The sequence below is a fragment of the Talpa europaea genome (genome assembly GCF_964194135.1).
Source record: "Talpa europaea genome assembly, chromosome: 10".
Taxonomy (NCBI): domain Eukaryota; kingdom Metazoa; phylum Chordata; class Mammalia; order Eulipotyphla; family Talpidae; genus Talpa; species Talpa europaea.
Window position 1 is genome coordinate 21241813 of NC_140077.1, and position 144179 is coordinate 21385991.

At 42.1% G+C, this 144179-nt stretch overlaps 4 protein-coding genes across 7 annotated transcripts; 2 read left to right on the forward strand and 2 right to left on the reverse strand.

Moving 5' to 3' along the window:
* Nucleotides 1–5433: 5433 nt before the first annotated feature.
* On the reverse strand, nt 5434–25973 carry CUTC (cutC copper transporter; the record flags this gene model as incomplete). Its single annotated transcript, XM_084245872.1, has 9 exons — nt 5434–5548; nt 6346–6451; nt 9452–9479; nt 13774–13907; nt 16184–16219; nt 17001–17210; nt 19455–19514; nt 23467–23538; nt 25913–25973. The coding sequence occupies 9 exons, from the start codon at nt 25971–25973 to the stop codon at nt 5434–5436; spliced, it is 822 nt and encodes a 273-aa protein (XP_084101998.1).
* Nucleotides 25974–26263: 290 nt separating this feature from the next.
* COX15 (cytochrome c oxidase assembly homolog COX15) lies at nt 26264–37303 on the forward strand (the record flags this gene model as incomplete). Of its 4 annotated transcripts, none has more annotated exons than XM_084244656.1 (9): nt 26264–26353; nt 27492–27682; nt 29223–29345; nt 29624–29810; nt 32767–32934; nt 34310–34391; nt 34832–34986; nt 35796–35909; nt 37172–37303. In XM_084244656.1, the coding sequence occupies 9 exons, from the start codon at nt 26264–26266 to the stop codon at nt 37301–37303; spliced, it is 1242 nt and encodes a 413-aa protein (XP_084100782.1). The 4 variants fall into 4 exon arrangements, with proteins under 4 accessions (XP_084100782.1, XP_084100781.1, XP_084100783.1 ...); XM_084244655.1 differs by having other exon boundaries at nt 27498–27682; nt 34832–34994; nt 35780–35909; XM_084244657.1 differs by having other exon boundaries at nt 27498–27682.
* Nucleotides 37304–45203: 7900 nt separating this feature from the next.
* On the reverse strand, nt 45204–81233 carry ENTPD7 (ectonucleoside triphosphate diphosphohydrolase 7; the record flags this gene model as incomplete). Its single annotated transcript, XM_084245419.1, has 12 exons — nt 45204–45529; nt 46884–47045; nt 48345–48430; nt 50624–50948; nt 53124–53290; nt 54852–54985; nt 56422–56478; nt 58828–58931; nt 62911–63061; nt 63590–63795; nt 79261–79443; nt 80935–81233. 12 exons carry the CDS (start codon nt 81231–81233, stop codon nt 45313–45315), a joined length of 2091 nt encoding a protein of 696 aa, XP_084101545.1. The 3' UTR covers nt 45204–45312.
* Nucleotides 81234–96261: 15028 nt separating this feature from the next.
* SLC25A28 (solute carrier family 25 member 28) lies at nt 96262–105859 on the forward strand. The gene is made up of 4 exons (XM_084245646.1): nt 96262–96567; nt 102303–102531; nt 103623–103679; nt 105111–105859. Exons 1-4 carry the CDS (start codon nt 96277–96279, stop codon nt 105626–105628), a joined length of 1095 nt encoding a protein of 364 aa, XP_084101772.1. The 5' UTR covers nt 96262–96276; the 3' UTR covers nt 105629–105859.
* Nucleotides 105860–144179: the final 38320 nt, after the last annotated feature.

Genomic DNA, 144179 nt, shown 5'->3' on the forward strand with positions numbered 1-144179 from the left:
ATCTGGCCAGCATCTTTTTGGTGTGCTTTTTCTGGGATGTCGGAAACTGGTGGTCCAATCAAGTCAAATACTGTTATCCCAGAAGTCCAGTAGGGCAGTGGTACTATGAATATGTTAATGGTCACTGTCACAGAGTATCTCCTCTTTCTGTATTTGTTTAATTCCAAAGGTGTGTCTTGAGGTCCCACAGACTGCCCTGGAGGTGGGGTGGTTGGCTTGCCTGCTGGGCTCCAAATTGCTGGCCTCCACATTGCTGGATCCCCCCCTGGGCTCTGACTCCCTGCCAGGCGACTCCCTGCCAGGGGGGTCCTGTCTTGTGGAGGCCCCTCAGCTCACCTCGGGCTGTGGGGGAAGCCCTTTCCTGGTTCCCAGCAGCCTCAGTGGTGCCAGATGCAACGGCAAAGATCCCTATTCTAAAGTGTCAAGTCAGGAGTGCACTTTACTGTGCCGGAGGTCTGCCCGGGCTGCTGGATCCCTCTCTGGGCTCTGACTGGAGGTGGCCACAAGGGGCTTGGCAGGCCTGGCGTGTGGGGGCTTTTCAGCTCACCTCTAGCTGTGGGGGCAGACCATTCCCTGGTTCCAAGCAGTCTCAGTGGTGCCAGATACAAAGGCAAAGATCCCTATTCTAAAATGGCGAGTCAGGAGCACACTTTCCAGTGCCCGCGGTCTGCCCCAGCATCAGCTGGATCCCCCTCTGGATTCCAACAGGGCCTGGCTTGTGGGGGCCCCTCAGCTCACCTCTGGCTGTGGGGGCAGCCCTTTCCAGTTTCCAAGCAGTCTCAGTGGTGCCAGATGCAAAGGCAAAGATCCCTATTCTAAAATGGTGAGTCAGGAGCGCATTTTCCTGTGCCTATGGTCTGCCCTGGCTTCAGCTAGAACCCCCTCTGGACTCCGACTGGAAGCTACTAGCTAGGGCCTGGCTTGTGGAGGCCCCTCAGCTTACCGCTGGCTGTGGGGGCAACCCTTTCCCGTTCCAAGCAATCTCAGTGGTGCCGGACACAAGGCAAAGATCCCTATTCTAAAATGGCGAGTCAGGAGTGCACTTTCTCCCTTTATGTTTTTAATTTCAGTCTAGGAATTCATGTTCCTAAGGCAAAAACTAAAAGCTAAAAATATGAAGTGATAAAATAATTATTCTGAGATTCTCCCACCAAACATAATCCATACATTTTTCTACTTATGAAACTATGGTCAATCCACCCTGTCAGCTTAACCATATTTTGAGCTTGTTTTCACAGAAGCAACAGCACTTGACAGTCAACTGAGTCATAAAGCCAGAACCAAGAGACCACTGACAGGACCAAAAAGATAGGAAAAGGAACCACTGAACCATATTCAGAAGTAAGGGGTCCATCCACCAGGAAAACCCAATCATTTGACAAGGACTTTTCTCCCATGGGACAATTTGTAACTACCCAATGAACTTTCTGCCAACTCTGCATTCCTCTGTCCTCCTGCCCCCTTTGCCCAACAAGCACCATTTCTCTGCCCCAGCCCACCAGTGAAATCCAACCCTTCTGTTCTCCCAAACCCTAGCTCCCCAAATGTGACATAAGCCTATTCGCCTGATTTCGGGGAGGCAGATCTGAGTCCACCTGCCTCCTGCTGACCGAGCTCCTCACTAAAGTCCTTTCATTTCCCAAAATCTGATGGTATGTTTTTGGCAGATAAGTGCACTAGGTAGACAATCCCTTGATTTCTCAGTGATACTTGAAAAACCAAAATATCTTTTTAGTATAACTAGAGACCAAAAGGGATATACAGATATTCAATTACTAATAATTTTAAAAAGTATTTTGATTTATAGTAAATTCTTAACTATTAAAACCTGAAATATAGTAAAATTCTTCAGGAATAAACAAACTCAAAAAAATAGATTTAAATAATGGATGAATTCATTATTTAGATTTAAAGCCTACCAAAAAAGAGTCAACTACTAAAATTTTTCTGTAATATTTTTAAGTACAATGAAGTATACTTTAAAAAATAGTAAAAGCTGAAAATAATAGAGAATAATGTCCCTAGTAGAGAAAACAACACGAGCTATTGAGATGTTTTCTGGGCAGTGATATATCAGCATAGGAAAGAAGTAATTCATTTAGGTCTTTAATTCATATCATCCCATAAATATATTCTTGATAGGTCATAACACAACAGAAGAAAAGAGACCAGCTAAAAGGAATGCTGGGGAGAAAAATACTCTTCTGGGTCTTGGAAAAAATAAACAAGCAAACAAAAAAAAAAAAGGAGGGTGATATCAGAAAACAGAGAAATATTTATGGATTTTTTTTTTAATTTTCAAGAAAATTTTATAAACCAAATGTTAACATGGAATCAAATATACAGGAATCATATCTTTAAAACTTTCATGGGGGAGAATAAAAATAGTAATTATCATGTGGGAAACCACATAAATTTACCAGCAATAATATATAAGTACATTGTTAAAAATTCTGGAAAGACATGAGAAACTGCTAATACTGATTGCTTTCAAGAAAATGAGAGAATTGAAGAAATAAGGTAAAAGGAAATACTTGTGAGAAATTGAATTTTGTTGGATACATAAGAAATTGTTAATATTTATTACTTTCAGAAAAACTAGAGAACTGAAGGAAACAAAGAGAAAATACATGTAAGATGTAGAATTCTGGTCCTCTGAAAACAGGAACCAAACAATCTGTTGATAAGAAAAAACCGAGTTTTTTATATAAGGACCATGTCACCCACAAATAGAGGACATTTTATTTCTTCCTTTCTAATATGGATAGTATTTTTTTTCTTGTCTAATAGTTCTAGCTAGAACTTCTAGTACAATGTTGAGAAGAAGTGGAGAGAATGGACATCTTGTCTTATTCCTGATCTTTAGGAGTAAGTATTAAGTATGATTTTAGCTATGTATTTTATCTTGTTGTAAATATTCTTTATCAGGTTGAGCAAGTTCCCTTCAATTCCCAAGTTTATTGACTATTTTTATTATGAAAGGTATTGGATTTTAGCAAATGTTTTTTCTTTGTTGAGATGATCATGTGATTTTTGTATTTTATCAGCTTGGTGTATTACATTGATTGATTTTTGTATGTTAAACCAGCCTTGAATTCCTGGTTAAATCCTACTTGGTTATAGTGTATAATCTCTTTTATGTAGCTATATTCAGTTCACAGAGCAACGAAAAGAGTGGATCTGGAGGGACAAATAAAACATATCCAGCATAATTACCAAAGACAGTGCTCTTTTCCCTGTAGCAAAATTATTAGTACTATGAGTGTATACTTTGATGGGTATGAGAAATAATGAGAAATATATTAAAATATCAATACATGGTTCCTAGCCTCAAGTTACTTATATCATTTAACCAAAAACCATGATTTAGTTATAAATTCCTGATTTACATACAAATGAGTGAAATGAATCAAAAAATTAAGTTACCTTCTCATATTTAAACTGGGACCAGGATGTCCCAGGTATATTTGATTTGCCCAGGAGTACCGCTCCCTGTATCACATCCACATCCCAGAAGCTTAGAGTAGAAGACTTGGAGGTTAGTAGCCTATCATTACATTCTTATAAACAACATTAATTTGTTTTTAAGTTTTTGAGCAATTCAAATCATCTCTCATCCCTAGCTAATCTATTTAAACAAAATAGGAATAATAACAGGGTCAATTTTTTTTTTGGTTTCTAGAAGATCATATTGAAGCATGGTGACCTGGGATAAGCAGTCTGGGGACCTTAATAACAACCTTTTGCTCAGTTCCTGGTAGGCAACTTAGTCGTCCCTGATAGGAATCTTAGACCATATACCGCCATGAGGCAGAATGGACCTGGAGGGTCCCATGACTACTGACCCTTTACTCACCCTTGGTGTGCAACTATACAATGTAGCCACATCCTACCTGATCATGTATAGCTGCCAATGCAAACCTACCTGGAACCTTATAGAAACTGAAAGTGTATAGAAGCCCCTGACTTCCTACAGACAGTGCTCAGCCTTGGGATACGAACCTGCTGAGTCAGCATTGGTGCATAAAACCTGCTTGTTGTTAGCCTGGTGTCCACGTTTCCTTTGTGCCATATAACAATACAGTAAAACCCAAGCACTGGGAAAGGGGAGGCCAAAATACTACATATGATTATATCTGCATGTTTGAGTGATATTTATATATCTGTAGCTATATTCCAAAGCCAAGAAAAAAAACTATTTTTTGAAATATGTATTATCTTTAGTAAAAGTCTGAATATATAAGCGTGCTCGCTTCGGCAGCACATATACTAAAATTGAATATATAAGCAAAGAAACCTCTTAGGTAGCTGTTGGTTTTTAAATATGCTACCTCTCATTTTTCATGAATGACTTAGTAAATATTCTACATTGAAATTTTACCTGAACAGTAAGGAAAGAAACTAAGATTTACAAGTGGGGGAAAGGACTTTTTTAAATAAAGGCAAGGGTCTTGATATATAGTCATTAGTACCCAATTTTGTGCATACTACCCATTAACTTGTTTTTTAATCGAGAAAGCTCTTTATATTATGCTTCAATCACTCTCCTAAAACAGAAATAATAGTTCTATTACCAATATGTTGTTAGTACAAACTATTACAAATATGAAAGTGACAAAGCTAGTGATGAACTTCAACATTTGGGATCTGCTCATAGGAAAAGCATCTTTCATCACTAGAATCCATTCTCCTTACTTGTGGCTTCATTTGAAGAAATAACTATTCTGAATACTTTCCCAATCTCCCCAGTTCTTACTATAGGTCCCTAATAAATTGTCAGATGAGCCTCATGGTGAAGCCATGAGTGAAGCCATTTAGTGACAGCGTCAGAAGCAATCAGGTGAACACCAGACATAAATATTACCTATATAAGTCTGGGAACTTCTATATCTTGTTTGTAAGTCTGAAAATTTTTATGCCATACCATTTTACTCTATCCTTACCATCTTCTCCAGGGCAAGGAAAAAACAAAACAAAATCTTCCCTTTCATATTTGGCTCCAGACTATATTCCAGGGTAAAATAAGAGACTCTACCATAACAGAATAGAAATTTTTATTTTACAAAGGAAAAAGCAAAAACTGCTATTAAATTGACCCTGAAGTCACACTCTCAATTCATACCCTACAGTTGAATTTTCTCAGTCCATCATTAATTCCACTGAAAACAGACTAAATCTCTGTCTGTGGAGGAAGCATAGACCAGATTTACCCATGATGATGGAGATGGCTAGCAAGATTAAGCAAAGCAAGTGATTGTAGATCTGTTTCAAGTTCCTTTTCTTCTTAGAAACATTCTCCAAGGCCATGTGAGACTCAAAACAAACACTGTGACTGTCCTGGCCAGAAAAGAAGGTAAAAGCTGTGTCACAGAGAAGTGAAGACCACTCCTTTACCTTTATCCTGCGACATCCATGTCTCTCTGAGAAGTGTGGCTAAACCAGAATATTCTTGGCAATAGCATTCAAAGTCCTTACTTGGGTTACATCTGTTACTTTTAGAGAATATTCTGAGGTAGCAAGGGAGGCTCCCATGGCAACAGAGGAATTTCTGCAATAAAAATAATAAAGGAGTAATTTTATAAGTTGTTAAATGTGTCCTTATAGTCGTACTTCATTTATAGGCTATTTCATGACCCAAGAACAGGGCAGGTAGGTCAAGATTCCTAGACTACTATATTTTATAATTTTTATTAATTAATTAGTTGAAACACCTAATAGCTAAATCTACCAGACAGCATTTTACAGTAGTTTTATATCTAGAAATCTAAGTTCTAAGGATCTTGCTTATTTTATATCTCATTTTTCCAAACTTAGAAATAATCAACTACTACTAAGTTTACAGATATCTTTGTTAAGTACAATGGAAAAACACATAAAAATGGCAGTTCTCTAATGGTGCTATAATTTCAAAATAGCTGAAAATAGAGAGCAAAAGTGAGGGAAGACTAAGTATTAGAGGTAGGAGAGATAAAAATGGCCACTATTCTCTTCCATTCTTACACTATAGATATTAACTTTGCAAAAGGAGAGCACAGGTGAATGGGCACACATACATATCTGACTTATTTGAAGATTAGCTGCTAAATTACAGCTTATTACTAACCAGTTGAAGTGCAGCAATGACTTAAGGATACAAAAGTTTATCTAAGTTCAGAAGAGCCTGTTTATATAAAAGGTAGGGTGAAAACCATTTTGCAGCTTAAAAACTGCAAAAATGACAGCCACACTTACATATTAATCACAACACTCCATTCATTTATCAGGCCATAAACTAAAGTTTTCCTATTTCAAGAATTAAAAATTAATCACACCCCTTTTGTATGAGTTAAAGACTATTTTTTTTACCGAAACTTCATTCCCGAATCTCTAGCAGATCGAGCAGAACAGTGGAATTCTGTAGCACCTGAACCCTCAAGGATCCTTTGTAGATTTCTGTCTGTTATGCCTCCGCCTATTGGAAAAAGTAAGTAATAATATTAACTACAACAAGAATTTTGCATAAAATTTAAAGAATAATAATGACTGTTAGGCCTGGATTCCCTGTGCTGAAATTTCTCAATGATTTAAGAATTACTCTCTCCATACTAAGCTAGAATGAAATTTAGTAAGAATGATAAAACTAGACTCTGCTCTGGAGAACTATGGATAAGGTCACAGAACCTATATGAAAGAATCTTTTATGTCCATTGGTTTATATAATAATGCTATACATTACTGACTATAAAACTAAAAAGGCTTCTCTAGAGCAAGGAAAATCATTGAGGGCATCCCCTCAATTAAAACAAAATCAAATTAAAACGTAAGGTAAGGAGAGATTTGAGGATGTAGCTATAAAAGTACAATCTCAGAGATGTGTCTGAAAGAAACTCTAAATTCTCCCTCTGTCCCAGACTTAAAGAGCACACTGACATCATTGGAAATGGGGATAATGAAAGGGTTTGTGTAGCTTAATCATTATATCAATTTTTCATTTCATTTCAGAGAGTTCCATTTTACTTTATTAAAACTGTACAATCAAGCATTTTAGAACTCATTTGTTTTGATGACTAATAGTCTTTTACATATTTGTATATAAAGAGCCGTTCTAAACAAATACTAGATCATAAATATAAAGTTAGTTTATTCACCTTTATATCCTTTTCTCCTAATATATAGGATGCATGCAATAAACAATTTTTAATGACTGATAAAACATGTACTTTGTATCTCAAGCTATTCAAGTTGTTGAAGTAACTTGGCTGTACATACTCTTTCAGACTCATTAACCTGTTTTTTTTTTTTTCTTAGTGGTACAATAACATCACTGAGCCCTAAGAAGTAGAATGAATATAGACACAGAAGTCAGATTTAGATTGGAATCCTGGGTTCACAGTCAGTGAATACTGTAGGTCTTCACAGATATGTGATATCAGCTCAATTACTCAATACCACTGAGTCTCAATTTTTCAACAGTATAAGAGAGATAACGTTGCCTGCCTCACAAGCTTGTTGTGAAGATTAAAAGACCAATGTATTATTTCCTTTCAATAAATAACAAAATATCTGGTCATTAAAATACATATTGCTCAGTTAGCAGCAACTTTAGGATATAGGTAATACATTTTCCAAACACAGATTAACACATCTTGGCAATTGGTACCGGAGAGAGCTAATTCACTCCTTCTTTTAGAAATGAGGAAATTGGAGCTTAAATATGTTTTAAGAATTATTATAAAAATCCCTAGAAGGAAACTACTATTTCCTAATTATAAATAGAAAGCAAATTATAAATAGAAGGAAACTATTATTTCCTAATTATAAATACTCATTACGCATTCAAGCTGACTTGTCTAGGAAGTTTTATTTGCTAACACTTATTTACATGAAATTGTAATAATTTGTTTACAGATCTCTTCTGTGAGCTACTCAAGTAGAAGGCCTATTTCATATTCATCTCTGTGTTTTCATGTCTACCACAGAACCAGGCATATAATTAGCATTTGTGTGGTAAGGTTTGTTAACTTATCACAAATATTTTTGTATACACCATCTTCTCTTTAAGACTGTGAGTCTCTTGAGGAAGTAGTTTCTTGTATAACTCTGTATCCCAAGTAATGCCTTAACACATAGCGGACAACTTAATAGTTATATATTAAGCAAAGCTAATCTTTATAATTATCTAAGTCTGGGTATTAGTTCTCAAGATTAAATACATTTAGTGTTAAATGGAAATGCATTAGATTCACTTAAGTATCTTTAACATTCTTTGATTAATCTACATGTGATCACAATTTGATAGATAATAGTTGCTTTCTATCTGTTCCTGTTGCTGATATTTGCCACAGATCAAGGTTTTTCTAAATTTCCGTAACTGTATCTATATCTGTTCGCTTTTTAAAAGTTGGCCTTTAGGGCCTCCCCGGTGGCACAGCAGTTGAACGCAGGGTTGTGAAGCTGCCCGCAGCCTCTGCAGTGCCGGTTCGATCCCCAGCCGCTCCCGGCCACCGGAAAAGGGTCCCACCATGGCGCACAGACCTCTCCTGCCGCCTGCTGCTCCCCTCAGCAGTGTGCTTCGGTCCTTCTGCCTGCTCTGCTCCCCGCTCTGGTGAATTCTCTCACCATCCCGCACTTCTGACTATACCCAGTGCTTGTATAAATAAATAAAAATAAATCTTTAAAAAAAAAAAAAGTTGGCCTTTATCTGGCTATCACTATTTTGACCCTGGTCAGTTTAGGTAAGAAAACCACACTTTATAAGCCTTCCAATGTGATATAATGAAGTATATATATCACCCATGAAGTATTCTTACCAAAAATATTTAACCACACTCTAATAAAACTTTATGATGTAACTAGCAGCTTATAGGAAATACAGAGGCTAGGAGGACAAGCTAAACAACATCAAAAGGAAACAATTTGATAATCCAGAAAGCAGGATATTTTTCAGGGTAAGTGGCTCAAACTTTTTAAATGTCATTTTTATAAAACACAAGAAAAACAGAAAACATATATTAGAAGATATTAAGAAAGATAACAACCAACTGCAGTGTGTTCCTTGATCAGACCTTGGTTTGAACATATCAGTTATTTAAAAAAAAATGTTCTTGGACCAACTAGAGAAAGTAGAGCATAGGACATCCAACCCTAACACAGTGTTGCTGCATCAACCCTAATACACCTCACCATAGATACCATCCATAGTCCCAAAATTATGGGAGAGCAAACACAAGAAATATCCATCCCAATCTACATCCTTATATGCTTCTCTTTGCTCTAACTTCTGCTAGAATGTTCTCCTTATCTAAAGTTTTAAATTGCAGCATGGAACTTCCAATCTTAAACATTTTAATCAAATTATGTATTCTCTCTGAACCCCACATATTAGTATTTTCTCCCACATTGTTCTGCCTTCTTTGCTTTTTCTCCATTACAGTTCAGTGTCAAACTGGTGAATGGGTAAATAAATAAATACCTGGCATGACCACAATTCTGCCTTTTGCCTGAAAAAAGAAAAAAATAAACAAGTAAATTTTAATAGCTTTCTCTTAAATAGGTGAGAACAGAAACATAAGTATATTATATTTTTAAAATTACTACTACTATTTAATTTTTAACAGATCTTCTATTTTTGGGGGGATCTTAGGTAAATTAGATTTTTAGCATAGTAAATCTCTCAATCCAGAAAGATTATTTTATTTTATTGCTTTAATGACTTATTAATACAAAGAATAAAGTATAAATAAAATGAAAATACTTTATAAATAATCACACCACCCTTTAAATTAATACCATTAATTCTGAGTTCCTGGTAACTAATGGAATAGAAGTAACTGAATTTTTAAGATTCAGTAGAAAAGGAAGAGCAAAATATAATTGCAAATAACTAGGAAAAAAACTACTCAAATCTAGCAGCATCAACTAAATTCCCTAAGAATTATACCAACTAAACACAATCACAGTTATATTTAACTAGATTTTTTTTTTTATTTTTTTAAAGATTTATTTATTTATTTATTATTTATGCAAGCACTGGGTATGGTCAGACGCGCGGGAGGGTGAGAGAATTCACCAGAGCCAGAGTGGGAAGCAGAGCAGGCAGAAAGACCGAAGTACACTGCTGAAGGTGGCAGCCGGCGGCAGGAGAGGTCTGCGCGCCATGTGGGACACTCCTCCGGTGGCCGGGGAGCAGTCAGGGATCAAACCTGCACCGCAGAGGCCGCGGGCAACTTCGCAACCCAGCGCTCAACCGCTGCGCCACCGGGGAGGCCCTATTTAACTAGGTTTTAAGTATATAAATTGATTAAATTTCTAATAATTATGGGAAGCAGAATATCCTTTTATTCACATTTTCATTTCACTTTCATTTCATATTCCATCTGTAAGTAAATTTTGATGTTATGCTCAGTATTACTGAAAGCGAAAAGAAAATCACCTCATTACAAATGTATACAAATTGCTGTACTAGTGGCAGGTAGGTAACATAGCAGAATAAAAACTAGATATCATGTTAGGCTCACTAATTTTCAGAATAAAGTAATCTAAAATTAAATTTTTCACATGTGGATTCCCTGAGATGAGGTTTTAACACTGGACCAGCCAACCCTGCCACCCTTTATAATTGAAGTCATCTGCCTCAACTGTTCAGCCTATTTATGTACTCAGTGTTGGGCAATCTTTCTCTTATTGAGGGTAACTGAACAACAGAAAAAAATTCAGTCAAGAATCACACATAGCTTAGTTTCTTGACATAATGAAAGAAAAGGCTCAACTAATGTATTCAATAAATATAATTGAAAAAAATACTTAATTCTATGTCATGCCCTGTTAAGACAAGTGAGAAGAGTGAAAAGCTGGATTAGTGTGAAGAGGAAGACATAGGAAGTTGAAGTAAAGAGTTACTGTGTCCAACATGAGAAAAGGAGCAGAGGGGTAAAGAAGAAAGATAGATAAAAATAGAAATCAAAGGGAATAAAGTAAAAACTGGCTAACACCAGAAATAACAAGTGCAAAGAAGAGAAGAGAAGCAGAAAGTCTCAAAATTAATGGCAGTAATGGCAGGTAAAAAGGGTAGGTAATAACAGAGATGGTCATGAATACAGAGAGAAACAACCTTCCTCCTTACTTTAAAGACATATTACAGATATTTTAATGAGCTCCAAGTAACTATCATTCCAGAAAACTGAAATGATTTCAGGAGGGGGAAAAAGTCACATTTAACTTTTCTTCCAAGTGAAAGCTTTCCAAAACATGAACAAATGATACTCCTATAAAGATGAATTTCATCACTTTTTAGTGAGCCTTCCATATTAATATATTATTTAGAACTATATGCTGAACTAAAGCTATCAAGAGGGATTTAACAATATAAAACACCAAATGTCAGACTTTGTGCTATTTCCTAAAGTAATCCACAACTATTTTAGGAGGTAGGTGCTATTATTATGCTAACTTTGTAGATGAGGGAACTGAAGTTTAGGTTGGTTGGGTAATTTGCTGAATGTCTCTGTTAGTGACAAAGCTAGGAACACAAAACCTCGTTTCTAATGTTAGGGGGAAAAGGGGTTGCCCTATAACACTAATACCAAAGCCTATGCTTTAATTAGTATATTACACAGCTAGGTAACTGATTTAAGAAGTCAACGAGAATGATCTCATTTGTATGTTATTTAAAAAGTCAAAAACACAGAAGCAGAGAGTAGAATAGTAGTTGCCAAAGGCAGGGAAGTGAGGGAAGTAGGAGCTATTAGTCAGAGATTACAAAGTTGCCATTATATAGGATAAGCCTAGCAATTAAAGTACAGCATGATGACTATATTGTAGTAAATCTTGAAAATTTGCTGAAAGAGTAGATTTCAGGTGCTCTCACCACATGCATACACACAAACATGAATAACTATATGAGGAAATGCAAATGTTTATGACTATAAACATTTCATTGTGCATATATATCAAAACATCATGTACACCTTAAATATATGCAATTTTTATTTAAAAAAAATAAGTTAGTGTATGAGAATATTTAACCTAGCTCTTCCTGACAACTAATTGTTGGACCAGCCTAGGGCAGCTGAGATTTGTAACCCCAGGTGTTCTTGGGGGCAGGCACTAAGGCCAAATTCCAATTGCTTGCATCAGGCACTACCCAAGGTGGAGGTGAGGAAGCCTTCTTAGCGCCAAGGTCTGAACTCCATCTCTGACCTACTAAGCAACAGATATTATGAAATGTAATATATGATTATGGCAATTCTATCTACCTTACATCTTTACTCAATAGTAACAATTTAAAGAAGGAAACCTGATTTATCAACTCTTATTTAAAAACACTTCATGTTTCCCCTGCATGACAAAGAATAAAATACAAACTCTTAGTTTTCAAGGCTTTGGACAACATTGTCCTCCACAAATTCAATATTCAAATCAATATCTTAATAAGTTCTTCAATATCTTAATAAGTTATTCTTGCTTTTGTTTCCAGGTTTTTGAGTATTTCTTTTGCATGAAGTATTCTCCTCCCCATCTCCCACCCTTTTGCATGGGTAACTACTAAGTGCCCTTTAAATAAGTAAGATATTGCAGTATGGATGTCTTTTTTTGGGAAGCTTACTATTTCTAAACCCTATCTCTCAAACATGGGCGTTAATACCCTTCCAACGTGCTCCCACAATCCCTGTCCCCCCTTTTTAAAGCATTCTACTAAAGTTGCCTGCTGTTTTATACTTGTTGTAAATTAATTAATCAATTAATTAAATTACAAAGATAAAAGCATCTATTATGCACTAAATTGTAAAGGTAGTAACTACACACACACACCCCTTGATCACACCATAGCAAAAATGCCCTTCACCTAATATATATATTTAATAAATATGTGTTAAATTGGTAAGTTCCACACTAGAGAAGTCATATCAGATGCTTAGGCAAAACTTCTGAAAATTATTTCATGGCTATAGAAAAGTGAATAGAGCAGATGTCTACATAGGAACACTAAATACTGTTATTAATAATAGCAGTAACAATAATCATAGAAGCTAACATGTATTAAGATCTTTCATATGCTAACTAGTATGCTAAGGCTCTTACATATCTTCTGTCTATCATCCTCAGAATCAGCCTATAAAGGAAGTATTAAGGAAATCTCAATTTCACACATGAGGGAACATAGGATTAAAGGTTAGTGATCTATTCAACAACATTACACAGAAAATAAGTGTCAAACCTGAATCTCAAATCCAGAACTCTTATTTCAAAGTCTGTACTCATTAACTTTAAATAACTTTGAACTGGAATCAGAAAAACATTGTCATAGCACAATTACAAAGCCATCTTCAATAGCTCTGCAAATGATGCTAACACATTACACAGGAAACATATTCTTTCTTTCCTCTTTGTCTTGCTACATGGGGAGAGATCAAAGGACATAATTTTAATTTTTAGGATTTCCCTTCAAATGACAGTTATTTCAAATTTTCAATGAGATTACTCAAATATACATAAGCTGACTGAAAAGATGTAACTCACAACTATGCAGTGCTGATGTCAAAGAAAATGTAAAATTTACTATGGTTTCAAGTTAGAACAGAACCTTATGCAATATTTGTAACGTGATCTTACTAACCTTTGTTACTAAAAAATTCATTATTAGTAAGAAATATAAATATATTTCTACCTGCTTGCTTCATCTTATAGAGTAACCACAAAGTCAGTAAAATTTCATTTTATTCCCCAGCTGAAAAGCAGACTATCAGAAGTAATCACAGAAGAGTATTGGGAAGAAAAGAATGAAAGTGTGTGTACCTCATCTATGAGTCGCTTTATTAGGGGTAGCCCTTCCAGTGCCGAACTGTCACACCCACTAGTCAATACTCGTTCAAATCCCAAGGTTAAGAGAGTCTCCAAAGCTGCCATTGGATCATGAACCATGTCAAAGGCTGAAATAAATAAAAGTGATTTGCATTTTGAACCCATATCCTCTAATATGGTACTTTCCAAAATGTAGTACACAAACAGTAGTGAGCTTACCCTGGCTTGCAAAAGCCACTTATTAAATAACTTAGGAATTTTGCAAACATGATGGCTAATCTACAAATCAACAGATACTACAAATATCAGTGTTCTTTTTTCACCAAGAGCCAGTTTACCAGAACCCTAGAGTCTGCATACCGCTTGTGGTTCGCATGATCATTTTAGATGCGCACATTTGAATAAATGTGTTTGCTTACATGCAGTGTTAAAAAAGAGAGAGAAAACAGGCCTAAAGTGATGTCACTTGTGTTAAGCCTACATATTATACCAAGACTTAATACCTAACTTTATAGAAATTTCAGCCTCCTCAAGGAATGTAATGTTATCAGTCAAACCGGAATTTCCTGGTCAACACTAGTGAGGTAATCTGCTTGACAGATCCCTGTCATACCCCAAAGGAAGGTAATCTTACATGAAGCAATTCCTTCTTTGCATATCTCACCTCCCCTCCCAGCTCCCGCTACCCTCATTGCCTATAAAATCTTTTCATTTGGTACTGTTGCTTGGATCGCTTTTCAGTCTGCAAGATTGGATGCTGCCCAATTTATGATTTGTTGACTAAAGTCAATAAGATCTCTGAAATTTACTCAGATGGAATTTTTTTTTTTTTTTAAATAAACAGATCTGGTGGCAGTTACAAGACCAACAGAGACTTCTGACATTTTCAGGGATCATGAGAAACACAGGCGTGATACCCATGAGCCCTTTAAGTTCTCTGTCTTACTGAAGGCTGTGGATGGGTAAGTTCCTCTTGGTTGTGAGAGCTACTCTTTCTATGGCAAGCATCTGATCTAACTGGATTTTCAATTATTGGTAGTCAGACTGGGTTCAACTCTTTAGTTTGACACTAGATCACCCACCAGCCTGAAGAAAATTTCCATGCAGTAAAGTGCACTGTAAAAAAAATCACATAGTCCCAAATTAGGAGCACATCCCTTTTAGGAATTAGTTTGGCTCCAAGAGACCCAAAGGGTTAGTTAAAGAAACAGGATGCTACAATTCCAATCTGCTTATTTTATATCTAAAAACTGTGATCTTATATGCTGTAGATAGCTATAAAAATGGCAAAATCTTACTAAAAATAACCTACAATAATAATGGCTATTATAGGAAACATTCCAATTAGACAAGACTACTCATTTAAGAAGTGCGAGGGTTCCCAAATTAGAAAAATCAAATGGGATACCTTTTTTATTTGTATACAGAACATCCAAAAGGTTTTAACATCCAAGATAGCTTCATTTAAAAATTCATTATTAAACATAAAACAAGGGTAATAAGTACTTTATCTCTAATATCTATAAGTGGATACAAATGCTGGTATATACTATTATCTTAATCTTTGAATGCTTACTCAAAAGGGCAGAAAAAATTTAATAATTTTTCAAGCATATAAAATAAAAAAAAATTGATTGAAGACCTCTTTCTTCTCATATGCAACAACAGTGCCCCCTGAAGGCAAAATTTATACTTGTTTCTCCATTTTCCAATGCTTAGCAAAAATGTATGGAATTATAATTACCTGAATTATAAATAGGAAGCATCTTTATATGAAATTATCAGATACCTTTTAGAAATCATTCTGATATAGTCAAGCTATCAATAATGAAAGTAATTTTGTACTCTATGGTGAACACTGATTCATTGACCATCCAGCACATTCTTCTCTCCCCCTTCCTCAAGTATCTAATCTTCAGATAAACATTTTGTATCTCTTGACCTATGAGCCTGAAATTCATCTGGGAAAGCTGATCTCACTTTTAGCTCCAGGAATCGTCTTGTATGGATTATAAGGTAGTGTATTCCATTTCACTGACCTCGGTGATTAATTCTTAGGGGGACTACATAGCTCCTAAGGCAACCTAATAAAAATAAATCTCAGGATTCCTGCTTAGAATGCTGTGACAAGTACATGTATTTGAAGGCAATTCTTTGTCCCACTCTCTATTATATCCCACCATCAATTGCCTTCTGCTTTTAATAACTTTTCATAACTGAGCTTCAAATTTTCTAGAAATTGTACATCTCTAAATTTACAACTGTTAGTCCAAGATCTGTATAAAGAAACCAATTAGTAACACTATAACATTACAGAATCATGTTCCATAAAAAGAGTGCTGCGCTTGGTAAAATTAGAAAACTGACACCATTCAGTAGAACTTCTAAAATGGAAATGACTCACCTCGGTGGAAAGTGACTGGAAGGGGACGGCAAATAGCTATAAAAAGAAAATTACATAATAACATAAATGAAGAAATCATTGCCGACTATTACATATAGAGTTCTCCATGTTAAGTGGGGATTTTTTATAGTTTCTTCTCCTAAGAAGTACGGACAGTGAACTAAAATAATAATGACAGCCTTACATATTCAAAGTCCTATGTTTCCACTAATCTCTGAATTTTCTTTTTTAAAAAGGTCATCTATTCCTTAGCACCAAGTAAAAAGTATATGACCTGCAACTACAAGGTTAGCATTATATCTATTATTTATACCTTTGAGAATATTCAAGAAATTCTTGGCCTAGTAATATAGGTAGTTTGCTCCTGTCCCCTCCATATCTCCCTGTCCTCATCTACTGTAATAGCTTTTTTTTTTTTTTTTTTTTGGTGGGACCTTCGCCAGTGGCTAAGGAACGAACCAAACTGGCGCTGCAGAGACTGCAGGAAGCCTCGCAACCCAGCACTCAACTGCTGCACCACCAGGGGAGGCCCTACTGTAATAGCTTTTAAAGTTTTTGTTGAAGTGATTAAAGGAATCAAAGCAAACTTCATCAAATTCAATAGGAACAATAGCAGGGCATGATCTACAGCAAACTGAGAAGTAAGGAGGGCATGTTACACATATCCTCTGTCCGAAACATCTAAATAACTACTGTTTAAAATAGTTACGTTAGTACAAGTGCCGATAGGTATGACTGAACAATCAGTATTGTGATTATATTTTTCTGTACCAGGAGTATGAGTGCAATCACTATGGCTTCAGACACAAATTCTTACCCACAAGGGACATGCACAATTCTTTGTCAATGTGTCCATCTTCAGTCAATGCCCCAAACACCAAGCCATCAGCACCATAAAGCTTGGCAAGGTGAATGTCAGCCTTCATCACCTCAACTTCACGATCTGAATATAAAAAATCACCTCCACGTGGCCGAATCATCACAAAAACTGGGATTTGGACACACTGCTTCACCACTTGAAGGACACCTACAAGAACAGATAATTGACTAATTAAAATTCAAATGTGAGCTACAAGCTATTATTGGTTTTTCATATCTGCCCTTATGTATTGCTTCTACAAGAAAAGCAAGAGATACCTGAAGAAACCAGAGAAAAATGGACTTAAAGAGAGGGACAAATGAGAAGAAAAATGTGCGTATAAATAGAAGTTAAAAAAGGATTTTTGTTGCACAATCTTGAAAACAGAAGGGTGTTACTGCATTTTACAAGTACTTGTCACCTGACTCAACAAAAATCTTTTTACCAGTTACACAGTATCTAAAAGTATAATACCTACCAGGCTCAATGTTTTGCTAGTATCTTCCCTAAGACCTGGTTTCTCTTTTCAAATTGATTACAGCTTTATTTAAAACTTAACTACAGAAATGGGTAGATGGTTCTAATATTTATGGCCCATTAATGGACAGAGAAATTTCATAATGCCTTTTTTGAAAGAGGCATGGAAAAGAAGTAAAATTCTACTTATTTGTTATTTTATGAAGAGCCCCATATACTTAAATATGAAACAGTTTTGGCTATATCAAAACCTTTAATACTGTGAGATCTGTGACAGGCACCATTAACTGTATATTCAATATGAATTTACTTATTTTCTCTTGCTAAAAGCTCAGTTTTTGCATGGAATAGCAATATAACCAACAACAAGCAATACATCATGAATGATGGTGCAAAAAACAGATTGCATTCAACATAACAAGATATGTTCTAGAGATTTCCTAGAATGGCCAGGGACTATCCTTCTTTAGTAAGAGCTTACTAAATAATACTATCATCAACCTCAGAATAACATATCTTAGAAGTAAAAAATTCTTATAGAGACTGCTGCTTTTTACCAAGACAGAGTACCAGGAACTGGTACTCACCTACCTGAAATAACCAAAAACCAAACAAAATATATGACATGATGTTTTTCAAAAACTGATTATCAAACAAAAAACTGTAATGATGCCTAAAAGATGGGAAACAAATAAAGGTCAGTTCTATGATTGGTCCAGATTACTACCTTGTGAATTTTACCACCAGCACAAGGAGAATTTTACCACCAGCATAAAGAGGCCACCAGCACAAGGAAAGGGAACCAAACCAAGATAAAACTTAGAGAATTCTAAGTTGAGGAGCCAAAGCTGAGTCCAGGGAGAATAAATGACTAGAACTCACATGAAAGAATATCCGGGAGGTGAAAAAGAAAACTCTGGCGATCTACTAGAACCTTCCTCTAATATTCAGCTGTGTGCTGATCAGTGTGTACATGCATGCAAGGAAACTATGTGAGGACTGAAAAGAATTAGAAAAAATAGTGCCTGTCATTCACACAATGTCAGGAATAATGCCTGTTCCCAATAGCTCCACAGAAAACTTTCAAGATTCATGGAGCACTGTTTAGAGTACACAGAAGAGCCTTACCTTAATAATAGAGAATAATTTGCTCTAGACTGACTCTGTTCCATTTGCTAACAAATTTTAAAAGCAAGACTCAAAAAGGACAAAATGCTTTCAAGTAACCTAATTGCCCAAGAATATTTACCGGAATACAAAAATATCAGGTACCCAACAAAGAAAAATTCATATTATCTGCATCCAACAGAAAATTATGAAACTTGAAAATAAGAGGCATCATGAGGTAATAAGTCAATCAAATGAAACTAGACTAGAACTAGATAGAGATGTTAAAATTATCAGCTAAGTCACTAAAATAGCTATTATTAGTCCAGATATGTAAAAAAGTTAAGAAGAGACATAGGAGATATATAATTACTCTGGGTAATTATATGATTGTTTTCTTATTTCAGTCACTTAAAAAAATAATTGACTTCTTAAACAAAATAACAACTATGTAGTATACAGTTTTTAACATATGCAGAGATAAAATATATGACCAGGACAGGAGAATTAAAGACAAAGGTCTTTTACCAAGGATGTCATAATGCAAAGATCAAAAAAGCATCCTTGAAATTAATGCAGAGCAACAGAACCAATCTTAACAGCAACTACCTAACTCTCAACTTTTTGATGTACAAAGAAAATAACATCTATTTGATCACATCTTTAATTGGTAAGTTTATTTATAGCCATAGCATTTCTAACTGGTATAATACCCACAGCATCATTAACATGTTAGTAACATCAGTAATGGATCTCAGTGAAATGGATTTTCAATGGCCTCCAGGCTCTATAAACTCTTAGAAGGAAATCTGAAAACTAGATACTTACCCATGCTGGGTGTTGTTCCTCCTTCCAATAAGCTAGAACATAATTCAATCCGACCAGCACCTTTGATAAGAAAAGGGGAAAAAAAGCATTTCTCAGCACAAAAAATTTTTTAAAATGTAAAGCATTGCTCAAAATTCATTAGTCCAAAATAATCTCTTATTAAACAGCAAACTTTAATCAAAGATGGGAAATTCTGAGCATCTATAATAACTAGGTTTATAAATCTAGGTTTATAAAGATAAAACAATTCACCAGAGGATAAAAAACAAACTTATTATCTTAAAAATCAGTAAAGGAAAAAAGCAGTATTTTACCCTGCTATTCTTGTACAAACTGAACTGCAGTATAACTAAATATTTGAAAAGGGAAGTTTTTCTTTACAGAAGTATACTAGCAAGGGCCTCCCTGGTGGCGCAGCGGTTGAGTGCTGGGTTGCGAAGCTGCCCGCAGCCTCTGCATCATCAGTTCCATCCCCGGCCGCCGGGCGAGGATCCCACATGGCGTGCAGACCTCTCCTGCCGCCCGCTACTCCCCTCAGCAGTGTATTTCGTCAGTCTGCCTGTTTTGCTCTCCTCTCTGGCTCTGGTGAATTCTCTCACCCTCCCGTGCTTCTGACTGTACCCAGTGCTTACATAAATATATAAATAAATCTTAAAAAAAAGTATACTAGCGAATATGTGAACAATAATGTTAGATTCTTCATAGTACCATTTTGCAAAATACCTACCAAAATACCAAAATACCTACCAAAATACCAAAATATTCATTGCTAAAATTATTAGGTGAAAAGCAGACAGAAACCTTATAAAGGATGGATTAGGATAATATCTGAAGCTACTGATCAGTTTTAATATCACAAAAACAGAAATAACTAAGATGCTATATCCTTCTGATGGGATACAACAGGAAGTATAAAATGTTATATATAAAGTTGTCTTGTAGAAATTCAAATATAAATCTGATTAGGACTCTGGGTTAACTACAACTTTACAGGAAATACAGGGCTTAGAGGAACGTATTAAATGATACTACATACAGAATCAGCAAAATCTAGAATGTGGAATGTTCTAAAATATGAAAATCAGTTTAACTACAAGGAAAAAAAAGAATTAAAAAAAAGAAGGGGAAACATAGGCGGAAACAAATCTAAAAGACATGTCAAACAAATGAAATGTTTGTATCTTGATTCAAAGAACTATAAAATGAAACTATATGAGCCAATCAGGTAAATCTGAAAACAGCCCTTTTGATGATATTAAGAAATTATTAAGGGCCTCCCCGGTGGCGCAGCGGTTGAGCGCTGGGTTGCGAAACTGCGCGCGGCCTCTGTGGCGCCGGTTCGATCCCCGGCTGCTCCCCGGCCACCGGAGGAGGGTCCCACAAGGCGCGCAGACCTCTCCTGCCGCCCGCTGCTCCCCTCAGCAGTGTACTTCGGTCCTTCTGCCTGCTCTGCTCCCCGCTCTGGTGAATTCTCTCACCCTCCCGCGCTTCTGACTGTACCCAGTGCTTGTATAAACAAAACAAACAAACAAACCAGCAAACAAATAAATAAAGCATGCCTCTATTAAAAAAAAAAAAAAGTTATTTAAAAAAGAAATTATTAAGATTTTAGTGATACTGGGTTATTTACTTTTTAAAAAAGTCCTCTTTTAGAGACACATACTAAATATCTGAGAATGTAATGACACCATGTCTGGGATTTACTTCAAAGTAATCTGGGGATGCGAGTGGGAAGACAAATAGAGATCAGAGGACAGCAAACTGTGTCCTACAGGCCATAGACCTATAGCTTGTTTTTGTTATGCCCTGCAAGTCCTAAATGTTTTTGTGTTTTAAAGATGTCTTTGTTGACATATAATTTATATGCCATATAGTTGACCCATTTAAAGTGTACAAATCAGTGGTTTTAGTATATTCATAGTTTTGTAACTATCACCACAATCAACTTGTGAACATTTCATTACCCAAAAAAGAAAGCTCATGCCCTTTAGCAGCCATCCTTGCTTGTCCCTATATCCCTCAGTCCTAACCACTATTCTATTTTCTATCTCCATAAGTTTGCCTCTTCTGAATATGTCATATATAAATGGAATTATACAATATTATTATGTATTATGTCACTGTTTTCCACTTAGAATGTTTCAAAATACATCCATGTTGTAGCGTGTATCAGTACTTCATTCTTTTTTTATTGCCAAATTAAGAATGGCTTTTAGGGCCTCCCTGGTGGTGCAGCGGTTGAGCGCTGGGTTGCGAAGCTGCCCGCGGCCTCTGCGGCGCAGGTTCAATCCCCAGCTGCTCCCCGGCCACCGGAGGAGGGTCCCACATGGTGCGCAGACCTTTCCTGCCACCCGCTGCTCCCCTCAGCAGTGTACTTCGGTCCTTCTGCCTGCTCTGCTCCCTGCTCTGGCTCTGGTGAATTCTCTCACCCTCCCGCGCTTCTGACTGTACCCAGTGCATGTATAAACAAAACAAACAAATAAATAAATAAACATGCCTCTATTAAAAAAAAAAAAATGGCTTTTATATTTTCAAAGGGCTATTAGGGGCCTCCCTGGTGGCACAGGCGGATGAAGCTGTCCATAGCCTCTGTAGTGTGGATTTGATCCCGGCCTGCCGACGAGAATCCCACATAGCATGGCAGATCTCTCCTGTCTTACCCACTGCTCCCCTCAGCAGTGTATTTTGTCAATTTGCCTGTTCTGTTCCCCACTCTGTCTCTGGTGAATCCTCTCACCCTCCCGCGCATCTGGCCTATACCCTGGTTCTTCTAGAAATAAATAAATCTTTAAAAAATATACATATATACATATATATATGTATCCTACAAAGACCAAACATGACCAGTAAAGCAGGAAAAAAAAAAAAAACTATTACTCTTTTCAAAATAAGTTGCTAGCCCTGATAATTGGCCATGTACTTAAATGATTGAAGCTCAGTGACGGGCATGTGGGAACTTATTTTATTATTCTATTTTTGTGTATGTTTGAAATTTGGACATTTTTTAAAATTTCTGATTCTGAGGTGACGGGAATATCTATGTTTCCTGTTAAAGCCGATTTAGAGCATAAAAGAAACCTTGACGTAAAAATAAATGCTCAAGGGCCTCCCGATGGCGCAGCGGTTGAGCACTGGGTTGCGAAGCTGCTCACAGCCTCTGCAGCGCCAGTTCGATCCCCGGCTGCTCCCCGGCCACCAGAGGAGGGTCCCACATGGCGCGCAGACCTCTCCTGCTGCCCACTGTTCCCCTCAGCAGTGTACTTCGGTCCTTCTGCCTGCTCTGCTCCCCGCTCTGGCTCTGGTGAATTCGCTCACCCTCCCGTGCTTCTGACTGTACCCAGTGCTTGTATAAATAAATAAATAAATAAATAAATAAATCTTAAAAAAATGAATAAATAAATAAATAAATGCTCAAAAAAAAAGACAGGGGCCTCCCTGGTGGCGCAAGATGTTAAGTGTCAGCACTATGAAGCAATCCGCGGCTACTGCAGCATGAGTTTGATCCTCAGCCAGGGATGTGACCCAAATGGCAAAGCAGACCTCTCCTGTCTCACCTGCTGCTCCCCTCAGCAGTGTATTTCAGTCAGTCAGCCTGTTCTGCTCCCTACTGTCTCTGGCGAATGCTCTCACCTCTGCACCTCTAGCCTGTACCCCAGTTCTTGTATGCATTAAAAAAGACAATGATAAAAGCCCTAATGATGAAATGGCAATACATTCCTAAACTCATCTTTAAATCAATAGTCTGAAAAAAATTTTTAACTCTTTGATAAACTCAATAAAAAAATTAGGTTGATAAAGAAATATCACTATGGCCAATTGACTCAAAATGTGACCTCTTGGGGGAATAAGACTAGAAGATGATCATTTTCCAGTATGTTTTCTAGTTGGCCAGTTGCCTTCAAAAGGAATAATAAGATCCTTAGTGATTACATGGGCTCCCAAGGTCAATTCACAGGACCCTGGGAGTCTTATAAGGGTTGCCAACTGTTGTTTACTCTCTAATTTCTCTTACCTCCTCTTTCTGCATTTACAGCAGACTCTACTGAATCAACACACACTTCCATGAGAAATCCATTTGCTGCTCCTAAAATACATGGAGAACAATGCAATTTTATGACAGTACTATCCATCCAGACCAATCTACCATAAATATTTTATATTTTACTGCCAAAATACAAATGTTCAATAATAGGCAAATGTAAGGACATAGGGCCAATGAAAGCAATAAAAGCAATAATAAAAAAGCAATAATAACTTCGTTATTAAGTTAATACTTCTAACATGTGCTTAAGAAATTACACTGAGGAAAATAAGTACTGAATGCCAAATTAATCATCACATTCCAGGTCAGATTTTTTAAATGTTTCTCAATGCTTACAAAAGGTTTAAGTTTCTTTATAAGGAATACATGTTTAAGAGCTAAGAAAACTTCAAATCTTGGCCCTATCGCTTAGTTGTATGATCCTAGACAAGTTACTTAGCCTGTTTTCTACAGAGCAGATTTTAGCACCTACTAAGGGATAAAAGGTAAAACAAGACAATTTAAGTACCATGGATAGTACCCAAAGTGTATAAAAGATATTAGTTATCATTTAAAAAAAAACCTACTTGTTTCCTCTATATGCTTCCAGATTCCCCAGTTCCCATGTCTGCTCTTGCTTATGCCATCTCCTTAATCCACAAAGTCCTTCCTGCTCCATCTTTGCATGCTAAAATCTTCCAAAGCTCACAACATAACACAATTACATATTTCCTCTCTCCCAAAGTTAGGAAACTGTATCTTCCTCTTTTGAACTCTTCATATACACTTCTCTTTAAAACACTATTTTCTATCACCCATTATTGATGTAGATAGATTTCTTATCGCCCTTATTAAATCTAAAGTTCCTAAATTAGGGTTTTATGTGAGAAATCTTTATCACCTACAGCAAGCAGTGGTACAAACAGTCACACAATGATTTATTTACAAAAGGTTAAATAATTATAGATTCATAAAAATTATAAATTCATAAAAATATTTATGCTAAAAAGTGTGATGAAAAATTTTGAGTTTTTCTGTAAGTTAAACAGAGTTTTTAAAAATGAAAAATACTGATTGCGTACTTCATGCAACATTACTGAAGACTGTTGGTTATATGATAATGGCTACAACCGGGTAGAATTTGGTATTACCTTTACTTTCTATTTACCTTTCTATATCGCTTTTTTTTATTCTACCCAATAACACTTTTATAATTTAAAGAAAGCAATCTTTAATTTGAAAAGTGAAAATCTATCACCTACTAACATTAAATTGCAACTGTCTTTTACTTAAAACTGCCAGTCCCGAAATGTGAGAGTTAAGGGCCTGTCTCTGCTCTTCACCAAGAGCACGGCATTAATTCCAGGAGTTTCCTGATAGCCATGAGTTATTAAATCAGTCTAACTAGACATCACAGCAGGTACCACTTGCCAGGAGAGGATGGGGATGCATTCCAAGGGCCATGACAAAGGCATCTGTCCTAAGAAATTGTAGGAACCAAAGAAGATATTTGCTTGGAGTAGTCCAGTTAGCTCCGAGGGCCTCTAAGACCCTCTAAAGGCCTGTGCATGTGAAAATTATTCTCACAGAAATACTAATATTTTATTTGCCCTTTTTTTTTTCATCTCAATTTCTCACTAATGGAGTTTCCAGAAGGGCACCTGACATGTCAGATTGAAAACAGAAGCAGGTATGAGAATCCAGGTATAATTCCCTTAAGCCAGACACTACAGACTTGCAAAAATATAAAACATAGACATTCTTCTGCTTTCTTTTTTTTTGGGGGGGGGGGTGCGAGGGGGAGAGCGCCCCTCTTCCCCCATCCCCATTAAAATGTTACTTGTGTTAACAGGCAGTTGATTTTTTGTGGTCATTTTCCAGTTAATATTTTTAAGTGTTTCAATTTCTAATGATCAGTATCGACACACTTCACTTCTATAAACAAAAGTTCTCGAGGCTCTGGATTTCAGGAGGATAAAAGGGTCCTGAGATCCAAAAGCCTGCGACCGTCAGGCTGGGACGGCAGGACCGACGAGGGTGGGGTGTGCCCAGCTCCCCAGCACTTGCCTGCCGCCGCCATCCCCCCCGCGGCCCGGGCTCGCCGCTGCGGGTGACCGTGGCTGGGGGGCGCCCCGGCCCGCGGCGGCTACTCCGCGCCCGGCGCCCCACAGTTGCCTCTCCCCGCGGCGACGGACGCGCGCGCCCGAGCCCAGGGCCCGACTCCAGCGCGCTCGCGCGCGATCAGCCGTGGCGCCGGAATTCGAATCCGTGCGTCCGGCTCAGAGCGACCGCCCGGCCCTCGGTTTCCAGAAGTTTAGAGAAGTCATGGCAGAACGGGCCGGGAGGAGCTGGGCAGACTCCTCGGCGGGAACTCCGGGCTAGCACACCCGCCAGCCGGGACCCCAGCCGGCCGCCCCCTCCCAGCCACCTTCCGCACCAGCCATCCCGGAAGGGATCCGCGCGCGCTTCCGCTCGGAGGAGGCCCCTTGTCTCTTCATGCTCTGCGCGGCCCTCTCGCGCGCGTCTTCGGTTTCCACTCAGTCAGGGTTCTGGCGCGCGTGCCCTAGGGAAGCGCGTCCCCTGGGCTGCGCGCGCCCTGCGCGTCCCCGACGCCCAAACCCCAGCAGCCCCCGCGAAAGTAAGAGGTGCCCGCGCAGGCGTAGTCACTGCTCTCTGGCCGCCTGAAGATGGGCGCAGGCTGCGTAACCCGGAAGTGCTTCTCCTCTGGTGGCGGAGGGGAGACGCCGCGGGCGGTGAGGTGTGGTGGCGGCTGTGCACGGTCCTCAGAATGCAGCGATTGCTCTTTCCACCTTTGAAGGCTTTGGTGGGGAACCCGTGTGTCCGGCTCCTTGTTCCTAGGGCGGCCCCCAGAGCACAGGTACCGCACGCAGCGGACTGAGTCGCGGAAAGGGCACGGGAGAAAGGGCCAGAAGGAGGATACAAATCACGTTTCCGTAGCTCCTTGGAGTAGAAAATACGTTTCCTCGTGCCCAGAGCCCCCGAATTCGGATCCGGACCAACCACTTACACTGTATGGTGTTAGTTAAATTAGGAAATCTTTCTGTACGAGAATTTCCTCACCTGTAAAGGGGGATGAGGACAACACATCATAAGGTTTTTGTGAGGATTAAATAATTCCGTATACAGCAGCCGCTTAGCACATAGTAAAAGCTCGGTAATGTTTACCCATATACTTGGTTTTTACTGAAAATCCCCAGCTAGCTTAGGGACTGTAACTCCATTCTATAGAAAAGGAAATTAAGGTTTCCTTAAGACGGGATTTGGGACTCTTAAATGATAGTCAGAAAAAAGATCAACCAGTTACTGAATGATTCTTACGTGTTGAAACTGGGAAGTGAAAGATCCAGAAGTCTCTTGCACTGGAAGAAGTCACAGTTCATTCAGTAGTCAAATCTTTGTTAAGATCTTGTTAACGTATGTGTTAGAAACAAAGGTAGCTGGAGAGAAAGCCAGATTGACCGAACACTGCTGTCCCCACACCTAGAGTTTAGTGGGCATTAGAAACGAATGACCCGGAAGGCGCATTACAGTGCGTTAAGGGCTGTAACAGGGGAGGTACAGGTGCCGTGCAAGTGACCTGTTGTGGAGCTGCTGGAGTCTGTGAACATTTCCAGGAGAAGGTGATGCTAAGTTCAGATCTATAGTAGGTCAATCAGGGACAAGTAGTGTCCCTGTCAGAGAGAAATCATGTTGAAAGACCCATAGGAGAAAGAAAATAAGCCACATCTAAGTGTAGAATTAAGTCCAGGGGGAAGTATGCAGTCCAGAAGGTTCATGTAGTTTGGGGATGCATTGGAGTGAGACTGGAGTCAAGAAAACCAATTTGGGAGGTGATCAGGGTAATGCAGCTAAGAGATGACTTTACCTACCAGGGCAGAAGCAGTGAAGTTGTGGCCTTAAAGATTGTTCCTCTCCAGATGGAGTGGGGTTGAGTGAATCATGGTGTCAGGCATCTCCCCTTTCTCCAGTGTTAATTTGTCTGTCTTGATTCTTAGCATGGTTGCAGCTGTGGGATCAGGCGCCCCTTGAGGCCAGGGCAATACAGCACCATCTCTGAAGTAGCTTTGCAGTCTGGAAGGGGTACAGTGACCCTTCCCTCACAGGCTGCTGAAAGGGTGGTGGGCCGATGGCTTCTGATCTGCAGTGGAACAGTGGCTGGAGCAGTTATTCTTGGTGGAGTTACTAGGTGAGTAATCTCATAGTGAGTCAAGCTATTTGGGTTATCATCAGTGGAAATCCAGATGACTGAGGAGAGTAAGCCCTTAGGCATCATCTATTCCAGCTCTCTCATTTTAGATCTTTAGAAACTGAGGTCTCAAGAGGGATCATATCTGATGCCCTAGAACAGTTTAGGGTTTTATTACTGAGTACCCCTTTATAAAGACTGGCTTAGGTCTGAATTGTTAGCTTTACATTATTTGTGTATATTTTCTGCATACAGTCAGATCAAATTTGTCCCCCAAATTTTTGTAGTTTGTTTGAATTAAATACAGATAAGTTCCACGTGTCACAATTGGTTCATATGCCTCTTATGTCTCTTTAAATCTATAGAGATTTTATAGATTCAGAATCTAAACTTCCCACCCCTCTATAGTTTTTTGTTGTTGAAGAAACCCAACCTATTTATGGAGTTTCCCACACTCTGGATTTTGCTGATTACATACTTGTGGTGTTTAACATGTCCCATTGTTCCCTGTATTTCCTATAAACTTGTTGCTTGGGTAGATTCAGGTTGGGGGCAGGACAAAATACTTCATGGATGATCTGGTGTCACAAATACAAACAGCCATTGATGATGATTGTTTAGAGTCATTATTTCATTAATATTGCAAATTGTAATGTTTTTTTTTAACTCTAAAGAGAAACTTTTCCTTGTCAGCAATTTGGTTATCTATAGATGCAGTTTATATAGGCAGGATAAAATTTTCCTTCCCTTTATTTGCCAAAAAGTGTTTTAGTTTTAAAGTATCATTTATGACTTTGTGTAGACATATTTGATATATTTAAGTCCATTGCAGCGATGATGATTTGCTCAAATTGTGCTATTTTAGTTAGTGGGAGCCTCTTCCTATTGGCTCCAGGTCTTTTGCCAGGACCCTATTAACCTTTAATTCCTTGCTTTCTAATAAGATGTGGGCTTATCTTGTACATTTTTGTCTTACACCTAAAGTTAGGCTTTATTTTTAGTTTAATTCCTTTTGCTGAAAACTCTTTTGCTATTAATAAAGTATGTGTTCCTCAAATTTTTTCCACATTCCCTGTGGAATGTGGAATACATTCATTTCAAAATACCATGTTATATAGACTGTAATGAGGAAGTGCAGCAAATTTGAATTGTATTGCCTTTAAATTTACTCAAGAACCTAAATGTTTCATACCTGCAATCAGTGTCTTCCCTGTGTAAATAATATTGGTTAAGCATTTAGGACACATATCTTTGGTCCAAAGTTTGATTTTTATCTGTTAAGGAATGTTTATGAAAGAAGCAGGGAGAGTTTTATGAAAACATTAAGAGAACAAGGAGTAAAGAAATTTATATCTGAGGCAGCTGTTTCTGATAAAATTCTAAGGGGAAGAAGAGAACAAGATATCAGAAAAGGAAACAAGGAAATGATGTGTTTCCCTTTAGAGGGCTTAAGTTCAGATCCACTTTGTTGCTGAAAACGATTTATGAGTAATTTAGCATTGTATGTGAACGCACACACAAATTTCTTTCCTATCTTAAGGTTGACAGAGTCTGGCCTCTCAATGGTAGATTGGCATTTAATAAAGGAGATGAAGCCACCTACAAGCCAAGAGGAATGGGAAGCAGAATTCCAAAAATACCAGCAGTTTCCAGAATTTAAAATGTAAGTGTTACAGAAGGTCAGGTAAACATCCCACAGGCCCACTCAATCTTTTGATCATTTACACATTTTGAAATGGTTAGATGCTATTATTTCCTGATATTTGGCTCAGTTATGTTTGGTGAGCTCCCTACTTTAAACCTCCAATTCTGAAATTACCCTGAGTTGGTTGATGAAGAGGGTAGATCTGTCAAGACTTCAAGACTGGGAATGTTCCGGCATTCCCCTGGAAATAAAAATCAGATGAATGTTTCTTCTTTTTGACTTCCCTTTTCACCCAGCTTAAATCATGATATGACATTGGCAGAATTCAAGTTCATCTGGTACATGGAGTACTCACACCGTATGTGGGGACGCCTTGTAGGCCTTGCATACATCCTGCCTGCTGCCTACTTTTGGAGAAAGGGCTGGCTCAGCCGTGGCATGAAAGGACGTGTTCTTGCTCTCTGTGGTTTAGTCTGCTTCCAGGTGAGGTTTGCTCAGGCTGGGAAACTTGAGATGCTCCCTGGGGCTTTCTATTTGGCATTATTTTTAAGGAAGTAATCTTTGAGGAGGTGCAGTAATGGGTAAGAGCATAGATTTTAGTGTCACAGGTCTGGCTTCAAGGCCCATCTTGGCTACTTAGTAGGGCAAATTATCTAATCTCTGTATTTTCTGTTTTCTTTACCAATATTTGGACATAATAGTAGGTTGTATGAATATTAAATGAGATTATGCATATAACGTACTTAGCTTAGTGCCTGGAATCAGTAATCTCACAGTAATTATATTTTTTGTTATAGTTTCTTTTTTTTGATCTTTTTTTTTTAAAACTCAAGTTTTTGTTTTTTGAAGATTTATTTATTTATACAAGAACCAGGGTACAGGCCAGATGTGTCGGAGGGTGAGAGGATTCACCAGAGACAGAGTAGGGAACAGAACAGGCAGACTGACGAATACACTGCAGAGGGGGGCGTGGGCAAGACAGGAGAGGTCTGCCACGCCATGTGGGTTTCTCCCTGGCCAGCCGGCTTCAAACCCGTGCTCCAAAGGCTGCAGACAGCTTCACAGTGCAGCGCTCAACCGCCTGTGCCACCAAGGAGGCCCAGTTTCTTTCCCATTGTAGGAAGAATTAGAATTTCTTTCCCATTTTGCTGCTTCTCCTGCATTCTGGTCTCTTCGTGTTTTTCTAATTTGCTTTCTATATGGGGAAGTTGGATCCCTATGCTGGAATGGCTGTAAAGCAATTAGGAATGTTCCAAAAGAAAGATTTTGTGGGATGTTTTAGATGATTTTAGAATACAGATGTATATGAGAGATACTGAAGTGTAAATGGTGATCAAAATCACCTAATGAGGGGCCTCCCTGGAGGCACAGTGGGTTGAGCGCAGTGCTGTAAAGCTGTCCGCAGCCTCTGCAGCGCAGGTTCGATTCCCAGCCGCCCAAGGAAATCCCCGCATGGCGTGGCAGACCTCGCTTGTCTTGCCTGCTGCTCCCCTCAGCAGTGTCTTCAGTATGTCTGCCTGTTCTGCTCCCCACTCTGTCTCTGGTAAATTCTCTCACCCTCCCATGCCTCTGGCCTGTACCCCCATACTTGTAAATAAATAAATCTTAAAAAAATATAAAACCACCTAACAAATTCCTCTTAAGGAAAAGAGCTTTGAAAGACTCACACAGTTATGGGGTTAGGTAAGATTGAGAATCTCAAGAAAAGGAATGTGAGAGAAGACACTTAATGAGTATTTGGGCCAAAATGCAAACTTTAAGGGAGAGTATCAGATATTAAAACAACATCAAAATTTCATCAGGAGGAAGATAATTGGTTTATTTAACTTGGAAGTGGTAATATGGACTAATTCGGAATTATGGGGAGAGACGAGATGAAGAGATAATAGAAACAGATAAAGAATTAGAGATTAATGAAAGTCTAATAGAAACTAGGAGCTTAGGTGATACAGAAGTTTGAAGATGGCAGATAGGGTTATGGAAAAAGGGAAGTGCGAGCCAGAAATCATATCTTCCAATGTATTATGCAAGTGAACTCAAGATAATTAGAACATCTAGGTATGGTGAAAGGAGAAAGAAATGCCCAAAAAGATTTAGTGAAGAGTGTATCTTTAGAAAAGGTGGTAGAGGCCCTCCCCTGATGGCACAGCAGTTGAGCGCTGGGCTGCAAAGCTGCCCGCAGCCTCTGCAGTGCGGGTTCGATCCCCAGCTGCTGGCGAGGGTCCACATGGCGCACAGACCTCTCCTGCCACTCCCACTGCTCCCCTCAGCAGTGTATTTTGTCAGCCTGCCTGTTCTGTTCCCTGCTCTGGCTCTGGTGAATTCTCTCACCCTCCTGCGCTTCTGACTATACCCAGTGCTTGTATAAATAAATAATAAAAATAAATAAATAGAAAAGGTGATAGAATCCCACTTCTTTGACAAGATCCTAGACTTTGCAGGATATGGGGGCAAAGAGGCCATATCTTATCTGATATGACTAGAACTGACAGTTGTTTGGTTAAATGGAAAAGTCAGATAAAGTAGGGAATCAGAATAATATATACCTTAAACTTTTAAATTTAAACATGTACTTTCATTACCTTTTCTCTCTTTTTTTTTTTTAGTGAAGAGCTAAGTTCTCTGACTGTAGTTTAACTTCAAATCTTTGCATCCTCATAAGCTATCACTTTGTTTCATGTTTTCTTTTTTTTGTTTGTTTTTTAAAGATTTATTTATAAATTTATGCATACGAGAGCTGGGATACAGGCCAGAAGTGTGGAGGTGAGAGGATTCACCAGAGACAGAGTGGGGAACAGAACAGGCAGATGGACCGGAGTACACTGCTGAGGGGAGCAGCAGGCGAGACAGGAGAGGTCTGCTGTGCCATGTGGGTTGCTCTCTGGCTGTCTGGGGATCGAACTCATGCTGCAGAGGCTGCGGATTGCTTCATAGTGCGGTGCTTAACCCCTTGCGCCACCAGGGAGGCCCTGTTTCATGTTTTCCTAAAGAGAAGTGTGAGCTTAGACTTAGAATTTGCCCACAAAGCCTTAGAGAGCTTTTATGACTTCCCCTGCAAACTTTTATAATTGTCTATTTCCATCTGGTTTGACAGCAATTGCTTTTAAGTAGTTACCTTTGTCAAGCGCTTCTAAAGTATTCAATCTAATTTTTATAGAAACAGCTCTCTTTTTATTGTTTTATTGGTTTATATAATATTAAATTATTTCTAGCATTTGTAAGGTTTTGCCCACAGATAGGCTTTTGTGTGCTTTTTACATTTGGCTTTGGTGTAAGTTAATCTAAACAGTGGTTAAATTTGTGTGCATATGGGAATGTTAGACTCCTGGCATGTTGGGGGTATGAGAAAGGAGAGCTCAGGTAATTGATAATTTGCTTCCTCAGGATAAAGTAGAGCAGTTTCAACCTTGTTTTATTTGCCTCTTCTCTTTTTACCTAGGGTCTGTTAGGATGGTATATGGTGAAAAGTGGATTAGAAGAAAAACCAGACTCCCATGACATCCCTCGGGTCAGTCAGTACCGCCTCGCTGCTCACCTGGGATCAGCCCTTGTACTTTATTGCGCCAGCTTGTGGACCTCACTCTCATTACTGCTCCCTCAGCACAAGGTAAAAGTTAGTCTGTATTGTTACCACATCTGCACAGATGTTGACAGGGTCAGATAAATGGAAACTCTGGTTCTAACAGGAAGTTATATCAAAATGCACTCGTTCCTTTGGTATCAAGCTATCAATGGACCAGAAACTAGGTATAATCAAAGTTTAGAGAAACACTGAACTTTGGGGCTTTGAACTTTACTATGGCAAAGTAAAATGTACGGTTTTGTTTTGGGCTGGAGCAACTCATTCACAGAAAATGACTATGGGAGCTGAATATTTTGTCCACATTGCTGATTGGGAAAGGTGAAAAGTGAATTTTAGCAAAGTGGGAATGAGTTCCAACAAGAAGATGTGTTGCAACCACTTTACTGCTGATTCTCAGAGGAGGATGGTGACATGAGGAAGGCCAAAATGAAAGTTACTTCTAAACCTTTGGTGGTGTATGAGGGCCATACTGGGTTGTTTGTTCTTTAGATGAGGACCTGCCATTTATCAGGTCTTACAGTACAGTAGTGATCTTGCCTAAAATTATATTCTCTGTGCTAGTTTTTACATTTTTTTGATTTGGTTTAAATACAAGGTATGACTTGTTTTTAGAGGTTGTCAATACTAATAGAAGTTTTCAAGACACCAGGCCTCTCTAGGTCAATTTTTTTTTTTTCCAGTTTTTTTGTTTGTTTGTTTTTTTAAGAGTATTGTTGTAGAATAATCCAATCAATACTTGAAGTAAGTGGCCTGGATCCCAATTAGGACAGTAGGACAGAATGTGTTAACTTACTATCTGTTGATTCACTGATTAGTATCAGAATTTGGCTATAATAAAAACAAAGCCAAAACTGAACTTTCCCAATAATACTAAATGCAAGAATCTTGAATCTAGGCATTTTATGTATTTTTGATCCTGAGTATATTTGGTAAATATACTAAATATATTTAATATATTTAGATCCTGCATATATTTGCTAAATATACTAAAAGCACTAAGTATCACATACAACATGAAAACCCAGTTCTGTATCTTAATGCATATTATTTTGGCCATCGTAAAGCATTTTCCCCTTGAATAATACAAAGCACTCTGTTATTGAGCAAGTGCTTATTGAGTACCTATGTGCAGGTGCTAGTCTAGGATTACTGTAGAAAGCAAGACAGATGGCAGATCCTGCCTTTACTAAACCTACAGGATAGCAGGGCGGCCTGTAAATGTATAAACAAAACACGATCCTGTTGGTATAGAATATCTGCTGTGAGTTTTTAACCTCCTCTAGGTGTCAGAGAAAATCTGGCCTTAAACTGTCACTTGGGTTTCATGGTAGAGAGTTTGGTTGTCTCTCATAGGTCCTTACAATACAATTTATCAGAATGATTTTATTTTCTTCTTTAGTTGCCTGAAACCCGTCAACTTCTGTGGTTGAGACGATGTGCTCATGGAACGACAGGCCTAGTTTTCCTTACAGCTCTCTCAGGTAGGACTGCTGTCATCAGAGCCAGCCTGTTTTCCTTCCACTCTCAGGTGGATCTCTTGCCTAGTGCTTTGCCCTTTTCACCTGCATTTTCATATTTCCTTTCACACCAGCCTCTCATGTTAATGGGCATTTAACTTAATTTCTCTTTCCTCTAATTCTTTGTTTGCATATAGAAATGCAACAGATTTTTGTATATTGATTTTGTATCCTGTCATTTTACTATGTTTATTATTTCTAGTAGGGGTTTTTTTTTTTTTTTCTTTTTGGCAGTTCTTTTTCTAGTTCTCACGGTGATTGTGATATATATTCCATTTGAGAACTTCTGCTGTGGATCTTATTATTTTTTGACTTTTGTCTGACTCCGGGACAAAAAGCTTTTCTATGTCAAAACTAATTGTTGGTCTGTTCTTTCTCTCATTTCCCTTTATATTGGAATGCAGGGGCTTTTGTGGCAGGGCTAGATGCTGGACTTGTTTACAACTCCTTCCCCAAGATGGGAGAATCTTGGATCCCAGAAGATCTCTTCACCTTCTCCCCCATTCTGAGGAATGTTTTCGAGAATCCCACCATGGTGCAGTTTGACCATCGGGTTCTGGTAAGCCCGTCTGGTAGTTACCCATTAGTAAGCACAAGGAGCCTCTTACAGGCATTGGGGTATTAGTGAAGCACTGATGGCAACAGTGAGAGGGTAGAGTGGAGATTTTCTTTTTAGAAAAGATTTAGCACCAGTTCCCTGATCTGAAGCTTCCATCCTAATTACCCACACCCTCTCCAACCAAATTCCCTATCTCCACACAGTTTGAAATAAGTAAAATCTGGTTGGAATTGTCGACATGGGCAACTCTGAAAAGGAAAAGAAGTGAAATAGATATAGAAATATGACAGAAAAAACATCCTTCTTGACATTCTGAACAAATGAGAATGAAAATAAGAATTCATCATTTTTAGCACTAACTGGCAACACCACTACCTCCCTCTGCTCACAGGAAAATAATATCCCTCACATGCTGGGGTCAGCACTGTTTTAGAAATACAGTATTAGAGGAGAGATAAGATTAGGGGAAGGATGCAAAGAATAATTTCAAAATTAAGGGCAACGCCTGGGGAAATATCCAAATTATAAGGTGAATAAGGTCATTGAAGATAGAGAGTAGTGGGTAAGTGAGATGTGCTGAAAATTCAGAGACTTGGCAAACAGGGACATTTAATGGGCAAGCAGAAGAGAAGCCTGAAAGAGACTGGGTGGACTATTCAGAGGAGGACCTGCAGGGTGCTTCTCTGCACCTGGGCAGGAAAGTGCTTAGTGGTTACTCAGGGGTTCTGGAAGAGATATATGTAAAGTGAGTGGAAACAAGGAGGGTGAGACTTTCTCCCTGGCATTTGATGAGACTTTCCTCCCTGCAGGGAATCACTTCAGTTACTGCCATCACAGTGCTCTATTTCCTCTCCCGGAGGGTTCCCCTTCCTCGAAGGACCAAGATAGCAGCAGCAACTCTGCTAGCTTTGGCATATACACAGGTATAAACCATTTCTTTCTGATATGATGATGTTCCCAAAACAAAGTGAAAAAGGAAAGATGATAAAGTAGGAGAAAATATTTTCATGTAAGTACCGTGTGCTGAGTGCACCACTGGAGGTCCATGGAGAAAGTATTTTCAAAATTTATAATAGATAAAGAGTAATAATCAGAAAATGAAGGTTATCAATACTTAATTTTCACAAGAGGAATGATGAATGGCCATGAAATATGCAAAACTGGCCTCATTCGTAAGAGCTAATTAAAACAATGCTTGCCATTTTTTGTCTCTCAGATTGGAAAAAAGATAATCAAGTAGTGGCATGGGTATACAAAAATGGACATCGCCATGTTTCTTGATGAGAACATGGGTTGATACAGCTTTTTTTCGACCCAGAGGGCAGTTTGGCAGTATCTTTTAAAATGTTAGATGTAGGGCCCCCTGGTGGTGCAAGGGGTTGAGACGCAACCTATGAAGCTATCCGCAGCCTCTGCTGCATTAGTTCAATCCCCCAGCCAGTGAGGGAGCAACCCACATGGCGCAGCAGACTTCTCCTGTCTCGCCCGCTGCTCCTTTCAGCAGTGTACTTCAGTCAGTCTGCCTGTTCAGTTCGCCACTCTGTCTCTGGTGAATCCTCTTACCCTCCACACCTCTGGTCTGTGCCCCAGCTCTTGTATGCATAAAATAAATCTTTAAAAATAAATAACAAATAAAATGTTAGATGTATAGTCCCCTGGCCCAGCAAATTGATTTTTTAGTGCTTGCCCTACAGGTATTCTAATATGAAAGAGCAATGGACAAGAAAATTCATTGCAGAATTATTATGGTGGTGAGAAGTTGAAAACAAACTAAATTGTTAAATAGCTATGGAACATACATACTGTGGAATAAGGGCAGCAGTTTAAAATCTTAAGACATCAAGACACACATTAAGTAAAAAAAAAAGAGCGAGAGACAAAACATACAAAACTGTATGTTTCTCTGTAAATGTGTACACAAATTACAAGTGTATAGAAACTGATTAACAGTGGCCACCTTTGGGGAGGGGACTTAGCGTATGTAAAAGGAATGGGGAAATTTCATTTTGTTTGACTTTTCTTTGTCATTAAGTACATTAACTTGTGAATTTTTTTCATTTAAAAATTTTTTAATGCTCTGATGGGAGAATGCGGAGGCTTGTGTATCTGGTTATCCATGCACAGTCATTCGAGCTCTTACTTTGTGGTTTCTACTTTATTTACTGCTTTCTTTCCTTTGTAACAGGTGGGCTTGGGCATTAGCACTCTGCTGATGTATGTTCCAACGCCTTTGGCTGCCACTCACCAGTCGGGCTCCTTGGCGCTGCTCAGTGGTGCCCTTTGGCTCATGAGTGAACTCCGAAGAGTCCCAAAATAATTCTGAGAGGATCAACTTTCTAGAACTGAAACTGCTTTTGAGAGCTCATCAGAGAGCACAAGAGTTGGGACTTTTCTAAGAGGATGACCTTGTGGTTTCCACATTGGTCAAGTAAAAATTCTTTGCCTGATTTTGAGACAGTCATTACATAAGAATGTCATTTAGTATGGGTACTTTTCATGTTGAAAATCAGGTTTAATATAGAGAAACAAATGTCTGCCGTTTGCTGCTGCTTAATAGGCTGTCTCATATTTCTTCATATTGGCAAACTCTTTGTTCTACAGGCATGAGCTCTGTATCTTTGAGTCCTGATTCTGCCTAAGTAGAAATTATTTATCCTTTTAGGTTCTATCAGGTAAATACGCAAAGGAAAGAATTGGTACACACTAAGTAATCAGATAGTCTTCAGGAATAGTTCATGTTTTCTATTCTCATTTTCAGTAGTGATAGAGGGTAGATTTTGACAAGCTTAATATCTAAATGCAGCCAGATGGTTTATGAATGCTTAAAAAATGAGATAATTACCAGTAACTACTTGGATTCATCAAGCACTAATCTAGTTTCTCTTGGTAGTGCTATTACATCATTAAGATGAATAGAATAGTGTAAAATGGTTCCTGAAAGGGGTTCCTAATAGTTTTATAGATAAAAAAAATTTATGGTCTTGGGCCTCCCCTGGTGGTGCAGCGGTTGAGCGCTGGGCTGCGAAGCTGCCCGCGGCCTCTGCAGCGCTGGTTTGATCCCCAGCCATTGGGCGAGGGTCCCACATGGCGCGACAGACTTCTCCTGTCTCGCCCGCTACCTCCCCTCAGCAGTGTATTTCGTCAGTCTGCCTGTTCTGTTCCCTGCTCTGGCTCTGGTGAATTCTCTTACCCTCCCGTGCTTCTGACGGTACCCAGTGCTTGTATAAATTAATTAATTTTTAAAAAATTTATGGTCTTGATGATGGTACATGGACACTCACTCATATTTAAACAGATTGTTAGTGATTTCATGTGACTTTGGTCTCGATATTTCACAAGGCTTTCATTCAACTTTCTAAAAAAATTTTTGTAAGTAATTAACATGGAATGTTACAAGTGCATATCACAATGATTTCCTTATTGTATACATTGTGAAATGATCATCACAATAAATCTATTTACTCTTAGCAGCTTTCACATTTGCAACAACATATTACTGATTACAATCCTCCTGCTGTACATTACAGCTCCTTGACTTATTTTGTAAGTGAAAGTTTGTACTATCTTGATCCTCTTCGCCTATTCTGTTCACCCCTAGCCCACCTCCCCTCTGGTAACCACCAGTCTGCTTTTTTGTCTTTGTGGTTTTAGTTTTGTTTTGTTTGCTTGTTTTGTTTTTAGTTTACATAAAAGTGAAATCGCTCAGTATGTCTCTCTGACTTATTTCACCTAGTATTATACTTTCAAGATCTTTCTGTTGTTGCATATGGCAAGATTTCAGTCTTTTTCATGGTTCAGTAGTATTTCATTGTGTCTATACCACATCTTCTTTACCCATCATTTATCAATAGATATTTAGGTTGTTCTCACATCTTAAAACTACTGTGAAAAATGCTGCAATTAACATAGTAGTACGTGTATCTTTTTGAATTAGTGTTTTTGCTTTCCATCCAAAGGTGGAATTTCTGGATCATATAATAATAGTTCTATTAATTTGATTCCAATGTGCAGACAAGTTTGAGGATCACTAGCTTAGGCCCTATTAATCTAGTTAACTTTGAAAATTTTAACCAGCTTACTCCCATTTCCTCCAAATATCTACCCCACTCTTATCTCATTAGATCTGCTATATTGATCCTATGAGTATGTTGATAGGTTATCCACCTCTTCTAGGTAGAATTCTTTAAAATAATAACAGTACAAAACACAAAAAAGCAAAAACAGACAATTATAAACCAGAGACATACTGCAGGGAATGAGGAGGGAGAGGGGTGGGAAGGAGGAGGGAGGAACACAGGGGATAGTGGTGATGGTGCACGGGTGCCTTGGGGAAGGAAATTCTATGGGGACTCAATCTGAGGGGGTGGGGGGAAAGCAAATATTGTCTAAAAAATGTAAAAAATGATGTTAAAATTAAAAAAAAAGTCAAAAAAATTCTTTAATCTGTCATAGGGTCAGGTTCTCACACCATCCTATCCTGATCTCCAAACTAAGGTCCTTAGTAACTAAAACAGCAGAGGGCAGTATAATTCAACCAGCTGCACCTCACACTAAGGCTTTGACAGTTTCCACCAACAGAGTGGCAATGAATGAATAGAATAAGTTCAAGTTTCAAGTGTTTTACTTCATTTTTCTTTTATTGTAGATGATGAATAAAGATAACAGATCTGGTTGCATTAGCAATATAACTGAATTATCCCTATCAGCTCCTGGTGAATAGAAAGATTTATCCAAATTATTTTGTTTGTATTATTTCTAGCACCAGACATACCAAATATTGCATGAATGAAAATGATTAGATTGATGTCCCAGGTAATTCCTCAAAAATAAGTCATCACATACCTATAAAATTAAGTGAATTTACCTCAATATTCTCAAAGGTCTTTTCATAATTCTGTCAATTGTTTTTCAAACATCAAAGGAAATTAAAACACCTAGCTTTCTTAATCAGTCTAGAATTTTTTTGTCTTTGACATGGATATATGCAATCCATTGTGAGGATTGTCACAAGGGTAATCGTTACCTACTGCCTAAAGTGATGCTGGTTGCAAAGGCCACCACTGATGACCATGACTTGAAGGCAGCCAGTTTATCAGCAGCAGTCCTTCCAGTCTTGGGATGAATGGTAGGCTCTATATTGGCATATATCACGCACATACCCACGTCCCTGCATAAAGGAGAAAGCACCCCTTTCTAATATGCATTACACATTTTGCTCAACAGACTTAGTGGTGTTTATTAGTGACATTTTAAGAACTTCAGCAAAATTATTTAATGTGAAGCTCTACAAAAAATACAGAAGTGGTGCAGTACAGGAAGCCTTTGGTTTTATTAAAGTGAGAAGGGAGTATTTAGGTGTGGATCATAATAAAAAGATGTCTTTCAACACTGCAGAGTCCACTGCTTGTGGCAAAAATAATGGAGACGACATATGCTTCAGTTCTCATGTGGCATTAGAATTTCAGACAACATACTGACAAATACCAGAAATCAAAGTATTAGTTTAGATCCTTGCTTACAGAGAAAAGGCTTTTAGGAAGCTAACAGCAGTCAGAGCCTTCACCACCAGCAGATTTAAAGGGCTAGACTCTCGAAGGTGCTCTGTCCGAGAGGCTGCCTAGGGAAGTATCAGAGCCAGCTTACACTGAAGAGGAGTGGTGGTGAAGGAGGGGGACGCCACCAGGGGGTGTACGGGTTGCTGCACTAAAGGAGAGCGGCACAGGAGCATGCGGTGCAGGGTCACCTAAAGTCACACAAGCATGGCTATAAACATCCTGTGATTCAGACTTTTTTTTTCCAACTTTGATTTTTATAAAAATGGCAAGCAGTGGCCGAATACATTTTAAAAGTAGAAAACCCTTATAGTGTGAGTAAAGACTCAAACTTCCAAATAAATGGGTCTCCTATTGCTCAGACTTTCAGAGACACAAAATAGTCATTAGATGCCTTGTTTCTCCTCAGTACTGACAGGCTGAGAAATAATTATGACAAATGGGAAATGCCTGTTTAATGATACAGGGAATTTTTTTTACAAAAAAATTTTTTTGTAACACCAACAATCTTCACAAGTCTGTGAAAAGCATATGACCCTGGAGGCAGGGCTGAATGTAATAGGACTCTCAGACTAGTATCACCGAAGAGACTAACTTGGGAGAATTTGCAACATCCCTTGCTTAATTCTTAATCCCAACTGAAGTCATATCACATACCATAGCAAAAAGGGAAATTAGACACTGGCTGTGCATTAGTTTGAAAAGAAGGTTAAGGATAGCAAAAAGAAATTGCACTCTTTCTGTAAATAGGTCTGGGAATCGACCAAGAATTACAACCAATTTCCTTAATGAGGTAGATCTACTAGGCATTTATATCTTAAATAACTTAGATTGTAACCATCACATGAACAACTTGTATGCTGTGGTGAAGAAAATTGTACAAAATTAAGCAAATTGTTTAAGAGACATCTAAAATCATTAAATATTAAATACAGGAGAATAGATAATGGTGAAAATGGGGCTATTTCTAACAACATATTGCATATTTTATTCCCATATGTGAGTAAAACAATCACAGCAGCAGTTATAAAGACTGAGCATGGTAAGTTGCAGCCAGCTTTATGAAAAACAATCTTATAAGCAGATTCTGTCAATGAACATTTCACTGTATCTGTCAAAGTGTGTGTGTGTGTGTGTGTGTGTTTTATAGAGAACAAAGAAATCTGCATCCAGGAGGCTACTCACTGTGACTTTGCACACATTACTTCCAGTCTGGGCCTCAATTTCATCAGCCATAAAATCAAGAGTTTGAATCAGAAGACCTTGAGAACCCCAGCTTCTGAAATTAATGTATAATGGTTCCTATTGGAAATTTCATTCCATCAACCTTATGTCAGGGGCCATGGATAAAGTAGGTGACCACTGCCCTGTTGGCAGCCTGGTCTTCTAAACCAAAGGTCAATACTTCTTGCTTTAGAACTGGCTTCAGGTCATCTTGTCTAGTCACCTTACTTACAGATGAGGAATGAATCAGAGAGGACAAGTGACTTGCCCCGGGGAACAGAGCCAGTGAATGACAAGCCAGGTCTACGTAAGTCCAAATCTGCTGTGAAGTTCACTGTTCTTACCCTAGATCATACCACCCACTTGTTTTTCACTCCCAACAAACAGCAAAACACAAAACTAAGAACAGGAGTGTGGGGAAAGGACAGTGAGAAGTATGTTATTTTATTTCAAAAATATATGTATATAATAAGTCTTAATGCCTTAAAAAACTAGCAAGTGCCAGGCAGACTTTCTGCCCACCATATTTCAATCACCATGCCTAAGGCCTCAGAAGTTAAAGGAAAGTCTTAGGCTGAGGAAGGGAGAGTCTGAACACTTTGGATGACATTTGGAAAATAAACAAGGTTGGTGGAAAGTGATTAAAATTTCCCTGACCAAGGAAAATCAATTCAAGGAGCTAATATAATTTGGCTTAGCATGAACTACAATTTAGTGGATATAATGCCATATAATTGGGTATTATATCTTCAATTTGTTAGAGAAGAATTTAGAGAAAAGTGATGGGTTGTGGACTAATCGAATATATTTCTATAAAGCCACTGATTCGGATTTTGATATTTGTGACCTAGCTCAGTAATAACAAAAGCATTAAGCAGTTCAGGCTTGTTGCTATTACAGAGAAGCCTGGTGGGGAAGATTCAAAGGAACCAGTGGAATGTAAGTTTTAGGAAACTGATTATTTTGACATGGGAACTACTCAAAATGCAAGAATGCAAGTAGAGATCTTAATTCTTAACAAGCTGAGGGTTAAAAGAGGGTTAAATGGAATGTCTTATAAACAAGAATATTTCATTAGGAAAAAGTAATATATGTAAGTAAATGGCTCTCAGCAGGGATTTAACGACTTGTTTCTAGCTAGTGAAATTTCATTTAAAATTTATTATTCAGGAGTAGTGGGAGAATCAAGAGCAATAATCAAGTTTTTCCAAGGAGCAGGATAAAATTTTTTCCAACTTTTATACCACAGATTTCTGAGAAGTCTTACTCATGATAACAAAAACAAGCCTAGATCCTGTAATATGAAAATAATAAAAAGCATATAACACAAAATAAAAACACTAATTAAATTAAAAGGAATACATTTATATTGAAAAAAATGATAAACATAGGTATCCTGAGTTTCTCAACTATAAAAAGAACACAATCTGAAAGGCTGTCATAATGATTATCATGATTACATAATACAATAACATTTTTAACAGTGTCTGACACACAACAAACATTTAACAAATGATATAGCTATTATTGTATAACCAAGATGAAGAATAACTTTGCTAGTAAGCTTTCAAATTGGACTAATTATCACCCCCAGCCCCAAGTCACTTCATTTGGAGCACAATGAACACGATCACTATTGACCAATTAGGTAACTTTTGACTAGATTATTGACTAAATCAAACACAACCAAAAGTAGTATTTGGAAGCCAAGGTGAGGGTATAAGGAACAGTTACCTGAGTAGGTAGTGCCTAGCAAAAACATTGTGACATGATTTTTAAGCAGCGTTCACAAGAAAAGGGCTTGTTCACGTGACCAAAGACCAGTCAAAGAAAATCAACGCAATTAAGAAGTCAAAAATGAAAGGGAATTGCTGTGATATAAGTCCTAATGGAAAGTTAAAAAAAAAAAAAAATTTCCAAAAGAACTATAAAACTGCAAGATTGCTTTTTACCTAATTTGAAAACAATTCAAGATTTTTCACCTTTTCATCTACCAACCACGAATCAGTATACTTTTTATCTCAGTTTACTTCTAAAAGGATCTTGATTTCTTTTTTTCTTTTTTATGACGCATGTATTTTCCTTTCTGCTCCTAGTAGGGAGTGTTTTTTATTTCACTTTTTTTCCTTGTAAACTAAGGGACCTTTCTCCATAGTCATCTAATCTTAGAATTCAAAGTCAACAGAAAGAAAAAGATTGCTATTAGGGGCATATTCTTGAGCAGACCATTCTAGACTCCAGGGGGAAAAGCGGGAGTTTTATGAAAAGGAAATCTCCATCAACATGAAGGCTAAAAGGTAGAGGAGCAAAGCCTCTGAAGTATAGTGGACGAAAGTGTAATTACTCTGGTTTTCCTCTCATTTCTAATGGAAATGCTCTCTGTGACTAAGCTATTCCTTACCAAAAGTTCTGAAAGTTGCCAGTTGCCTTATTAACAGATTTATCTATTTATTCCAATGTTTAGAACTTGCTTTTCAGACACCCTAAAAGTCTAAGAAAAAAAAATCCATGTCTCAGAAAAACTATAATTAAGAGCTTGGATTTTATTGCCTTGCCCACTCTCCTAGTACTGTTCTTCCCTTCTTTAAAAACAACCTAAATACATCCCTCCCCAAACTACATATGGATTGTAGCAGTAAAATAAAGGAGCTCTTTGAGTCTTCCTGTACAAGGACTCATAAAAATAGCCCTAGAGGACAGAGACCTAAAACCAGACAAGTCCAGGTCTCTAATCCCCATTACAGTCTCTCCATCTTACAAGCACAGTTAAGGCTCAAAAAGAAAAAATTAATGCCCGAACAGCCTTTGAGGCACATAAAAACGGAAAATTTTTCTATCCTGGTCATACGAGACATCAGATAAGATACTGTCCAAATCTGCAATGGACCATTCACTTGGCAGGGGTACTAACCTTTTAAAATCACATACTATCATCACCAACACTATGGCAGGGATCTTGAACCACACTCAAAATGGCTTCGTTGTCAAGGAAGTAAAGAGTTGTGTTATTTTGGTTGCCTGGAAATTCATATCTGTTTCACTGAACTTCAAAGATCTTGGATCCCTATTAAAGGCTGTGGATCTCCACATAAATGATCTCTCTGTTACAGAGAAAGCAGGGGCTGCTGCACTTGCTAGAATGTCTTCAGCTTTGTATCAAATGTCCTAAGTTTGGTTTCAACCAGGCTTCCAGTGTGCCCAATGCCAAACTTGATGCTTTAGCAAGGGGGGGAAAGTCTACATCCCAGGGATACATCAGACCTCTCAGATAAAGGATTTCTCCAATTCCAAAGCATTCTTCAATTGGACTAAGGTTGGTCCCCTTTGTTAGCACCAGTCTCTCATTATTTAGTTCTCCACAGATTAAATTATAGCTTCTCTCAGAGAAGAGAACTTGGAAATTGGAAGGAATTAAAGTAGATACTAAAGTAGAAATTCCAAAGTCAAATATCCACAAGATCAGGCAAAGCAGCATCTGAGCCAAGAAAGTGATGGAATTCAATGAGCAGCAACTCTGGGGCACTCAAGTTTTCTTAATCCTTGTCTGTCCTCATGGCCCCACCTGTACCACCTCTTCGATCCACAGTAAGTCCAATGGAGCTGAGGCTCGAGCATGCCGGCGGTGAATTCGGCGCAGCCGCAGAAGGTACAAGAAGATGGCCAGTAGCACCACCAGGATGCAGACGAAGAAGAGATAGTGGTTGTAGACAAAAGAGAGACGGAGCCAGCCACCATGTGCCTGTCGGACACCCTCCTGCCGTAGATCCCTAGAGAGGAGTGTGAAGGTGGAAAGTGATATTAATTTCAGAGATAAACAGCTATGCTGATTTAAAAGGTATCCCGTTTCTTCTGTCTATGCAAAACTGCTATAACCCCAACTCCCCAGAGCAAGCAAAGCAGAACATCCCCAAGCCCAGGGCCGCTATGTAAATCCTCCTAGACCTTCCTTTCTGCAGAGAGAACCTCACAGTCCTAGATCCTCCAGAAATGGGACAAAATCAGAAACAAACAAAAAAAAATGAAGAGGAGGAAGACTAGGTGGCTCATGAGTAATATAAGTCCTAACAGTCGCCCACACCACTCAGATGTGGTTAGGGCAGACCCACCAGTTCCCCATTTCTCTCATTTCTACCACCTGCCTACTTCTAATGGTATTGAGTTTAGAGAAATTGGCACCAAAGATTAAGACTACCTCATGGGGGCCTCCCCGGTGGCGCAGCGGTTGAGCGCTGGGTTGCGAAGCTGCCCGCGGCCTCGGCGGCGCCGGTTCGATCCCCGGCTGCTCCCCGGCCACCGGAGGAGGGTCCCACATGGTGCGCAGACCTCTCCTGCCGCCCGCTGCTCCCCTCAGCAGTGTACTTCGGTCCTTCTGCCTGTTCTGCTCCCCGCTCTGGCTCTGGTGAATTCTCTCACCCTCCCGCGCTTCTGACTGTACCCAGTGCATGTATAAACAAAACAAGCAAGCAAATAAATAAATAAATAAATAAAAACATGCCTCTATAAAAAAAAAAAAAAAAAAAAAAAAAAAAAAAAGACTACCTCATGGATTATCTGAAATAATCCAGAGAAGAGAGAACCAAAAATTATCCCAAATACCTCACAATGCTTAAAAGTAAAACAGCAGGCTACCGTAGCTCAATGGAAATATCCCCCTAAAAGCATCTCATGGTCTGTCCTAATTGTGACCCACTCAAAAGTCTTCCAAGTCACTTGACACGACCTCTAAAGTACTCTGCCCATGAGGAAAGATCACTCTGTACAGAGAGACTGTACAGACTGTACTCCAGTTCTCTAGTCAGAAATGTTTTCCAGGAGAGCTTTAGAAACATTTCGGTTTATCAGTCAGTATGGTTAGTAAGAGTTCACTCCTAAAGACTGATTTGTTGTGGGTGAAGAAAAAAACTGAATTTCTGCAGTTTGCAAAGCTGAGAAACAGATTCCAGGCCCATAATTCTCAACCTTCTTTCAGGTCTCAACACACCTGATCAGTAGTAACAGTTCACATGGTGGTAATAAGGGGAGTTAGTTCGTTTAGAGGGGAGGGGTCACTTGGAAATCCCTTCTGTGCCACCAAGTAACATCTTCTGAGCTCAGGATGCCAGCTTACTTAGTATATTTTACCTGAGTGGCAAGAATCGTGTTTTATACAGAATGGCTCCCAGTGTCCACTGGACCTCGCGGTCATACACCAGCTGGGCCGTCTGCAGGTTTGGGTAGTCATAGGGAAAGTGGAATCCTTCATGAAGGACTTGGTACATCCAAGCCGATTTAAAACACTGATATCTGTGTGACCAAAAAGTGGTTAACATTATCTTAAAAGAAGAAAAACTTTCTTTCTTGGAGTAATGCTTTCCTTGTGTTTCCGATACGTATCCTCAGTGGGTGTCAAAAAAAACCCCTCTCTCCCCCCATTTCACCTTACTCACCTCTAGGTGGAGCCAAACTTGAGCCTACGTTATCTTAACATTTACCAAGAGAGTGACAAACAGGTTTAAGCAATGATACTGTGGCAAGTTTTTTTCCTTTCCTTTTCCTGTTTCTCCCCCCAAGCGCGCCCCCTCTTTTGTTAAAGAGTCCTTATCTTCAAAGACCATGCTGAAATATCTACAAATGTGATTACACGATGTCTGGGATTTGCTTCAAAATAACTCCATTGTGGAGTCCAACAAGCTGCCCAAGGTGCCAGCAGAGGAAAGGTGCCGGCTTGCCTCCTCCATCTAGCCACAGCCAGACTGCAGCAGAGCAAGGTCGACCAGCCTCAAAGACAAACAGACTACTGTGTGTGTCAGGAGCGACAGCCCCATGGAAAGGGACAGGAAAACCTGTAATTGAACGTTTTGCTTCAATGCCCCGAGGAGCCAGGTCACATCACCTGTGTCTCCTCACAAGGAGGCTCTATCTGCAGCCTGAAGCTGTGATACTCAAAACACCTGCCTCACCCCCCCCCACCCAGGGCCCAACCCAGATAACAACTGAAGCTCTCACTTAACAGAGCTTAAGCACCTGGAACTTAGTAACAGGTCCAAGCACCCCAGGGGAAGGCTCAGTAGGGAAAAACCAATTCCCAGCTTGTGACCCCGGCTCAGCTCTAATCCTCACCCAGTGCTGCATCTAGTGCTCAACCGCAGACTAGAGGGTAAGGCCGGCAGGAGCACACACGCCACATGCAGGCCAATGGCTTGTCTGGGGAGGGGTCACTGAGGATCCCCAGTACACAACACCGGTGTCCGCTGCACAGTCAGAAGCTTGAACCCTTGGCGCTCATTGGAGTTGTCCTGAAGCCCCACTTCCTTCCTATCTCTTACCCCTGGCCAGCACCAGTGCTCCTGGCAATTCTCCTTGCTAACCACGGGGTTCCTTTGGCTTTGCTAAAATAGTCTCACTATTTGGACCCATACTCCTCAAAAAAAACCAAAATCTGAAATAATCAAATTATCCTTTAGTATAAAATCCAGTCTGTATTATTGCTGACCCTGTCTCCTTTGTAATCTGTCATCCACATTTTGTTTATTTTCTTATATCATTGTTAATTCTTATCCACATTTTAAGGCCACATCTAAGGGAGAAAAGGAAGTTGCTTACTTGAGTCGATGTTCATCTGCATGCGATGAAAAGAGACCGTTCTTGAATCTCTGCGTTAGCACTGACCAAGCCATGCCACAGTAATCCTGGAACAGCCAGAGAGGCAACTTGAAGCTGCAGGCAAACCTGGTAACTCCCCCACAGCCCCAGCTGTTCCATTTCTAAAGTTAATTGTGGGCTACTAGTTGACAAAGGAAAACAGAAATGATGTTTTCAACGGCTGTGACAGGGCCTGTAAAATGCAAGTCCCAGAACTCAGACCTCGGGGTGACTCTATTCCCATCACCTTTGGCTCTAGTATAACGTTGACCTGACATAAGGGCAGGATGGCACGGAGCAGGTTCTCGATGACCTGAGCAGACGGGTGAAGGAGGAGAGAGTGCTGGAACCCTCAGTGGCTTTTGCAGGCTTTTATTGGGATTTTACTGGGTACAGAGCAGGCAGGGGTGCTAGGGGGCGAAGAAGCTGGCAAGCCTCCACGACCCCAGCAAGTCTTCACTCTTTCTGGGCTCTCTGGTGTTCTCTGGTGGTCTCTGCTGCTCTCGTGGTGCTTCTCCTGCTTCTCTGCTTCTTCTGGCATCCCCGTGACACCACCCTCATAAGCCCAGCCTTAGCTCTGATGAATCCCATTTACATATGCCCATACCCTACTCCAGGTGCCCACCATTAGGCAGTATCTTTCATTAATCCTAATGGCGGGAGGGAAGAAAAGCCTGATATTTTTTATCTTACCCTACACCTGACTTCAGAGAAGGGTTGGTTGGGGACAGAACTAGCCACATCAAAAGATAACCAGAGCTCATTCTACTCTACATAGGCAGACAGGAGCAGACAAAGCAGATGGAACAGAATTGTCAAAGATCTATTCTTGGCCTGTCCCCACATTATGATTCTCACCAAAGAAATCATTCCTTTCGGTTTATTCAATGAACTAACATTTCCTGAATGTCTACCATGTGCCAGCTCCTATTCTTACTGACAGGGGGATCTAGCAGTGAATGAAACAGACGAAAAGTTCTGTCACCATGAAGTTTATATTCTAGTGGTGGAAGGCAGACAATAACCAAAAGCATGTGCGTATGCACACATACACACACACACAGTGTGTAAGGTGATATAAATGTTCATGGGCAAAAAACAAAGCAGGAAAGGGAATAGGTAATACTGGGGAGGGTTACAATTTCATATTGGGTGGCTGGAGAAGGTGTTGCTGGGAAGATAACGCTGGAGTCAAAGTTAAAAAAAAAAGGGAACAAAATCATCTCTTTTACCCAAGGAAGACAACATATGAAACCAATAGGGACTTGGGGAAACAATAACTTAAGCCCTTTGGGGCTTAAGGAATTAGAACTTAAAGTTTTAAAATGAAAGGAAGAGTCAGGTTGTGGAGTTAGGGAGCGCTGGATGCCGAAAAGTGGAGATGAGGGTATTCCTGAAAAGAGCAAATACAAACCACGTATTCTCAATATTTCTAAGGTCTTGCCTTTAGGGGAACAGAACACTACACATACCGCTAATTTTATTCTATTGGAAGTCTTCCACCAAAAGAACCCTACAGAATTTTAAGAAAGCAGAAAGTAAAACATAAAATGTTTGAGAGGATAGATTCTTCCCATAATTTACTCTGATCAGAGATATTATATGTATGTAACAACTCCAAGAGATGAATCTAAATTAACATCTGAAAAGCTAGCTGAACCTTTGCCTGTCCAGGTAACTAATGACTTTGGCTTATAAGATGCTTAAGACTCATATATATTCTAAGTGAATTCTTCCTTTCTCTGCATTTAAAACTTAAACATTGCTGCCACTATCATTGCTTTTTGTAACATTTTCCTAATATTCCATATCATTCCACTTTGGCCTCTTAATAGCACAAACCAAGACAGTGAAAGTGAACTGATGCACCTGTATGACATTGTCTCCTAAAGTCCTTACACATGGGAACACCCAGTGCAGGGAAGAATAGCTGGAGATGCCACTTTTTGGCCACAAACATTAAAACAAGAATATTGGAAAGTTCGAGGAAATACCACTAGCTACCACAGCAATTTTGGACTTAGGTGATGATTTGGGTGACGGGAAAGCTGGGTTTTATTACTTGGAAGGTTCTTTAACTTCTCAAAGTTCACTTCATCATTTATATAATGGGACCTCAGGGCTCCTGAGAAGGACCCAGTGAGCTCATGCATTGAAAGGCCTTTGTACAGTGTCTGGCACAAGTTAGGTGCCCAATAAATGGCTGCCGCTGGCACGGCTCGTCTTTATCATGAACTTACCTGAGCGGCCTTGGCAAACGTCGGCCCGTGGTAGCGGCCACCGATGCGCAGCACGTCCTCTGTGCAGTAAAAAAACTCGGAGAAACCGTAGAACTCGCTGTTGTTGAAGTCGATGGGCGACTGGTAGATGCCATTCATGGAGGCCTGGCTGGTGTTGGGGCGAGCCAGCAGGGGGCTCAGCATCGCCCCACAGGTGGCCCAGTCCCCTTTCCCACGGATGTGCAGGATCTGGCTGTTCCTCTGCACCACATCTGTGAGCCCCACAGGCAGGCAGGGGTCCAGGAATGGGTTGTCAGGACTCAGACCTGTCTTCTGGCCCAGCAGCCTGTCACAATGAGCAGAACATAAGACAAAATACATCACTACTGTACCCACCTTCACTAAGCAGCATCTAATTTAAGAAACCTGGTCTAAGAAAGTGCCGCACAGATACCTCGTCATCTTACATGACACACCTAGAGGCAAGAGCGGAGTATTACATGCAGTGATTTTACTGAAGCAAATTCAAGTTAGCCCAAAGACGAAAGAAAAGAAAGAGAAAATGTGGCTGTGATCAACTATTCAACTTTATAGTCAACAATGGTATTTCCCAGCGTCTGATGAAACTGGGTATTTGGATCTGCGGTTCTCCATTCTTTATTCCCATTTGCCTCTTAGAAGTATAAAGATCTCACCAGGCTGACTGTAGTTCCAATGTTGTAAAAACCAACTGGAGGAAGTGGAGTTGTAAAGGCTGGGAGTCTCTCAGAGAGGGGGCCTGGTGGGGCTGAGGTGGCAGTGACGGGCATAGTGACAGAGAACAAGCCAGGCTCGGAGCAGAGCTGGGCGGGGTAGTAGGTTTTGATTTCCACCATGGCTGTCACACAGTTCTATTTTTTTAAAAGTCTGTGCTCACCAAGCAACAGTACTCTCATCAAACAAGAGGTAAATACACAGAGCTGGCCAATAATGGAAATTAAGTGGAGATAAAATAACTTTGCCAACTGCAACTAAGTCTTCATCAGCTCCTACACAGACAGAGGTGAAAGAGTAGACTTCCTGGGAGGAAGATGCACCCACAGTGTGAAGGGGATGGAAAAGTAGCAACACAACAAAATGCTTTGGGGAACCTATTTTAAGGTGTGACACCAACTGTAAGGAAAAGAGCAAATCGTTACTGAGACGAGAGAACCATCAAATTTTGACATCTCAGGAAGCACAGGTTTCTCTAGAGAGCAGCGGCTACACAGATGAATAATTCATCTGAATTAGGTGACTTGGCTATACAGCAAGAAAAACCAGTGCACAGGGAGAATTTACAGGCTGGTGAGCTCTGTTCTGCAGAGAATAGAAGACAGAAGGGTAAAAAAGAAGCAGAGAACAACAAAGAAAGAAAATGGAAAAGGAAGTAACAAGAAGCTTGAAATTAAAAAGGCACAGAACAAAATCATGCATGGGAAATGTTCATAGTAACTGTTCTTCAGATGCCCCAGGGCCGGCGGGAGTGGCCTGAGCACCACAACCCAAGCAGCATTTATGTGGGTTTGAGAGTGTTCTCAGAATCCCAACACAGTGCTTGGTTTTAATGCATGCATCAGTCATCTAGGGTGTATCTCCCGAAGCACCCTAACCCTTAGTAGTTGAGACTAGAAAAACAAAACTTCGGAGAAAATTTTTTCTTTTACGTGCTCCTGTAAGACAATTAAATGCTGTAGGGAAATTACTACAAATAGGACATACCATACCTCTTCAAATTAGTATTTATGAAAAAAAAAGGGGGGAGGGTAACAATTTTATGGTGGAGAACTCTGCAGTCTATAATACTTTCCTTCAGTGTGCCCAATAACATAAGTTTAAATACTGAAAAACAAAAGCCCCAGGACTATTACGGCCAAACAACTTCACGTGGTACCCAAGTAGAAGCATCAGTGATCAGTGCAGCTGGAGAAACACTGGACTGGCTGAGAGATTAATTCAAAGGTTAATTCTGACTAAGCATGTGTCTCATTTTTATGTGGAACCTGACTTACTCAAAACACACAACTTCACTGTAAGCCAACAAACATATCTTGACACTTCCACGCAGAAGCTGGTGCTAAGCTACGTTCTACTGCACATTTTAAACCAGCACTAAATTCACCTGACTTGATCCCATCATGTCTGAAGTGGGACATGGCAAGAGGTTATCACAATAAGCTGCTGTACTTTTGATATGAGTTCTTACAACAAGGCTCAGAACTCACTTGCACCCAGATCAGGTAAGAAATTGTTACCCCCCACTTTTTTTTCCCCAGAAATACTAATTTGAAGAGGTATGGTATGTCCTATTTGTAATAACTTCTCTACAGCAGCTAATTGTCTTAATAGGTTCTCTAAGAGATGCTACCTGCCCAAGCAGAGGTGTTCAGGAAGGAGGAGGAAGAAGAACACATTTATCTTAATAGGATGTGACTATTTCTTCCTGATATCTGTAGCCTGATGACATTCTATTTCAGAAACACAGAAGTCATATCCATTGCACCTGTTCTTGCTAAGAGTTTCATTCAGCACAAGGTCTTCATAGCGCTGCCGGGCATAGTTGCCCCCAAAACCCAGGAAGGTGGTGACATAAACCCTATACACATGTTCTGTGTGCTGTGCATCACAGCCCAGGTTGAACTCAGCCAGCAAGATCTTCGCAGCTTCTTCCTGTAAACAAGGAACAAAGAAAAAAGTAAAAGTTAGCTGATTTCTGGGAAGCAATGACATTGCTAAGACACCAGCTTTCCTTTGCTATGACACTCCTGCAAATACCTTGGTGGGTGCTTTTATCTTCATAGTATTACCAAGCAAAGCCAAAGACATAAAATAAGACTGCACACAAAAGAATAAACCAGAGACTAAATACCAAATTAAGAGACCAAAACCCTGTCTGTAAATTATGTAGAAGGCAAATCATTACAGATGCTATTTTCTGATTTGCCAGTTCTCTAACATTGGAACGGTCTTTTTCATAACCAGAAAAAACATGCTTTGATTAGAAATATTAAGGAAGATAATCATGAAAACTATTCTATGGCTTTTTCTAAAGCTATTCGAGTAGCTCTCCCCTTTGCTGTGACAGATTTGGGGGCTGGTAAAGCTCGATACTACTGCACCTCCAGTGAGAAGGTGCTTTGTTTGGGCTCAATTGATTCCAGAGATGGAATCAATCATACCCCTCAGTTCCTGGCCCAGGTAGATGGTCAAGTCTCATTTTTGTTTTATTTCCTTTTACCCTCATATTCCAATAGCCATCACCACTCATGGGTAACCCTGCTATCATGCTTAATGTATAATATTTGTTAGTATGTATGGCTGCAAAATGGGATTATCGTTTGGAATGTATTTACATTTAATTTACAAAGATGCTATCTTGCCCCGCAATTCCACTCTTATACATATATGCAGGAGAACAGAAAACTTAGTTCCTATGAATGTTCATAACAGCATTATCCTTAATGGGCAAAAACTGGAAATACCCTAAATATCCATTCACTGACAAACACAAATAAGATGATTGTTGCTCAGTCATAAAAAAGAATGAAGTGCTGACACATGCTACAGCACGATCACCCCTGGTTCACATTAGGTTGTGGCAGTCACGGTTTCCTGGCAACAAGCTGTGTATGCTGATGGTAACAAGATTTTGGGGCAGTTTAACATGTCTTATTCCTTGCACATCGTAGGCACTCAAAATGTCAGCATTTCTTTTTAGTCTCTATGATGAAATTTTGCCCTCAAAATGCATTCTAGTCAAGAAAGAAATATTAGAAGCACAAGAATGGAATCATCAGGAAGGAAAGGGAATAACAATGTTCATTAACAGTGTTCAGGAACAAGGATGTGTCAAATGTTGTGTCAAATATGCTGCTCTGCCATTACGTGCATTATCATGTGTAGTCCTTAGGCAACCCTAGGTGGTAGGCCGTATAACTATAATTGCTAAAGTGTCTTAAACATTTATTACCCGTGGGTTCATTTGTTTAATGCTTTATACTCCTGGTGTTGTTTCATCCTTACAACTTTATGAAGCAAATACTGTTATTCTTCACTTTTTACATATGAAGAAACTAAGATTCTGAGAGGCAGCCTACTTAGGAAACACAAGCTAGCAAGCATCGGAAAAACTACTTGGACACAGATGAGTTGTTCTAAGTCCAAAGTCTGTGTCCTTCCTTCTCAAATGGTTGCATTCCTAGCAACTGACATTCCTTAAAAGGTAAAATACCTGCTTTGGAGGAAGGACAGTGGTTGAGGTAGGAACTTCGTAAGCAATTTGGAGAGAGGCTCCTCCCATATCCAGGATCCCCACTGTCCGTCTGCGTCCTGATGCCAATTCCTGGGGAGCTTCAGCATCTGATTCTGATTGTAAATAAGGGAATAGAAAGGATCTAGTAATTAAAAATAAAATTTTAAGTCAAAAAAGAAAAAGAGCAATCCCTTAAAAAAATCGAAAACAAACTGAGAGATACTAATTGTATCAACTATGTGTTACCGAGAATTAGTTCAAGTGACTTAAACATGGACTTGTGACTATATGTCTTGTAGAATATATCTTAGTGGAAAGGAAACAAATATCTTAAACCAGTGTCTAGTAGTTTTATTGGTAATAATACTGGTATTATTTTTAAAAGCCATTAATAGAATAAAGCAAATAAATATTTGTTAGTAACTTTAGAATACTCAGCAAAGAGAAAAAAAGGATATATATAGGTATAAAACCAAGAAATTAAGCAATAACCTTATGATCTTAAATATGACTTGGAAATACCACTATGAATAAATTATTTAGTTTCATTTTTCTAAAAATACATATTTCCTAGTTCTGCCCATTGAAAAGGTCTAGAAGCAATGGTAAACCAACAGCAATGAGCACGCTGGTATCTAGACCACATCTCAAAATATCATTTTCCACTAAAAGAAACCTGGGCTCTTTGAAAACTTGGCTAAGACCAGGTCGAGGACAGGAAAGATACACAAGAGGAACATGAATGCCTTGGTGTGCCAAAGAGCAAGAGAAATGTAAGACTATAGATGGGGTCATGTTAAAAGGGCACGAGAGGCAATCTGTAGGTGCTCCTCGCTGACCAATGATGGCATAACGTGAGTACCCAAACTGCGAGGTGGTATTAAACCATGTTACAGACCCACAAAGATACAGTCACCCAAATCCAGAATGTGGCAAAATCATCTGATCAAGAGATGAGGTTTTTTTTTTTCACTTTTTTAATGACTAGTTTGAAGAAAAAGAGATGGAGGTAAAATTAACTCTTGAATATTATAGATTTAAAGAGACATAATAATCAAACAAAATTTGTGATCCTTGCTTAGAATCTGATTTGAATAAAACAACTACACATGAGTATTCTTGAGGAAAGTATCTACTGGGCAGACAGTTAATACATGATATTATAAATTGCTAGTTCCGTTAAATTTAAAAATAGCATAGTGGAAACGTATTTTGTTTTGTTTTATGTTGAAACTCAGTGTCTGTTAGAAATAATACCAAAGTACATGAAGATAAAAAGACATGTCTGGGGCTTATTTCTAAAAAGTCAATAGGATTAAAATCTGTGTTGATTGTGGCTAATGGGTTTGCACAGGTTCATTTATTATTTACTTTTGTAAATTTTTGGAACTGCCCATGTTAAAAAGTTAAAAAGAAAATTAGGACTGGAAAATGAAACAACATAAATATTTAAAAAGTAAGCAAAACCACTCGAAATTAGCACTTACATGCAACTTAAACCTTCAGCCCTTAGTTAAAGAATTGTCCTAAGAAGGTAATAATTACTCACCATCCTCATGGTCAAATCTTCCCAAAACGAAGTTGATTCCAATCCATGCATAAACCCCTAAGCAGAGAAATACAAAAACCTTCGCTGAATTCTCTTCAGCTGTACCTTACAGGCCCCACTCCCCAGGCCTGCTCTCCCGCTCCTTTTCTTGGGAAAAAAAAAAAAAAAAGTGATGATAATATTTTACTCCACACTCTCAGTGTATGAATCTAAATTCATAAATGATTTTGTGAATCATTTATGTGATGTTTTTCCCTTTGAAAACTATTTGCATTTTCTAAATCCCTTACAATGAATAAGAATTAATAGAAACAAATGTCAAACAATGGAAATCATGGCACTCTGCTGCTGGGCAGGATGGGATAAGCAGCACACCCCACAGCGTCTCCCCACCGATGCAATGATAGATACAGGAGGGGACGTGTGTGCTCCCTCCTGAGGATTCTGAAAGAAGATGATATTGGGCACACTGGCACAGAGATCAGAAGTTAAAGAATGACCAAGCCAATAGTGAGTTTCCCACTTTTCCCTCCTTCAAATCTTGCCTGGTCTGGACCAAGTGGTCCAAGACAGGTGTAGACAGAAAGAACTTTAAGACCTTGTTTTCTGTTCCAAGGGAGCAGAGCCCTGAAGGTTCAGAGAGTGGGGGAAACAAGAAACCCCTTGCTTTCCCCCCCTCTATCTTGTTCTCTCCTACTAAGCGAGCCTGCAGCAGGGGAGGTGGAGATTGGGAGGTGCCTACAACTCTGAGGGATATAAATCCTCTCTGACCAGAGGAGCTAGAGCCTCAAGAGTTGGGGCAAGTGCCTAATGCTTTTGTTTCTCCCTGTGCCCTCTCCCACTTGGTCCTGGTACCACATAGTCATGGAAATGCATGGCAGAGTGTACAAATTAGAGCTCTGGCTTTCTGACCAGAGGACCATAAAAAAGGACCTGAGAAACCAGAAAATCTTGGGGAGACTGTGGAGAGGAGGTAATAAAGTGATGTATGAACTCCTGGGGTCCCCTCTAAGCTACCCATGCATGGATCTAGCCTGAATGATATGTTAAAGGTTCTGAGAACTGAACTATGAGCTGGAAGTCCCATCTGGATGGCTGGAACCTGCCAAGGGTCCTGATTGGCAACATGGGACAAATCCAAAGAGTAACAGAATCACAGTCCACTGAAGGAAGACAAGCCTGAACTCAAGGCCTGAACTTAACCAGGCCAGCTGTCAGCCAGAACATACAAATCAATATCCTCCTTATGGTTGATGTAAGACCCAGCGTCTCATGACATATTATTCAAAATGTCCAGGATACAATACAATTCCTGGAAATTCTCAGCTCACAAGGGAATAGATGACCTAAAGGTGCCAACCCTGAAGGGACAGAGATGCTGAAATGAGCCAAAATACTGAAACAGCTACAAAATGACAAAACAAGAACAGTGTTACAATGACTGGAAAGACACAGTCTCGTTGAAGAATTAGAGTATAAAAAAGAAGGAAGTGGAAACTTCAGGACTGAAAAAAGCAACACTGCAATTCAAAGAGGTAAGTCTTTTCCCGTATGTGTACTATAACTAGTGAACATAAAAGATCTTTTTTTACAAAACAGGAACATATTTCATCATGTGGATCACACTTGGATCACAGGAGAAGACGTTTTCAAATCTATCCCAAAACTACAAACCCAATTGGGTGAGCTTTTAAGAAAGTATCAATATTGGGCCTCCCTGGTGGCGCAAGGGGTTAAGCACCGCACTGTGAAGCAATCCGTAGCTTCTGCAGCAAGAGTTCGATCCCCAGCTGGCCAGGGATTGCGAAGCAGACCTCTCCTGTCTTGCCTGCTGCTCTCCTCAACAGTGTATTTCAGTAGATCTGCCTGTTCTGTTTCCCACTCTGTCTCTGGTGAATCTTCACACCTCCCCCCACACCTCTGGTCTGTACCCCACTTCTTGTATGCATAAATAAATTTTAAAAAAAAAGAAAGTATCAACATTGCATAGTAAGTACAATATAGAAAGAGCCCAGAACAAAAGTAACTTATCCTGACTATTCCCTAAAATTAAAGTGCCCCCTTATTTTAATCATTTGATTTACAATTTAATTTGGCAAACTCAGTACAACTCCTAGATGTATGTATGTTTGCAAAACTATGGCTAGCTAAAGATCCATTATGATTCACCACTGAATATTAACATATTCTTATAAAATAATATAAAATATTAACACATAGGACAAAATAAAAACAGATATAAAAGTATGACTTCTAAAAGCATCATTCTAAAACAGGTCCAATGCAGGATATACAATAATCAAACTGTATAGCAGGATCAAGAGAAGTACTGTCAGAAAAATAAAAATCAGATAATAAAACACCCCTCAACACTAGTGAGAAAGACCCCCAAGGCCCAGTCAGTACCTTCCTGCTTCCCAGAGATCACTTCTGCCTGAGACTGAGAAAAGAGGAAGTCAAACTCCAGGGGTAAATCTTTCACTAAATCAGTTAAGATAGCCAACTGCTTCCTACAAGAAAGAAGAAAAAAATCCAGAAGTTAGTCATTAAACTCTCTTCTCACAAACAGCTTTAACTTGACTTTCTACTTAGCCTGTTATAACCGTACTCTTCACCTACCTATCCCCCACCTTCCCATCCACTTATCCACCTGTTTCTCCTTCGTACCCACTGTGACTCCAAAGGTTTAAACTGCTCCAAGCACAGCTTCCCACTTGAAAGCCAATATATTACTTTCCTTTTATACAATGTTATAATACAAGGGTGTGAAAAGATGAGACTGTGGTTTCAAGTCTCTCATGGGTTGAGTATGAATAAGTCACAGGAAACTGAAGCACGGTTTTATGATCTATAAAATCAGTATAATTACATTATTCCTCACTACTGTGAAAGGTAGCTGTTAACTGAGGAACACAATCTCATTCTCACTCTCACACGATACAGAAACAACGCCTTATGTCATCACACAAGAAGCACTGTGAGGTCCATAAATTTTTATACAATCCTTTATATAAGCTAGCAATTAATTTTTTAATCTCCTTTTTCATATTCCAAGGGTTATTTTTTTTTCCTTTATATAAAAGGATTATTACTTGAAAAACCCAGATCAGGATCAAATCCGAAGGTCATAACAATGTTTGGAGCTTAGTATCTACAGGGTTATTTTTCCTTTAAAATTTTATGTTATCAATATTATCAGACAAAGAAAAGCAAAGAAGCAAAGTCAGAAGTAATCATATAAATTCAGAGAAAATTATGGTTAAAAATATGATCAATGACTTGGGATCTTTCAAATTATTTACTATCAAACTATTCTACTAGTTCAGACAGTTGTCAGCATGACTTAGTGAAGAGAGTTCTTAGCACTTCAAAATAATAATCTTCCAACATAATGCCAAGTATAGTTTGTAAAAAAATTCATTGTTAGATATATTAAATTCATGCAATAAGAATTTCACATGGAGAACACCCTATTGGATATACTTCTAAACTAAAAAAAAAAAAAAAAAAAAAGAAGGCTTGCTGGTTTTAGTGACAATATGGAAGAACAGATGCCAACATGCATTGCTATTTGGAATGTAAGTTATGGGTACAATGTTTCCAAAGGGCAATCCAGGATTATATATCGAAATTTTTTAATGTACATAACCTTAAACCAACCTATTACATTTCTAGAAATCTGTTGCACAGAAATCATCAGATAAAAAATACAAAGAAGAAGAATACTGCAGCATCATTTATAACAATGAAAACCCAGAAATAACCTAAACATATGCTAGAAGGAATTGGTTAAACAATTTACCGTATATCCACACAATGAATGGTAACACTATACTGATGATAAAAGAAATGAGGTCAACTTATAGCTACATGTACTGACATGAAAAGATGGCCAATGTCTTTTAAGTTCTAAATAAGTTAAAAACATTATACATAATATGATCCCAATTCATGTTAAAACAAAACACTTCACATACTGTACAGAAGATAGAACTCTCATTTTCTAAAATTCAATCTTTTTTTGATTGAATTGATTTGTTTGATTCAAATCTTAAAAGTTTTACAAAAAAACTTTTAAGGAAAGCTTTTTTTTTTTTTTAATAGAGGCATGTTTTATTTATTTATTTATTTGTTTGTTTGTTTTATACATGCACTGGGTACAGTCAGAAGCACGGGAGGGTGAGAGAATTCACCAGAGCCAATGCTTGGAGCAGAGCAGGCAGAAGGACCGAAGTACACTGCTGAGGGGAGCAGCGGGCGGCAGGAGGGGTCTGCGCGCCATGTGGGACCCTCCTCCGGTGGCCGGGGAGCAGCTGGGGATTGAACCTGCGCCGCAGAGGCTGCGGGCAGCTTCGCAACCCAGCGCTCAACCGCTGCGCCACCGAGGAGGCCCTGTTACAAAAAACTTTTAAGAGCAAAACATTGGCATTATAAAAAGCTGGGTAGCTGATTCATTACTTCATTCTCTACTTTTATATACACTTGAAATTCCCCATATAAAAAATTTTTTTTTTCTTAAAAAGCACCTTGTATGGATTACCTTTGTAACTTTTTAGGATTTTTTCCCATTACAAAATAAAAAGGAGGTGGAACAAACTCTGTTAATCCAGGCCTTTGGCAAAGAAATACGACCTAGTGCTTATAAATTCAAAACACAATGATTCAAAACCATTTTGAATATTGCTCACAATTGCAAATAAATTAGCCAAGCACTAACTATACAAAACAGGTCTTTGCAAAGATAGTCAGGCTTGGGCCTCCCCGGTGATGCAGCGGTTGAGCGCTGGGTTGCGAAGCTGCCCGCAGCCTCTGCAGCGCTGGTTCGATACCCGGCTGCTCCCCGGCCACTGGAGGAGGGTCCCACATGGCACGCAGACCTCTCCTGCCGCCCGCTGCTCCCCTCAGCAGTGTACTTCGGTCCTTCTGCCTGCTCTGCAACCCGCTCTGGCTCTGGTGAATTCTCTCACCCTCCCGTGCTTCTGACTGTACCCAGTGCTTGTATAAATAAATAAATAAATCTTAAAAAAAAAAGATAGTCAGGCTTATGCCAACCACTACAGTTGCCTTAGAGGCAGCAGTGATTTCATTAGCACAGGATACAGCAAGGTGTTATTAAGAGAGGTGTTCAGAATACAATGAAAAGTCAAGTTCTTGCAAAATTCTTAAGACAAAATAAAAATTAATAACCAGAGCTTCCTCGTTGATAGCAATTATCTTAAACAAATGGGGCAGAGTTACGAGGTGGATTTTGGTTGAGCAGGAACATGACAGAGGCAATGCTGGGCAGTGCCAGGAAATGAGGCAATCCTCGCCTCTGCTCCAGACGCAGCAAATATGGCTAGGCTGCTGACCTGTCTCCTGCACCCACCCTGCTGACTGACTCCATCTTTCTGAACCCCAGGTCAGCTTTGCCTCTGGTTCTTGCTGCTTCCTTGGTCCTGAGACCTCAGGCTACTCACAGACCCAGGAGGGTGGCACCACCTGTGTCATCCCAGGCTTTCCAAGATTCTGGACCCGAGTATTACTCATGTCAAAAACAAAAATGCTAAACTGTGTGAGCTATGTGACTGCAAATTCATGGAGATGACATACAGATGTAGAAAGAAGAAAATGCCACTGAATCAACCAGTTTTGAGAAGGTAGTAGGACGGCAAGGTTTTTTGTTTGTTTACATTTAAGGTTTCTTTAATGGTATAAGGTTGCAGTTGCAACATTTGAGGTTTGGTTTTCTTAAAAAGTAAGTAAAAACAAAACAAAAATATTATATATAAGACAAAATATATAGGTATATATAGGCATGAAGACAAAAAAATATAGAGATATATGAGAAAAGGAGCAAGGTGCCTCTCCTGTTGGCCAATGGCTTTATAAAAACACCCACTTTTCAACAGCAAGCTAGACAGCACACCAGCAACTGTGTGCAGAAGCCAAAGGAAAGAAAGAAGAGGGGTCAGGTGGCAAGATGCCAGGCTGACTGCCAGGGTCAAGTGGAAAAGACTTGATTGGCTGGGCTGACATATTGGTCTAAAAGTAATGGAGACTGCTTTGCAAATAACACCAACAATCACCAAGAAGCCAGACAAACTTAGAGAAAAAGCAGCTTCCCTACTAGCCCCACAAGTACCCAGTCTCTCAGTGTACCTTCCTAAAACCCTTCCATAATTAAGCTCCCCCTCTAGGTGCCTCACGCTCCAAATTTATCAGCATCACCACTGCCCCCAGCCCTCAATCAACACTTACAATCATTACAAACATCGCACAGAGAGACTGATCCCAAAGAAACAAATGACATGAAGGCATGAATGACTTATTACGCACATGGAGGAGCAACTGGCCTATTTTTGAGCAAGGAGTCTGTTAGTGCCACCTGTCCACGCTGTGTGGTATACCCACCTTCAGGTCAGGGCACCACAGAGGACAATGCATGGAATCAGGCTTTCAACTCTGGAGCCACCCATTCTCCTGTGTTTCTTAGACCCTGCATCTTACCTCTCGGGGAGAAGCCTCATGCCTGCTGTGCAAAGTATATAAAGGGGGGTCTCCTTGTGCTTCTTCACAGGCACATAAGCAGCAGCAAAGCTCAACAGAGGACGAAGGTAATCGCTGGCATGTTCTGGAGTGTCTGCCATTGCGGAGATTCCTTAAGTAAAAGAAAATACTTCCTTTAAAGATCTGATCACATAGGGCCTCCCCTGGTGGCACAGGTGGTTGAGCGCAGTGCTGTGAAGCCGTCTGCAGCCTCTGCAGTGCTGGTTCGATCCCCGCCGGCCAGTGAGGGTCCCACATGGTGCGGCAGACCTCTCCTGTCTTGTCTGCTGCTCCCCTCAGCAGTGTATTTCGTCAGCCTGCCTGTTCTGTTCCCTGCTCTGTCTCTGGTGAATCCTCTCACCCTCCTGAGCATCTGGCCTGTACCCTGGTTCTTGTATAAATAAATAAATAAATCTTTAAAAAAAAAATCTGATCACATAGAAAACTGATACTCTACAAGATTCTGCTTACGGTCCTAAAGAGGGGGGTGGCAGTGAGTAAGATATCCCTCCCATTATCCAGAATCTCAAGAAGAAAATAATTTTCTCCCTTTTCTCCCCTCCCTCCCTCTCTTTCCTCCCTTCCTCTCTTATGCCTATAGCAATAAAAGCAGTCGATACTGAAATACACTGGTCAGTACCTGGCTTGATTTTTTTAACCACTGGTTGGCTGTTGCGGTCTCTCATCTGTTTGATGTCCAGCAAGTCATGGGGGTTGCCATTATGTCTAGGCCAGAAATAAACAAAAATCCGGGAGCCACTGCTGCCACAGTCTACCACAAGTCCATAACTGAGATTTGGGTCTTCAGTGTCAGTAGCTTCAAGATCCCCTACTCGAGCCAAATACCTAAGTGGGCAAAACCAGAAATCGGTGTTAAGAATTCAGGTCCAAAAAAAAAAGGCGCCACCATTTAATTCATTTGTTCATGAATCCTCATGTGCCAGACACATGGGTTACATGTCCTCACCAAGGAATAAGACACTATCAGCCATGTGTACTAATATATAGGAGGCAACAGCTAATGTTTTACCTACAAGTCACTGAAATTAGATAACAAATACTTCTCCGTGTTCGGGGGCAGTTCCAAAACTGGGTGGGATAGCAAATTTTTTACCAAGCATTAAAGCACTTGTAGGGCTCAGTAAATAACTGGGTTTTGTAGTTATAAACTACTAAATTTTAGGGTTGTTTGTCAGGCATACTAGATAATTAGAAGGATCCTAATGATTTCTATCTATTTAGCCTTTCTGTAGATAAGCATAAAGAATGCTACAAAATTATAATAATTTAATGTATATCTCTGGGTTATGATTTTTTAAAAATATTTATTTATTTATACAAGCACTGGGTACAGTCAGACATGCAGGAGGGTGAGAGAATTCACCAGAGCCAGAGCGGGGAGCAGAACAGGCAGACAGACGAAGTACACTGCTGAGGGGAGCAGCGGGCGGGAGGAGAGGTCTGCGCACCATGTGGGACCCTCGCCAGGGCCAGGGATCGAACCGGTGCTACAGAGGCTGCGGGCAGCTTCGCAGCCCAGCGCTCAACCACTGTGCCACCAGGGGAGGCCCGTTATGATTTTTTTTTAAAAGAGTGATTTTATTTATTTATTTATCTATCTATGCAAGCACTGGACACAGTCAGAAGCGCGGGAGGGTGAGAGAACTGATCAGAGCCAGAGCGGGGAGCAGAGCAGGCAGAAGGACCGAAGTACACTGCTGAGGGGAGCAGCGGGCGGCAGGAGAGGTCTGCGCGCCATGTGGGACCCTCCTCCGGTGGCCGGGGAGCAGCCGGGGATCGAACCGGCGCTGCAGAGGCTGCGGGCAGCTTCGCAACCCAGCGCTCAACCGCTGCGCCACTGGGGAGGCCCTGCTATGATATTTTTTTGAAGATTTATTTTATTTATTTATATAAGCATACAAGAACTGCGGTACAGGCCAAAGGTGCAGGGGTTGAGATGATTCACCAGAGACAGAGTGGGGAGCAGAACAGGTGGATCTACTGAAATACACTGCTTAGGGGAGCAGTTGGAGAGATAGGAGAGGTCTGCTGTGCCATGTGGGTCAGCTCCCTGGCCAGGGATCGAACTCAGCCACAGTGGCTGGCCATAACTTAGGAGCACTGAGACTTAACTCCTGTGTCATCAGGGAGGCCTGTTTATGATTTTTTTTTTTTATAAATTCCAACATCCATTGTGCTTTTTATTTTTTTAAACATTTATTTTTTATTTATTCATGCATACAAGAACAGGGGTACAGGCCAGATGTGTGTGAGGGTGAGAGGATTCACCAGAGACAGAGCGGGGAACAAAACAGGCAACTGACTGAAATATACTGGTGAAGGGAGCAGCGGGCATGACAGGAAAGGTCTGCCGTGCCATGTGGGTATCTCCCCGGCCGGCTGGGATCAAACCCGCACTGCAGGGGCTGCAGACAGCCTCACAAAGTTGCGCTTAACCCCTGCACCACCAGGGAAGCCCTGGTTATGATATTTTTTTATGGGGCCTTTTGCTTTGCTCTTTAAGCCAGAATTGCATTAAGAAAAAAATATATTTCATTTAAAATTTATGATGTTTTCTATAATCTTCTAAAATATTTTATAGCTATAAACAATGTTCATAAAATATGTATAGGCCACAAAGAATAACTACATAACACTGCTTGTGTACCCAACATCTGGTTTAAAAATCAAATATTATACTGTTAAAAAAAAATTATTTGAGACCCTAAGACATTAATACTTTGTGTTGGAATTTTTTCAGATTATTTCAGGATATCTGACAGCTAGAAGAAATAAGATGTTACCATCAAAATAGAATCTCAGCGCTAGCACTTTCTATGTTGTGTGACCCTCAGCAAATGAGGTACCTTCTCTCAGGCCATTTCCCCATCTGTAAACAGAATTGTCAGAGAGTCCACCCTCAGAGAGACAAGGCAAGCCAGCAGTTAGCACAGCATGATAATTTCTGGAGAAGCAAGCAGCAGCCGACTCTCTGGAGAAAAGGGTTGGAAATATCAGAAAGGAAAGAAGGCTAAGAGGCAGTAGATGCTACTGGGCCTTGAGGCTTTAACTAACATTAAAGCTCTCAGAATACAAGGGGCTGAAAAACACAAACAAAGGCTTCAGTTGAAGAGGATCCCAGAGAGAACAGCTCTTAGCTTAATAAACAGGAGAGCTCTTCTTTGGAAACAAGAAGACATACTGCATGGTAAACAGATGAAGATTTCTCTTCTACATGCTTTTAAATTTGAGTAAATATCAAAAAAGCAAATATAGGTTGAGCTAATAACTGAATAAATTCACTGAAAGTAATGCTGTGGGATTCTGGCAAGTATTATAGCTTAACTCCCTTCCTTCTAAGACACCTGCCCTACTGATCCATTACTATCTTTAGCTCTAATGCCTAGATGCCCAAGAATCTTACCAAGAGCCTAAAGCTAATCCAACTTGGGGTGGAGAGGACTGAAGGTGGGTGGAGGCTTCTTTTAAAAAAAAAAAAAAAAAGATTCAACATTACTAATACATGAGCAAGCCCACGCCAGCGAGGGGCCTCAAAGCGCAGTATAGGGCCTCCCCTGGTGGCGCAGCAGTTGAGCGCTGGGCTGCGAAGCTGCCCGCAGCCTCTGCAGCGCCGGTTCGATCCCCGGCTGCCGGCAAGGGTCCCACATGGCGCGTAGACCTCTCCTGCCACGCCCGCTGCTCCCCTCAGCAGTGTACTTCGTCTGTCTGCCTGTTCTGCTCCCTGCTCTGGCTCTGGTGAATTCTCTCACCCTCCTGCACTTCTGACTGTACCCAGTGCTTGTATAAATAAATAAATCTTAAAAAAAAAAAAGCGCAGTATCATCAACTTCTCTGCAGATCTTCCCACACACACATACATACCCCCACCATCACATCCTGGCCTCTGCTTGCCGACTTCACATTGCTATGGGATGACAAAGGTCCTGATTTTACACAGAAAAGCAAATCTGATGAAAAGGAGAGCATGTAGAAGCAGTTCTGAAAGCAAAAGATAAAGCTAATCTAGCACACAATGCTTTTTATTTTTAAATGAAGAGATCAGACACTGGGCTTCAGTATACTGCTGTAAGTTACAGCATAGAGTGTGTTCAGGCAGAACTTCTTCCTGGATCTGGAATGAGAGTGAGTTATGGGAAATAAACAGGTGGTAAAAATCTGTTACAAAGTTTACAGTCCTAAAGATTCCATTTCACCTCGCACTTCCCCACTCTAATCAAATTAATGGAGGAAACCAGTCTCAAGATCCACCAATGAGCTTCCAACAGCTCACTTCTATCACACGAAAGCTGGGCAGACATCGGGTTCATGTTACAGAACTCTCGCCAATACTGATCTCGCAAGACGCCACAGATGATAAAGAAATAGGCAAGATAATCCACCTCTAGTCCAGAGTGACTGCATTTCCCATCACAGCAATTTTTCTGCCTCACAGATCTTTCTCTGAAAATCATCCCTCCACTTCTTTTTTTTTTTTTACTTTTTTTTTAAAATTTTTTTTAATAGAGGCATGTTTTATTTTATTTATTTGTTTGTTTGTTTTTGTTTTGTTTATACATGCACTGGGTACAGTCAGAAGCGCGGGAGGGCGAGAGAATTCACCAGAGCCAGAGCGGGGAGCAGAGCAGGCAGAAGGACCGAAGTACACTGCTGAGGGGAGCAGCGGGCGGCAGGAGAGGTCTGCGCACTATGTGGGACCCTCCTCTGGTGGCCGGGGAGCAGCCGGGGATCGAACCGGCGCCGCAGAGGCCGCAGGCAGCTTCGCAACCCAGCGCTCAACCGCTGCGCCACCAGGGAGGCCCCCCTCCACTTCTTTTTTAAAAAATATATTTTATTTTATATAATTCTTATATCATTTTTCATTTTTGCACAGTGTATGCCTTTTCATTTTGGCTATATACCCCATACAATTCCCACCCCCCTTATTTTGACCCTAATCCCTCCTCTCCTCCCCACCCCCAGTATGTCTCTGGTTTATAGTTGCTTGTTGATTTTGATTTTTTCTTTATTATAATTAGTCTTTTTCCTGGTCCCTTATTTAAGTTTTCTAAATTCCTGCTGTGAGTGGGACCATTCAGTATTTTCCTTTTTCTTTCTGGCTTACTTCGCTGAGTATGATCAGTTCCAACTCCATTCATGTTCCTGCAAATTGCATGAGTTTATCTTTTTGATTGCTGAGTAATATTCCATTGTGTATATATGCCACATCTTCTTGATCCAGTCAGCTATTTTGGGGCATTTGGGTTGTTTTCATAGCTTAGCTATTGCAAATAGTGCTGCTATAAACATAGGGGTGCAGGTGCCCTTTTGAATTAATGTTTCTGTGTCCTTGTTCAACATCCTAACCCCTCTTGCTAAATGAATAACTTTTTCCTAGTGCATTGGTTCTCAAACTTTTGGGTTCAGGACCATTTTATACTCTTAAATATTATCAAACTCCAAAAAGCTTTTATACATATCTATATTTACCACATGAGAAAATGTCAAAGTATTTATTTAGATACAATAATAAACTCATTATAAGTTAACATGTTTTATGAAAAATAACTTTATTTCCAAAATAAAGAAAGAAAAGGAGCAGCGTTGTGTTACAGTTTTTCAATTCTCTTTAGTGTCTGGATTAACATTAGACAGAGTTTCACATTTGCTTCTGTGTTCAGTCTGTCACCATGTCATATTTCACATGGCTGAAGTATATGAAAATTCAGCTTTACACAGACATGTTGTTGGAAAAGGAAAGAGCACTTTAACAGTCTTTTTAGATCACTGTGGATATTCTTTGAAACTAAAACTCCACAGGCAGAGTTTTTAAAGGTCAGTCTCCATATGGACTCTAAAGCCCTCTCTAATAACTTATTACATTCTAACATTAAAACTACCATTTGTCTGTTTTGCACTTTGAGTGGTCTTTACCAATGCAAGATTTTGTGACATCTTATATTGACAAATATTAGTTCAATATTTCAACTATACAGATCTTTTTAATGTTGCACATTTCATTGTATATTAAAAATTCAGTAACATCACTAACAATCTGATGAAAAAAGTTTAAGCATTGAGAATCTATCAAACTCACCGTGGTAGACAAATTTTCCAAACTTCTAATTTTTATTTGAAAGTTCACATTTTATCCTTGGCAATAAACATTAATAACTGTTTTCCTTAAAGTAATTGACTTTTTACTTCACTCATTTTTAAGAAAATGTCTAGGAAATACTCAGGTCTGAAAGCCAGTTTTTCTGGTTATCTTCCAAGTAAAAAATAGTATTTTTGTAAAAAAAAGTAATTAGGTTTAGTTCATAACTCAAACAATTGCCCAAGCACTCCTCAAACCAACTTCAAGTGTTCAATGTATGTCTCCCATTTTTGTCACACAGAATATTAAAAGGATATTCTTAGGTAGAACTGAACTTTTTTCCCCATTGCACTTGTGTGACAAATAAGACTACAATAATTCCTAGTACAATTTGGTGCCTACATCTTGATTTGTGCTAAGGCACCAGTGTAAATACCATCGTCAGTGTAAATACCAAATCCATGAAAAACACAAATAACATCACAATAGCCAAGAGTTAGAAGCAACCTCAATTCCATCTTCAAGAAATTCAACTTCAAGCAAATTCAAATGTGTCCATCAGCAAATGAATGGATAAACAAAATACAGTGTATACATCAATGGAATACTATACAGCCTATGAAAAGGAAATCAGGTACATGCTACAAAATGAATGAAACTTGAGACATTATTTGAGGAAATAAGCCAGTCACAAAAAGACAAATACTGTATGATTCCAATAATAAGAGGTATGTTAAATAGCCAAATTCACAGAAACAGGAAATAGGGTAGTAGTTCACCACAAGCTAGGAGCAGGGTAAAAAGGGGAATTGTTTAATGGGGTAGAGTTTCAGATATGCAAGATGAAAAATTCTAGTGATTGATTAAATAATAATGTGAATATACTAACACTACTGAAGTGTATACTTAAAAATTTTACATTTTTTTAATATTATGTATTTTTTAACATAATAAAAAGAAAGAGGCAAATAACATTTTAGTATTATTTTGAAAATAGTTTTGGCCTCACAGAACATCTGAAAGGGTCTCAAGGACTCCTAAGAGTCAGCAGACACTTTGAGAACCACTGCTCTGATGCAACCTCCTTTTTCTCTCTAACACCCATCTTCTTTTCTACCTATTCCTTTTCCTTTACCTTCTTTGGCATGGCTCCCCAGTTCTTAAATGCCTCCATTCAAACAAACTCTTATGATACTCACAATGATCTGAAATGGCCTCTTCCTTCTGATCTAAAATGTACTATCATTATTCTCTTTAAACAGTTGCTTATATTTCAGTTTGAGTCCCTAAGACTTCTTTCATATGTTCTTCTTTTAGATTATCCTTTTAGACTATCAGTTTCTCAAACCTATCTGTATTAGTATCTCAATATTATTATAGTGTTCTTCATATTTATCTGGTATATACCTGGTTTGGTCCTAGATTTTGCCATATGAAGCTGCTGGTTTGTTAACTCCTCTGTGTCTATATAACACTACACTCAAAATCAACTGGTCTTTGGAGAAAGCTTCCATGCATCTTGTCAAGATAAACAACTTTCCAGCTCAACTTTGCTTTCTCTTCACTTAGAAGTCTCCATGTGCACATTGGCAGAAAAAAGTCACCTGACATTAGATCACAGGAGAGAATGCTAGGACCAGAGGCCATTTCTGTTACACTTCCCCCTTGAGTCTTTGATCCATCATGGAGGAAGTCTCCATTTTTCTTATCTTGCATACAAATCAGTAACTAAAGAACAAGTTGTTCTCTTTGGGAAGTAAGAGTATCATCTCTTTCTGGAACCCAATCCTCTAATGACCTAATCAGGCTTCTTGTACTTTTCAACTACCGGAAAGTCTTCCTCTGTCTAGGCTCCTAACATTGCGGGATCACTGGTCTAGTCTTGGATGTTTTCATTTGATTTGCAATCCTCGCCTTAGCCATTATGGTCAATTAATTACTTGCATTGCTGGACCTCCCTGCTTTGCTGATGCTGCACTAGGTGAATCCCTAAAGAGGAGGTAAAGCGCAAGAGAAAACTTCCAAAAGCTTTGGAATCTCTCACATCCACCTTCCTAGAAGAGATGTTTCACCAGCACACATATTTAACCCCCAGCCCACCCCAGCCCCTACAAACACACCCTCTCTCTGGGTCTGAGAAACATGATTCTCCTCCAACCATTGCTGAGTCAATGAAAAGAAAGTTACCCACATATACATCACCCAAAGTAGAATCGGAAGGTAATGGCTTTTCACTGCCATTACCCTGAAAATATTAACAGCATTAAGCAATAACTGACCAAACCATTACCTAGCTACAAAATCAACACTAATTACACCACTTCAAACAGAATTCAATAATGTGCCAAAAGCCAATTAGAGTGGCCTCCAAAATCACGGAGCTACTAGCTCTTAGCTGAACATCATCATACTCTTCAACTTCGTTCAAGCTCAGAACAAAATATTACAGCCAAAGTAGTTGTGCATGACTGATAATAATGCATGCCTGGAAGAGGATCCTATAAGGTTATTTCTTATCTCCCAGCAAGATTAGTCAGAGCAGTCAGGAACGCTTACAGTTTAAAATTCTATCAACAATAAAACACCATTAAGGACAAATAAGTGAATAGATGCAAATATATACTTTCAATCTCACAGCAAAAATCTCTGAATTGTTCTATTGGACATAAGAACCCTTAACTTCATCTGTATATCCCAAAGTTTTTTATTTTTTCAAACCAAAAGTAATATATCTTTTCAACTTACTTTATTTTTATTAAAGTGTATTTATTTTTTGCATAGAAGAAATGGGGTATAGGCCAGAGATGCAGGGGGTAAGAGGATTCACCAGAGACAGAGTGGGGAGCAGAATGGGCAGACTGAGTGAGTGAGGTACACCACTGAGGGGAGCAGTGGGTGAGACAGGAGGGGTCTGTGGCGCCATATGTGGTTTAGCTCCCTTGCCGGGGACTGAACTCAGGTCGGCAGGGTGATAGCACTAAGACTCAATACCCAGGCCACCAGGAAGGCCCCCAACGTACTTTAGACAGCACTAAAACTCCTAATGAAGGCCAACACTAAGTCTGCTGCTCCCGGAACCTCTCATTCACAATTATTCCCACATGGCAAAGTAGCATGAAGGCACCATCTTTCAATAGCTACAAGACATTCTTCAGAATAATAAGGCTGACAGAAAAAAATTTCCCCCCAATTGAAGTCAATAGTGGGGTTACAAAAATTGAACACCATTAAACATTAAAATTATAAAAGAAATACATAGAACATTTAAGAACACACAACATATGTGTATACATGCTAAAAGTGCTTCTGGCATTAACAATTATTGATAAATTTTAGCAATTTACCCAGCATCCATTTAGGTGGTATTTAAAAGTTCCAAAGAAGTTTCTGCTGCGATGGAACCATTCTCTATCTGCGCTGTCCGACAGAACAGTCACGAGCTACCTGCAGCCAATGAGTACTTGAGATGTGATGAGTGCAAGCGAGGAACCACACTTTTTTAGTTTATTTAAATTTAAACAGCCATTTGCTGGTAGTGAAGACCCCACCCGGATACCACGATGTAGACCCTCAATAATGTTTGCTAATAAGCAAATGTAAGAGTGAATAAATGAATGCAAAATATATATTAAGTCTGAAGAAGTTGTTGGAGCACAGCTTATGATGTACAGCACGTGAAAGATAAACAGGGGATTAAAACACACTTCTAACAAAAATTATTCTTAAAATTAGCCTTTGCTGGTGTAGATGGGGGGAGAGGGCACAAAGGAAGCCTCTGTGCTTTCTGCTTCATTTAGTTGTGAACTTAAAACTGTTCTAAAAAATAAAGTCTATTAAAAAAACAGCTATGCGCTGGGCTGCGAAGCTGCTTGCAGCCTCTGCAGCGCTGGTTCAATCCCTGGCCTCCTGCAAGGGTCCCACATGGCACGCAGACCTCTCCTGCCGCGCCCGCTGCTCCCCTCAGCAGTGTGCTTTGGTCCCTCTGCCTGTTCTGCTCCCCGCTCTGGCTCTGGTGAATTCTCTCTCACCCTCCCGCGCATCTGACTATACCCAGTGCTTGTATAAATAAATAAATAAATCTTTAAAAAATAAAAAAAATAAATGATTCCCGTTAGTATTAAAAAAAAAAAAAGCTCTGCAGTCTATCATTATTGACACCCATTACTCTCTAAATTTACCTTTTCTAACCCTAGCTCTGATGTAAACCTCTGCATTCTCCTTCCAAATGGAGAATGTAGGTCATGCTCATAATACAGAACAACAAAAGCACATGGGCTTCTAAAGTCTGGATCATATCACTTCAGAAGTGATGTACTAAGTTCCACCAAAAGCTGAAAATAAATGAAAATTAAAAATTTTTCAACACAAAAGTAAATCACTTTTAAATGTCAACTACTTTCATATAAATTGTGAAGAGAGATGATCATTTCTAAACACAGCAATGTCTCATTTATTGAGACCATAGAGTGATTCAGAGTTCCTATGGGCACATTTTCCAATCAAGGTTTTCCAAACTTGCTTTTGCAAGGATACCTGTAAGTCACGGTGTTCCTGGCAAGACAGGGTACCCTTTGTGGAACACCACGAAATATTGATATAATTTCAGCATGTGAATTAGGAACAATTTAATAGGGAAAAGTATGATTGCATTGTTCATATATAATATAAAAATCTCAAACACAAACATTTGCCTTAAATTTTCTTCATAAGCGGTTAAACGAAAGTGATAGGTATTTTCATCAATTCCTAAATATTTGTTTAATCATTTTATAATCAGTTAGTGTTCACAGGTGCTTGAGCAATAGCAGCTGGCACCAAAAAAAAAAAAAAAATACTGTTAGGAAAATTTTACATGGTCATAATGCTGCCCATTATCTTCAGTATATATTTGCAGAGCAGAAAAGGTAATCAGAGAACAGGAAAATCAAGATTATTTCAAATAGCAATAAGACTGACATCTGTGATGCACCATGTAGTCCCTAAATAGTTTTCTCTTTAATCCAAACAATAAGACTACACAGCAGATATTTTTATCTCCACTTTATACATAAAGAAAATGAGCTTCCAGAATCAACACCTGCCCAACATTGCCCAACTAGCAAACAATGAACAAATCAGCTCTAAAATCAACCCTCCCACACTACAGCACCTCCTCCCCAAATACATATGACTGACCCCAAGGTCATCGTTAACATGAATTAACAAGCTGTGTAATAAATTTTAACAAAATGGGCCTCCCTGGTAGCACAGCAGGTTGACTGCAGTGCTGTGAAGCTGTCCGCAGCCTCTGCAGCGCGGGTTCGATTCCTGGCCAGCCAGGGAGATACCCACAAGGTACGGCAGACCTCTCTTGTCTTACCTGCTGCTCCTCTCAGCAGTGCTTTCGGTCGGTCTGCCCGTTCTGCTCCCTGCTCTGTCTCTGGTGAATCCTCTCACCCTCACATGCCTCTGGCCTGTACCTCAGCTCTTGTATAAATAAATAAAATCTTAAAAAAAAAAACTCTTAAAAAATAAATTTTAACAGGGCCTCCCCGGTGGCGCAGCGGTTGAGCGCTGGGTTGAGAAGCTGCCCGTGGCCTCTGAGGCGCCGGTTCGATCCCCGGCTGCTCCCCAGCCACCAGAGGGTCCCACATGGCATGCAGACCTCTCCTGCCGCCCGCTGCTCCCCTCAGCAGTGTACTTCGGTCCTTCTGCCTGCTCTGCTCCCTGCTCTGGCTCTGGTGAATTCTCTCACCCTCCCGCACTTCTGACTGTACCCAGTGCATGTATAAACAAACAAACAAACAAACAAACAAACTAAATAAATAAATAAATAAATAAATAAATAAATAAATAAAACATGCCTCTATTAAAAAAAAAAAAGACTTTAAAAAGACTTTAAAAAAAATAAATTTTAACAAAATGTGTATCACTGCTTGCCACTATAAAAATGGTCTGTAGAGGACCTCCCTCGTGGCGCAGGCGGTTGAGTGCCGCACTGTGAGGCTGTCCACAGCCTATTCCGCGCAGGTTCAATCTTGGCCAGCCAGCGAGAATCCCACATGGCACAGCAGAGCTCTTCTGTCTCTTCTGTCTCACCCGCTGCTCCCCTCAACAGTGTATTTCAGTCATTCTGCCTGTTCTGTTCTGTTCCCCGCTCTGTTTCAGGTGAATCTTCTCACCCTCCCATGCATCTGGCCTGTACCCTGGTTCTTGTATAAATAAATAAATCTTTTAAAAAAATGGTCTATAGAAACTGAGTTATTGTGTCTTCCTTGAATAAATTTCCTTTCTTCTGCCTCACCGTCCAGCTGCCAGATATGGCTAATTGTCATCAGTGTGTCACATCCAAAGACCACCACACTCGATTCTCACCATTCTAATTTGCTGTTATCTGCTGTGTTCTGAGACAGGAGAGAGAACCAGAATAATTTAAAAATGTGTTAAATAAAAGCAAATGGGCTCGATGTGGAAGCCTCCTTTATTAGTAAAATACACGAGTTTTTAGTGATAAGAGTATATGAACTTGGTGATAGCAAAGTTGGTTACTCATGGGCCTCTTCTGATTAATTTCTGATTCTTAACTTTGTTCCTGATTTCTTGACTGTGTACAGTTCCTGATAATTCCTGATTCTGCACAGCTATATATAAAATATTATCTCATTAGGAAATAATTTTTCCTTCATACCTGCCTCCCTAACTCTAGATGATGAAACCATGAGTTCCCAAGTTTTATTCATCTTTGTACTGCAGTGCCTAGCCCAGTGTCTGGCATACAACAAGCTCTCAACAAACATCTAAGCTTCTTAAATGACTCATGGAGGCTGCTATAAGTAAAGTAATGACGTATGGAAATATCTTGTTCTTTTCATTAAAGAACAAGAAGCTTTAGGTTGCATAGCTGCTGGCTGCTCAGCGAGAGCATGATAGGGTGTGAAGACTTTGGTAAGGCCACGGTAACAGTGATCTGTGTGTTCCTTAATGCTGCAGCAAACTTGTTTTAATTCAACTTAACAAGTATTTACTGGATTTGACCACTTGGGGTATAATGGCAGACAAGAACTACTGGATCTCTCCCTCCTGCTGATCTCTCCAATGCACTTACGTCTCAGAATTGTCATGGCTGCCACCCAAGTTCAAGTTCAGGCTACCATAACCTTTCTATTCAAGTATTTCAATTTGTCTTCTTGCTTTCATTTTTATTCCTTTCCAACTCATTCTCCACAATGCTACCAAAGTAAGCTTTTTTTACAAATCATTTCAAATCATTTCACTCTCCAAAGCCTTCTAAAGTCTTTCCAAAGCCCTTCATATAATGTTTAAACCCCCTAAAATGATTTAACAGGCCCAGCCTGACCTAACTCTCATTCTGTGTAGCTCATTTAGTAGCCTTCATTCTAGCCATATTAACCTATTCCATAACTAGACCATGCTGTATTCCAGGGGGAAATTGTGCCCTAATCTATCAAGAAAACCCCAATAAACATTAAAGAAACTCAAATTATGGATTTATGGATTTCTCCAAAGCTTCTTAAGGCTAATTGTTGACAACTGTAGTCATCTACCTAAACAAAAGTTTCTCTTTGGGAAAAGGAGAAATACAAATGAATCATACTGTTAGAGGAGGGGTTGAAAACATAAACTTTTTAAGAAAAGGTACCAAAGTCTTCAGGCCCTCATGTCTATTATCACCCAGCACATTGGGTGACAATGAATGAATGAATGACCAATGTGAATAGGAAGTGAGAAATTCTGGGGACAGAACAACCCAGAAATATTAGGGGAGGTAGGCTAATAATAAAAGATTCATAGAAAGGGTTGCTAGAGATTTCTAGGAAAGATTTACATTCTTATAAGAGAGCCATGGAAGGCCTGTTTCTCTCTGCAGGATATAAGTTGAGGATGTATGTAGGCCCGGTTGCTACTAGCTGCTACTTTGCAACCATTAAGTAAGCAGACTCTATGGACAAATAGAGAATCCCATCCTGCCAATCAAAGTTGAACTTGTATTCTCTCTATCCCCTGGACTTCTAGTAATGTGAGTCAATATATTTTCTTATTATTTAAGACAGTTGACTATTATTTGCAGCCCAAAGCATTCTAACTGATAGATGTCTGAGAAGCAATAAAGAGAAAATCGTTTTGAAGATGAGGAGCATGTTCTAATTGGTCTAATTATGGAATTCCATGTAGGTTAATCTGGCTAGAGTAAAACTATTAGGGAGTGAGTGATGAGCTGTGTAAGCTGAAGAGGCAGATCAGGCTAAGCCTGCTAAGCCATTTTAGGGAGTTTAGACATTATCCTAAGAGCACAGGGAAGACTTTGAAAGGCTTGGAAGACACTAATCTCAAAAAAATAGCAAATCAGGGGCCTCCCTGGTAGTGCAAGGGGGTAAGCGTCAGCACTATGAAGCAATCCACAGCTACTGCAGATTGAGTTCAATCCCCAGTCAGGGAGGAGATATATAGATTTATATATCTATATAGATAGATACCTCTATATCTGTCTATATAGATACTCTTGACTCCAGGAGAACTGGAAGAAGACAGAATCAACAAATTACCAGAATCATGAACTACACCATGGCACATCATAATCAAATTGTTTAAAACCAAGGATAAAGAGCAAACCTTAAACGCTACTAGAGATAAAACACATATTATGTAGAGAACAAACATAAAAATGACAGCAGACTTCTCAGAAAGAATACAATCCTGCAGACCATAGACCATCATATTTAAAGTAATGAAGGGGTGGGGGTGGGGAGAGGAACTGATCAAACTAGCATTTTATACCCAAGGAACAATTCTTTTAAAAGGAAAGCAAGATAACAATTTTTTTCAGTCAAACAAAAGTAGAAAGAATTCATCATGAGAGCAGGCTCTCATTACTAGAAATGTTAAAGGAAATTTTTAGACAAAAGGAAAATGACACCAGATGGAAATATGAATCAACACAAAGGAGTAAAGAGGTCCTGAGATGAAGAATATACAAGTCTTTTTTTTATTTTTAAATTTTCTTTAAAAGACAACTGAATGGGCCTCCCTGGTGGCGCAAGGGGTTAAGTCTCAGCACTATGAAGCTATCAGCAGCCACTAGAGCATGAGTTCGACCCCCAGCCAGGGAGCTAACCCACATGGTGTAGCCGACCTCTCCTGTCTCGCCTGCTGCTCCCCTCAGCAGTGTATTTCAGTCAATCCACCTGTTCTGCTCCCCACTCTGTCACTGGTAAATCCTCTCACCTTCCCCCCACCACACACCTCTGGCCCACACCCCAGCTTTGTATGTATAAATAAAATATATCTTTAAAAAAATAAAAGATAACTGAATGTTTAAAGCAAAAATAATAACAGTATGTTGTTGAGTTTATAACATATGTAAAAGTAAGCTGTGTGACAGTGGCACAAAGGCCAACAGGGAAGAAGTGAAAAATACTATAGTTAGGTTTTTATACTATGTGTGAAGAAGTATACTATTAAAGTGTACTTTAAAGTCAAGTACTATAATCCCTGAAGCAAGCATTAAAAAGCAAAAACAGAGTTATCTCTAACAAGCCAACAAAGGAGATAAAAGGGAATCATAAAAATGTATTCAATACAACAGAAGGGAGAAAACGAGGAAAAACAGAACAGATGTGAGAAACATAAAACAAACAGCAAGATAGCAGATTTAAACCTGACATAATCTATAAACATATTAATATAAGTGGTTTGAACATCCCAATTAAAAGGCAGACGTTGTCAGATTAGATAAATAACAAGACTCAATGCTGCTTACAAGAAGCCCACTGTAAGTATAAAGACACAAGCAGGCTAAAACTAAGAAGGTACAAAAACATTCATCCCACTAATTCTGAAAGCTGAAACAGCTATATTAATAACAGACGAGTAGATTTCAGAACAATGATATAAGAAAGGATAGAGTCATTCAATAATGATAAAAAGCTCAATTCATCAAGTGAGCATAAGAATACCAAACATTTATGCACCCAATAACTCAGCCCACCAAAACAAAAAAATAGAAAGATGCCTTTTATGGCTAAAAGACTGTATCAGCATTCTTGAAACAAAACCACTCATTGCTAAAATGGGGCTTTAGGTCCTCTTTCTGCAGTAAGTGGAATGCATTTCACCAATGCGAGTGCAGTATTCCCCTAAAGGGTCAAAGGTAGCAGTGTGTTAAAAAGCTTATCAAAATATTTATGACTTCAAGGCAAAGATGATCAGAGCTGACTCACCTTTCATATTGCCTGTCTCGTGGTGATGGAGCGCCCCAATGTCGAAAGTCCATGATCAACATAAGCAAAAGGAGACAAAATACAAAGAAGAGTCCCAGGAAGGCTACCCGCTGCCGGGGAAATGGGCTCACGGTGGGCACAGTGAAATACCAGGAGGCTGGACAGAGGTAGGAAAAACTAATCCTGAAATGAGACAAAGATTGGCAAGTATCTATAACTGAGTGCTGAAAAACATCTTTCAAATTGGAGAAAAGTACTTCCTAAAAAAGACAAAAATTTATACCACCAGGTTTCAATGTCCTTTCAGCCTCCTATTTTACAAAAGGAACTGTAAGGTTTATGGTGCTTCTAACTATATAAATCAGAAAAGCCTTATCTGCTCTGTTTTCCAAAGTCTGCACTTAGGGGTTTAATTCAGAGTTAATCTCTTATTAATGAGAAAATTAAATCTCGCTCGGCAACCTCATAACACTGGAGAATCAGAGCCACTATAATATTCTCACAAAGAATGCTGTCAAGTGCCTGGATAGCCAGAAAATGGGTTTTGTTGATTTATAAAAATTATTATTTATTTAAAAATATTATTATTTATAAATATTTATATTAATATTTATAAAAATTATTCAAGATAAAAATAATTAAATGGTTTAACAGGAAAGTAAAAAGCGTGAATCTGTTATCCTAATCCCACTATTTCCCCCTTAAAGGCAACAATGGCCACCCAGTTTCTAGGTGTTTTTCCAAGGATTCTCTGCATACTTGTATATTCATGTACATAAATATATACCACAGAATATATGCACACAATATATCTGTGTGCATCTCCAGTCCTTTGGTCTTCCACCATACATGCTGCTCTGCACCTGCCCCCACTTAACTCTATTTGACAACGGTCAAATACAGATCCACACTAATCTTTTCTGAAAGCATCAGAAAACTATGATGTATGGATAAGTGTATCCCAGTGTGAAAATCACTTTCTATATCAATCCAGTGTGTTTTCAAAGTTGACTGCAAAAAAAAAAAAATCTTTGTTTGACCTCCTCAAGCCTCATTCAAATGGAAATCTGAAAGAACTAGCACTTTAGCACTTTTCAGTGCCAAGTGAGCACTCACGCCATCACCCCTGGGTTAGGAGCTGTGGACTGTTGCATCCTTCCAAAACATGCAACGTCGATGTGTCGGTATTCATCCGACCAAGCGGCACAGTCCAAATGCAGCCCTGGGGTAAATCTCACCTACCACGGCCTCCCGGGGTTCCTCACTCAGCCTGGCAGCTCCCGCTGAGGCCCTAGCTGAGGAGAAAGTGTGCCGCCTTACCTAGCCATGGGTTCCCTTAAGTGGTCTCAACGCCTGTCACCTCCTTTTCCTTTTGCCTTGAGAAGATGGTCTCCTTGTCCCAGGCATCTCCTAAATCTGCAGCCTGCAAAGAGTTGGTTGCATTTCAGGCTCACCTCCAGCGCCCCGGGACCAGCCCTGCCCGAGACGGTGGCGGCGCCCATCCGCGCCCCCGGCTCCCCTCCAGCTGCGTTCGCTCTCATCCCTGGGGCCCAGCGGACCCGCCCCGGGGTCCCCGAGGAAGGAGCAATCCCCGTCCGTCCGCCCCAGGCGGCGAAGGTGGCGGCCTCCCGCGGCCGCGCCCCGTCCCCCGCCGCCCGGAGCCCCCGCGCTCACCGGATCGAGCGGCTCGCCGGCTCCCTCGGCTCCTCTGCGCTCGGCCCGGCGCGGCTCCCCGCGCCTCTCGCCCAGCCGGAAGCAGGCCTGGCCGCCGGCGGCGCCACGTCCCCAAGGAAACCGCGGGGAGCCAATGACAGGGGCCCCGCCGAGAGGGGCCCGCCCGCCGCGCCGGCTGCGCCCTCGGCAAACCAGCTCCGCGGGCCGCACGTCCGTCCGCCACGGCGGCCAATCCCCAGGAGCGCTCGGCCTCCGCGGCCCGCCCCGGCACGGCGAGCGCGCCCAATCCGAAAGGGCATCGTGCGGGGGCCCCGCCGGGCGGGGAGGCGGCAGGTGAGCGGGGCGGGGGCGCCGGGCTCCCCTCGCTGCCTGCTCCGCCGCGGCTCCGGCACCCGGCGGCGGGGCGGGTGGGTCCGGGGTGTTCGCCACACTAGTGCACCCCTGGCCCCAACCTATTGGATATTTGTGTCTCCCAGCCCTGCCCACCAGAGTGGCAGGTGATTCTGCAATCCCAAGCCCTCCCTATAGCCCCCCAAATGATGCCTCGGATTCCTTACCTTGTACCGAGGTGGGGAGGGGGCGGAGTAGGGACAAAATGGGGACAATGCCCTCTACAGCGAAGCTCTTATATTCATTCATTCATTCATTCATTCATTCAAGTTTCACTGATTGTCTACTGCGCGCAGTCAAGCATTATGAGCGGCCTTGTCCCTGTCCTCCCGGACCTTACAGTAATAACATGCAAAGGTAATGTTTCCTTAATGCTGTCTTTCACGTCCTCGCTTACCCCGGCTCCCTCTCCATTCCAGGAGGGAGCCGCTGGAACTGGATTAAAGACCAAGCTCTTTAAGGTTTATTTATTTATTTATGGAAGAACCGGGGCACAGGTCAGATGCCCGGGAGGGTGAGAGGATTCACCAGAGACAGAGCAGGGAACAGAACAGGCAGACGGATCGAAATACACTGCTGAGGGGAGCAGCGGGGAGACAGGACAGGAGAGGTCTGCCGCGCCATGTGGGACCCTCGCCGGCCGGTCGGGATCAAACCAGCGCTGCAGAGGCTGCAGACAGCTTCACAGCACTGCGCTCAACCGCCTGAGCCACCAGGGGAGGCCCAAAGACCAAGCTCTTTAAAGGTGTCACATAGAAGGCCATCCATGACCCGTCTCTGCAGCCGCCTCGGCTGCGCCTCACCTCCCTTGCACTCCAGCCGTGTGCTTCAGAGGTTTTTGGCATCTTAGGCTTTGGTAATACTAGCTCGCCTCTATCCCACTGTACCTGCCTTGAATATCCTTTCCACTTACCCGGGCCAATTCCTACTCATCCCTAACCAGTCGGCTTACGGGGAACCCCCCCTAAGAGCCTGCCTTGCTCTTACTCCCCTTATGTATATATAGGCCGATTGTTTCACTTGCCACACTGAGTTGCAGTTATATTCAGTTGCCAGACTACCCTTGAGAGCAGGGACTGTTTCCACATCCATGATTGATAGATGGATGCATGGTCCAGGATTAGAATTCTCACCTGCCACATCCATGCTGGGTATTACCAGGTACAGAAAGTACAACTAATATATGATAAACAAGTGAAATGAGTAGAAGGAAATGATAACTCAAGTGAGTACAGAAAGAGGCTGTTTGTTCTATGTCTGCTGTAACAAGGCAGGCAGACACCATCACATATCAGACAGGTGAGGGAGAAAGCTTAAGAATGAAAAAAAAAAGAGGTTTCACGTGTGCTCGGATTTGAGATTTTAGACGGGAGAAGCTGGAGGAGGGCTAACTAGAAGCTGGACATCTTATGCAACTGGTTTGGGGGAGTGTATTTAACTCTTCTATGTGGTCCTGAGTTGGAAGGGCAGAAACAAAAATAAGAAAGCTGGGCCCTCCCCGGTGGCGCAGCAGTTGAGCGCTGGGCTGCAAAGCTGCCCACAGCCTCTGCAGTGCCAGTTCGATCCCTGGCCACCAACAAGGGTCCCACATGGCATGGCAGACCCCTCCTGCCATGCCCGCTGCTCCCCTCAGCAGTGTATTTCGTCAGTCTGCCTGTTCTGTTCCCCGCTCTGGCTCTGGTGAATCCTCTCACCCTCCCGTGCTTCTGACTGTACCCAGTGCTAGTGTTATAGGGCAGCCCTGATATAAAATGGGTTGCCTGGCTGTGGGTCCCCACCCACGCGCTTAAAGGAACTTAATACTCCACTGCAGGCACACACCAAAGGTTAATAAAAGGTTTATTTACAAGGGAAGGGGAAATGAGGAATGTACAACTCAGGGAGAAAATAGGGAAATAAAGTTTTAAATGCGTCCTACCGGTTCCGCAGACCTGGAAACCCAAAGGCACTCTGAGAGCTAGCCTAGAGCAGTGAGCTGGCAGGAGAGTGTAAAGGGGCCCCCCCACGCCCCCCCCACCCCCGCCCCCAAGGCCCACGTGTCTGGTATTATAGGAAATCTGGCTGCTTAACTCCACCCTCAGGTTCCAGCAACCTTGCCTTTGGTGGTGATGGAAATTTGTCTTTCCCAATGTCCTGATGGCTTGGTCTGGAGTGAGGGTGGAGTCCACAAAGCCTGTATGGAATTAGCTTAGGATATCCTTTTCCCCCTAACAATTGTATAAATAAATAAATCTTCAAAAAAAAAATAAGAAAGCTGATAATCATTGATAAGTCCTGACAGTTCCTCTTTGCTGCAGATGTTGTAGGTCAAAATTCTAATTATATATTGCCTGCTCATTATCCAGTTTGTATATTCAGTTGTGATTATTCTTTTATTCTTTTTTATTACTATTTTATTCTTTATTCTTTATTCCTTCCCAATTTCGTTGGACTTTTCAACTGCCTTTCTCCTTCAATTCTCATTTGTTTCTCTATCCCTTAATCCCCCTTCTGCATTAAATGCTTTATCCCAGCTTCCAACTATTCTACCCATTGGGTTAAGTTACCCACAAAATTATATTAATGTCAGGCATTTTTGTTATTCCAGAGCCTGAAACAAGGTAGCCATTGAGAAAAATAAAATGTTTGGAACAATATTTTTTTAGTTTTCAAAGTTGCTACCAACTGCACAGTTCTAAGACTGATATATTTCGAATTTCAGTGTTCCACTCAATGGGTGTTTCTGAGTGGAAAAAAGAATTCCTATTTATGTTTTAAATAGCACCTAATTCATATGGTTTATGAACTATATTGACTTAGAACTTGAAGGTGCATTGAGACATCTTGTAATTTACATTTCATAACTATTATAAAATAGAAAAAAAGCTTACATTTTAATCCCAACACCTTCTCATTACACTTGCTTTGTATGTCTGGTTTGGGCTTATTCAGTTAGTCCATATGCCCTCAGTGATTTGTAAAGTACAATTCTTTACTAATGCCTCAATGCTTATCTGATTAACAGCTCATAGGGTTGAGTCCTGACATTTCCAGTCAGGAGGCCAAAAAAAAAAATAGTTGAGATCATTTCTCCATCTCATTTGGTGTAACTCAACATGTTGAAACAAATTACAGAAATCCATATTTCAAAACAGGTTTTTAACTGCTTTTTAAAGGCTTGTCTACAATTACATTTATAGTTTTTTCAAGAAGTCCTTGATCCTATCCAGCCTTGGGTAAAATCATCCAAACCATCAGTTCCCCTTTCTCATCAGTTCCCCTTCCTTCCAAACTTCATCCTGTCCCAACCTCTAAGGAGTTTAAGTAGTATTAGCATCACACTGACTTGACTCACCTCTGTTCATATCTTTGGGGCACCTCATTGTCCAAGACCAAATTCACTGTCTCTCTACTCACTTTATTCCTCCGAAACCCTTCCGTCATATTCCAAACTTTGATGAAATAGCCTTTGATTCATCCAAGGAGAAATCTGCAAGTCATTCTAGGCTCTCTTCCTTCCACTTCCTTTCCCAGTTCCATCCAGGTAGTGACTATGTGTTCCCAATTCAAGCGCCAACAATTTCTCTGAGGAAGCCCTCTAATTGGTGGCCCCTCCTTGAGACCCACCCCATCCTAAGTACACCTCCATTCTGATATAGTGAAATATAATCATGCTACTTCTTATCCTTCCGGTGATTCCCTCTCTCAGTGTGCTATAGTCCAAATTCCTTAGCATGATGTGGCAGATTCTGCTGACTGCCTACTCAAAAACTGAACACCCTCTCGTCCACCTTGTTAATAATTTCAATTTTATTCCAGTAACCACACTCTTATGCAAGCCATGTGCTTAAACAGTGCTAGGCTCCAACCCCAAGCCAGGGAGTAAACTATAATTGGTCTAAGTCAATGAAGGCCGTTCTCTCATTTGATCAAGAATGGAAATATGGTGAAATTCTAACTCCTAATAGTGAAGGGAAGTCAGCTACTGGGAGCAATGACAGGAGGAAGGAATATGTTCTGGGAAAGATTTTCCCCATCTTAAGAGATACAAGTCAGTAAGTTTACATAATAAGAAGGAGGACTCTTTTCTACCATTTTTGCATACAATGCCTGGGTATGCAAAAATCTTACAGCCATTGGAGACAAGCATGGGGGCAGCAGAACAGAAACAGAGCAAAAACCTGGGTCCTTGACAATATCTTTGAGCTAGTAATTAACCAGCATGGGAGCTACCCTACCATGGACTTACTGAGATACTATTATTTGAGATATTGAATCCACTGTTCTTAATTCTTTTTTTTTTTTTTTTTTTTAAAGATTTATTTATTTATTTGTTTTATACAATCACTGGGTACAGTCAGAAGCGTGGGAGGGTGAGAGAATTCACCAGAGCCAGAGCGGGGAGCAGAGCAGGCAGAATGACGAAGTACACTGCTGAGGGGAGCAGCGGGCGGCAGGAGAGGTCTGCGCACCATGTGGGACCCTCCCCCAGTGGCCGGGAGCAGCTGGGGATCGAACCGGCGCTGCAGAGGCTGGGGGCAGCTTTGCAACCCAGCATTCAACCGCTGTGCCACGGGGGAGGCCCCCACTGTTCTTAATTCTAAGTCAGTTGAATCAGGAGGTCCTGTTGCCTGCAATCTCCTAGTTTACACCTATTGCTTACATTGCCTGATACAATCTAGCCCCCAACATCTCCAAGCTCCCCAATAGGTATCTCATCCACACCCCTATTTTCAGTTTTCAGAATTGTCTTTTCTCACCTCTGAGCCTTTGTACTTGCTATTATTTCTCCATAAATGACTTACATTCACTTCTCTTGCTATTAACTCGTATTTACCCTTCAAATCTCAATTCAAATATCACCTCCTCCGAGAGCTCCTGGTCAGCTTAGGTGTGTCTTCTCTGCCCTTGGAGCGCTTTGCTTATGTACACTTCTATTAGTATAAAAACTGCCAGCTGGGGCCTCCCTGGTGGCACAAGGGGTTAAGTACCACACTATGAAGCAATTTCCAGCCTCTGCAGCAAGAGTTCGAATCCTGGCCGGCCAGGGAGCAACCCACATGGCATAGCAGACCTCTCCTGACTCACCCGCTGCTCCCCTCAACAGTGTACTTCAGTCCATTTGCCTGTTTTGTTCCCCACTCTGTCTCTGGTGAATCCTCTCATTCCCTTCCACCCCCACATCTCTGGCCTGTACCCCAGCTCTTATATGCATAAATAAATCAATCTTAAAAAAACAAACAAAAAACTGTCAGCTGTTTGACTGGACCTGGTACCACCTGACTTGGTAGAAAGAAAAAATATCTTGATTTTGAATCTTAATGGGTATTTTGGTCAGGAAAAGTAGAGTTCCCAGGGTTTAGTTTAAATGGTAGAGGTCTAGATGAGGAAAACCTAAGTTACTCTGCATAATAAAATACAGGAAATTTGAGCACTCTAGAGACTGGATTTGGGGAGCTCTGGTATGAAAAAAGCAGATGAAGGAAAAGAGAAGAGACCCATGCAAGATGGTACTAGAGAGGACTGAGGAGGAAAGCCCTGCATTGTTTGCTCACAGTTGCATAGTGTATTATCCCCAAACTAGATGGCTTAAAGCAGTAACAAACATTTTGTGTTTCTCCCATTTTCTGTGGGTCTGGATTTTGGGAGCAGTTTGGCTGCTGTCTCTCTGAGATTGTAATCAGTATGTTAGCTGGGGTTATAGTATCTCAAGTCTGCATAGAGACAAGGATATACTTGTAAGATGACAGGCTATCATGGCTGGCAAGTTGATGCCAGCTGTTGTTGGGACATCTTGGTCCCTTTCACATGGGACTCTCCCAGAACTGCTTGAGTGTCTTTGTGAGATGAAAGATGGAGAAGCACTGAAGGAGAGACGGAAAGAGGAAGAAAGAAGCTCTTTTTTTATGACCTAGACTTGGAAGTCATATATCTTCACTTCTGTCACATGTTATTTGTTAAAAGTATCTCAGCTCATGTTCAGGGGGAGGGGAATTCGGATCCTGAATATCAAAGAGCAAAAGGGAGAAATATCAAATAACTTACAGACACATTTTAAATTCACTACCACAGTGCCCAAGTCAGGAAACTCTCAGGTAGTGATGTTTACATCTAGTGTTCAAATTTGAGCTATGCTATTCTAGTCCTCTCCCTGACTCCCAACTTTCAGTAAAAGCCTCATAACGCTACGCCCATGTGTTGGAGCACTTTGAGGAACAAAAGCAGAGACAGTGCAAACAGATGACAGCAACTGATGGAAGTGAATTAACAAGTAGGATGATTGAAAATTTGACAAACACAGGAGATCATGGTCCAAGTCATTCAGAGAAGTGCCGGGGGTGTCAGGGCACGGCAGGTAGTTGCAGTGCCCAGAGAACTTGGGTCAGAACCCTGGGGAGAAGGACACTGATCCCCCCTTCTATTGGCAGACATTCTAATTGTGTTTGGATATGACCCACGTGCATTTGAGGATTCTGACTGAAGTAAGGATATTACTGCTGTTATAGGACAGCCCCGATATTGAACGGGTTGCCTGGCTGTGGGTCCTCACTTGCGCGCTTAAAAGGGACTTATGAATACTTCACTACAGGCACACACAAAAGGTTAATAAAAGGTTTATTTACAAGGGAAAAGGAAATAAGGAAAATGTACAACTCAGGGAGAAAATAGGGAAATAAAGTCTTTAATGCATCCTACCCGATCCGCCCCGACCTGGAAACCCAAAGTCACTCTCAGAGCTGGCTGGACGCTGTGAGCTGGCGGAGAGCCAAAATGGGGGGTTCTCCAAGCCCACGTGTCTGGCTTTATACCAACCTGGCTGCTTAACCCCACCCTCAGGTCCCAGCCACCTTTCCTTTGGTGGTGATGGGATTTGGAGTTTCCAGTGTCTTTGGCTTTGGCCTGGGGTGGGGGTGGAGTCCATGAAGCCTGTATGGAAGTAGCTTTAGGACATCCTTTTCCCCCTAGCACTGTTAGGAGAAAAGAAGGCTTATTTGTGAGATAGTCCAAATTCAGTGCTATAGTTTAACAACCAGTTGATTGTGTAAACCAGCAAAGGACAGTTAACCAGTCACAGTTATCTTGGTTTCTTGCTCGGCAGTTAGGTAACATGATGCTATCAATTTTTTGACGGGTGGAGAGAAGTCATAAGGGGAAAATAGGTTATGATAATTATAAAAGAGTCATCAACATTTGTTGAGTTCTAACTATATGGCTGAAAATATACTGAGAATATAACTTTCTTGATTGAATCCTCAAATAATCGTATGAAGTGTGTGTTATTGTTATTAATATTTCACAGATGAGGTCAAGCATGAAACCTCAGCAATCCTCTGCTGTCATCCTCATTCTCCTTTTCTGATGGTGAGCTGTGACCAATGCAAGGTGAAATCAGGCAGAGAGAAGGCGCTCTCTAGTTCTCCCCTTTTTTCATTAAAACAAGCTTGAATTTAGTGGCTTATCACCTTGACCTAGAGGCAGCAGACTGTGTCTAGTAAGTTTACACTGTGGAGTCAGGCAGCCCAGTGTCTGACACCTGGTTTCACTACTTCCTGGCCTGTGGCCTTAAGGAAGTTACATTTGTTAAAGTTCCCTTTCTTATCCATCAAGTAAGAATCATGCCCCAACTTTTAGTTTTGTTGTCCTCAGTCTTTCTCCATAGCAGCCGAAGTGACCTTCTCAGAATGCAAAATTGACCTGGTCTCCAAGGAAAAGGTCCATGAGTAGATCCTGATGTTATTAAGATACAAATGTCACTCACGTGGTCTGGCCCCTATTCATTTCCAGGATTTATTTTCCCCTGACACACAAATCCTGGCCATATCATCTCATTACGGGACTTTTGCAATATGATATTCTCTTTGTGCATAAAGTTCTGCCTCCCTTACCCCACCTGACTTAGCCTTAAATTAATTCATATCTTTAAGATCTTATTTCAAATGTCACTCAGCCTGTGTTATATAACTCCCTGGACTAAGTCAAATCCACTTAACATTCGCTTTAGTGCACCATGTACTTTCCTATCATAGCACACATCCCAGTTGTGATTTTACATTTTGAGTGTCTGGACAATGCTTATCTTCCCCAGCAGACCCTGAGCTCCACCAGTTTTGCTCATCATTGTGCACCAGCTCAGAGCCAGGCACATACTGTTTGAAAGAATACATAAAAAAAAAAGAAAAGAAAAGAAAGAAAGAATACATGAATTGCTAGCACTGTTATTAAGCTGTTTAGACTATTATTTTAGCTTATGAAACAAATACCGCTTGGATGTTTGGACTAGTATGGCCACAACAAAGCAGTAGTTCTTAAAGTGTGGTTCATGGACCAACTACCTACAGCAAAGGGTATAGGAACTAGAACTCACCTGATGAGTCATTCACCTCCTAAGGGGAATTGTAGTAGCTCTCAGGTCCATATCCGTGAGTATTTCAGTCATTATTTTTTCAAATAAATTTCATCACATATTTAGTGATTCAACTACTGTGCCAGTTTGAAGATATCATGATGAGGTGGAAAAAAGTAAAATAGGTGTTCTCTGCCTGATTGGGGCTGACCAGCTCTATGGACATTAATGAAATAATTTTAAAAACATGCAGAATTATAACTGCTTAAGGAGAGGACCTAAGGAATATTTGGGGAAGGGGGTGGAGTTGATCAAGTCAGGGTGAGCAGGGAAATAACTATTGAATTGGGACATGAAAGTAATATCACTATAAAAAACTTTCTTTTAAGATTTACTTACTTAAGCATACAAGAGCTGGGGTACAGGCCAGAGATGGGGGGGGGTGAGAGGATTCACCAGAGACAGAGTGGGGAACAGAACAGGCAGACTGACTGAAAATACACTGCTGAGGGGAGCAGCTGGCAAGACAGGAGAGGTCTGCCTCACCATGTGGGTTGCTCTGCAGCTGGCCGGGGATCGAACTCGTGCTGCAGAGGCTGCAGATTGCTTCATAGTGTGGTGCTTAACCCCTTGCACCACCAGGGAGGCCCTCACTATAAAATTTTGATCAATAACTAACAACATAAAAAGTAAGATTCTATTAGGCCACATCTCTTAAAAGATGAATGGGGTTTTCATAATATTTTAATTACATCATGGATATATCATGGAGGACTATTATATTTTGGTAGCATGAGATAGAGTTCATTATCAATTTTATAGCTTTTTTTTCTTATAATAGGTAGGTACCAAAGAACTTTTTTACACAAAAAAGTGAATGGAGCTTTGCCCAATCTTTAACATATTTTCCATCTCCTCACATTTTGTTAAAGGATTGGAAACTATCTTGTTTGCAAAAGGAAATGTTACTCATTTAAATAATCACATTATCGATCTGGAAATAACACCAAAAAGGCTAATCAAATGACATGTCAAGTGACTACTAATTGTTCTTACTTCCCTTTTTCTTAGAGACATTTGGCTTTGGAGCTAAAACCCCCATACAACTGGAACCTGTGTGTTGCATGATTTTTCTTAATTGTGAACAAATTGTAATTTCATTGTAAGATTTCTTTTCTTTTTTTTTTAAAGATTTATTTATTTTTATACAAGAACAGGGGCACAAGCCAGATGTGCAGGAGGGTGAGAGGATTCACTGGAGACAGGGCGGGGAACAGAACAGGCAGACTGACGAAATACTGCTGAGGGGCGCAGCGGGCGAGTCAGGAGAGGTCTGCCACGCCACGTGGGACCCTCACTGGCCGGCTGGCTGGGATCGAACAGGTGCTGCAGAAGCTGCAGACAGTTTCACAGCACGGAGCTCAACCGTCTGTGCCACCGGAGACGCCCCTCATTATAAGATTTCAACAGTAAGTTTAAAATTATACATTTGACAGTTAAAAGACAGATCAACATCTGAGGAGAAATTACTTCTAATGAAATAAAATGGCTCCCTAAAGTTCACGGCACTATAGCCTAGATTATATTTTGAGAACACTTACAAGGTGCATAAGTAGATATTTTTAAGGGTGTGGGTTTATGTACTCTGTGGAAATAAATACCTAAAAGAAGTTTAAGAATTATATGACTATCGGGGATTTCAAAAAGGTATAAAAATGACATTGAGGCATTATTTAAAAATTTATGACATTTCTGTTAAGATGGTAAAAATGATAGAAATGAATGAGTGGGAAAGTAAGTGGCAATAAGGAGATTTGTGCCTAAATATGAATGAAGATGAACTTACTATGGCAAATAATATTTTCCCTAACTGTGTCAACTTCATTTGAATATGAAATGAACTGAAACTTCTTACAAGAACCAGCAATATTAGAGTAATTTTTTCTGGATTTTTGCCTGTGAGCCAGAGGTGACATTTTGTTTCTTAGGTCAAAATTAATAATTTTCCTTTTCTTCTTTTAAGAAATAGGATCCTTCAGGAAAACTTTAAATTAAAAAAAGGATAACGTGTGATTGTAGTAAACACCTCCCACTACAATATGTGCAAAGGGAAACAGTTTATAGCTTAAAGGAGGAGGAAACTGAAGCTACAAAAAAAGATACTCTTCATTATATCCATATTAGATATTTTTTAAATAAAATAAATTTATTGAGCTATAATTCATCTACCACAAAATTCTCCCACTGCAAAGATTTTTAGTATATTCACAGGCTATATGCCCATTACCACGATATATTTTTAAAATCATTTTATCAACCAAAAAGAATGCTGTATCTACTGGCAGCCACTTCCTACCTCTTGCTCTTTTACTTTTGTCCAAAGTAGATTTTCTTCAGCCTGATGTGAGTAACCAAGGAATCAGATAATGACTGGTTTAGAGCTGCTGTTTGGAATCAGATAGGCACAGACACTTGAGAGGAATCCGATGAGATACTAGCTTAGCTCATCTGGGGGGGTGCTAGCCAGTCTTTCATTTTTCAAATCGAGGTGAAGGTCACATAACATAAAAATCAACCATTTTAAAGTGAACTTTTTCCCCCCCACAAATGGTGTGGAAAACAAAGAAGGAAAATCCCATTCCCTACAACTGAAGCCAAAGCAAAATATTTGAAGGCCAAGAAAGCAGGGCTGAAAGTCATTCACAGCGACAAAAACAAAAAACAAAAAGATCTGCAGTTCACCCACCTTCCAAGACCCAGGACACTGCAGTTCAGAGGGCAGCCCAGATAGCCACAGGAGAGCACCCCCAGGAGAAACAAGCCTGACCAATGTGCATCAAGTGCCCCCTGCCACAGAGTCAGCCATGAAGAAGGTGAAGACACAACACACTATGGTCATCACAGATCAAGCAGGCTGTGAAGAAGCCCTATAACACTGACGAGGTCAAGGTCAACACCCTGATCAGCCCTGACAGAGAAAAAGGTGAATATTCAACTGCTCTTGACTAGGAATGCTTTGGGTGTTGTCAACACAACTGTGACCCCTCCCCCAAACTAAATCTAGCTGACTTATTCTAAATATATTTTTTCCACAATGAAGGAAGAAATAATAATTTAGTGGAATTCAGTGCTCTCACAATGTTGTACAACTACCACCTCTCCATAGCACCCAGCCCTTTCATCACCCCAAAGGAAATACTATATCCATTGAGCAGTTGCTCTTACTCGTCTCCTGCTGTCCCTAGTAACCAATCTGTAATCTGTCTACACAGCTACCCATTCTGGGTATTTCCTGCATGTGGAATCATATGTGACTGTTAGCATGCTTTTTATTGTTGTTACTACCTTTTGCCTATTGAGAAAAGTGCTGCAATGAACAAGCATGTGCATGTATGCTGAGTACATCTTTTCAATTGTTCTGGATACACCTAGGAGTGGAACTGCTGGGTCATATGGTAATTTTTTGAGGAACTGCCAGTTTTCCATAGGGGCTGAATCATATATCCACCAGCAATGGATGAAGATTCCAATTTCTCCCTATCCTTGCCAGTACTTGTTCTTTTCTGGTTTTGATTGTAGACATCCAAGTGAGTGTGAAGTGGTATAGCCATTCTTTTGACGAAGAAAAATGAAAATGTGTTTACTACAAACCTGAATATTCAACACAATAATTTGACATATTTCCCTTTTACTGGAAGACGGGATGTAAATATATGAAAAGTTAACATAACTTTCCCTGTAGTACTATAAGTAATACAAAATGAAAAACTGAGAACATGTTGAGACATGAGTGGGTGAAGAACATCACTCAGCATTTTGTTTCTGACCACAGAAAATGCACTGCATTTTAAGGCACATTATTACTCCCAAGTAGACATTTTTATAAATCTTGTATATGTTACTCTCTGCCTTTGTTCTCAGTGAACTATCCTTCAAAAACAATGTAGTCTAGGTAATAATCAAAGAATGGGTCATAATAGGTGATGTAGTTAAATTAAAAACCCAGTGATTTGCTGTGTCTATATAGAGTATACAGAGGGCTCATACAGATTATTTATTGTTTTGCCCAGAAATATAGGTAAATAAGAGAAAGAGGTGAAGCCTACACTTACACCTTGATTGAAGGGGCCTTGGTAATGTCACTGCTTGGGATGAATTAGAAATTGGGGTGGATATTCACTCTCCAAGCTCATCTTGTATCACTTTCCCCCTCACTCATCATGCACCAGCCACACTGGCCTTTCTATTCTTTCTTGCACTAACCTTATTCTCACCTTAGGTTTGCTGTACTTACTGTTTCTCCTGGGATGCTTCTTCTCTGCCTCCATTATGAGCTCCAGTCTGTCATTCAGAACTTAGCATAAGTGTCATCTCCTTTTCTGGTGGCACAAATGGAACCACCCAGTCACACTTTAATCACACTTCTCCTGTTTCTGTTACCATCATGAACCTTGACCTAATGTATATTCTTGCCCCTCCATTAACAAGTAGCTCCATGTAGGCATGCACTATTTATTCTGTATCTGCAGCTTCAAATACAGCACTAAAGTTGATACTCAGTATTTGTTGAAAGTCCACAAGGAAATTTCAGTTAAAATCTATGTAATAAGGGGACTCTAAGTAGGACTCCAATGCAAAAAATAGATTTTTTTTTTTTTTTTTGGTGGGACCCTCGCCAGTGGCCGGGGATCAAACTGGCGCTGCAGAGGCTGCGGGCAGCCTCGCAATGCAGCGCTCAACCGCTGCGCCACCAGGGGAGGCCCGCATAAAATAGATTTGGAATGGCAAATTTCTCCAAGGTATTAACAATGAACAAGAGATTAAGCCATTAGGAATGGTCCCTCATTAGAGAAGTGCAGGAGACAGAAAAATCTAAAAGGATCCTGAAGCTAGGTATAAGTTTCAGTAAAAAGAAAATCTCATTGGATTTGGAAAGGCCATTTGTGGTCACTGATTAAAGTAGTCAAAATGAAGGAGAGAGAGGATGAAGCAGGTAAAGGTCATCAGCGGAGTAGTTTATCTGTAAAGGGAATTGGTACTTTAGCAGGATTTAGTGGGCTTCTTTTTTAGTGAGAACTATTCATTTCACAGGGGAAATGAACTAGAAGAGGCCTGAACATGCTGTACATCGGGGATTTCTTAACCTGATGTTCAAGGGCCACTAGAGTTCCATGAGTCACCTTCGGGAATTCTGCAAATTAGAGAATAAAAGGAAAACCTCTTATCTACAAAGAAAAGACATACAGGTGGAAAAGCTCACAACTACATCATCCCAGTAAAGCAGGTAGTAAAGACAGAACTGGAAGTAGCGGGGAGGCTTGTGCAAACACGCTCCAGTGGCGAGACCGAGAAATGCAGCAGAAGGAGCCGGGAGAGCGGCTCCGTTCTTCCCCCCGAGCTTCCAGCCCTAGCCTAACTCCGGGGCACCGTCACGACCCAGGGGGGGTGCCCAGGCTGCAGACTGCGGCTGACAGCACTGTTCCTCACCCAGGGAGCAGCCCTGTCGGGCCCCGCCCACCCCCAACCTAGGAGGGCGAGTGTCTTATCACAAGGGGGGCTGAGCGCCAGGCCGAGAGCCTTCACCCGCGCGTCCGCACTTCCCCACGGCTGCCTACCGTGCCTGGGCAGCCGCCTCCGGTGCGGCCTCTCCGCGCGCCGTCCTCTCTGAGCCATCCCGCCCCGACGGCGCGCCCGGCGCGGGCCCCGGGACGGCTGGCCCCGCAGAACTCATTCATTCGCCCACCCCGGGGTTCACGGGCGCCTCGGGCTGGGGGCAGCGGCCGGCGCCATCGGGGTCCCGCCCCCGTGCGGCCCGCGGGTCCAGCAGCCAGACCCCCGCGCCAGGCTAGGGCGCCGCCGCCCGAGTCTCCGCGACTTCCCGGCCTGAGCCGCGAACCGCGCCGGGGGATGCCCCGCCGCGCCGCCTCAGCCTCCCGCCGCCCGAGATCCCGCGGGAACAGAGCCCGCGTCCCCGGCTCGCCTCGGGATTTGGGCCGGGCGTTCGAGCGCCGCTCCCAACGGCTACCCTCGGCGGTTTGACCTTGAGGGCCGGGTCCCGCCCCGCCGCGCCCCGCCCCGCCCCGCCCCGCCCGCGGCGCCCGCGGCGGCCCCGATTCCCGCGTGGGGTGCGAGCCCGGCCTCCACCACCTTCCGCGCGGCGCTCTCTCTCCGCAGCCAATAGCGCCCGGCGCCGTGCGCCCAATGGCCGCGGCCAAGCCCCGAGAGCGGCAGGTCCTATCCAAGCTCCGCCTAAAGTTTCTCCCGCCCCCAGGAAAGGCGGGAGGCGGGCCGATTGCACAGGTCGGCCTATCAGTGGCCAATAAACAAGAAGCTTCCAAGATCAAAGGGGAAGGGGTGGGGATTAGGCGGCAGCAACGCCGCTGGCGGAGGAATGACAGGCCACGCCACGAATAGCGCATTCATATTTTTCTACGTTCACAAGGAGGCGGGGCTAACGTGAAGGCTGCACCAACGGCCGGCCGGGGGGCGTGTCTACGGGGCCAAGCGGGAGCCGGAGGCCCCAGGCTCTCTGGGCCGCGCCTGAGGCGGACGCAACGGGGCCCGGGGGAGGCGGCGGCGGCGACGGCGGCAGCGGCGGCGGGGGTGGGCGCCGCGGCCGGCCCGGGTGGATGGAGTTGGAGGGGCGGGGCGCTGGCGGTGTGGCGGGCGGGCCGGCGACCGGGCCGGGGCGGAGCCCCGGGGAGTCGGCGCTGCTGGACGGGTGGCTGCAGCGGGGCGTGGGCCGGGGGGCCGGCGGCGGGGAGGCCGGGGCCTGCAGGCCCCCGATACGGCAGGAGCCGGACTCCGGCGCGGACTACGAGGCGCTCCCGGCCGGCGCCACCGTCACCACGCACATGGCGGCGGGGGCCGTGGCGGGGATCCTGGAGCACTGCGTGATGTACCCCGTCGACTGCGTCAAGGTGAGAGCTGCACCGAACCCCGAACCCTTTCTGGGGCTCACCCGCCCGCCGGGTCCTGTGCGGGGCCGGTACTCCCCGCCGGGCGCGGGACCCGCGGGGTTCCTTCCTGGCTCCCGCCACCGTCGAACGATTCGACCCGTTCCACCGAGCGAGCCGGGGGACCCGCGTCCCGGCTGGCGCTGACCCCGGTCCGGAGCCACGGCCCGTTTCTAACCGGCGCTGAGATCCGGACCGTGACCCTGCGGCGGTGAGGGGCCCGTCAGCCGGGGCCGGCCCCCGGCGGGGACCTGACGGCTCCTGAGTGGGATGGGCTGGGAGCAGGTAGGTGCTGCTAACGCCACTCAGGTGCAGCCGGCCGGGGAGGACCGCGCCCTGTGGGGGAGCTGAAGGGGTCCGGCGTCCTTCGGGCAAGTGCTTTTACACGCTTCTTGCTGTGTCGTCTTGTTCAAGTGAGGGGACGTGACCCAGAATCTGGGAACTCTCTGCTCGAGAGAGGATACACTCACTAAACCTTCACTTGTTAAACCTTCAGCCCACCTTCACAGTGGTGACTAAATCACTGTGCAGGCAGCATGCAAATTTCGAGGTTGAAAATAATCTGGGAAAGACAGTGTCCAGGAAAAGGTTTCGGTTTCTCTGTGCAGCAAGCGTGATACCCCACCTATTTCCTGAACATGGAAATTGAGCCGGGATTAGGACTGTGTATGTGCAGGGAGTCCGTCAGCCCCAAAGGACATATGGAACTGATAGTGTGTTTCTTCTGCTACCTGAACATGACAAACGGGAAAAGTTGGGGAGGGGGTGAGGGGGAAAGTAGAAGAGAAGCATGACAGTATTGACAAGCCTGGGGAAGTGAAGATAATGAAATGGGATAAGCACTATTCATGCAAAAGTAAAACGAACTGCATCCACAACCAAGCAAGCTGATTAATGGGTAGAGAAGTGCTTCGGAAGAAAGCTGGGTGAAGAGGATAAAAGATTCTTTCTAGTTTTTATTCTTCCGCACCAACAGAGATACCAACCACTACAAGTGAGGTCTAAATTGAGCAAGAAGTAAATGCGAGGGGAATGTTGAAATAAATGCAACGACAGAGACTGGTGCCTTCTTCCATGTTAAGGGTAATAGTCTAACAGTATCCCTCACAGCTCTTTGATGTATGTTTGTTTTCTCTCAAACTAGGAAAAGGTTACATATTCAAAATGAGAACATCAACTTGAGAAATGTAGTCTGTCTCTTGCTGCTCCCTGGTTCCAGTAACATTGCATGGTTTTGCTAGTAAGGTGGATGAGGAATAGGGAAATTGTCATTAAACTTTGTGAATGACATTTAGTCAGTAGGAGTAACCTAATATATTGCAAGGTAACTCCTAACAAGGGCAATACCCATAGAAACTGTGGTAAATACACTTGGCTAAAGTAGACATTGGGATTTTCAATACGCTTATCAATTGGGAGGAATAAAAATCAACAGTAAAGATCTGTGAGAAAGAAGTAAAAGGATAGTTAATACTCTTGCAATATTGAAGTGTAAAATGGATAAGCAAATATAAAAAGAGTCAGACATTTATGGGATAGAGTCTAGGTTGAATGACTGTGAGTGTTAGCACTGTAGATGGAAAAGTTGATATTACCTAACTGCAGAATAACCTTGCTGTACTTAGTGCTGTGTTTCAGGATGGATATCAAATGAAAACTAGATCAAGGAGAGCAATGATAATTATTTGATGCCTGGGAAAAAAACAATGTAATAATGTGCCTGACTTAGCAATAACCACCTCAGCTTGTCAATTTAAGTGTTGGCCCCTTAACTTGGGCAGCTATTTCCTTATTCCCTATGTTTATATAATGCTATTGTTGCTGTAAGCATTTTATAAAGTCCTCTGTATAGAAATGCCTCTAGAATATTTGGGTTCATATCATTAAGAGGAGTAAATCTCTCCTGACAAAATGGTGTTGATTTTCTAGTAACACAACATCCAGAATCAAATATAGTGAATAAAGTGGGGATCAAAATGAGTAATGAATGCTGATCGGGTAATACTGATTTGATTATCCCATAAGATAGGGTGGGAGAGTGTGAGGGAAGGACACTGATTTACCCCTGTAGCTAATAAACCCACAGAGGCAACACCTCTGAAAGGAGATTTCGAGAAATGTTTTGGATTAACAAGCATTTCTGGAATAAGTCACTTCTAGCTTTCCAAGGTAACTATTTTGAAGAGCAGTTCTTATTTACATAAGGTTTGGAATTTTTGTTTTTTAAAATTTAAAAATTAGTCATGCAGCATTACAGTCATGCCTCAAAACCGCAGATTAAATAATTATTTGGTCTAGAGAAAAGATGCTCAGGAGTCTTTAAAAACACAAAACTTCAGAGGAATCATTTTCATTTTCCATTAATGCTGGGATTTAAATAACTAGACGGAAGAACTAGGTGAGTCCACCAGCATTTAACAGCAGTAGGTTAAACACTGTTTGGCAGACATGAAAGTAATATTCAGATCTCTTCCTTTAGAAAGTGCTTCCCAGTTCACTTGTCCCCAGGCAGCTGTTCTTCCTCTTTTACCAAAAATGGGTGATAGAGTGGAAGAGCGGCCCACTGCACCCTAAGACTAGAGACAGCTATCTGTGTGGGAGCCCGAAGGGCAACCACAGTGTTTGCAAAAGCAAGCTGACATTGCCTCTTGGCATGCAAGCCTGTGTACCCCCAGCCACTTGTCAGGGTCAAGTTGACTTAAAATATCCTTGGGAAGGGCCATGGGAATTCAGCCGGTCCTTGCAAGGCCATAGTTACTCAGCCAGCTATTTCCATGGTCATAATAAGAAGGTTTGGCAACCTAAATAAATACTGGTTTTCCTTTTCTGGGCCTCAGGTAAGCACCAGACTTATCTATGAGCCTAGGCCTGCAGTCCAAAGCAGTGAGAATCTTCTCAAAATCACCTGGCTAAGCGCCTGCGTGTGTCACCAAAGTGCTGCTTTTTGGTTCTATAGTTGTGAAGCACATATCTCTGTACAGGATAAATTAAAGAGGGAAAGAGCAAAGGGAAACAAATCTTTTCTAAACTTCAGATGTAAAGGGTTATCTGTACACATTCACTGGTAAAAGATTAGGAAGTAGAAACATTGGCTTCTTTCATTTTCTTACATCTAATAAGTATTCAATAAATGGCAGTTGTTCTTTTTGCCGCCCACCATCTGACATGCCTTACGTACATGTTTTTATTTACTCCTTGAAACAACTTCATAGAGTAGACACATTTTTTTATTTTATAGATAAAAAAAAGGAAGCAAGTAACTGTAGTTTACATGGCGGAGTCATGATTTGAACACTGATTCCCAAGCCTAATAGACACTCCCAAAAACAGATTTCAAGAATCAGGCAAGGCACAGAACTTTACAATCATGTTTGTCCCTGCTCATGAATAGCTGGACATATAAATCGTTATAGCCATGGAGAAACTTCTGAATGAAAATGCAAAATCAAACCTGATCTTTGAGTGGTTAAAGGCCTATTTGTTCCTCATGTAAAACTGTGAAACAGCACTGCCATGATCTGTAAGTTCTAAGACTGGAGCTAGTATTTCTGAGAATTATACTTGGATACAATAAAAATCCTTATTTTTAACACTTCATGAATTGCCAATGGCTTTTAATATGCCTTAACTCTGGCTCCCCTCAGTGGCCCTACCAGCCAGCCAGTCTTAGTCTTGTTACACATGGCAGCGTTGAAGCTCAGAGAGGAAGAGAGACATACTTAAGACCACACACCTACCAAAGCGGAACCCAGGCTTTCTGACCCAAATGTGGCTGTCTTTTACCAAACCACTAGCCTCCCGACTAGTCCATTAGGCTTTTCTTCAGAGCCAGTCATTGTTTTTTTTAATGCTTAAGAGATTTCTCTTTCTGAAAGACAGATTTATTGGCCCACAAATTTAGGGAGCTATAATCATCTTTACATTTGGCATAGCTTATACCTGGGGTCCTCTCCATAAGGGTACATTTTTATTTAGCGTTAGAGGTGTATAAAATGTTCAAAGTAACTTACCCATAGTTCAGGTATCTCATGGGGTGAAGGTTCCAGGGTTTTCAGGGTTCCAGGCCTCTGAGGCCAGACTTTTCAAGACTTGTTGCCCAAATATGCCCTTGACTCCAGCAAAGCAAAGGCATTTCCGAACGTTTTCCTTCTACAAGATCAGTGTCAAACAAACCTGTGGAGACACAATATTGCTAAGCTGCCAGGCCCTGTTTATCTTTATTAATAACCATGGTGAACAAAGACCTGTACTTTCTGGATAACTCCTCTCATGGATTTTATACCCGCTGGAGGGGATATAAAAGATCAGTATAAGCACATCGTTTATTGGAAATTTATGAATTTTTTTTTTTGAGAAGTGGAGAATAATGTGTCAGATTGTGATAAGCAATACTGTATTTCTCATTGAATTCCCAATAATTAATCTTTTAAGCCTCCGGTTCTTTATTGGTAACAGTCAGGAGAAAATAACTTGAAGAATGTGGACTGCTTCAGGCTAACTAGGACCTGTCAGTCTGGTTAGTTTCTTTTGTTCCATGCTTTTAAGAAGTGGCATTACTCTGGATTCCAGATGGCCAACTGAAAGGTTCAAGCTCTTAAAACCAGATTGAATCCAGTGATTGGAATGAAGTAGGAATTTTAACTGTACTTGGGCATCAATTGTTTTAATGGCCTACTTGTTACTTTCTGAACAAGTGCAGGAACAGTGTTTCATTCTTTCATTTATTCATTCAACAAACAAATCTTGAGTGCCTGCTGTGTTCCAGCACTGGACATTCAGTTTATATTAACTCTTAGTCTCCACTTTAATCTTAAGATGGATCAACAGTGAAGACAAGAGATCTTCACTGGGAGGCATCCTTCAGGGAAGGTTTGCGATTTGGGGCAGTGTTTCAAAAAAGCTTCACCCGCCCCGCCCCTGCCAAATTTCAATAAAGCTTTGCCCAGGAACTTCATACAAAGTATGTATTGTATATTTTCATTCCAATCATTGAATCCTAGAAATTCCAAGGACAAAGTTCCACTGAGACTTTTTATTCACTGAACACAATTTTGGAATTTGGTCAATTTAGATTAGAAATCTGGAAGCCTCTTCAGTTATAGAGACTAGACTGGTTTCTACCTTCATGATTTTAAGCTAAGCTGGAAATCAGAGTAGCATCTATTAGTAGTATGACACCTGCCAGAACTTATAGATGCAGCTGCTAATGACGAATACTCTCAAAAAGTCAGATCATCATGGATATATCCCAGGATGAGCCATCATCTCCTTAGTGTGTGGTTAGGAAGCAGGCCCAGGATCAGTCCACAGAACAATGAGTGAATCACGTGGTAGAGAGTAAATACTTGACTTTAAAATCCACTTGTAAAGAACCCTTAGCCTGAGTTTATTAAGGCACAAAAGCAGCTTCTGAAACATATGCTTGGTATTGGCTGCTGGGGCTAGGAATCATTTTGGAGTTCAAGGACACTTTGATATTCTCAGGGGAAATAATGGTATTCCACTTTAGGGTCAGAGATGACTCGAGAAAGAAAAGCCTAAGGCTTGGAAAGATTGAATACAGATTTGGAAGGAAGGAAAACTGGATTGAGGTGTCACTCCCGCACACTGGCACAGTCTACATAGAAGGCCGCTGAGTCAGCACCCAGAGGCTGAGTGAGCTGGCATCACTGACCTTGCGCTTCTTTCTGTAATTTCAGACCCGGATGCAGAGCCTGCAGCCTGACCCAGCAGCACGCTATCGAAATGTGTTGGAGGCCCTCTGGAGGATTATAAGAACCGAGGGCCTGTGGAGGCCCATGCGGGGGCTGAACGTCACGGCAACAGGCGCTGGGCCTGCCCACGCCCTCTATTTTGCCTGCTACGAAAAGTTAAAAAAGACATTGAGTGATGTAATCCACCCTGGGGGCAATAGCCATATTGCCAATGGTATTGAGCCTTCCTGTGCTGATTTCCCCACTTCTCAGCTCTTTGGGCTTTGCGGCTCTCTCTGCTTTCTACTCTCAGCATGGTTTGGAGCGGAAGCTTTGGGCTGGGGTAGGCCAGATTTTAGGGGAGGTCCTTCGCAACCTGATGTTCTCAGACAACGGGCTGCTTCAACCCCACCCCTCTGGGGCACCTCAACAAAGGGTTACAATGTCCTCCCTTACCTGCCAGCTTGACTCTCATCTTCTCCCTGGCATCAACTTCTAATGCCCTGGTAATGTGGAGACACACTGAACTGCCTCCCGTTATATATTTCTTGATAGTCGGGTGGTGTCCTGCTTCTCAGGGCAGGATTGGAGGTGACCCAGCCACCCAAGGAAGACACTGCAGGAGCCCCAGATCTTCGCCTTACCTTTTCAGGATCCCAACTTACCAGAGGCAGTTTGTGTGTCTCACTGAGGATATGACGAGGCCTCAGCGAGTGAATGGGGGTGGGGCCGAGGGACTTCTGTGAAAGAAAACCAGCGGCCTGGAGGTTGTGTGGAAGTAAGGGGGGTTGGCAGCTGGAGACTAAGGATTGTCTAAAACAAGTCTGGAGAGGGTGAGGGCTATGGTAGTTCTGAGCTAAAGGAAAGGTCTGGGTGGACAGATGTGAGGATTTGGAGATGGGTGGGCTGCAGCATAGAGGGTGAGAATCCAGGGTGAAGACTGACCCTGACCCTCGTGTCCTCCCTCTGTTGGAGGCAGCTGGCACACTGGCATTCCTGGCAGCAGTGCATGTGCTTTCTGTCTAGGGGCATGAACTGCATTTATTCTCAGAATCATGTTTATAGATAAAATCTGGGCTGTTTTCTTTGACTCTTCTTGACCTTCCTATTGGAAAGTCGACTGGTGGCCTTACCAAATCGGCAGGAACAAATGCCCTCATTTCTCAGGACAGGCATCTAGGAGCAGTGGGTTCCCATTTTTTGAACTGCTTCTTGTCATCCCCTCGCCACTGTGGTCTAGCACCGCCACTTCCCTCCTTCTAGGGCCTCAGTGACTCAGTCGCCCTCTCCTGGCCTTACATGTGGCAGTTGTTTTCTCCTTTGCAGGTGCAGCAGGGTGTGTGGCAACATTACTTCATGATGCAGCCATGAATCCAGCAGAAGGTAATGATTCTTCAGTCCCCTCTGTTGGCAGCAGAGGGAAATCTGCATCTCTGGGCCTTTTCTTTAGTTCTGTTTGCAAAAGACAGCAGGGTGCACAGGTTAATTTTAGTGGGTAGTCCCACTGTACTACTTTGTCTCACCACTAGAGGGCGCTCCCTCCACATAGTACCTTAGGAGGAGCCTCTTGGAACAGAGAGCACATTTGAGATTTAATTCCTCTTTGGGGCTTCCATCTGCTAAAGAGAAGAGTCTTCTTGGCCCGTCTTTGGGCCTTCTTGGAAATCCCCTTGGTAATGGATTTGATTCATTTGAAAACCTAGCAGCTTATTTCACTTCTAAGAGGTGAGGATGGATTTTGATGTTTAAAAATACTGCTTTGTTGGAATGAAGATAGTTGAGATAGGAATAAAAGGTAGAGCTCAGTCCCTACTTTGTGTTTTGGGTCTTGGCTTTTCAGTTGAAGACACCCAGCTGAAAAGGCACCCAAACAAATACAAAGGGAGAGCTTAGTTGTGTTCCTTAAGTGCTGGTTCTTTTTTTCTTTCTTTCTTTTTTTTTTTTTTTAATATTTATTTATTTATACAAGCACTGGGTACAGTCAGAAGTGCAGGAGGGTGAGAGAATCCACCAGAGCCAGAGCGGGAAACAGAACAGGAGGAAGGACCAAAGTACACTGCTGAGGGGAGCAGCAGGCGGCAGGAGAGGTCTGCGGGCCATGTGGGACCCTCGCCAGCAGCTGGGGATTGAACCAGCGCTGCAGAGGCTGCGGGCAGCTTCACAGCCCAGCGCCCAACCACTGCGCCACCGGGGAGGCCCAGATTCCGGTTCTTTACACGTCTGGGCCAGGCCACGGCAGGGAAGGGGGCAAAGCTCTACCGAAGATGCTGGCGTCACACTGTTCTTCACTTGAGGAAGTAGGAGCCACCTTATTCTTAGCTAAGAATTTTGTTTTCTTTTTGGTATCACTTCTTCCTTTCCTTTAGGAGGATAACCATCCTCATGTCATGAGAGCTGGGTATACGCAGTCTCTGAGGGTTGGCATTGTTAGGGCTGGAAGTACATTAGTCACTGCCACTGGGAGTAATTTATTGTCTTGGGACTTAGGAAAGGATAAGATACCTAATAATCGGTGCTTATTTCAAGGGATGACTTTAGCATCTTTACACAATAGGTAGATCCTTTGTTAACTGGCTGGTTTTGAAGAAAGCCGGCTAGAATTGGGTCCACCATCTTCTGGCTCTTTACCATCCCTGTTCTATCCCTTCCTCTAAAAAAGGGGAAACCCTGACACATCAGCCTTGCCACCAGCTCAGTCATCCTATTTTTCTCTATTTCATTGGCTGATCTGCGGATGCGGCACTGAACCTGGACCTTCACACCCCTGTTGGTTGCTGTCTCCATCTCCTTCCTCCTCATCAATGGCACCCCCAGTGGTTAAGCAGAGGATGCAGATGTACAACTCCCCGTACCACCGCGTGAAAGACTGTGTGCGAGCAGTGTGGCAGAATGAAGGGGCCGGGGCCTTTTACCGCAGCTACACCACTCAGCTAACCATGAACGTTCCCTTCCAAGCCATTCACTTCATGACCTATGAATTCCTGCAGGAGCACTTTAACCCTCAGAGACGGTACAACCCCAGCTCCCATGTTCTCTCCGGAGCCTGTGCAGGAGCCGTAGCTGCCGCTGCCACGACCCCACTGGACGTTTGCAAAACACTGCTCAATACCCAGGAATCCCTGGCTTTGAACTCAAACATTACAGGACATATCACAGGCATGGCTAGTGCATTCAGGACGGTGTATCAAGTAGGTGGGGTGACCGCCTACTTCCGAGGGGTGCAGGCTAGAGTAATTTACCAGATCCCCTCCACAGCCATTGCCTGGTCTGTGTATGAGTTCTTCAAATACCTAATCACTAAACGGCAAGAAGAGTGGAGGGCAGGCAAGTGAAGACGCACTGAAAGAAGCCAGGGGTTCAGACAGCACTGCTGCACCTGCCCCCTCCAGCCACGTTCTGTCTCCTGGCACATTCCAGCCTCGAGTGGAGTTGGAAGGAAGGTAGATGGCTCTTCTCAGGCTATTGGTGTTTGGGTAACACCAGCTCCTGCTAACCTCCGTTGCTGCCACCTTTCCTTCCAGGTCCTGAGCAAGTGCAGCAAAACACACCACAGCACCTTTGACAACCTCTCTCCATCCTGGGCCTGGTGGCCTGCTCTAGACTGTTCTAGAGGAATATGCAGCCCATTCCCCTGGTTCCTAATAAAAAAAAAAAAAAACCTTTAAGTTAAATGGTTCCATTGGGTTTGTCTTGCCAAACAGGAAGTGAAATGCTGCCAACCATTCTTTAAGAATAAATCAAAGGGTCCAAGTGGAAGATTTATTGAGTATATCTATAGTTTTGTTTCTGCTGATTTTCATGATGATTTAAGACTTTGGGACCCGACTTCCCTTGTTAGGGCAATAGGCTCTGGGATCTCCCTGACTGGCAGGAATAATGGGCCTTTGACAGCCTTGCTAAATAGGTGCCCTGGTCCCCACCACAACCCTGTCTCTAGGCAGGGCACTGGGTGGTAGGGAAGAGGTAAAGATCTCTCCTCGAATTCTCAGCTCTGCCTGCAACAATAAAACTTCCCATAAGGCACTTTATTTGCTAATGTTACAAAACTAAAATTATTCAGTGGAGTTGCAAGTCCTGAAGTTTACCTGATAAATAATAATACCTTTCATTTGATTTTAAAGCTTTTACAAAGTACTTTAACATAAGTGCTCTTAACATGGTTCTCACAAAACCTGTGAAGTAGGCAGTGCAGAAGCCATCTATTTTACAGGCAAGGGGAGCATAGAGAGTTGATTTACTCAGAACTGAGGCCCCAGCCAAGAAGTGAGTCTATCTGTGCCTCCCTGCGGTAAGGAAGCTGGGGGAGGCTACGAACTCCTACCTACCATCTGAAGAAGCTCCCTGCCAAGACCACTGAGGCTGTGCTTGGGCACTTGTGGGGCCAAAGCTTGCACTGTGCTTCCTGGGTCAGCCTGCTCCTTTTTGGGAACATTAGCAGGTCCTTCATAGAGTGGGAATCTATCCAAAACTTCCCGAAGCTTCTGAAACCTCTGTCATTCCTAGTATGTGGTCTGTCATTCACTCAGTAACTTGAAGGTGTGAGACACTGGTGTTGGGGATATGATGATTAATAAGATCATCCCAGCCCTCAGGGAGCTAACTGGAAAGGAGGACACACATGAATGGCGACTGCAAGATAAAAGGACAAGAAACAGGGAAAACCTAGAGTACTTCTTTGGAGCTCAAAAGAAACCTAGCCTGCACGAGGGGGTGGCTTTTTTTTGGCAATTCCTGAGGTAACACCTGGAAGGAAAATAATAACTGCGTGAAGGGAGAGGAAGGTTTCTCGGCAAAGACTAGGGCGTAAAAGAGAATAAGAAGCATTGGGGGCTAATGTGTAAGTGGTCTGTAGGGCTGAACACAAGGTCTACAGCTGGGGAGTTGGGCAGAGGCTGGGTCTTAAAGTACTGCTGAGGAGTTTAGAGTTTATCCTGAAGGCAGTGTGCACGCATTACAGGGTTTAAAGCAGAGGTGTGGTGTGATTTGATTTACAATTCAAACAGATCACTTAGGCTCTCTGAGGAAGGATTAGAGAAGCAAGACTGGACAGGCTGGCAGGCCAGCTAGCAGGCTGTGACAGTAATCCCAGCTGAGGCTGCACGGTGGTCTGGAGCGGGACTGTGTGGCAAGGGAGACTCAGAAAAAAATGCCAGATTGTCAGGACTGTAGAAGCGATAGGATTCGGTTACTGAAAAAATCTTGCCCTCCTTGCCCCTGACAACCCATCAAGTATCTGCGGAGAATCATGTCTGAATCACTTGAAAACAACTGTCAGAAAAACAGCAGGGGCGTCTGTTCTAGCCTCCTTTGCGTAGGCTCTGCGACCATCAGATGTAGCACTGGGAGAGAGATGTTAATAGTGCTAACCGGTGGCCACTGGAGTTGAATTGCCTCTGGAGTGCAAAGAGCATGATGAAATCATCGCAGAGGTCATTTCAGAGGGTTTGCTAGTAAAAATGTGGGAGTAACTGCCTCAGTGCCCACTGAGCATGAGCACAAAGGGATGCCTCTCAGACCCTGTCCCTGCCCTCACCTTCACAGAGCTGCTGCCTGCAGGGGACCCAGACCACAACAGGCACTGGGGCAGTCAGGCCTGTTTCCCAAGAGGATACGTGGTAACTTCAGAACAAATGGCAGTCACTAAAGACTGTCTCAGCGCTGATGCTGCTCAGAAATAATGAGAAAAAAAATACAAAAGTGACCTCCCAGACTCTGTGCCTTTACTGGAGGACAGCAGGTTAGGAGTTTGGGCAGGCAACAGGTTTTGCTGGTCTCTTTGGCCTTATCACTAGAAAAGACAGAAGCAGAATAGATAGATAATATCTAGCTGGAGACTGGTGACTGGCTACGTGGGTGGGGAACCACTCTCCCATATCCCTGGGGGCTGTGGGCATTGGGGGCATTCTCCCAGCCAGGACCTATTGAGGGGCACGTACCTAGAAAGCCAGGACCATGCCCCCATCAAGGGACGGTTCACAGTGCTATGCAACAGGAAAGAGGAAAAACTAAGTTGCAATTTGGCCAGAGGAAAGTTTTCACTGGAGATACAAGAGTAACATGAATGAAATGTGACACAAGACAGAATAAAGCCATGTGCTAAATCACACAGAACCAGCAATGAGGTTTAGCGACAGAAAAGATAAGCATAGGTCAGAATTAACAGGGAAGAGAAATCACAGAAGTAATTTGAGGAATAAGAGAATTTTAAAAAGCACTTGCATAAAAGTCAGTGAAAGTGACTCATACAAATTTTATAAATTTTAGAAATCATAAAATGAAAATTCCCAGAGAATGTAATATTTTGATGTCCAAATCATCTTGTATTTTCTTTATGCATATTTAATATTCAAAAATCTGATCACATTGTAACTAGGTTCTTTCACGTAACAGTAGATGGTGCCTCTTCTATGTTACTAGATTTTCTCCCATCATCTCAATATAAATGGCCACACGACATTACATTGTGTGAATGTACAATAGCTTATCCAGTCAGTCCCTGTCACTATAATTATGATCAAAAGCAGAGACAGCGGGTAGGTAGCATCTGAATGCTAAAAAGGAGAGCAGGGTAGGTGTGGAGAGAAGGTTCGCAGAGGCGCCACCTCCTGGCAGGCGCTGATCCAGACTGGAGACCAGGGTGTAAGCTAAGGAATGGAGGATGAGGGAAGCGGGAAGGGTCTTAGAAGTCCTCGTGGCTCACATCGTCCTCCTGGGGCCTGACGCCACTCTCCAGCCTCCCTCTGCACTCCCACACCTGTGTCTCGGAGCTGCTCAAGGACATCCATGTCGCTGCTGCAAAGTTCACTGCTGTCAGACAGTTCCTTCCTCTGGACTCCTGCTCTCTTCCACCATGTTACTCCCTTGCTTCCGTTGCCTTGGGAACAAAGGCCAGACTCCTCATCAAGGCCAATGTGTTAAAGAACTTGGCCCTGACTGTCTCTCCAACCCAAACCTACCTACATGCCTGTGTGCATTCCAAACATGCCCATTTGCATTCCACACAAACAGGCATTTTCTTGAAAATCTAAAATATTCCTATTGTCTTCATTGATTTACTAGGTTTGCAAAGCAATATTCTGCCTAAATAATCAAAACCTCCATGTGATTGAGGTTGAGATTGGATATGCAGGATTCCATCACTTCCTGCCACCTCAGATGGGGACGTAGAGCACCAGGTGGGTGTTGCACACTATCCCATGTGTTACCAGAGCTTTATAAGCACAGCCTTTACACCCCATCACCCTCAGCCACACACTAAGGAGAAAGGAGAGCAATTCTTTCTATGGAGGCACTTAGTTTTCCCTGTAATTTCTGCCTTCTGCCTGCTGGAGCAGTGTGAAACCAGACAAATCCTGCTCTCTGATAGCCCTTCACATATATTAAGACAGCTGCCATGTCACCAGGGACGGTCAGATTACAGAGGGCCTGAAAGCCAGGCAGAGGCATCCAAATTTGACTTGGCATCTGATCAGCTCTCATGGTTCTTAAGCAGGGAGGGACAGTCTCCCTTAAAGCAACGTCTGAGCACGTCTTAAAGCAACGTCTGAGCACAATTCAACCAGGAGCCTGGATACAGGACAACCTGCAGGGGAGGGAGCTAGATAGAGATGGGGCACTATTGTCATCATCTAGAAAAGGAACTCGAGATTATAGGTGCAGGACTTGATGACGGTAACAACCTTCATATACACTGTCTTTTTTTAAAGATTTATTTATTTATGCATATAAGAACTGGGGTGTAGGCCAGAGGTGAGGGGAGTGAGAGGATTCACCAGAGACAGTGTGGGGAGCAGAACAGGTGGATCTACTGAAATACACTGCTGAGGGGAGCAGTTATAAGTCAAGCAATGTTGAGGAAGGATTGCCACCAACCAGAGAAGCTGGAAGGACTCTTCCCCCGAGCTCCAGAAGGAGCATGGCTTAGGAGATGGCTTCAGACTGTGTAAGAATAAATTTCTGTTCTTTTAAGCCACCCAGTTTTTGGTATTTTGTGATAGCAGCCTTAGAACACTAAGAGTGTGTAAGGAGGGAGGCAGGGAGACCAATAAGGAGAATAAATGAAGAAGCTCAAGTAGAAATGAGGAGATCCTGAAGCAGGGCACTAGGAGTGAAGACAAACTGGAGGGATATGTAAGAGGCTGGATCAACTGAACATGGTGACAGCTACACCTAGGGTTATAGCGAAGAAATTTCTGGAAAGCAAGTTTTCTGGGGGGAAAATAATATAGTTATGAACAGTATTTGAGGCCTGGGCAGATGTGGAAGTTACAGTTAAAGCCATTAAGTAAATAGGTAAAAATCAGAATAAGTATTCTTCTGTTACCTTTAAAAATACTATACACAACATGCTCAAGTAACATAAACACAGTTTATGAATATATACATAGGGAGGCTTGTGGCCATTATACAGAAAGAGAATGTTTCCAAAACTCTAGAAGCTTCCTCTCTTCTCACAGTTACCGCAACCCCCACCCCCGCAAGGTAATCACTATTCTGACTTTTGTTATAGATTAGTTTTGCTACACCCGAACTTGATAAAAACAGATTCATACAGCACAGACTTTTTGTGCCTGGTTTCTCTGACTTAACATTATGTCTTTAAGTTTCATCCATGGTGTTGCCTGTAGCCCTTTATTTTTCCACTGCCGTGTAGTTTGAATATGCATTCTGTTGTTGATAGATGTTTGGGTTGCTTCTAGTTTTTGGTTATTTCCAATTTTTATTATTATAGTAAGTCCTCGCTAAATATCATCAGTAGGTTCTTGGAGACTGCAACTTAAGTGAAACAATGTGGAATGAAACCAGTTTTATCATAGCCTAACTAAAAACCCCAAACACTGGTACTAGCAAACACTCATTTGTATTCATTCATTCATTCATTCATTCATTTTCCAACCCATTTATTCCAGTTCATGGCAAAGGGTGGCCAAATCCTCTTCTGGCAGCTAAGGATGAAAGGCAGTAAGCCACCCTACAGAGGACACCCTTTGGGATCTCTCTCTCTCTCTCCCCCCACCTCTTCACATACACACACACACACACACACACTCAGACTACAACAATTCTGACACATCACTGAACCTAACTGCATGCCTCTGGGATGTGGCTGGAAACCACAGTACCCTGAGAAAACCCAACAGACATCGAGAGAACATGCCAGCACCACAGACAGTGGGCCTGGCCAGGACAGATTGTTTTTTCCCTCACCGAGGTTATAATAAAACTATGTTAGTGGCCTCCCTGGTGGTCTAGGGGTTAAGCCTCAGTGCACTATCACCACTACGGCCTGAGTCCGATCCCCATCCAGGGAACTAACCCACATGGTGCAGCAGATCGCTCCTGTCTCAGAACTGGGCTCTCCTGGGTACAGGAAGTTGGGAACCACTCTGGCCTATGACACAGGCCATCACCATAAAAGACACTTTGCTTCAACGGGGACTGTGAAGAAAGCCCATGTGGGGCTGAATTGGGCAGCTGCCAGGTGCTAGATCACCTGGATGGGGTATATTTGCCTCGGCTGGCACAGAGCACAGTGGAGTCTTGTGTTAACCCTTCTGCTAGCAGATCAATACAAGATGAAAATAAGAACTTACATTTTGTGACTGGTTTAAGATCACAGTTGCATATACAGAATTTTTACTAGCAATGGGAATTATTTATTATTACTCACTGAGTGACTACCGTGTGGTCTCTGTGTTAACTGCTTGGGAGAGTCTCACAACTGCTCCCTGAAGGAAGTATATGGAAGTCATATCCTTTCTACCAGATGATATGATGTAAATTTGCTCAAATATGAGTCTCATAAGGACCCTGTGAGTTGAAGGCAGTAGGAATTATGATCCAAACTTTGTAGATGAGAAAGTGGATATGAGCGTGGTTAGAGCACTTGCCTACAGTCACACAGCCAAGGACCATGAGCCAGCTCTTTGCCTCCTTGGATCTGGGGTCCTTTCACTTTTTACACTCATGTCCAGAGTCTTAACAGAGATGCCCCAATGTGAAACACCATATTGGCCTGAATCCGCTGCCCACTTCAGCTAAACATGCCACATTGCTGGTCTGTTTACCAAAGGGTAGTAATTCAGCTTGCTCAGGGTCACTCAGCTGAGCCTGGTTGGCCTGGAAAGACCCAAGGCATGGAAGTAGAGTTGAAAGCCAGGGAGCCAGCCCTACTGTCACCTCTCCATCTTTCAGAAGACACACACACCCCCTGTCCTCCCTCTTCCAACTAGAGAGGGCTTGTGTTGCCAGAAGGCAAAGGACACATTCCATTGGCATTCTATCAGGGTGTCCAACAAGCTAGAAGGAGTGAGGGCAAGGTCTCTAGGTCACCATTATATCTTCACCCCAGGGTAGAGTCTTAGGAAGCAAAGAAAAGGCTGATGATTGCTTGGAATCAGAGCTAGTGCGAGGAGATTCCTGGGGAGGCACTTTCCTAGGCTCTGTCAGCCACCTCCAGCCATCATTCAACTGTAGCCAAGGGAGCACCAAGCTCTTTCCTTTGAGGTGTACCCCCTCTGCCCCTTGACTCCTCCCTTTTCCAGCACCATGAACTGCTTGCTTCAATCTTTCTTACCTACACAATTACTTGGTTCATTTGACTGTGAATGAAGATGGCTCTTGCTGTTGTCAGCTTTGGAACATGGGGACATAAGGTGTGTTTTGCATCTGGTGAAATGCTGAGATCTCTGCTTCACTGTCACCTGGCTCACCTTATTCTAAGACCACATTTGCAGAGATGGTGACACAAAGCTCTGGGGTGGGGGTAGGGCAAGTAAAGGCCCACACAGGGCTCCATGAGGGCTCCGGGGGCAACCCAGTGGGTGGGAACTGGAAGACAGCCAACACCAAGGCAGGAAGCAATGCAGCTGCTTCTCAGCTTCGGGTGAAGACTGGCACTGTCTGTTCTCATCAAGTCAATGGCTTGACAGGTTTTCTATTGAGAGCAAGACATTAGAATAGGTGCAGGAGCAAGGAGCTAGTAGTGTAGCTTGGTGGTGTAGCTCTGTGGTGTAGCTTGCTGCCTGTCTCACCTGTGTTCCAGGGTGGAGGGCTGTGTCCTGGGGCCCTGCCCATCCCCTCATAAGAGCGGCCACTCTAAACATGAAATTCCTCAGGCAGCATCTTACTCCAGAGCTTTCCTTTTATAAAACATATAGCATGTCCTGCAAGGCAAACATCTGGAAAGTGGGCATTGACAATGTTGTCATTTTGCCCTGCTCATTCTCAAAATAGCCCTATGGGTTAGTTATAATATATAATGTCCCCATTTTAGAAGTGAGGAAGCCTAGGCTTATGTCACAGCATCACTCTGACTAAAAACTGAAGCCAAGGTGATTTACTGAGCAAAGCTGGGAGCACATGGCCCCAGCCTGGCCTGTTCTCCCAGGTCATTGCCACGTCAGCCTCCCTTTGCTTGGACGGGCAGCATCTGTGGTCCAAGTTCACACACGGTGTTTCTAATCCCAAACTGACCACATCCTTGGTTCAAGAGAAGAAACCAGGGAGGGGAAGGAAGGAGGCTCATTCTCCCTCCCAGAGCACCATTCCCTGAAGTATGGCACCCCCGACAGACCAACAGTCTGAGAGGCCAACAGTCTGAGAGGCCAGAGTCAATAAATGTCATCTCCCTGGACTTTATTAAGGTTTTGATGGGTTCCCACTTAAGTAGTCCTTGAGAATCTTGGAAATGTGGCTGAATGTGAAAGTTTTATTAAACAGGATGTTGGAGAAATTACTGGTGCTATTTAGCATCCCCCCAAATCATGGCATTATTTGCTTTGCCCTAGGTGGTCTCCTAGCCATCCTTGTCTTAGCCCTGTCTATCTCTCTCCTAATGTCGGTGACCCTTTAAAATCCTATAATGTCCTTCAAAGGGACTTGTGTGGCTTGGAGCAGGGCTGTAAACTGGGGCTTGCATAAAAACAGGGGTCAAGTGAGGTATAACCGAATGATTTAAGCTAACAAAAGCTGCTTTAGGTTCCAACCTAAATGTCGAAAACATAAAGCCATTCTTATATACATGCCAGCTAAGTATATGGAGAGTAAAACTTCTTTTGAAAATAAACTTTTTCCTCTATAATCAGTTCATTAGAGTTAATAGGAAAAGCATGGCCTGGGTGAAGGAAAAGCATTGCAAAGCAGATAAAAGACCTGGGATTTCCAGTGGGTTCAGAGTGGGGGAAAGTCAGGATGCCTGCAGTACAGGGGCACAAGGTGTCCAAAGCTGAGGGGCCTACGCAAGACTTTTGTTCAAATTCTCACCAATCCACACCATAAAGTCGTAGCTACCCACCTGCCCGAGCAGGAAACAGAACTGAGACACTATTAGCCATTGATATCTACTGCCATCATCATGTGGGTCTGCTAAATGCAAAGCACTGTGCGTAGAGGTTTCCATACATTCTCTCCCTGACTTCCCCAATAATCATGCAAAGAAGGCATTATCATCCTCTACTGCACACAGGACCTTGCCATAGTCATCCAGCTAAAAGGTATATTTAAACCCAGGTCCTTCACACCTTAAAGTCAGTGTTTCCTTTTCTTTTAACCACACCATGAATATACATAGCTAGCATGAGCATTTCTCATGGATTTTTATGATTTCCCTACATTTATAAATATATTTTTGTCTTTGAAAAAATCATTTAAAAATACAAGTTTAGTATATTTTTATAAAAGCCAAATAATTCAGAATGAACAGAATGAAAAGTAAGAATTCTCTTTGACCTGCCCTGTAATTAAAAGTATACATATAGTAAAAACATATTGGAGAAAAAAATTTTAAAAGAAAAGAAACAAAATCCATGGTCCCTCCATTTTAATAAAACGAGTGGAAGTAATTTAGACTATCACTTTTCAGTCCTTTTTTATTCTACACCTGGGGGCTTCATTGATGATAATACACTAGACATATTTGTGTCCTACTCTTCACTAATTATGTCAGAGGCATTTTCCATGTCATCTGTCCGGTCTTCTAATTCCTTGGAGCTAATGTCTGGGTAACATTTAATCGAGAGCCATCGTTTGCTTAGCCATCCCCCGATTGCTAAACTTTTACATTGTTTCTAATTATTTGTTATCATCAAGTATTCTGTGATTAAGATCTCCATGCATTTTTCTTTCTCTAGTTTGGATTATTTCCCTAGCTTTCCCAGAAGTAGAGTTACTGGGTCAAAGGGTGTGAACATTCTTAAGGCCCTTGATCCATAGTGCCAAATCGTTTTCCAAAAGGACTGAACCAATTTTTGCTATTTGGAAGCTTGCTGCTTTCTCTGTGTGAGAAGTTCTGGTGAGAGCTTTTGCTGAAGGCTTCTTATTGTGCTGCACTGAAATCATAACACTTTAATTTTGTTGCTTCATACGGCCCATTTCAAAGTCTGATGACAAATGTTTGACCATTTGGTTACTGGAGGGAAGATTTATACTGGGCTCCCTGTCTCCAGTCTCTCCCTGCCTTCAATCTGTTTTTGCACAGTTCAGTCAGATTAATTCTTTTGGAAACATCACTTGCCTCATGTCGCTGCCCTGCTCAGTAACTTGTAATAACTCTATTTCCTCAGGAATCAAGTCCATATTCTTCTACAGGGCCTTGAAGACCCTGGGTCCTCCCCCCCTTCCCAATCGATTTCATCTCTTATCATCTTTAGCAGACTCCTTCATCCGTTTCCTTTCTAGTTCCCAAATGATGCTCATTCTGCTTTCTCTGTTTAACTTCCGTTTACTTCCACCTGGAAAGCATCTTCCCCTTCCTACCCAGTCCTGATCCTTCTTTGCTTTAAGGTGGTTCGGTTCTACCCAGTAAGCTGAGAATTCTGCAAGGAAGACTCATAGAAAGTGAGGACAAATGTGCAATCAGGAATACAGAGAGAGGGAGACAGAGGAGGAAAAGCAGAAGGGGGTGCTGTGCATGCCATCAGAGGCCAGGAGGACATAGGACCCCCACCTGAAAGGCATGAATACACTGGCAACAGAGATCAGACCAAGACAAAATTCTTTGTACTACTGATGACTTTTAAGTTGTTTCTAATAACCTAAAAAGGGGATCTGTGAGAGAGCAGGATTGTGGGTTAGGACTAATAAAACAATGACAATAATAATTACAGAATATTAGTTAGGATTAGTTTCACTTTGAGAAACTAAGACCTGAAAAATAATGGTTAAAATATGAGAAAAATTAATTTCTATTTTATGAAAAGAAATTCTCAGGAAGTCCAGAGTTGGAAAGGCAGCCCCCTGCTCAAGGACCCAAGCTTTTTAGCATTTTTCTGCAATGCTATCCTGAGGTGTGGCCCTCATCCTAATGCTCCAAAATAGCTGTGGAGGCACCAGCCAACACATCTAGAGTCCAGACCAATAGTAGGCAGAAGGATAATGAAGAATATCCCCTCCATTCAAAGAGACTTTCTGAAAGTCCTCCACACTTCTGCTCAGAACTCACTGGCTGGATCACACTCTCAGCAAGGGAGCATAAGCGTCCACATAGGAGGAAGACAGACTGTGCACAGAGCTAGCAGCTACCATTTATTGGGGCACTATGAGAGTCAGTTTATATCATATCTCTTAATTTTTATACCCTTTCTACAAGTATAGAGTGGAAAAGAGACGAAGACCAAGACTGTTTGAGTTCTATGCAGTATTCTTTTGAGGCCTCGTGGAAAATTATTTTTCATGATACCAAAATCACAAAAAAAAGGGCATCTTTTCGTTTGATCACACAGAGACACAAACACACACACTGAGTTCATCTTTCAAAGACTGAATTTTATAATCTCTGAAATTGCATTGCACCATACAGACCTCATTGAAATCCTTGCTTTGGGATGCGTTTTATATATATTTTTGTTATATATCAGGTGTTATTTGTGAATAATATGACTTTCACTATATGTTTTCACTATATATTTTAATAAATACTATTGCAATGAGGCTCTAGAGAAGAAAATAGGTTTTTTTTGAGAACATAAGGTAAACCATTTTCACAAGTGAGAGGTTGATTAAAATGGTTGTGAATATGGAAGAGGGTGAGAATGAGGAAATGTTTCCTCCCTCAATTTGTATTGTCTTTGGATTGTTACTCCAGTTTTCCTATAAAACAAATGAATAGAAAAGTTGCCACAGAGAGAGGTTAGGCAGGTTTGGTGATGCGATTCTGTAGCTGATTGATGTCACAATCAGGAACCGTTAATTTTTGAAAGGGAGAGTGGGGGTGAGGGAAGAGGAAAGAAACAGATTTGATTACAAAAGGACAGCTGTTTGGAAAAAGGGTTTCAGACTGGTATGGACTGCAGACAGTGGAGGAAGAGTCTAGGGTGGAGACTAGCTAAAAAACTATATATAAAACTGGGCCTCCCCTGGTGGCGCAGGCGGTTGAGCGCCGCGCTGGAAGCTGTCCACAGCCTCTGCAGTACCAGTTCGATCCAAGCCGGCCAGCGAGGGTTCCACATGGCGCGGCAGACCTCTCCTATCTTGCCTGCTGCTCCCCTCAGCAGTGTATTTCGTCAGTCTGCCTGTTCTGTTCCCCACTCTGTCTCTGGTGAATCTTCTCACCGTCCTGCACATCTGACCTGTACCCCGGTTCTTGTAAAAATAAATAAATCTTAAAAAAAAAACTATATATAAAACTATACGTGTGTGTGTATACACACACATTCAGAGAGAGAGAGAGAGAGAGAGAGAAGAGAGAACACGTGTACCTGCACGGGCATGGAATGGGGAATGGAGTTCTAGTATTTGCAGATAAGATCACTTCAAATTGTGCATCACTGGCTACCTTTAGTTTCTTCTAAGCTCCCAAGGCCAGATTATACCCTCAGAGAGCAGCTGAAGAATCAAGAGGCCCAGTAACATCCAGTCACTATGCCCTCTCTTCTGAGACGTGTGAGCCTGTCTACATGCTGCAAAAAGGGGGATTTTGCATTGTGCAGGAATGACCGAGCCTACATGTGGCCGAGAGGGCAGCCAGAGAGAAAGAAATGGAAACACTAATTCTTAGAATGGAAGCACCTAGAGGACAAGGACTAGGGCAGTTTTGTTCTACTGCAAGTACAGCATCTGGTTGTTTGTTCTCTCCACCCTTATCCAATGGAGGTTTTTTTTTTTTTTGGTTTTGTTTTTGTTTTGGTAAAGATTTATTTATTTATGCATACAAGAACTGGGGTATAGGCCAGAGGTGCAGGGGTGAGAGGATTCACCAGAGACAGAGTGGGGAACAGAACAGGCAGACTGACTGAAACACACTGCTGAGCAGAGCGGCGGGCGAGCCAGGAGAGGTCTGCTGTGCCATGTGGGTTGCTCCCTGGGTGGGGATCGAACTTGTGCTCCATTGGAGTTTTGTTGAATGAAAGAATGAATGAGGGCCCTGAGGTCACAAGAGAAGAAGGATGGATGAGCACCTTCTTGCTGGTGCTTTAAGATGAGCAGTGGGGATGCCAGGAGACATTCTATGGGGGGCGGCCCAGGCCTACTCAGCACGTGGACAAGTGCAGGTCTGCCAGGGATGGTCACAGGATGATGGTGTGGGGCCTGGGGCCTTCCTGGCAGCCTGAGAAGTCATTAAGATTAGATCAAAGGAAGATGTCGTCCTTTCTGTTTCTCGTTTTGTCCTCTTGCTGTATTTATAGAGCCCTTGCTAGGACTCAGGCATCCTTTTTTGACAAAATGGATGGAACTTGAGGTGACTGTGCTAAGCGAAGTCAGGCAGAAAGTGAAAGACAATTACCGGATGGTTTCTCTCACATGTGGTATATAAATAACCAAAGCAAATGAATTAACAAAACACAACCAAAATATCTCATAGACGGTGAGAAAATATGGTGGTGACCGGAGGGGATGGGGGTGGACAAAAGGGTAAAAGGGTCAATTTGATTCGTATGAATGCACTAGATCCCTGGCGGTGGCGCGGTGAGGTGTGACGCTGTGATCCCGAAATTCTGTGCTGTTCCTATAAAGCAATGGAAAAACAATGCAACTTCTTAAAACGTCTCAGGCATCCTCCTAAATGCTGTACATGTACTGTCTTGTTAGTCCCTTGATATTCCAGGGAGGCCGACCTTATCATCCCCGTTTTCTAGATGAAGAAAATGGAACTTGTAGAGTTTCAGGAGCTTGTCCCAGATAAGACAACTCTTAAATGGAGAAGAATAGTGCAAATCAGTTCTCCCTGGTCTCAAAGCTCTCATTTTAATCATTCCCTCCCACCTACCCCCCACCCGCTCCATGTCTTTCTTCAGTGATTCACCTGGTCACAAAACATGCTTTGCTGATCGAACTAACCTTTTGTTTTGAGAGATTTTTCAGATGAGCAGAAATTTAGCAAAAATAGTATGAAGAATTTCCAATATGCTCTTCGTCCACATTCCCAAATGTTGGCCTTTTGACTGCTGGGAGTAAATATCACAACATTTGCTGACTACACTTTTCTATTCCCTTGGACTTGAATTTTCTTTCGTTTTGGGGAGACTTTGGACCTCTGCTAAGAGGGAGAAAAAAGCAACACAGCAGCTGGTGGGCAGCAGGCTCCACCGACCACATGGGAGCCCTAAGCCCCTGGGACAGATGTGCTGACTCCCCGCATTTCCCAGAGGACAAGGCGGGGGTCATCCAGTGACTCGCCTATTGGGGAGGTTTCTGAGGAATGTCCTAGACGCCATGCTTGAGAGATGCATTAGCTACAAAATGTCACAACAAAGGAAATATTAGCAATGACAGCCCCCTAGATAATTCCTTCTCTTTCACCCTTGTGCTGTCAACTCCAGGCAGAAAGACTGTGCAATGGGACTGTTGATGGGTAATCGAGGAGACTGTCAACGATGCTGCCTCTATCTATGGAAAACGAGATGGTTGACTAGAAAAAGTAAGGGAGGAGGGACTTGGTAGGAATTTCCCCTCAAGGGAGTCCATTAGGGACCCTCGGTTGGGAAAAAGTCTCACAATTATTTTGGAAACAAAATTAGGAGGCTGGAGGTGGGGTGAGGGAAGCAGAGAAGATGAGACAAGTTCTCGCATGCCACACGGCAATCCAGCTCTGTTTCCTGCCTAATGCTGGTGGTCTCTGGAAGTGGGGGTAACTCAGGGGGGAAAAGGCCCTGTCAGGTGTGGCCAGAGAAATCAGGGGGCCGGAAGGCTGCAGTTCTAAGGGTAGAACTGCCTGACAACACAGTTACAGCCGCAGTTCTGCCCTCAAGCAAATCAAATGTACAGTCCATAATGAGAAGGGGGGATTTGGTTAAGGTTTTGGGGACAATACAGGGTGCTACTTACATGCTAGGCAGAAGGAGAATCATGGCAAAAGAGGTGGGGGCACTGCTCCTTCCCAGGGCCTTGGTGCCCATAAACCTCCTACCCCCCTTTTCTGGTGTGTTCTCTGTGCCTCTCCCATGCTGTTTCATCCAGTGGACTTTCACTGACTCCAAGAACCCCAGTGGACACCTGCTGAGGCTCTCAAGTCAGATCAGCCTCAAGCCCCAGCTCTGCTACTAACCAACTAGAAGCCTCTCCCAGCCTCAGTTTCTCATCTATAAAGTGGAGGTGCTGATGCTCCTTTCCTAAGTCTGATGTGATGATTGAAGGAGATTATGCTTGTGATAGACATGCTGGAAAGCTGGGACTCCTGCAGCCACACTGCCCTCAGACCTGCCTGCTCTTATCGGTGATGAACGCTAGTGAGCAGGGTGGCTGCTTATGCCTTGTGCACCTTTTCCAGGTTCTGGTGAAAACAGAACAAAGAGCCTGCAGATCTGGGTCTGATCCCTGGATCTGCCACTTAAGAACTGCTTTACCTTGGACAAGTCAGCTAACCCCTCTGAGCTCTGGGCTCCCCACTCGCTATTATACCTGCAATGAGATAATATGGGGGGGGCATCCAATGTAGTGCTAAAGCACTTCGAGAGTCAGCTGTTGCTTTGCTCCCTTCCTCCTCCTCTCATATCTCTGCCACCTCCCACCCTCTACTTCCCTCCACCAAACCTAACTTGGGTGGAAGGAGCACTGGGCAGTGAGTTAGGAGTGTGGAGCTTGGGTCCCAGTCCCATCATCAGTTTGGGTCCTTGAGCCAATCACCTTCCTTCCCAGGGCCTCAGTTTCCTCATAGGTTATGGAAAGAGTTTACATGCTATCTTTCACGGCCCCGGTGAACACTGCGGCACACATTCATCGTGGACGGGGTCAGGAGTTTACTTTCCAACAGGAACACAGTTGGGCTGGGAGGACTCACTGCCCCCTGCTCGGATCTGCGCTCACTGCACTCTTCTATTAATATGGCCGGGATCATGTACTTCTGGGTCATGTGTGAGCCGAGGGTGTCTCCAATCCTTGGCTTAGGGTAATTAGTCTTTTTGACCCTTAACAGGGGAAATGTCTCCAGTTGGGGGGAAATGAAGTTGTCAAACATAGTCCTTAAGGAGAGGGAGATTTATGGGGGATCACATACAAAAGCACAGGAATTAAACAAACAAACAGGGAAAGAGCACTTAAAAGCTCAGACCAAACAATATATACTGCACGCTATGCTCAGGCAGGTCAACCCCTGGTCTGAGCTCTCCCCAAGCACCACCCAAGCGTAACAGCCTGGACAATTGTTCATCTTCCAAGAAGTCCTTCCCAGAAACCATAGGGTTGCAGGAAGGTAAAGCCAATGACTTCATCGAGGGGAAGAAACAGCAAAGGCCAGTACAACCCTTCGGTGACCATTTTGTTTTTCAAAACTTGCCTTTGTTAGGTCCAAGACTCGGACCCAGCTATCTCTCCTCCCACTCCTCATGGCACCCTGCTCCCTGGCCACGCCAATACACTTTGCCCGCCTCCCTCCAATCTGCTCCCTCTTAGTCCTCTTTCAAATAGAGTCCCAATAAAAGACAGGATATTCCATTAAATTCAGGTTACAGCTAAACCACAAATACTTTTTTTTTATTGTAAGTTTACCACATGCACTATTTGGGATCTACTTATACTAAAAACTATCCAGGGTTAGCTGAAGTGTAATGTAAGTGGTCATTCTGTATATTTATCTGCTAAATCTAAAATCTACTTTCAGGGCATTTCTACTTGCTATTCTCTCCGCCCAGAACACCTCCCCACCCCAACCCCACACTGCTCCCTTGGTCAACTCCTATGCTGGTCACCCAGGTTCCACTGAAGTGTCTGCTCTTTGGAGATGCCTCATTTACCGGAGCAGCCTGTCTCCATCGCAGCTCGCTAGCATGTCTTCCTATATTACTTCATTCACTCTCAGTGGGTTTGCTTTTGTTTTTCTTTTTTTTAAAAGATTTATTTCTTTATGCATGCAAGAGCTGGGGTACAGGCCAGAGATGTGGAGGGTGAGAGGATTCACCAGAGACAGAGTGGGGAGCAGAACAGGCAGACTGACTGAAACACACTGCTGAGGGGAGCAGCGGGCGAGACGGGAGAGGTCTGCTGCACCATGTGGGTTGCTCCCTGGCTGGCCGGGGATCAAACTCATGCTGCAGAGGCTGCAGATTGCTTCACAGTGTGGTGCTTAACCCCTTGAGGGAGGCCCTCTTTTCTTTTTTTTTTTTTAAGAGCATACAAGAACAGGGGTGTAGGTCAGAGGTGCAGGGAGGGGGAAGTGGTGAGAGGATTCACTAGACACATAGTGGGGAGCAGAACAGGAGGATCTACTGAAATACACTGCTGAGGGGAGCAGTGGGCAAGACAGGAGAGGTCTGCTGCCCCATGTGGGTCAGGTCCCTGGCTGGGGATCTAACTCACGCCACAGTGGCTGGTGATAGCTTGATAGCGCTGAGACTTTAACCCCTGCACCACCAGGGAGGCCCAACTTGCTTTTTCTTGCTTAATGTCTATTTCCTCCAGTAAGAATGATAGACATTGTTGTGCCTACCCCCAGCACTCCCCATCACCTGAATGTATGTGGCACATGCCAGACATTTAATATCAGGTGGATGAATGAAAGAGTGGAATGTATGCTTTAGCGTATGCTTTAGCACCTCACCAACTTTAATGACAACACAAGATATTTTATTCAATGTTGTTAAAACCCAGATTCTGATTCAGCAGCACTGAGATTGCCTTTCTACAAGACTCCCAGCGATGCTGCTGCTGCTGCTGCTGAAGGAATCACACTTTAAGAGGCAACAGAATTCTCTGTGATGATGAAATGTTCTATACCTGTACTGTCCGATATGGTGGCCACTAGTCACATGTTACTATTGAGAACTTGAAATGTGGCTGACACGACTGAAGAAGTGAATTTTGGGCCTCCCCTGGTGGCACAGCAGTTGAGCACTGGGCTGCGAAGCTGCCCGCAGCCTCTGCAGCACCGGTTTGATCCCCGGCCGCCTGGTGAGGGTCCCCCATGATGCAACAGACCTCTTCTGCCATGCCCGCTGCTCCCCTCAGCAGTGCATTTCGTTAGTCTGCCTATTCTGCTCCCCGCTCTGGCTCTGCTGAATCCTCTCACCCTCCCGCGCTTCTGACTGTACCCAGTGCATGTATGAATAAATAAATAAATCTTTAAAAAAAAAGTGAATTTTACATTTTATTTAATTCCAATTAATTTATGTTTACCACATTGGGCAACAGTTTTCAGGAAGTGATTCTAAATCTTAGAATCAGCAGCTATCATTTAAAAATACAGATGTCCAGGATCCACTCCAGATGAGTTAAATGGATTTGGCTTTTAGAACATCAGGTTTTGTTGTTTTTTAAGCTCCTGAAGACAATTCAAAGTGGATCCTGACCCTGCCTTAGAGTTTTCAGAACAGCCATACTTTCGCTCCTTTGCTCATTCCATCCACACACAGGTTGGACTCCAGGCCAGAAAGGGGTGACTACGTATCTTCAATCCCAGACCTTTGTGAAAAGCAACAAAGGTCTGTCCTTTATTCAGAGGCAGGCAAGCCCATCTTCTCGCCACAGCGGCCGCCAACTTTCATCTACCTTTGGTGCCCCTTTCCCAAGGCCTTGCCTGGCCAAATCATTCTCCAGGGAGGAGAGCTGATTAGAATCATCATCCTGCTTTCATCACTCATCAATAAAAGTATGGGTCAGAGCCTCCCCTGGGGGCTGCCTGCAGCCTCTGCAGCACTGGTTCGTCCCCCGGCCACAGGCGAGGGTCCCACATAAATAAATAAATAAATAAATAAATAAATAAATAAATAAATAAATAAAAATAAAAGTATGGGTCAGAAGGAAATGGACAGAAGGAAATCCAAGCTTCAGCAGAAGAGGAACTCGGCACTCCAGGGTGTGGCCTCCAAGAGGAACAGATCTAGTCCTCCCTGCCACCCCTGCCACAGAGCACAGACCAGAGGCTTCTAGGGAGTAAAGGCAGCAGTGACCACACGGAGACCAGGACAGTCTCCTGCAGAGTCTACAGACCTTGCCAGGAACACCACTGGTGGGGCCACACAGGAAGCGTGGTTCTAGGTGATCCATGGGAAAATGTTAAAAACATTTAATATGTTATACCTTTTAATTAATGTGTATTAAGCAAACGGTAGCTCATTAAATCTGTAACTTCACATCTGTTTCTGATATATCATTCCTGACAAAACTAACTTATTTAAGAAAAAAGGGTGGCCTCCCTGGTGGCCTAGGGGTTAAGTCTCAGCGCTCTCACTGCTGCTGCTTGAATTCCATCCCTGATCCCCGGCCAGGGAGCTGACCCACATTGCGCAGCAGACCTCTCTCCTCTTGCCTGCTGCTCCCCTCAGCAGTATATTTCGGTAGATCCACCTGTTTTGCTCCCCACTCTGTCTCTGGTAAATCCCCTCATCCCCCACATCTCTAGCCTACACCCCAGTTCTACACGAAAGAAAAAAAAGGAGCCCATTTAAAGCAAATGTTAAGGAGCCTCCCTTAACATTTGCAAGGGGTTAAGCACAGCACTGTGTAGCTATACACAGCCTCTGCAGCTCGATTTCAATCCCCTTGGCCTTCCAGGGAGCTACCCACATGGCATGGCGGACCTCTCCTGTCTCGCCCGCTGCTCCCCTTAGCAGTGTATTTCGTCAGTCTGCCTGTTCTATTCCCCGCTCTGTCTCTGGTGAATCTTCTTACCCTCCTGCGCATCTGGCCTGTATCCTGGTTCTTGTATAAATAAATAAATAAATCTTTAAAAAAAAATCAGAACTAAAAAAAAAAAAAGATGCAACTTATGAAACTATCCTCAGCCACAAAGCATGAGTTCAATCCCTGGCCTGGGAGCCTGGGAGCTACACACATGGTACAGCAGACCTCTCCTGTCTTGCCCACTGCTCCTCTCAGCAGTGTATTTCAGTAGATCTGCCTGTTTTGCTCCCCACTCAGTCTCTGGTGAATTTTCTCTCTCTCTCTCTCTCTCTCTCTCTCTCTCACTCACACACACACACACACACACACACACACACACACACACACACCCCTCTGGCCTACACCCCAGCTCTTGCATGCATAAATAAATAAATCATTTACAAAAAAATAATTTTCATTTATGCATTTGCCTCGTGTGAATTTGATCATTTTTCCAGAGACAATGGTTTTTTGAGTAGCAACAAAACCACACCTCAAGCCTGCAAAGCTGAGACCCACGTCCCCATGGGCTCTTCAAGGTGCTCAGGGGGTGCTCCCCAGACACCAGCCATCTGACACTGGGAGCCACCTCTCTAGGCTGCCACAGGATATACCCGGGACACCCTGTAGCTGCTAATCCTAGCATCAACACTGAGCCTTTCCTCTAAGGATTTGCTTTCCTTTAACAGAACCGGTACATAAGGCAGCCAAGGGTGCTCAGAGAGCGGTGGGCAGAACTCCCTGGTGCTGACTAATATCAACACATTATCACAAAATTGCTAACACCAATACTTGCTGACATATGGCCTCCTAGGTATTTCCATATGAATATATACAAACTTTTGTAAAAAAATGAAAATAAGATTCTATTTTATGTATTCTATTTTATATACTGCTCTTGCTTTTTCACTTATGTGAAATATATATTTCACAAATATTTATATGTGGTATAAATATTTCCATGTCAGAATATTAGCTCTATATCACTTCTTAAATATCACAGAGTACACCATGCTTTAAAAAAAAAAATTGAGGGAGATAGACCATTTCTTTTTTTCATGTGCATATTAGCATTTTCCAATAATGAAGTTATATTTACTTTTGTTAAAAAGAGATCATAGGGCCTCCCCGGTGGCGCAGCGGTTGAACGCTGGGTTGCGAAGCTGCCCGTGGCCTCTGCAGCGCAGGTTCGATCCCCGGCTGCTCCCCGGCCACCGCAGGAGGGTCCCACATGGCGCACAGACCTCTCCTGCCACCCGCTGCTCCCCTCAGCAGTGTACTTCGGTCCTTCTGCCTGCTCTGCTCCCCGCTCTGGCTCTGGTGATTTCTCTCACCCTCCCGCGCTTCTGACTGTACCCAGTGCTTGTATAAATAAATAAATAAATCTTAAAAAAAAAAAAAATTCTTAGCCATTTAAAAAAAAAAAAGCTACACAAAAAGAGATCATAAATGTTTTTTAAAAACTAGTGTAGAAAAGGCAATGTAACAACACTTATAAACCCAGAGTTTCATTTTTGTTAATTATTTTCTAGTTCTTGTCCACATACAAGAACTAGAACTAATATTTTTACCTAGCTAGAACCATGTGGGAACACTGCTTTCACCCACTATATCTGAAATGTCTTCCATGTTTCTACAATGCTCCCTTAAGGGGTGCAGGCCCGGGAATAGGTGGCAAGGAAATCCTTTCCACTAAATGGAAAGAAAAATAAAATCAAATACTTGTTTTTCTAAAAATTTTTAAAAATTAAAGCTGTGGCTGTCTCCTAGGGCAGCGTCCACAGCAGAGAGCCAGGAACAGAGCCCTTTGTGGACGGGTGGAAGCCTGGAGCCCCTCTCAGAGTAGTGCTCCTAAATATATAAAATAAAATAGGTAGGATAACGAAAGAAACCAATTAGACTGAAATAGCAAAATTAAAAAAGATGTGTTGTTGTAGTAATACATGGGCATTAATATGTTTAAGTCATGAGTCTTAATTTCAAAGTAGTCATGAACACAAACATTTACAACAAAATCATGTGATTTGAAAACATCTATGATTTCTCTTCGGGGTGTCTCAGATTCAGTAATTCAGCTGTGACCCACTGCATACAGTCATAACTGACCGGAAGTGTTACATTTCATTTCATGTTAGTGGAAATAAAATTGCCTTTCCCCTCTCCTTACCCAAGTTCACAGACTTTTTGAATCCTACAAGGGCAGTGGGCTCTGGGTCAGCAGAGGGCTGCTCCCAAGAATTTCCAGAGCGACTAAGGTAGGGAAGGTGGAGGGAGAAAATTATTTCGAAATCTTTTTCCTTTCATTTTTTTTTTCCTATCCCTTTCAACCAAATTATGGACCTCTCTGACTCTTTGTGGGACCATTCAGAGTTAATTTGGGGGTTTCTGCTGTCTTGAGCCATCCAGTTAGCCCCCAACTTCTTCCACTCCCTGGCCATTCTCCAATACACAGAAGGCTGGTCTTGCCATCTTCCAGCTCGAGGTGTTTCCTATATGCACTAGATTTAACATGCATCTCCCTCCTTCTTCCTTCCTGATGGTTATGAAGTCGTCTAACAAGTCCTGTCACTTCTGAGCCAAGGAAGCTGGATAATCCACCTACTTATTGGAGGCAGCCTAAACCAAATAGATGTTTTTCATCACCAAAGGTATTTTCCAGGACTCTGCAAATCCAGAGGATCAGTCTCCTTCCTTCACACAAGCATCGGCACTGGATTCATTTCTGAAATCACGGGCACCAACCAGGCTCCCATTTTTGGCCCAGGTTTCAGAAATTATCTGCAATTGTACTCTTATCCTTCCATTGATAATTATAACACATTGCATTTGCGTGGCGTTTCATGCTTCTCAGAAGTAATGTTCATATACAAAATGCTGTTATCCAAGAGGCAGGATGCAGACCCAGAACTTTGCATTCCTAACCCAATGTTGATTCCATGATGCCATGATTCAATTATGCCCATTTCCATTGTAACACCGAGTTCCTTAGACATAGTGAACTTGCATCCCCTCTAGCTAAACACAAAAATCTCCTGTTCTCCTTTAATAGTATTTGAAGCTTCAAAAGGTTGTGGCTAAAAACACATCAAAGCAGAGGAATTTTAAAAAGTACTCTTTAGTTGAATTTTTTTAAGTGCTACTCTTTTTTTTTTAAAAAAAAAAAAAACAACATATATTTAAGTTCATACAATAGCCTAGGGTGATCAGATTGTTCTGGTTTGCCTGGGAGTACCCTAGTTTTAAAATAGAAAATCTCGTAATCCCAAATCCCCTCAGTTATGTGCAAAACCTGCATCCCAGGTGAACCGGGATAGCTGGTCAGACCAGATGTCACTCTGAGCCTTGACATTGGCTATTGGCCACCTGCATAGGGCTGAAGGGAGCACACAAGGTGGATTTCCTTGCCACCTATTCTGCTCCATAGAGCGATGGATCCTTCCCCAACAGTGCTACACTAAATGGAAAGAAAAATAAAATCAAATACTTGTTTTTCTAAATGATTTTTAAAAATTAAAATATTTAAATGCTAAAAAGTTAGGCGGTGTTGGTTGTAAGCAACAGAAACCAACTCACTCTAACTTAAGCAAAAAAGGAATTTCTTAGTAAAGTACAATCCAAGGCAAACCTCCAGAACCAGACTTGGGAATGGACATGAGCCAGGGTAGCTTCTGGGATCTGGGTAGCAGGAATTAGTGGACAATCACTTTGGGGCTGAGATTAACAAATTTTTCCTGAAGGGGTCCAGATAGTAAATATTTTAGGTTTTGTGGGACAGTCTCTGTTCATAACTATTTAATTTTGTCATTGTAGCATGAAGGCAGCTGTAGACAACATATACACAGATGACTGCGGCAGTGTCCCAGTAAAATTTTATTTACACGAACAGCCAGAGGGCTAGATTTGTTCACTAGTCATTTACTGACCCAACTTTAGGGCCTATCTTTTGGCCCAGATCTATAACTTCACATAACTTGATTCAAGAGTCACATTCAAGGGAGAGAGTACCTGATTGGCAGAACTTGGGAAACTTACTCATTCTTTGGCTCAAGGAGAATAGGGTACCTTTCCTGACCACACTTTATCCAATCAGAAAGGGTGATTCCCCACAGCAAAATTAAGGATGGTCACCAAAAGGAGGAGGGATGGATGCAGGAGAAGCTAAAACTACCTACGTTCACCTCATCATCTTCTGATTTTCTTCCTCATCTTGTTAGTTTCTCTCTACCATGTTACTCTCCAGGGAAGGAACCAAAGCAACCCAGCTGTACTAGCACCCGGATGCAGGGATTTTTTTCACTTTCTCAACGAGCACTGTGTGACAGAGTCCTATTTCTCCCAGTTGGCTCATTAGAACTGAACCCATGAAGAACGTCAACTAAATGAGGAAGACTAGCATCAAATGTAGTCTTTCATGTTCAGAGGAAGCAACGAAGGCCCAGGGAAGATATAGGGTCCTTGCAATGCCAGCTCCAAGGGGGCACAGTCTCATGTAAATGACATGCACCCTGGAGTTGTGCAAGGCGACCCAGGGAGAAGTGGGCAGCCTGGAGTTAGTGTTAGTTCATTAAAGGGACAGGCTGAGAACTTCATTTCCTGAGTTCAATCCAGGTCTTTCTCCCTTGCACCATGAAATTAAGTCTAATTAAGCCAAGTCCCAATTTCTCCAGCACAAACAATGCCCTCTCCTCTCCATCTCAACCAGTCAGACTTGGTACTTTTGTACTTGGAGGTTCAGAGACTGCTACACACTCCACAGAGTAGGCACAGCTTCAGTGGTAGGATTTGATAAGTACATGTTGATTTTCTCCCCAGTGATGTATATCCTCTACTTCTCTCACAGGGCTAGTAGAAAACTAGAATGACAGTGAAGAAGAAAACTGCTCTTTTACAATCTAGCTGGTCAGTCCTGGGATAATTGCTGTTTTCTTTTGGTTTTTTTTTAAGATATATATATATATATATATATATATATATATATATATATATATATATACAAGAGCTGGGGTACAGGCCAGAGATGCAGGGGGTGAGAGGATTCACCAGAGACAGAGCTGGGAACAGAACAGGCAGCCTGACTGAAATACACTGCTGAGGGGAGCAGAGGGCGAGACAGGAGAGGTCTACTGCGCCATGTGGGTTGCTCCTTGGCTGGCCAGGGATCGAACTTGTGCTGTAGAGGCTGGGGATTACTTCATAGTGTGGTGCTTAATCCCTTGCGCCACCAGGGAGGCCCCAATTGCTGTTTCTTTATTCCAGAACCAAAGTATTTCCTGGCTCCAATGTCTTGAAGTCTTTCTGCCTTGTGTTTTCACTTAGCCATATTTTGACCCCCACCAACCCCCACTTCTCTCCCGGCCTTCCTCCTCTTGGTGGTGGTGGTGGTGGGGTGCTCTTTGATCTTGGCTCAGGTGGAAACCAGAGGAAATCCTAGATTAGGCTCTGCTGGCCAAAGAATGCCTGCCAGCCCTGGAGAGGGGTACTTGATTGGAATGAGATAAGAGAATAGATTTCATGTTTATGAAAAAAAAAAGTATTTTGTGATATTTCTGTACATTGTTGAGCTAATCAATGTGGGTGGTGAGCAGTATGGTTTTTAAAAAGAAAAAACCCCACGTACTTGCATATGATAATTGGGTTAAGAGTGACCAAACATCCCAGTTTGCTCTGGATGGAGGGATTTCTCATGATGTGGGAACATCAAGAACAAAAGAGGGACCTCCCTGGTGGCACAGGGGGTTAAGCATAGCACTATGAAGCAATCCACAACCTCTACAGCACGAGTTCGATCCCCGCCAGCCAGAGAGAAACACACATGACGCAGCAGACCTCTCCTGTCTCGCTCGCTGCTCCCTTCAGCAGTGTATTTCAATCTGCCTGTTCTGCTCCCCACTGTCTCTGGTGAATCCTCTCACCCCACCCCCCGCATCTCTGGCCTGTACCCCAGCTCTTGTATGCATAAATAAATAAATCTTAAAAAAAAAAAAAAAGAAAAAAAGAGGATGAGCTGGTCACCCTCAGGGTAAAAAAAAACACCAGCAGCAATTAACTAGCTGTCAGGCACTGTTCTAAGTACTTTACATTCATTTACTCCTCAACTAAATCAATGAGAGAGGTACTACTGTATTTGTTCTGTTTTAAAAAGGAGGAAATTGAAGATTAAATAAGGCAAGTAACTCACCTAAGGCCACATAGCTAAGTTAGAGCAGGCGTAGCCAAGTTGGTGAGGTCTGCCTGACTCCCAAATCCATGCCTTGTCAATTATTTTTTCCTTCAATATTGATGCAAGGAAATGTATATTGGGATTACTGTATTAAATTGGGTGACTCGGACAAGTCACATCAGTACGGCCACTCCTCACATTGGATGGGGGTTTAGAAAACTCTTGTTCTGTTTCTTTTTTGATATATCATGCTTAGTCATTCTACAGGTGAAGTAGAATGCTCAGAAATAAATACAAAAATACATATAGGGGGCCTCCCCGGTGGCGCAGCGGTTGAGCGCTGGGTTGCAAAGCTGCCCGCGGCCTCTGCGGCACCGGTTCGATCCCCGGCTGCTCCCCGGCCACCGGAGGAGGGTCCCACATGGCGCGCAGACCTCTCCTGCCGCCCGCTGCTCCCCTCAGCAGTGTACTTCGGTCCTTCTGCCTGCTCTGCTCCCCGCTCTGGCTCTGGTGAATTCTCTCACCCTCCCGCGCTTCTGACTGTACCCAGTGCATGTATAAACAAACAAACAAACAAACAAATAAATAAATAAAAATACATGCTTCTTTAAAAAAAAATACATATAGGAATTTACTTTAATTCAGTGGGGGAATGGTGAGTTATTCGAATGTTGCTGTGACAACTAAATAACCATCTTGAAAAAAAAGGCTGGATACTTCTTACTTTATACTAAAATATATTTCAAATGGGGCAAAGATAGACGTGTGAGAATGACATCAAAGAAATACTAAAAGAAGTATAGGAATGGAGAAGATCTTTCTGGGAATACTACAAAATTCAAGTCATAAAAATGGATAAATTCCGGGCCTCCCCGGTGGCGCAGTGGTTGAGCGCTGGGTTGCGAAGCTGCCCGCAGCCTCTGCAGCACCGGTTCGATCCCCGGCTGCTCCCCAGCCACGGGAGGCGGGTCCCACATGGCGCGCAGACCTCTCCTGCCGCCCGCTGCTCCCTTCAACAGTGTACTTCGGTCCTTCTGCCTGCTCTGCTCCCTGCTCTGGCTCTGGTGAATTCTCTCACCCTCCCGTGCTTCTGATTGTACCCAGTGCTTGTATAAATAAATAAATCTTTAAAAAAAAAAGGATAAATTCCACTACATTTAAGAAATATTCTACACGGCAACACATAAAAGATAAACCCATCTGGATAAATATTTTCAGTGCATCACCAAGCAAGAATGAACTTCCTTAATGGAAAAAGCATTTGTATAAATCACAAGAAAAAGATTAATAAGCAACAATGCAATGCAGCACAATAAAGAAATAAAGAGAAGGGACAGTTCATGGAAGAAACTGACTCCCAACCATCTGAAAACATATTCAGCTTCACTGGTAATAAGAGAAATGAAGATTAAGCCCACAATGTGTCCCACCTACAGGACTGGCAAAGATCCAAAAATTTAACACCTCTGTATTGGTGGAGTATAGATTGATATAGTCTCTTTAGAGAGCATTTGGCAAAGTTGGTCACAATTTAATACAAACTATATTCATTTGACTGGAGAATCCACAGAAACACACACGTAGGAAAATGATCAACAAGAGTTATTGTTGCAGTGTATTCAGTAAATGGAAGCAACTTATACATTCCTCATTGGGAACCAGCTAAATAATTGTGTTACAGCTACACAGAAGAACATTATGCAGACATGAAAAAGAATGAGGAAACTATCTTTATCGATAAGAAATATTCTCCAAGATGTATCATTAAAACAAAATGTGGAACAATGTGTACAATATTTTTATGTCCTGAAGGAGAGTAGATAATAGAACATGTGTGTGTGTATATATATATATATATATATATATATATATATATATATATGCATTTGTAAATGAATAAACATCTCTGGAGAGAGACACAAGAAACTGATAACAGTGGTCCCAATAGGGAAAGAGAAGACTTACTTTTCTGTCTTTTAACCCTTTGCACTCCGCTGTCGCCTCTTAGGGGACATTGGTAGCCAATGTCCAGAATGGTTCGGAGTGCAAAGGGTTAAAATCTGCACTATTTCAATGTCCTACTTACCTCCTAATTAATCAATAATTTGTTTGGGCTGGCTTCATTGATGTGTAAACATGCACTTGCAAAGGGTCCTGCCCTGGGTTTAATGCTCTGATGTTGCCATCTTGAAATTCTTAACAAATTTTGAACAAGAGGCTCTTCACTTTTATCTTCCACTGTAAATTATTTAGGCAGCTCTAGCAAGACCCTTGATTTACAAGTGCTGTCTATGAGATTGAATCTTAATTTAAAAGGTGATATTCAAGATATTCAAAGACATTTTCATTTTGTTGTGGCCACTAATGACCACCATTTGCCAATAAATATCCAAACAGATCTTTAAAATTGTGGTGCAAACCAAAATCACAAGTATTGCCTGATCACTAAAAGTCACCCATTTGCCAGCAAGAAATGCCTACTGTCAAGTGATGAGGTTAACTCTGTCCAAGTGGGAATAGTCACTTGCAACTCTTGAAAAACTACTTGACATTTTAGCTTTTTGTGGAAGGAAGGTCTACACAATAAAAAGCTCATGTGGTTTCTGCCTGCCAAGCAGACCAAATATAATGAAGATTCTGTTGAACATAATATGCCTGAGATATTTTGTTTTTAGGAATTTGCTATAATGATAATTGTGGGAGGCAAACAAAACAGCACCAGCTCCTACCTGGCCAGGTTTGCTGCCCTGCTGACCTCTGGTCTAAATAGTCCTTCAATCTGGGCATTCCACTGAAGGATGCTTCTCTACAAGTGAATCAATTATAAATATGTTTTATTATGAGACTAGAATGAGTGTCAGAAACATTATAGCAAAGTGAACCAAAGGCAACATTCAAAGGGTAAGGAGGGAGAAAGATGCAGCTTAGAAACTATGAGGTAAGTGCATTTAGTCACTCAGCTGTTAAATGGATAAAAGATTACCTGCTTTACAAAAGCATGCCATGGGTTAAATGAAACCATGAGTGTGAACATGTCTTGTAAATCGCCAGGTACGAAAATATCACCATACCTGTTTTTGCATGAGAGTAATATTTTTCGTGGGTGTATGTGTTCATACTGCTGGTGCTTTTTGAACGAGAGGGCAGTCACATTTAATACACTAAAAAAATAAAAATCCTTTTTTTCTAAGTACAAAAGTAATACAGGGCCTCATATTGCAAAATAAACAAATAACCCTGAAGTAAATAGGGTAGAATGTGGAAGTTCCCCCTTTACCTTCTGCCACAGACCCACGAACAGAACAAGAATTGCACCAGCTTTTTAAAATGCATCTGAATAATTTACAATAAAATCACGAGCACTCTGTGAGATATCTCACAACCCCTCTCCAGCCCTAGAGAATGTCATTGCTTCTCATGGGGTATGATCCTCACCACTAGATCCACTGAGAAGAAGAGATGCCTCAAACTCCTAACCTCACTTCATTAAACCAGTTGTCCAAGATCACTGCTACTTTCCGATTGAGAATATGCACAAGAAGTCATTTAAAATGTTGATCCTGGGCCTCCCTGGTGGCACAAGGGGTTAAGACGCAACCAATGAAGCTTTCCACAGCCACTGTAGCACGAGTTCAATCCCCAGCCAGGGAGCAACCCATATGGTGCAACAGACCTCGCCTGACTCGCCTACTGCTTCCCTCAGCAGTGTATTCCAATCAGTCTGCCTGTTCTGTTCCCCACTCTCTCTCTGGTGAATCCTCTCACCACCCCCACAACACACACTACCCCCACCACACACACACACACACCTCTGACCTGTACCCCAGTTCTTGTATGCATAAATAAATAAATCTTAAAAAAAAAAGTTGACCCTGCCATTAGGTATAATAATTTTTAAAACTACTTTGCCCCAAAGGACACAAAAACATTAAGTCAAAAGGAAACCTACACCCCTATGTTTATTGCAGCACTATTTACAATAGCTAAGTTATGGGAACAAACCAAAGGCCCAAAAGCAGATGACTGGATCAAGAAGATGTGGTACATATACACCATGGACTACTATGCAGCAATCAAAAAAAGATAAACTCATGCCCTTCACAGCAACATGGATGGAGCTGGAAGAGATTATGCTCAGTGAAATAAATCAGAAGGAAAAAGGAAAATATCAGATGGTATCACTTATAGGAGGAATGTAGGAAAACGAAACATGTCAAAAAAGAGAGAGAGAGAGAGACAAAACTTGTAGGCAACTATAGATCTGAGGGTCAAAGCAGGTGAGGGGAGGAAAAGGGATCAAAACAGGGGAGGCACAGGGACCACGGTGATGGTTCACAGGTGATGTGGTGATGGGATATTTATGGGGACTACACCTGAAGGGAGAAATTAAATACTGTAGAAAAATGAACAACAATGTAAAAAAAAAAGTTAAAAATTAATAAAAGGAAAATAATAATAATAATTAAAACCACTTTGCACATATTACCTGACTTAATTATCACAACTGAGAAGATCCTATCAGGTCGGTAGGATTAGCAGTTCCATGTTAGAGATGAAGAAGCTGGGGCACAAAGAGGTCCAGGGGCTTGGGACAAACTGGAGGTGGCAGGCTATACTCTGGCCCCGCGGGCCTGGGCCTCATGCATGGCTGTGCATGCAGCTTCCCAGAACTCCTGTTACTCCCAGGCTGCCTGCATCAGAACCCCTGGGGATTAAACAAGGCAGAACCATGAAGCCATAGCCTGGGGTTCCCTCCACTGAGAGTTTTCTAATACTTAGGTTTGCAGTCATATAATTTTTGCTTGGGGAATGCTCTGGTAAGAAACTAGGGAGATGGGTCCCAGACTTTGAAGCAGTGGACGTGTGCCCCCTAGTGGTTGTTCTCTAGGACATAGAAGCCATTAAAGATTCTCAGGTGAAGGCAAGGAATGGATGGGTGATGGAGATCAGCCTTACGTGAACTCATTACGCCTAGATGGAATGGGGAGCACTTTGCAAACAGTCCCCTCACTTCTATTTCCTGTGGTAGTCTAGAAGATGGCAGGAGTGAAGAGTGATATTAATTACATTTCTTGATACTTCCATATCATACCATGCTCCCCTGCACAACATCAAAGTGTAGGTTTTCTTATGTTCTTATTATTATTCTCATGCAATCAATGAAGGTGCGCAGCCCCAGAGATAATAGCTGATTTTCCCAAGGCCACAGGCTCCACTCTCAAGCTACAACTCCACTCAACATGTAGGCACATGATATAATGGAAGAGAAACAGTAAGATCACTGTCACACAAACCCACGCCTCCTTACTTCAGCTCTCTGCTATGGCAAGGAGGAAACAGAGCTATGACAGAAAATAACTTCATGTATTTTTGTACTAGAGAAATAATAAGATTATTTGTAGAAAAGCTAGAAGATACGAAGAGGCAAAAAAGGAAAACAAAATTGTTCATAATTCTAGCCCACAAACTATTCACTATTTGCATTTTGGTGACTATTTTCCAAGACTTTTCCTGTGCATGTATATTACAGTATGTATTGTTGTTTATTAAGAAATAATAGTCTTGGGCCTCCCCGGTGGCGCAGCGGTTGAGCGCTGGGTTGCGAAGCTGCCCGCAGCCTCTGCAGCGCCGGTTCGATCCCCGGCTGCTCCCCGGCCACTGGAGGGGGGTCCCACATGGCGCGCAGACCTCTCCTGCCGCCCGCTGCTCCCCTCAGCAGTGTACTTCGGTCCTTCTGCCTGCTCTGCTCACCGCTCTGGCTCTGGTGAATCCTCTCACCCTCCCGCGCTTCTGACTGTACCCAGTGCATGTATAAACAAAAAACAAACAGATGAATAAATAAAACATGCCTCTATTAAAAAAAAAAAAAAAGAAAAAAAGAAATAATAGTCTTGGGCCTCCCCGGTGGCGCAGTGGTTGAGCGCTGGGTTGCGAAGCTGCCCACAGCCTCTGCGGCGCCGGTTCAATCCCCAGCTGCTCCCCGGCCACCAGAGGAGGGTCCCACATGGCGCGCAGACCTCTCCCACCGCCCGCTGCTCCCCTCAGCAGTGTACTTCGGTCCTTCTGCCTGCTCTGCTCCCCGCTCTGGCTCTGGTGAATTCTCTCACCCTCCCGCGCTTCTGACTGTACCCAGTGTATGTATAAACAAAACAAACAAACAAATAAATAAATAAAAAAAACATGCCTCTATTAAAAAAAAAGAAATAAAAAAAAGAAATAATAGTCTTGTTGTTATTCACTAAGACATTTTATTTGCATGTATGTATTCCATCTCTAGAAAAAGAATCACAGGATTTTCCCTCCTGGGTGTTAGATCCTGCTTCCTCACGGTGCCAGCAGACTCCACAATGGAACCAAACTGACAGGACAGAAGCAGGTCATTCTGTGATTTTTCTAGATCAATCAATTGCACACCAGTGTTGGGACTAATCACTCAACACTTGTTTAACCTGCCTGTGAGGGTCCCAACATTTCCCCCAGCTCTGTGCTCATTCATCAACACAAACATGCTTCACCACCAGTGAGAAATCGACACAGAGGAGCAGAGTCTACCAGGAGCCGCACTGGCCTCTGCTCCTGAGAGTGCTGGGCAGGGCATCCCCGCACGGAGGCACAGGAAGTGGGAGGGACCCACTGACCATGTGTGTGACCTACTTCCCCCTTATTATATTACAATGTTCCAAAGGTTGCCTTTAACTTTGTGTGTGTGTGGCTTTATTTATAATAGAAACTGGAAAGAAACCAAATAGGCAGATATTTATCAATGAGTTGATTGTATAAGCAATTTGTGGAATATATATACATATAAATAATTTTGTTCCAGCTGTGCATGTACACATACACAATATACATCGATATTCATAACATAAAATTTACTGTTTCAACCATTTTGAACGTATGATTTACTGGCAATAACTACATTCACATTATTGTGCAACCATCACCAACGTCCATCTCTAGAACTATTTCACCATCCCAAACTGTAACTCTGTACCCACTAATAATTCCCCATTCACCCAGTCTGGTCCATGGTAACCTCTATTTTATTTTCTTTCTCTATGAATTTGACTCTTTTAGTTACTTCACATAAATGGGGTCATACAATATTTGTCCTTTTGTGACTGGTTTATTTCACTAGCATAGTATTTTCCAGGTTTATCTGTCCTGACATGTATCAGAATTTCCTTCATTTTAAAGGATGAATAATATTTCATTGTATGTTTATGCTACATTGGTTTGTTATTAATTTATTTTTTATTTTCTAAAATCATTGTTCATTTTTGTACAGTATTTGATTTCTCCCCTCCTATGCCACATTGTTTACTCACTCATTCACTCGTGGACATTGAGGTTGTGCCTCTAACTTTCCAAGTATCTTTTCTTACACTTGTATCATTACAAGTCATTAGGACCTTAAGGGGTGAGCCTGGCATATGGGCAGCGGAAAGACTCAACATTTAAGTAAACGCTTTGAAGAAGTTGCCTCAAGTTCCTAAATCTTTACTGAAGTCTGAAGGCACCTGCTGAGTACTGTTGGAAAATGCATTAGAAGTAAGCCAGAGAGGCCTCTCTGATGGCGCAAGGGATTAAGACACAACCTATATGGGGCCTCCCCGGTGGCGCAGCAGTTGAGCGCTGGGCTGCGAAGCTGCCCGCAGCCTCTGCGGCGCCGGTTCGATCCCCGGCTGCTCCCCGGCCACCGGAGGAGGGTCCCACATGGCGCGCAGACCTCTCCTGCCGCCCGCTGCTCCCCTCAGCAGTGTGCTTCTGTCCTTCTTCCTGCTCTGCTCCCAGCTCTGGCTCTGGTGAATTCTCTCACCCTCCCGCGCTTCTGACTGTACCCAGTGCATGTGTAAACAAACAAACAAACAAACAAATAAATAAATAATACATGCCTCTTTAAAAAAAAAAAATGACACAACCTATGAAGCTATCCACAGCCACTGCAGCATGACTTCCATCCCTGGCCAGGGAGCTACCCTCATGGCGCAGCAGACCTCTCCTGACTCACCCGCTGCTCCCCTCAGCAGTGTACTTCAGTCAGTCTGCCTGTTCTGTTCCCCACTCTGTCTCTGGTGGATCCTCTCACACACACCCCACAGCTCAGGACTGTACCCCAGTTCTTATATGCATAAATAAACAAATCTTAAAAAAAAAAATGAAGCAGTAAACCAGAGAGCAGTTTGTAGGTTGCAGCAGACCCTGGTGCGTGCTGCATGTGGTTCTGACCCTGAGACCTTGATCAAAACATAAGTGAGTTGAAAACAGACCTGACAAGGTGGTTACTGAAAAGGCTAAAATTTCAGGAAGGAGACCCAAGTATTAGATGTTAGATCTACCTAACATGTTTGAAGTTAGATAATGATGGAGGACAAATAAAATTATGCAATGAGTAGTGAGATGTAATGGGAGTTACTTTATGAGGTGGCTGTGGTCCAAGTATAACCAGGCACTTATTAGTATCTGTGGCACCAATGGGTGAATGAGCTCAATTGAGTTGAGTCAAGGCCCATAGCAAATCATCACCCAACAGGTTGTTTGCATTTTAAGGAATGCCTCCTTCCTCGTTATCTCATTGGGTTTGGTCCTGATAACAACCCAGCGACTCAGGCAGGGAAGGGCTCACACTCCTCACTGCACAGCTCAGGAAACCAGGCTCAGTGAGGAGAGGAGCTCATGTGACATGGACAGAAGAGGAGGAAGAGTTCTCTGGGCAGTACCTGCAGTTACTACGTCTTTCCATGACACATGGTAGGAAGCGTGAAGACCCCTGATCTTTAGTGTCTGATGTAGCCCAGGGCAACCTCGCCCTCCACTTGGGTATCCTTGAAGGCCACGTCACAGATGCTCAAAGGGGACCAGAGTCCAGTCCCGTCTGTCATCTCTGTGTCTCTGATGCTGCCCTGGAGCCTTGGGCTCTGTGGCCTCAGCAGTAAGGGTTTCCTATGGCTGTGGTCTAAGCCACAGAGAGATGCTCCTTTTCTTCCATAAAAATGCAGGATTGGGCCTTTACATTTAAGGCTGTGATCTTCCCAAGTCTAAAATGCAACACTTCCTCACTCCCCCCATGCTGAAACACTCCAACAGTTCAAAATCAGGAGATATCTTATCATCAACATCAAAAGGAACTTCCCTGCCTCGACTTCCTCTGACCCAGCCCACTGAATTGTTCTCAAATAGAAAATTTTGTTGAACTGAAGAATCCACTGAGGGGCCTCCCCGATGGTGCAAGGGGTTAAGATGCAATCTATGAAGCTATCTGTAGCCACTGCAGCATAAATTTGATGCCGGGCCAGGGAGCTACCCACATGGCACGGCAGACCTCTCCTGACTTGCCCACTGCTCCCCTCAGCAGTGTATTTCAGTCAATCTGTCTGTTCTGCTCCCCACTCCATCTCTGGTGAACCCTCTCACCCCCCACACCTCTGTCCTGTACCCCAGTTCTTGTATGCATAAATAAATAAATCTTAAAAAAAAAAAAAGAATTCATTGAGCTCTCAAGGCATGGAAGAGAGGAGAAAAGAACAGCCAGTGGAGTTCTGGCTTGCCAGCTTCCTGAGAACCCACCTCCCTGTTGGTGAGACAGTCTCCTGAGAGCTCACCAGAATCCCAAGCCCAGGCTGAAACCTTCCTGAGTGAAAAGGACTTGACAGGAAATGCCTTAAAATCTATACTTAAAAGCTGTGCAACAGCAATTCTGCTCCTAGGCTATATATCCTCCAGAGAATGAAAACATGTCCACACAACAGCGTGGTCACCAGCTTCACAGCAGTGTCATTCATAATCACTAAATGGTGGAAGTGACCCAAGTGCCCACAGAATGGACAGGCACAACGCGGTCTGCACATGTTATAAGGCAGCCCTGATACAAAACGGGGTGCCTGACTGTGGGTCCTCACCCGCGCGCTTAAAAGGACTTATCAATGCTCTACTGCAGGCACACGCGAAAGGTTAATAAAAGGTTTATTTACAAGGGAAGGGGAAATGAGGAAATGTACAGCTCAGGGAGAAAAGTGGGAGACAAAGTTAAATGCGTCCTACCCAATCCGCCGATCAGGAATCCCAAAATGGCACTCTGAGAGCTGGCCGCGAGCCAGGAGCCATGAAGCCAGGAGGCGAGTGACAGAGCGAGCCACCCAAGGCCCATGTGTTTGGTTTTTTATACCAACCTGGCTGCCCAGCTCCACCCTCAGGTCCCAGCCACCTTCCCTTTGGTGTTGACAGGATTTGTCTTTCCCAATGTCTTGATGACTTTGGTCTGGAGTGGGGATGGGGTCCACAAAGCCTGTATGGGATTAGCTCAGAACATCCTTTCCCCCTAACACACACACAGTGGAATATTACTTGACCATGAAATGGAATGAAATTCTGGTGCATGGATGAACCTGGAAAGGTTCGTGTGAAAGGCCAGCCATAAAGGATCATACAGGCCATGTAATTCCACTTAACTGAAATGTCCACAGTGGCAAGTGCATAGACAGAAAGCAGACTGGTGGTGGCCAGGGTGGGGGAAGAGGGAGTGGGAGTGACTGCTAATGGGTGTGGGGTTTCTTTTGGGAGTGATGAAAATATTCTGGGATTATGCAATGGTTGCATTACTCTATGAATATACTAAAAATCATCAATTTGTATATTTTATTTTATTTTTTTAAGATTTATTTACTTATGCATACAAGAGCTGGGTACAGCCCAGAGAGGTGGGGTGGTGAGAGGATTCACCAGAGACAGAGTGGGGAACAGAACAGGCAGATTGACCAAAGTGCACTGCTGAGGGGAGCAGCGGGCAAGTCAGGAGAGGTCTGCCTCGCCATGTGGGTTGCTCCCTGGCCAGCTGAGGATCAAACTCGTGCTGCAGAGGCTGCGGATTGCTTCATAGTGCGGTGCTTACCCCTTTGTGGCACCAGGGAGGGCCTCCTGATTTGTATATTTTAAAAGGGTGAATTTTATGGATATAAATGATATGTCCTTTAAAAAATGACCCAAAATAACTGTAAATAATTGAATAAGTTATACTGCAATAAAAATAATCATAAAGGGGAAAAGGCTTCAGCAGCTTCCTCTATGACTGGGGAAAGCTGCTCAGGAAGCACCTCTCTGCCCTGAGGACAGAATAAATACCCGCGACACCAGCGTCTTCCAATGCGGAGACCTGCAAACACTGGAGAGACCCCATAACCTACCTCTCATCAGTTGACACCCCTGGCTCCTTCCTGACGCGAGTCCCCATGAACGTACCCGGCAGGCTGTCCTGTGACATGGGCTGAGCCCCGCCTGAGTGACCCCAGGGGCAGAAGCAGGCCAAGCGCTTGAGGTGACGAGAAGGCAGAGTCAGGCGGGTCAAACGAATGCTCCCGAGGGGCCGGGAATCTGCGCCCAATCTAGGCCACATTCAAGTGACATTGAGGAGCTACCTCTGGGATCTGTGTGACTATGTATCCTCCTAGCCGGGGATTGAATGTGCAGACTCTGAGGTCCTGAGAGTCTATACGAAGGATAAGGGAGGAAAACAGGAGAAAAGAAAATGCGAGAAGAAAGGGCCCAGAGGAGCCTGTTGCCAGGGTCTGTGACAGAAGCACCGGGCTACACAGACTGGCCCTGTTTGAGGGGGGAAGTTATTCTAACCCAAACCTTCAAACACAGTCAGGAAGGACCATGCAGGGACTGCCTGCGAGGGCTCTGGATTCAGCCAATGCTGGGGATGGCCAGTCCTGGGTTCAAATCCTGTTCCACGAAGTAGCTGTGTGAGCCTGGGCAGTGTGTTAGATGTCTGGGTCTCCTCTTTCCTTGTTTAATAATGGGAATAACAATACTGTCCACCTCACAGATTTGTTCTGAGGGTTAGATGAAATCAGGGAAATGAAGCGCTCCACCCTAACACACATTATCAGCAGCAATTGCAAAGTGACCTGTACAAATTTAATTACGCACAAACCATTAGGAGGCTTCCCCTCCAGTGACACAGGCAGCTCCCAAACATTACCAGCTGTCCAGGGCTCACCACTCCCTGCCCAAGTTCACTGCACACATATTTCAGATTAAATTCTGCCACACTACACATACTCTATTAGAAAGGCGCATAAAAGTAACCCATTCTGAAAGCTGGTCTGGTCTCTGACCTTTCAGGGGCTCTACCAGGCCTTGCATAGAAGTTTTTTTCTAGAGGGATGCCCCCATCTAGAAGCAGGATGAGGTTTACCTTAACACTTTGGACAAATCAAATCCTTTGACATTAAGCTTGGGCACAGGATCGGGTGAGATACCATCCAGAAAAGATTCTTTTTTCCTATCATGTGAGCGTGGGGATGGAGCATAAACTACTTCAGCCACTCTGCTTATTTTCTACGCCACAACTGTAATGATGAGAACTCATTTCTAACTAAGTTTATTAACAAGCCATTTTTTCCTCCCTAGTGAAAACCTATCTAATACATAAATTATGCTAACAACAATGCTCTGGTCCTAAGGGGACCAGAAATAGAAAAAAAAAAATTGCTGAAGTCCTCATTGTAACAGTGAGTGTTTGATTAAATGCCAGTGAATCTCTCCTGTATCCTTTATTCTTTTTTTTTTTTTAAGATTTATTTATTTATTTATACAAGCACTGGGTACCGTCAGAAGCACGGGAGGGTGAGAGAATTCACCAGAGCCAGAGCAGGGAGCAGAACAGCCAGACTGACGAAATACACTGCTGAGGG

Coding starts and splice junctions, on each gene's coding strand:
- SLC25A28 (XM_084245646.1), top strand. CDS start 96,277: ATGGAGTTGGAGGGGCGGGGCGCTGGCGGTGTGGCGGGCGGGCCGGCG. Junction 96,568..102,302: donor ACCCCGTCGACTGCGTCAAG/GTGAGAGCTGCA, acceptor CTGTAATTTCAG/ACCCGGATGCAGAGCCTGCA. Junction 103,680..105,110: donor AGCCATGAATCCAGCAGAAG/GTAATGATTCTT, acceptor TGGCACCCCCAG/TGGTTAAGCAGAGGATGCAG.